The sequence below is a fragment of the Spea bombifrons genome, chromosome 7 (genome assembly GCF_027358695.1).
Source record: "Spea bombifrons isolate aSpeBom1 chromosome 7, aSpeBom1.2.pri, whole genome shotgun sequence".
Classification (NCBI taxonomy): domain Eukaryota; kingdom Metazoa; phylum Chordata; class Amphibia; order Anura; family Pelobatidae; genus Spea; species Spea bombifrons.
Window position 1 is genome coordinate 43,739,716 of NC_071093.1, and position 144,179 is coordinate 43,883,894.

The 144,179-nt window shown below is 44.2% G+C and overlaps 2 protein-coding genes across 2 annotated transcripts; one reads left to right on the forward strand and one right to left on the reverse strand.

Annotated features, from left to right (window-relative positions):
- Window positions 1-11,161: 11,161 nt before the first annotated feature.
- LMF1 (lipase maturation factor 1) lies at window positions 11,162-100,670 on the reverse strand. Its single transcript, XM_053470909.1, has 11 exons — window positions 100,459-100,670; window positions 96,253-96,562; window positions 91,501-91,511; window positions 77,569-77,717; window positions 61,684-61,749; window positions 38,228-38,395; window positions 23,453-23,636; window positions 23,129-23,282; window positions 19,230-19,413; window positions 14,193-14,305; window positions 11,162-11,385 (listed from the first exon to the last, which is right to left on the reverse strand). The coding sequence occupies exons 1-11, from the start codon at window positions 100,664-100,666 to the stop codon at window positions 11,208-11,210; spliced, it is 1,725 nt and encodes a 574-aa protein (XP_053326884.1). The 5' UTR covers window positions 100,667-100,670; the 3' UTR covers window positions 11,162-11,207.
- A 13,229-nt stretch (window positions 100,671-113,899) lies between these two features.
- On the forward strand, window positions 113,900-120,057 carry SOX8 (SRY-box transcription factor 8). The gene is made up of 3 exons (XM_053471543.1): window positions 113,900-114,566; window positions 117,685-117,905; window positions 118,410-120,057. Exons 1-3 carry the CDS (start codon window positions 114,148-114,150, stop codon window positions 119,135-119,137), a joined length of 1,368 nt encoding a protein of 455 aa, XP_053327518.1. The 5' UTR covers window positions 113,900-114,147; the 3' UTR covers window positions 119,138-120,057.
- Window positions 120,058-144,179: the final 24,122 nt, after the last annotated feature.

Here is a 144,179-nt window from a genome sequence, read left to right on the forward strand (position 1 = left end):
ATTAGTGCCGGGGGAACTGACTTTGGCTCAAGTCCAACGCCTGACTCGGGACATAAGACATCGCTGAGCTGCGAGTCGTTGGTCTCGTCTTAGATTCAGGAGCCGTATGTCTATCCCATACATGTTTAATCCCCTCACTGTATTACCCTCTACCACCTCTGCTGGGAGGCTGTTCTATTTAATTCATTTAATATATTAAATGGGATTAGTTGGCAATGTTTTTCTTTGAATCTGCTTTGGAGTGTTGGCAACAAACAAAAAAATGAGCAAGGGGTTTTCCTCGGAGGTCTCTTATGAGGTGTTATTTTGTGATAGCTGTGAATAATTCCGGGTCTCAGATTTCCCGTAAGGGGCACAAAGCTTTACCCGGTGGTGCCCAGGTATCACGTCATACCTGGGAACTTTCTAGGTTTGACCCGGAGTCTCCTGGGGAAGCTCTGCTTCTGTGTCTCCAGGTCAGAAGACCACTGGTCAGTTTCTTCATTCTTCAGGCAGGGGAGCGGTGCGTGGCAACGACCAATCCCTGCCCATGTCTGGCTGATCTCCACCAAATTCCCAGTTCCCCCCACTAAACGCTTTCTGGGGCCATCGCCTACGCATGGCCTACGTGAAGCCACTTCCCCAGCTCCAGGTAGCCTACGTTGGGAGGTTCTCTTTTGTCTGGAGCCGTGGAAATTAAGTAGATTTGTTTGTTGTCGATTGTTTATAAACCTGGGAAAATACATTACCGTGGGAGAAGGTGGATGTGATGAGGGCCGGACGGCTTTAGTTGTGTAACCGAGTCAATGTTTGTTTAGAAATTGGGCAGCTGGAAAGCACAAATGCGATGAGTTCTCTTTTTCAGCCATTGGATGGCTTGAAATCATTGGGATGGCCACACAGCTGAGTCTGTCTGCGCAGGAACAGGTGACGGAGGCAGCTGTCACTCTGAAATCATGTGCCGGAGCGCGGGTACACAGAGAAACCAAAATGGAAGAATGAGAAGAACATGGAACGACAAACCACGGAGGCGTAATGAGCGGAATGACTGATAGATGGACCAAAATTCGCAGGGTTCCTTCTCACGCAGTTTGCTGGGGGCAGGAAAACGATGTAAAGATATAAAATCACACTTTTTAACACTTTTTGTTTACACCCGTATACATATACATGCGACAGTCATAAAATCACACGTTTTGATACTTGTGACCTTTTTTTATTTACACCTTGATGCATTTACTTACTGGAGATAAATAATCTTACTTTGTTTACATTAGTGTTTTTTTTTGTTTACACCCGTATACATATTCATGCAACAGGCACAAAATAATACTTCTTCACACCTTGATTTTTTGAGTTTGCACCTGTTTACATCAAGAGATATAAAATCTCACTTTTTTCACACTTGTGATTCTTTTTTTTGTTTTTTTGTACACCTGTACACATAAACATACAAGTATCACACTTTAACACATGTGATTCTTTTTTTTTTTTTAGTTTACACCCGTATAGATACAACTTATATGAAATCACATTTTTTATTTTGTTTTGTTTATCTTACACTCATATACAAACAGGTATAAAATCACACTTTTTTACACTCTTTTTTTTAGTTTACACCCATATCGTAAACAAAAAAAAGTGTAAAAAGTGTAAAAAAAAACAATTCTGATTTTTTTTTTAAAGTAATATTTTAGACTTATATTTGTTGTAACGTTTAAAATAAAAAAGAAAAATATTTTCTGGTTTAAAATAATTAAAAAACCATATAAAGAGTATTTGTTTACTTTTTTTTTTTTTTTTTTTACATTTTCTCTGGGTGTTTCCTTAGCTTCTTATTAAACAATTTAAACTAATTTCCTTTGATTGGCCAATTTAAAATAATTCATCCACAACATAAGAACAGGTAAAGAATAAATAAATACAAATTATACAACGTAAAAAAATATGTATTTTTTTTAAATGTTCCTTTTTAGAACTCAGCTTTGAACTTATTCCCTATTCTTCCTTAATTATCTTTTTTTTTTTTTTCTCTTTATAAAATCAATGTAAATAATGCCTTGATTTTACGCAGAAACAGAAAACTTTTTGGCTGTAAAAGTACGCTAAGTTTGGGCTGCATTCAGTGGAATTTGGGCACACAGAAGTCTCATAATATTTTCTTGTCAAATGTTAATTAACAAAGAAATTTAACAAAGAATTCTTAGTGGCGAACGGACATAAAAGAAGGACACACAATGTCGCCTTTCTCCGCCGAAACGCAGACATCTGCCTCTTTAAATATGAATTAGCCTCATTCTTGGGCTGCGCAGGAATATTGCAGCTGCAGAAGAGACGGTCGGACCGGGACAATCAGTCTCTGAACGCACAGAGCGGCTGCAGGTGCAGAGATGTCCGCGGCAGCGCGGTGGAGGGCTCTACTATAAAAGAAGCGCTTCCAAACTGGATATATTCCTCCTCCCAAAAGGCAAGCGTTCAGCTTTTCTAAGATTTAACCGCTTTGCTGCCAACATAATAAGCAAAGTCGCATTTACCACGGGATCCGTGTTTTTTTTTCTCTTTTCAGCTAATTTTTGATCTGATAAAAACCTTTTTTTTTTTTTTCCCCCTAAGGTGCATATACACCCCCCAATGGACCCTCTGAACATGGATCCTTGTATTACCAAAAGGATACCTTTGACCGAACCTTAACCAAGCAAAATAACAGACAGAAACATAGGATTGCAGGCAAACAAAGTCACTTTTATTATTATTAAATACAGCAAATAATAAAACTTGGAGTTATGGAGTCCCCTCCTAAAATTAATGTGGCATTCCCTCACCGCCAAGGACAACGGCACTTAACGACAAAGAAAACAAGTTAAATAATATCCGAAACAGCCCATTGGACCGACTTAAATTGGCCCCCCAATTTAATAAATGTATTTATTTATTTAGTTTGATAAAATATTATTATTTTTAAAGCGTTTCTATTTATGAGGCAATAATGTAATGACTCAGAGGGGTCAGAGGAGACTGGAAATCCCGGTGGAGAGCCTGAAGTCCACGGTCGATGTGATTCCTTGTTGGCTGAAGGGCCAAAGGGCTACCTACCCATGGACTCAACACAACTTCAAATCTGGCATGGCATGAAAAATGGATCACAAAATGTTATTTCTCACTTGGCCCCAGAATTTAATTGGCCGACTCCATCGTAATTCCCGGGTTAACCTGTTTGCTGCCATGCAACGCCACTTACCCTTCCACTGTTCATTCTCCTCTGGACAAACAGAAAAATTGTCAATCACGCTCCTTACAACACGACCCCAGGTCCAATTATTACAGCCTATAACCTTAATAAAAGTGTCGGACTATTTAAAGGGTGATGACAGGCGTATTTACGGCGGAGTCTCGGCTAATGTTATTGCATTACCAAAGCAACTGATTTGTGCCACAGACGGAGCGGACAGGCTGACAAGCGGAATGGACGTGACAGAGAGGACTGTAAATGGAGGTCGAGGTTTGGTGAACAGAAAGACTTGGCTTGAAGGGTCTGGTTATGAGGGTTTTACACGGTGATGTTGAAGACGGTAAAAGTGCCAGCAGCTACATTTCCTACAAGGAAGCATCATCTGCCCAGCGATGTATAGGCGTAGGGCAGTCATTCCAGGGGGCAGCAGTCCCTATGCTGCAAAACCTAGGGTCATATCACCCTCTTGGGCGATCAGGCCCCTGGTGTGCCGCTGCTCAATGGGCCGTTTACAAGGGAGATTTCTGATCTCCCCAACTTGATGTTATCCGTCACAAGGCGCGTGGAAGGCACTAAATGAAATGTCCTTCACAAAAGATGTGGCTGCCTAGCTCTGGTCTGGGGTAAAAACATATCCTAGGGCACGAAATTCTTTCCCACCAATTCCTTGACAATTTATATCTTTATTTTTTTCATTTCTCATTTTTCTTTATTTTTACTTTTGATCATTCACAATTGTCCCTGGTCCTGTAAAAAAATCCAACCCCTTTAAGCATTAAAAGTGAATTTTGTAAAAAATAATAATAATAATAATAAAGAAATCATTTTTAAACCCAATCATCCTGGACGGCAGCTTCTTTGGTTGGATTTTTCCTTTTTTTGGACAGTTTGTATAATGTTTACCAGGATTCCGCACAATAACTCCGTTGTCCCGATGCTTTGGCTATAATGAAGTCTTTTATTTGCAGCGGGCATTAAAAGTGTCATAACGTTTAAACAGCACTATTGTCCCTCTAAGGGGGGCTTGGATTTAATGCCTATAGTCGGATAAAGAGGTGCCAGACTCCTGCAGATGCGTTGAGCGGGATAAGCGCGGCGTCTCTGGAGATGACACCAGTCCTAGCGGTTCATTATCTGCCCTTGTGAAACGAGACTTACTTTCTGGATGAAAGTAGAGGATTTTTAACTCTTGTTTGGCCTCATTTCTATCCCGTTTTAATAATTTAAATGGCAACATTATTATTTTTTGTACATGAAGGTAGAGTTGGGAGGTCATCTCCTGGGGTCAAGAGGTCAATGACCATCCTTAAAGATGGTGTGGTATATTTTTGAGTTACACAGGGCCTAACAAACCTCTTGTGTGATGTCACAATTGCATCATTTTTGAGACATTTGGATGTTTTTACAACATTTCATTTTCGCTGTGGCTTGTGGAGGAACGCTCAAAATTCCATAAAAAAAAAAAAACCATAAAAAAATGATGACAAAACAAACCACGAATGTGTCTAGCATGGAGAATATCAAATTTTATTACAATACAATCAAAGAGTGTTTCCCTTATACTGTTCCACCGCTCAGCTGAAGTGGAATTCTAATCTAATTTGCAAAACTGGCACCTGCGCACGTTGGGAGTTTCGGCGAGGACTCCTTGCCTGCCAAGGAGCAGGTTAACGGCTTAAGCAGAGACTTGATCCATACCCCGCGATGAGTCGCCCACCCAACCATCCAGAAGTGGTTGACGTCTCTCTTCCCCGAGCTTCTCAGCCCAAGGTCTGGCCTCCTGGACGAGCACCATGCGCCACGATTTGGGACTGTGTGGGCGCCTGATCCAGACAGAGCGTCAACAAAAGGCTCGGAGTGATGGATGCCCTGGGGTTGGATCATCTTACGCCTGTTTAGGTTTTTAGCCGAAGAATATTTTTCTCGGCGAAAAAATGCAAGATCGCAAAAACGGGCACGGATTTAACAAAACGTAACACTTCATAAAATCAAACTGCCAGGTCTTACGCTCTTCACACTCGGCGAGTGTCTATTTTTGTCTATAGACTCGCAAAATAGCTGTTCTCCAACACGGGTGGAAGCGCCGCTGTGTACCTAAAACTAGCAACAGGGAACTCTGGGATCTGAATAAGATGACCACCACCCCCCCGTCCCACTCCCTCCCTGGGGTCTTAGTACTGTGGGTGCTAAAAGTCACCCGATCCCTCCTTCTCTATATAATGAGCTTATTTACCGGCATTGGTTTCCGCAGTGGATTCTGGGTCAAGGTAAGAAGTTGCTTGTTGGCCATGTTTATTTTTTTTGTGGACCGGGAGGGATCCAGCATTATATTTCCTATTAGACAAGCGACGCAGACGTCAACTATAAAAATAAAAATTAAAAAAAAATAATTTAAATAAAAACTTTAAATAATTCCATACATTTGTTGGTACCAAAGCCTTTATAAAATGTTTGGATGAATTAATGTCCCGTGGCTTTTTCCCTGCATATATGACCTGTCCATGATGTCTCGTCCCTCTGTCTGATGCATTAGCGGCTCCGTTAATTCTTCCACCTCCGTGCCTACAGGGACGGTCTGAGCTGCGATCGTTCCAGGGTCAACCTTAAGAAACAATTAATTTGGATGTGACCGGCTGATCTACTCAGCAATTAATTATCGTGTCGTCCACGATGGCACCAAACCCGTTCCCCCATATTATTTCATCATAGCGCTAAATAAGTATTTTAAAACATTTTTCTATAGAAATCTTTACAAAAGCCAAATTGCCAATAGATAAATTCCGAACGGACGCAACCAAAGACAAATGGTTTCAAACAACAATACATTGGAAAAAGTTTATTATCAAAAGTATCCTTTTTTCTGCTGGTTGGGAGACCTGGATACAATGTAACTGATTACGTAATAAAAGGCAAACAATGCATATGCTGGAAATTCTTTGGCTCCCGGGCCGCTGTTTGGACGGTGTGTTAGATGACCATTGAGGTTGTTAGAGATGTGATCCGATCTTCCAGTTAAATCCCTCTAATGGTCAGAGTAATCATATATCTGCGGTCGCGCTACCAGCGGCGTCTTTGCTTTTGCTGTTCCGAGAGTTCTCCGGAGGGCTCGCTACGGGGAAAGAAGGTCGACGGGGTCTTCCTTGTACATCGCGGGAGATTTGCACTCCAGATGCTGCGCCCCAAGTGGGAGGAGGGTTAAACCGCAGGACGCCGGCCAGATGGGATGGTGTAGGCAGGGGTGAGACCCAGGAACAAGCTAGATCAGATGGGAAGTTGAGGGTGTGTGGGAACATCGCATCACTTAGCCTGTGATTGACTCCCTCACCATTTCACTGCCGGACGCTCCTGAAAACCGAAGGGATCAAACATCCAAAGGCGTTGAACTCTTCCGCCGGCGCGTTGGCTTTGGGATGAGCCTCTAGTAGGAGCCGGCGACCTAAGGACATGCAGAAAAAAGAGACGGCGCTGCTAGGCTCTCCATGAACTAAATAAGTCTTGCTGAAGAGCACAGTCAGGGGCCGCATTGCACAGGGTCCCGGAGTAACCTTGCATACATTTGCGCAGTAAGATGGCCAACAAAGTATTAATACACATTTGATTTGTGTTGATACATTTTAGGGTCCCAGTAGCAGTGGCACAATTAGTTTGCCGATATGTTTTAGGGGACTTTCAATGCTTAGGGGACCAAATGTCACTTTTGCCCCGATTTGTGAATACCTCCTTCGGGCGCGCCGAGGCCTGTGGAAGCTTCATAGATTCAATTGCTGGAAATGTGGGTTTTACATATAATTTCCAGTGTGCGTCATGCTGTATTTTAACCACCTGAGGCCATTTTCCTAAAGAGACCAGATGTGAGTTGGGACATTTGAGTGTTGCTCCAAGAGCCTTGGTAGAAGCCACAGACCCTCTACTAAGAAACCTCTACTTGTCTAAACCCAAGAGCTGGCCTAAAAGACCCCGAAACAGCAGAATGTATATTTGGCCAGGTGGGGCATATTTCTGCCCCCCCCCCGAAAGTGGGGCAGATATCTACAGGGACTGCAAGTTACCCATACAAGCCTCTATTGGCCTGGAACGTGAGCTCTGAGCCAGACCACCCTAGTAAAGCCCGATGTTTTGACGATGCTGGATGGGGTCTTCTTCACAGCAGGCCCACTGTTATGTGAATAGATTGCAAATTCAGAGACCATATGGACAAATAATCAGAAAGGATCGTTTCTCCTCTGGGCAGCGAAGGATTTTTAATCTCATTTTATACCCTGCGTAAATTACTCACGCACTTGGTACGAGGGATAAGGCTGGATTTCCCATTAAAGACCCTCTGCATATTATGTGTGCCAAGGAGAAGCCCACCGTATGTTTCACTGAACTCCGCAAACATTTGGCAGGTGCGATGCTTTGGGTGGTCATCCAATCTAGATTCCCACCCCATGTATTCCTATCCATCCTATCCCACCCCTCCAGCTCGCTTCTTCTTGCGTTGATACGTTGACGTTCTCCTGTACATATTCCACATCTCCACCGACGAGCGGGGTAGGTTGGCACAACTTAAATTGATGCTTATAACCCATTAGATAAATCCGTTGTATACATCATGTATAGAGTGAAGAATAACCGCTGGCTATATGTATATCTATTTGATCTGGAGCCAGATGTAGAACCTCCTTAGAAGGCTAATCTATACACAGAACAGAGACAATGTAGCCATATCTGAGTGTAATCGTTACATAGTAGTTTTGTGGGTGGCAGTTGAGTAAGAGGGGTGCATTTCTCCCCCTACAACGACCCCTTTGCCCTCCGCGGCTCCCCTTCTTCACGCTCGCCTCTCATTTTTGGCCTTTTGTAATTAAGAATTGATTTGTGACTTATACGTTAATGAGGTGACAGATGGCTGAATGAGTTTTGGATCTGCTCCAACTTTCTCTGGCACCAGGACCCCCTGCTTTAAACAGCCCCATTTGTTGTTTACCGCACCCTGGGGACCCCCGAGCGCACCCCTCCTCCCCAGCCACCAAAAAGAGCGAGCGTGAAGGAGAACGGTGACTGGTACTGGCCAGAAGCCCTCTGTTTATATATATATTAGTGCAAAATCACGTGGACTTGGCAGCGATTCAAACAGTAGAGATAGAGACAGTCACCAGCCAAGACTGGAGTATCTCAGAAGGGTTCCAGATAAGGCAGGCTGGCAGCGTACCAACATATAAACCTCTGTACCGGCATCCAAACCATGCTCAGAGGGTCAGTTGGACCACATCACGGATTAGGTACCAAAAAATTCAACTTATTAGGCAAGTTCTCTAATTTTAGAATATATCACTTCACCAAGAGGGTGGTAGGTAAGTGGAACAGCCTCCCAGCAGAAGTGGTAGAGTAAGGGAATTTAAAAATGCACGGGTTAGGCGTATGGCTGCTGAAGTTAAGACGAGCCCAAGGACTGATTAAGGTTTTGAATCTTTACAAAGTGTAGATGAATGGGCAGATGTCTCCTATCTGCCATCGAACTCTATGCTTATGTTTCTATTTCCAAAATAATTATGGAAGCTCAAGGCTATTATTCTTAATTTCTGTACTCGACAAGAACAATTTGTGACAGGTGCGACTGTCTAAAAGTAGCAGATGTGCGGTAACAGAACGCTAATACGGACATTACTGTCCGAAGCTGCTAACAAATTCACTTTTTTATTTACATTTTTTTGGGGACTCGACCTTGGCTCTGAGACGTCTGAAACCAAACGCTGCTCGGTGTCAGATTTCGGGGTCGTGACGTGGTATTTTTGCTAATAGATTAATAAAATATTTTAACCATAATGTAATAACGGAATAATGTAGCCTGTAAACCTATTAAGTGTTATATAAATTATAAAAATAATAATAATAATAATAATAAAACACTGATATGAGGCTAAAATTTTTTACTTTGTGGTTAAACCAGTTAATGGACCAAACATGACTCTTCTCGTTAAGCGTCACGGTTTTTTTTTTTACACCACTACATGATTTATACATAAATGCGAGAAAAAGCTCTCTAATCGGTTAAATTTCGCGGTAGAAGTCAGGTGATTTCTGCAGATTTTGCTTTGGTTCTTGTCTGCGTCAAGATAATAATCCAGGAAAAGGGCTGTCAGAAAATGTGCCAAACGTTACAAACGTGATAAGCTAATCTAACGCGGGCCCTACGAGGCTGAGCCCTGCTGGACTGGCACGGAGAGGCAGGAACGCAGCAGGGTCATATAACGCGAGGTCACGTGACCCTCCGGTAAAAGCAACCTGCTCATGGCCAGAGAGAAAGGTGCCGGCGAGGTAAGGGGGTGCGAGAGCGAGTGAGTGAGAGGCATTACAAATGTATGTATGTTACAATGAGAATGGAAGTGTGTGTGTTAACATGAATGTGTGTGTGAGCATGAATGTGTATAAACGGTGTGAGTGTGAGTGCGTGTTAGCGTATGTGTTAGTGAGTATAAGTATGCTGATGTGTGTTTGCATAAGTGTATGTAGATATGTGTGCCAGTGCGTTGGGGGGGGCAAGGGGCCACATGGCTTTACCTGCCTCATGGGCCAGAAGATTCCAGCCCTCCCCTGCTATATACAAGCAATGAGAAGCAATCTAGAACTTCGACTGTTCAGATGATGTACTTCGTCTTGAAGATGTTTAATAGACCTGCTTCTACGCGTGTGAATTCTCAGTGCACGTAAGCGATGTACATTTTAAGCCTACAGAGTGGCGTTGAGCTTCAATCGATGAGCTGTCTCTCCATCCCGAAATGAGAATGGTTTATAGTCTGTAACGCTGCAACCTATAGAGATGTCCTCAGAGCCTTAAGGTTGGTCCAAGAAGCCACAATGTGTAGGAGATCCGGTCCAGGCATTTGAAGGACGCTGAATGACGTATCTTACCTACTCCGGGACGTCCTGCACGTGGAAAGACATTAGGACTTAAGAGACAGCTCCACCAACGTACAGCTGTTTTTATCCCATTAGGTAGAGTTACCTCAAAATCATATCACCCACCAACGTTCTTACGCAGCCAACGACGAGAAACAAAAACCTCAAAGACATGAAACAACCCAAAAAAAAAAAATTCCCACAACTAAACTTATATAAAATATACCGAGAGATACGAGTCATTTTATCACTTCCCCAAATATCTTGTTACATTTAGAATGTAAAAATAACCCAGTTTTGGAAAAAATGATTGGATTTTAATGATATTAAAATCCAGAAATATTGGCCATTTGGAACGCGGATCTCCAGCGATCGCTGCCATAAGCAGGCGGCTAATGGGCCGGCATTCCAAGGAGAAACGAGGGCTTAAGATTTTATTATCTGCACAGAACGGAGCAGCTGGGACGCGTTTCGCGGGGAATTCCTGCACATAATGCCGCTGAGCATTCATAGCTCACAACTGTCTGGTACTGAAAGCAGCAGGTTGTCTTGAATGAGGAATCCCAGAATGCCCTGGGGCGCAAAGCTCCAGAAATGGCCGAGGTCCATCTATGTTTATAAGACAGCGGCAGGGGGTCCGCAAAGCTTTCTGCGCCTGGGTTTGGGTGGAAAACGGTCCGTTTATTTTTTCTTTACCTGGAATGTGAATTTTCTTGTAGGGCATGAAAGGATTCTAAAGGCAAGAAGATTACAACATGATATCCTTTATTGGGGGCAACAAGATGTAAAGTTTTTGGGAACTCTGAGATCTTTTTCCATCTTTGAGGTCGAGGAAGTTTATGTAACTTTAGATCTTTTTCTATGCTGGTTCCATAAAACTGCTCGACTTCCACCCAAGACCCCCATCTTCTCCCGGCCCAATATGGCTGTATCTGTTATTAAGAAGTCACTTGGAAACCGAAGGTGTTCCTGAGTTTCATATTCTCCCCTAACTGTTCACATTACAAGGGTCATTTATAAAAGGCATTCTAAACAAACAGTATGCATTAGAAAAGTATATATATATATATAAAAAAATGCTTTTTATTTTGGAAAAATATCAGCGTTTCGGTCCATTCTATGAGGTTTTTTCCGGCAACGGCCACGACCTCGACTGGAAGAATTTCTTGAGGCCGGGGAGGTTGAGCGGCGGGAAGTACGGTCCGATCCGCTTCCGAATCCACCACCTGCCCTCGGACGCATGCGCACCCCACGGCTGGCTGAACCTGTACCTGAAGTGCTCTCCTCGGATCCACCTGTAGGGGGCGATATTGAAAAAGCAGCATTTATTCACGGCCCTTTATTAACCCCTTCGCATCCAGAATACCTCTTCACAAAATTCTGGAACCCTCGGATCGCGTTCTGTTTGAACTCCAAAGGAGGAGACACGTTAATAATGAGATATAAGCAATATCTATGGGATTTCTTTGATCAATTTTATCTATTCTGCCCAATTTTCCCCAAATACCAGTTACTTAAAGAGTCTATTGAAAATAACCAAGTAAGGCAGAGGATATAAGAGGGCTAAGCCCAAGTCTACTAAGCCATGCGATCTATAACCGAATGAACACAAAACAACCCAATATTATTAGGGGTCCCGTTTAATGATGACCCAAAGCCTTCGTGATGCTTAAAGGTGGGGTTAGCGCGCCCCCCGGCGCCGGCATTGAAGTGGTTAATTTTGGCCCAGTCCATCTAGCCCGGTAGCAGCTGGGGCCGGAGCGGCCCTTCATGGTTGCGTATGGTACAGCGGGTGTTATGACATCTTCCAACTGTACGCGTGAAAAAATTAGAAGCGATATTTGCGTGGTACCGGGGGGGCTAAATCTCCCCGACAGCTGTAATTAGTTCCAGAGGGCAACAGCTGTCCCGAAAATTAACAGCTGAGAGATTTTTGGAGGGAAAAACAGGAATTGTGTTTTCTGTCAAAATTAACGATCTGACAAGGCCAGCGAGGAGGTGGGGAATCCGCAGAAACATGAGTTTTATTATTCGGTACGGTCACTTAATACGTTATTGGCTTTTTTTTTATTTATCTGGAGACCTCTTTGCACGGTTTCCCTCTTAATTGTAAATCAAAGAGAGGACGCTGGTCAAAAAAGTAAAAATTCATTAAAAGCCATTAAACCCCCCCATCCCGTAGGTCTCACTTCGGCCTGTTCGGGATTGTTAACCGCGGACGCAAAGCCATCTCAGCGTGTAAAGTCTCGAGCAATTATTAGGTTTTTTTTTCTAAAAAAATATATATATTTTTTTGGCGTGGGGGGGGGGTTTCTAGAATTTCAGCCGAATCCCTTTGTGATTTAGGTGAGATATTTCTGAAATGAAATGCACACTCGTATTTTAAGAGCGCTAATAAAGGCTGTCAGGTCAAAGAGACCGTTTAATTGGTGTATAAATCTAGACGTTAACGGTGTGGGTCAAACGGATCGAGGGGAGGAATGAGCCGGGAGAGGATGGCGGTCGTTAACCGTTTTTATTAATGTTGCCAAATGCAAGCGTTTGGAGACTCTGCAGCTATAAAGCGCTCGCTGTCTCGGGATAACGTGTTCCGTTTTTTATTGTAAAGACGTAAGAATTGACAATTTAGGATCAAAAGAAAGGGTGACCGCTATAGCCGCTCGTGTGAATCTACTTGGTACTGAGAGCGTTAAACTTAATCTGACACCTAATCTAAAGGATGGCTCTACTGGGAAGGTGTATTGGGCATAAGACATAATGACACAGGGTTTTTGCCCCAAACTCAAGGTCTCAGGGGCAGATTCTGGTGGTCACACAGTCTGGAGCCGACTCCTTCCTATTCTCCCCGCTGTGATCGTATATATATGACTCCCAGTCGGTGCTTTTGCTCCCAGAATGTTGTGGTTGATATATCCCTGCTTGAGTGCAGGTGACTCAATTAAGAGCATCTTTAAATAATGACCAGTCAGGGTTTCGATCAGAGCCAATTAATGAGTTGCTACGTAGACTTTGGGCCACTAAAGAGTTAATACTAATTTAGATACATTAATGACGGTCAGATCCGGACCCCATGTTGATGTATATATATATATATATATAAACCTTTATTCCTCGATGTACGTTCTGGCTTTGGGTTTAACCCCTCGTATGCCAGCAAGGCTTAAGCCGGACAAATCCTACAAGCCGTATAGCCAGGGCTCCTAAACTTTTTACTGCCGACACCTAATATTTTGGGCTGTTTTTTTAATACGGGTCTATCCCTTCCCGGCTCCTATAAAATAAAATAAAGCCGGCTCTTAAAACGTTCCGTCTGGCTCCTACATTCTAGGCAGAGAGATAGGTCCAGCCCCGGTGCGATGCCCGGGAACCCGCTAAGCTCGGTCTCACTGCGGTGGCTCCCTGATGCGGCGGCGGCGGATGTAAGGCGAAGCCCAGGAACCTTCTCTGCATTAAAAATGGAAAGGAGAGGTGTAATTTAACCCCGTCTTGGCACGCTCCCAGCGTGCGATTATCTGACTTGTTGAGCCGGCCGCAGTATTAGGTAATAAAGCGAAATGCACAATAAACTGGAAGCTCCCTCGTATTTGCAAGTCCTCTGGTAATTGGCTTTTATGTTGCAGTAGCTCCAGTAATATGGCTTAAAAACTTAACTCATTAACCGCCAGCACCCTGCGATAGGTTGTGGCTGCCTTGCACACCTAAATCAGATATCAGACCATAGGAACGGAATTACTCTTTATACACAACCCATTACAGACTCAGTATAGCACAGGATACAGATCATTGGATCTAAATCATCCACGTAGAATACATGGATAACGGTTAAAAAAAAATAAATGTATTTTCCTCCTTTTATTTAAGGGAGAAGGTGGTAAATAAGTGGACAGTCTCCCAGCAGAGGTGGTAGAGGGTAATACAGTGAGGGTATTAAACATGCATGGGATGGGCATATGGCTCCTGAATCTAAGACGAGACCAACAACTGATTAAGATTTGAGTCTTTACAGCAGGAAAAAACGGGCAGACTAGACGGGGGCCGGATGGGGCCGATTCCTAGAAAAGTGCCCCAGGGGCCTCTCGAATTGCCCCGCAATCCTTCTCACCTGGGAGGACTCTTCTCCAGGAAGGGGTTGACCGCTATGAGGGAGGACGCTGCTCTGTCATTGGCTAGCAGCTTCCCCGCGAGGTGTATGATCCACTCGTTCTGTTCGTAGGTCTGCCGGACAAAAAAGAGAAAAACGAGAAATAGATGGAAAATTATTTTCTTTACAAACATCTTCCGCTTAGAATCGTTATTCTCCGGCGCGGAAACATCGCGTGCAGGAACTGCCGAGAGGACAAAGGAACAAATGGATCAAACGAGAGACCCGACTTCTCAATATAAAGGCCCAGTCCTCCCCGTGCTCATCATCCATCAACAGGACAGTGGCGTATTTTGGCCGAACATTTGCTCTGTCTGACCCAGGGCAATGCCCCAGCTGCCCCAAGAACCTACCCCTCTGGGGCTGCCATCCTCTAGGTTGAGAACCAGGATATTGAGCTGAGGTCCCCAAATCCCTGATGCCCCTTTTTCCTCCCCTGATGCGCCTCTTTTCTAGGAGGTCAGAATGTTTGCTGGGTATGAGGGGATCGCAGGGTTCTACAGCCCTAAAAGCCCCGATAATGTGTATAGAAACAGCAGGAAACGGCTTTATAAATTAAACGGGGTAAATAAACCCCATTATTCTTCTAAATGCCCCACTCAGTTACACAAATAGCTCCACCCACAGCCGCACCTCTAACCACGCCCCCTAAAAATGTCCCTCTGTATTGTTGATCGGTACGAAATCACGTTAAAAACAATCAACATTTTTTAGGCATTAAATGTGAGTTTTCTGTCATTTCGGTGAAGTAAATTTCTAGACTTTGCAGAAGGAATGAGAGAAAAAAAGCTTTTTTTTTTTGTTTGCTTTTAACTCTCGTGTTCCCATAAAACGATCGAAATGTTTCATTTTCTCCAGATCCCACACGCTGTTTTACTCGTGAATGTTATTTCTGGAGCATTAACGTGCAAACCACCCCATTAAGCGCTCTCTCTTTTGCAAGTGCCTGATGTATAGTTAATGCATGTTCCACCTGGCAGCGCATGAAACCGCGTTTAGCGATCACGCGCCACGTAGCCAGGAGCAGATAAAAACGATTAAATTGCACTTTCCTCCAAATAAACATCAATTTCCTTTTCAGTGTTTTTTTTTCTTTCTTTCCTTAAATTTGACCCATGTGGTAATATATTTTAAAGTGTTTTTTTTTTTTTTTCCCTCATTGAAAGTCCAATATATTTTTAAATGGCGGGGGGCTTTTAAAGGCTTTATATGAAACGTGCCTAAGTAGAGTGAAGGTGGACGCGAAAATACTCCCCTAGGAGGGGGTCTACGATGCCCTTCGCCAAACATGCCCACGTCGGCTGGGGGGGGGACCTATGGTGGGGGACCGCCATAGTGTGGTGGTGTCCTGATTCGACGATGTGCCCAAAATTTGATCCGACACCTCTGAGTTTTCACACTTGTGCATGGGTCAAAAAAAACAAAAAACCAGGAACCGAATGTTGGCAAAAAAACAAAAAATTGGCCCCGGAATGTAATCTTTTCAGCGATAGAAGAAGAAGCAGCGCATGGGCTACCATTCTAGTTCATGTGACACGGCCCACCTCTGTGTTATCATATAATAGTGATGCTGCGTGGTTGAATCGCACTATTTTGCATGTTTTTTTTCCCGGCTGTCTTCTCCATGGCCAACCGACGGTGGTCCAGCTGGTTGACCATTACAGTAGGTGTGAGACGTCGCAGCGAGTGACTCCATTCTAGCCGGAATCCTACAGGACGGCTTCTCAAGAAACCTTAGCTGTGTATACATCAGGCCGGGGATACTAGAAAAGAATTGTGTGTGTGTGTTGGAACTCCGCGCATGAGATGTTACCACGGGAGGTGGGTGATGTTTTGGCTGCTCGTCTGTTTGTTCAGCGTCTGTCACAAGTCTGGCTCAGAGATGGAGTGACCCCGCGACCCGTACCGTTTTGATGTTCTCGCTACTACCGTTGACCTTCGGTGGAACGCAGAAGACACACGATGCCAGGTCAAGGCTATGAAGCGTTGGCAAGTTCCCATGATCACCCCGTTGGCCGCAAAGTTACCCCGTGCTTCCATAACGGCTCATGCATTTATTTATTTCACGTCGAGATTTTAAAGACAACAGCGTCGATGATGGGTCATCCTCAGCTTGGTCAAAAATGTTTGCGTTCCTTGAGTTTCGGGGGCGATGACCCCGAGCTTGACGGTTGGCAAGAATCTGGATTAACCTTGCCGTTTGGCAGCGTTTGGCTTTGGAACGGATGAGACTTGCAGCTCTGACATGGAAGGATAAATATTTACCCCGCACACGCCCTCTGGTAGGAGATGAGCGCGTATCTATTTCAGCCAGCCGTGTCCGGGGCGGGCTCACCAAACATGCGGCCTGGGTGCCGGCTTCACGCTGTCTTCTTCGGGCTATAAAGCTCAGGACGCTGTGTTATTCCTGGAGAAGTCGTACGCTCCTCTCTGTGGTAACACAGAATAATTTCCACTCCGGGGGGATCTTGTTTGTTTTGATTTGCCGGGGCAGAAATGTGGAATTATATTAAAAAAACAATTTTTTAACCCTTTCACCGACAAATCGGTATCCGCGGCATTGTAAATAATAAGCGTTTTCGGACTCAAAAAACAAACATCTATCACTCTGGAGTTTTTTTTGTTTAAAATTATGAAAACCTTTGTTCAAGGCAGGGACAGTTTTTATTTATTTTTTATGTGTAACGTAAGAAAAAGAGCCGGGCGTGTCGGGATTTGGGTGCAAATTCAACTTTGTTTGTGAACCGAAAAAACAGGAAAAACACATTAAAATTGCTGAGCGGCCCCTGAAAGTCAGAGTTGGGTGGGGAAAATGATTATTTTAAGAACCAAAATTGAACTTTTTGTTGTGGCCCTATAATGCTTGTTGTGGTCATGGAAGGGTCCAAAGCCTCCTTATTCTTGTTTTTTTCTTTTTTTGGTGAAAGTTTAAAATAAATACATAAAACAATACTGGAGCATTTAACGTTGTTTTTCAGTTTATATGGCAACAACCTATGGGTGCCTGCTCCTGACTCACATGGGATTAAGGATTCCCTGGGAAATTAAGAATAAGGCAAAATAGAAGCATGATTAAAGAAGTATTTCTGGGAAAGTTTTGGGCATTAAGCGTTACTAGGAATGATGTCCCCCCCAAAAAAAACTTAACACGGGGCCACCATTAATGCTAACTGGGTTCCAGCCTGACATATATTGGCATAGCCGGGAATGTCCTAGGCTAGCCTCCGCGGAGTGCTCCTAGTGGAGTGGCTTTGTGTAGGAGGGACAACCTTTTGTGGGAGGGAACTGGGAGGGGGCAGAGAAAAGAGGGTGGGGAGTGGGTGTGGCCACACACACAGTCCTCCTCTGTCCGGAGAAAACAGAAACTGACCCAATTAGCAGAGCTCCACCTAGAGACTCTGGGTCACACCTGGAGAGCTCCCAGGTATACATGTTGATTCTGGTACTTCTATTCTATCCCCAGACTTCTCCCCTAAAGAGCTTGCAATCATTATTGGGTAAACAATATTTCTTCTCTTTATTCCCTCCTTGCTAGATTTTTTATCGGCCCTTCAGTAACCAGGCTGAGAAAATGTGATAGCTGCGGGCCCCTGATAACGTCTGGGGCCCCGGACAATTGCTTCTTTTTTGCCAGGTTTAAAATATTGTCTTGTTTCAGTTTGTAATCCATCCCGAGGGTTAATTTCATTATACGGCCCCTCTGGTTGCTGGCCGCAGAACTTTGTTTTTGTCCCTGGTTATTCAGAGCTCCCCAGTGCCAATAATTTAATGTTTAAATCATAAGTGCATGTTATTATAGGGACTTGTAAATCCTGCGCGCTCTCGCAGACGCTCGCCGAAGTCACCCCACCAAACGGAAAATGTGTGTCGGTTGTGTACCTTTTCCGACAGCGCGAAAAGAACCTTTGGGACAGAATGAAGCCCAACGCGGATCTATCGATGGTATCAAATCTCTACATCTGGCTCCTTACACACAAAAGCATATAAAACAAACCAAAAATATATAGTATATATATATCTTTATATATATAATTTTTTTGAAAATGTATATATATGATTATTAATTTTTTTTATGTATTTTTTTTTGCTTTTTTTAAAAAAAAAATGTCATTAAAATATAAAAAACATCTCAGCAATCATATACAAATGACAGTTCTCTGGATTTAACACCAAAAATAATAAAAATAAAATACTACTACTATTACTATTAACACAATATGGCTATATATATATATATATATATATATTATATATGTATTATATGTATAGTGCAATGAATTGTTGAAAAAAGTCATTTGAATGGATTTTGGGTGTCGCTGATAGGACATAGAGCGGTAAGAAAAAAACATTACCCTAATCCAGGGTTTTACCAGCCGTGTCTATCTGGGAGCCAGGAAGGAATATTTTGCTGGATATATTGGCTTCTGTGCAAATCTTTTTTTTATTATTTTCCACTAATTTTGCCTACTGAAACATAATATAATAATGTTTCCATCAACGGCGTCGCGCAGGTTTACAGGACGCTAAAGGCTGGTGGAGTGAAACGCTGAGATGTTTGCAGACCGGTATCTGCCGGGTGAAAACCCGATGGCTGAACCCAGAGAGGGTTAGGAATACCGAGCCTGGTGGCCGAGTTCTACTAAGTGACCCAACGCATCTGAAAGACAATACACTCCCCGGACTATCTGAGGCTGTCCAATCCCCAACGAGGACATCATAGAAAGGGCTTTTGCGATCTTTCATGGAGCCAGTAAGGATCCAGTCAGTGTGCAAATTCTGTCCTTATTCTAGAAACCCCAGCATGCCCTCTATTTCAGGTGTTGAGGGGTGGTGGTGGCAACGTTCCTGGCCAACCTTGGCCAGGAACATTGCCTATACCAGAGGCATCTCACGATAGAGGGTCTCGTGTGCTATGATGTGTAGTATAGGATTGATTATTAGACACTCAAGTCTCTCTATAGGAATGTCTGTGTCGTGGAATCATTAATAATCTGTTACCTGGAACGCTGCGAACCACATGAGCCAGTCGAGGCGGTAATGGTAGGGGCTGATGATACAGGGACGCCGCGTCAGATTCCCCGGCTTGCATTTAAACTCGTATTCCTCCCAGACGGCGTTGGGGTCGTTGGGATCCGAGCTTGAAGTCCCTTGAATGATGACCTCCGTCCTCTCCTTGGTGATACTGTGGAGTAACAGAACACGTAAGACCTACAGCGCAGACACAATAAGGTGATACTACGTGACGTCTAGGTGGCCGCGGTGGAGAAAAGGGGTAAAACTTCCTTAAAAATGGCAGACGGTGTGAATATACACTTGGAGTCTTCAATCTTGTTGCTGGGACTATCCCTGCAAATAGGGACAGTTGTCATATATGGCCAATAATGACGGATTAGCGGGACTTGCTATGATTCACGACGGGCCGCATTAGATCTATGAAGCTGCTGCTTACGACCACGCTTTGTTTTTCGCTCGTGGATCTCGGGTCGAAGCTGTAGGTGGGAGAGGACACGGGGTTGCAATCTTACTTAACCCCTTCACATCTAGAGGGGGGGTGGTGGGGGGGTTAAATAAAATATTGCACAGCAAAACTCTGGTGGTCTCCCATCTGGCACAGACAGCGGGATAGGGTGTGTGACATGTAAACACGTTCCGAGGCCAAAACTGTCATTGAAGATTCCCAAGGGTTTCTGCGCGCAGCGAATTCAACAAATTACAGAATTTTCCGCCCTGCATAAATATGTTTTTTTTTTCCTATAAAAAAATAAGAATTAAAAAAAATTGCGTGCGTCCGGTAAATAAAAGCTAGCAGGGTCAGCCGTGAAAGGGTTAACCCCCCCACTGTGATGCATCCAGTTCTAGATTAAGCAATGGAACGGCACCCGGACCCCCTTAACCCCCCACTCCGCCCCACCCCAAACCAGATCTTATAAGTGTTACCTGCTTTTAATGGAGTTTTCGGGGCAGCCAGACAGCCTGTTTCATACACGCCGGGTGAGTTATGATCGTGGCTGGCAGCCCAGCGGTAAAAAACACTTTGTAAATCAGGGAGACCAAATTAGTAATAAAAGTTTGTTCCTACTGTGTGATTTCAGATATGTCAGGTTTCACGTACTCACAGATTCATTATGAGCCGAATGTATTTTCCTTTTTATGGGTTTACACGGGCTGGAATTACAAGCGCTTGCGGGGGCCGCGTCTCGCTGCTGCTGCTGCTGCGCACGGCTGACAACCGGAACCACGGAGCAGCGAGGAAAAGTTTCGCAGGGGCACCCAAAAACTGGCAAGCGCACCCAATCTTTAATCCGTTCCGCTGTTCTCTGGCAGTACTGGTCGGGGGCGCCGGTGGAATTTATTGGGGGGTCTCAAGTCATTTATTGGAGTGGGGATGGCACCGAACTTATTGTAGGGGAATGTTCTGGGGGTCCAATAGTTTATTGTAAGGGGGATGCCACAGAGGTTTATGGAGTCGAATAATTTATTAGGAGGGGGTGGGGATCCCACAAAAAATTTTATGGGGTCAGATAATTTATGGTATAGGCGATGCCACGGAATTTTATGGGGGTCACATGATTTTTATTGTAGGGGACATGCCATGGAAGTATATGGGGGTCACCAAATTATTGTAGAGGTGATGCCACGGAGTTTTATGGGGTCAAATAATGTTAATTAGAGGGGAGGTACAGACTGATTTCTTGTACAAGAAGAGCCTGTGGCTACTCAAGGGCAAACAATCGATTCTAAAGGGTAAACGATTTCAGGGGCAGATAATTTAATGTAGGGGATCCCTCAAAAGATTAAGACCCTGAGAAACCAGGGAATCCTGGGAAAGTCTACCGAGACGAACCATACCAGATATTTCTTCTATATATTACTTCTTATTATATTTTTATATGGAATAGAAAGACGTCGACGGTAGACGGCAGGGAGAAAGGAGTAACTCCATCCAACGAGAGGAAAAAGTAAAGCGACGCCACGCCACAAATACCGGCGTGCTTTTTTATTTATCATTTTTTATTATTTCGCCATTGAATGGCCACGTCCACAAATGTAAGGGTTATTTTATATCGTTCTGAGAATGTTGGTCGTAGAGGCCAGTAACTCGCTGTATCGGTACATAAGATAACCGTAGACCGGGAAAAAAATGGCGGTGAAGACGTAAAGACCATTGGAAGGCACCTAAAAAATGTATAGCGTCCTACGCCATTTGTACAGAACTATCCTATATGCTAACGTTATATCCCAAATTCTACCCATCATAGAGTTAAAGGGACGGTGCCATATAAAAGTTACACTTCTTGCGGCATACGATATATTATGGTTGGGTAGGAAGCCGAGGTGGCGCATGTTCGTCCTATGGAATTTCCATATAGTTACTCCCAAGAACCTTCCATATGCCATCTTTTGGGTTCCGCTCCTGTGCGTCTCTCTAAGCCCAGGTTGTGCGTCTCTCGAAGCCACAGGGTTTAATGTAGATTTTAATTGGACTAATTTGATAACTTGACTAACTTGTAATTAATGCCAGTTTTTTTTTTTTATTGTTTTTTTAATCATGTCTGGTTTTTCGTTTGTACGAAATAACCAACGTATGACAAGCAGGCTGAGAGGATCCAAGCCGTAGCAGGCCATTTCACAAATTTCATATTTTTTTAAACATTTTTTTTTGGAGATTAAGGAGACTAATACAAATAAAATTAAATAAAAAAAAAAAAATAATGAAGAAAACAGCAGAACCGTCTGCTACTAATGGAACCTCGATGCATTTAATCATTTCGTTGGTCTGATTTAGAGTTTAGATGATTTTATGGTGATGGTTTTTGCCAAAAGCTGTTTCTGTTGGCTTTGTGTCCAATTTGGATAAAAACTGTTCTCTCGGGTCTTGTACAGAATCAGCCTTCGCTGTCCAAAAAAATCCCTCGACGTGTGTTTACCTTTCGCTGCAGCCAGGAACACGGAACCGAGAACACTTAAAAAGAGAAGAGACGGAAAACTAGGCCCCTGCATTTCGCATTACCTAAAAACGCGTCCCGCCATGATATAAAATGAAGGCAGGATTTATTTACGTCGAAGAGCAGGGAGAATATGGCGTCTTGGTAAGTGGAGGGTCTTCCGCTCTTCTGGAAAGAGCCCCGGTGGTGGAAGTGTTAATGTTCGGGGGAGACTGAAACATTTTTTCTTGAGGTTCCTAATACATTAAGAGCTAATAAAAGACTGATAGGGTCTCTTAACCCCCCCTCCCCCACACACTTAATTCCTAATGCCCGGACCAGCTGGACTTGTTTGCTGAATCCGAGTCAACCTCAAGAGGGAAAGCGAAGAAAATATTTTCCAGTAGATATTCTCCAGGACGATTCTTTCCCATTATATAAAAAACCCCCAAGGGGACGTGACCACTCTTGGCATGGAATACCCAGAATTCTGATGCCAGCCATCTTTCACATTAACACAAAACCACTCCTTGTCCAAGTCGTCCAAAATTCATATTTCTTAACATAAAACAATGTTTGGAAAATATTTTTCCCTTACATCATGGAGCACGTTCATGTAATATCTGCAAATAAACGTAAAAAAATTCACGCGGGCCTTACAGCTTTACAGATTAGCCATAATACAAAAGCACGTACACATATGGGAAACCCATTGAGGTGCTGAGGGCTGCCATCTTGGTTTTGGCGTTGTTATTCCACCCATTGAGTAACGCCTCCATGACGCTGCCATGGAAATCGTCCATATAGGATAAACGCGTGTTTTACTTAAATATAGATTTGGAGTGCATGAAAGTCAAGACAAGGGAATAATTGAATTGGGATGTTGGTTTGATCATGGGAAACCATGGAGTGGCAGATACATTGAGAAGCCCCGAGACCACATATATGCGTCCAGATGTTTCTGAGACATACCTGCCAAATGCTCCGTAGGTGTTCACGATTCGGAGTGGGTTGAAAGACGTGTTCATGACTTGCCTGGAACTCAGTAGGTTCACGATGACGGGGACACTCAGGTAGGTGATCAGGACGCCCAGTGAGAGATGAACCATTTTCCGGACGTAGAAACCTGAAAGGGCAACCAGATCACCGATACTTAGCTGAAGGTAGTAGGGATAAGTCCATGGCTTACAGTCTCAACAGGACAAAGACAGGCGAAGACATACGGAAAAGAACAGGGGTTCCAAGTGCAACAAAAAAGAATGCGTGAAAAAGTGTATTAAGTATCTATAGGCTTACTATAAGTCTTTGGAGGTTCATCACCAGCAGCTTTCTGGGCCTGCAACTTGGACACATGATGTTTCGCTGACCCTTCTTTGGAGCTGAAGAGGAAGCTGAGGCTGGCATCATCAAAGCAGGCAAGGCTTGGCACGATGGTCAGCCAATTCAGAAAGCTTAAGTTACCGCTGAGGATTAGGGCCACCTATTGAAGGAATAGTAATGGGTGAGAGGTTACTGTTCGCATTTCAAGTATACGGCGTAAAAGGCTGACTCAAGCCTTTCTTGTGGAGAAACTGGCCATGGTCCTCTCACGCCTTAGGAGCCATGCTGGAGCTCTACTGAGAACTTCCATTATTTGCTCAAGTCATAGAACACTCATAATCGCTGCAAGGTTACCCCAAGTTGAGCCCCTTGGAATGGACAATGTGAGAGATCTCCACACACCTCATTGGTTATATTATGTCATCTGCTTATTAACCAGTTTAAAACTGGACACACGTGGCACAATCTGGAATCTTAGTGGAATGAACTATTCTTTAAGAAGATCCGAGAGTTCGAATTTTGAGTCCCTGTTCTCCTCCAGCTTTAATGGGGACTGCTATGGAGCTATATAAATTAATAAATAATAATATTAAAAAAATAGTAATAATAATATTAATAATAATAATAATAAAGCTGGGAAGAGGAATTATAAATTAATTTAGGACACAATTTAAAGGGGTGAACCCGGATCAACATACATGTAAGGGAGGTTCTACAGCTGCGTTTTAATCAAGAAGTATAACTTCTCAAGTCAAAGTTAGTTCAACTTGAGCCTTTGTAATAACCCTTTAAATCGATGACATCACACTTTTGGTCTGTCATCACTATCGGGTACCAGAACAAATGAAAGAACTATAATAAGTATTAAATGAGTATTTTTTTTTTTGTTCTTCTTCGAAGTATTAAGGCGCGTCTTTCTCTTTCTGTTTAACGTAAAATATATTTGAGTTTCATAAAAAAAAAAAGAATTAACCCCTTCTACTCACAGAAATATCCAGCTAAAGAAGGAAAAAAAAAAAACTGTAATCCTTTCAATAAAATACATGTAGATCGTTCTGGAAATAAAGGGTTTACTGTGCAGAAAAGTGTTGAGTCGTTAAAACGGATCATAAAAAAGGAGAGAAAAAGAAAAAGTAATTTCTTACTCATGTCAAATTTCTCAACATTAATTTTATTCCATTATTTGGGGCCAAAACAGACAAATTCTCCAGAAAATGCCAGGGGCACTTGTGGGCTTTGTTTTTTATGGAGGTGTTTTCCTGGCTGGGAAATGTCAAAGTGACGGCCATTAATTTGACGCGATGGTTTTACTGGGCAGGGCAGCGCGGAGTGCCAGCCGCCCGTCGAGCTCGGTTCCAGATTTCCTAGCAGCCGGCGGAGTGGGGCTCGGAGTGAGAGGAGATTATAGTCCTTACAGGGTCCCCACCCTAGAAGTGGGTGGTGATCTCCCTCGACGGTCTAAGGAGAACATCCCTCGCGTTAACCCTTTCTCGGCGTTTGCCAGAAGGGCCTGGTTGCCCAGCGGCACCGTACTGGCTGGCGTCGAGTCGTAACCGAATACCGCCGTTCGGAGTTCTAAGTATCAATTAGCAGAATGTCTTGTAAAAAGGAGAGGATTGGAGCGTTAATAAGACCATGCCTACTAACAACAAAGCGGAAGTGGAATCTGGACACATCTTGTGCATAAAATTCTCTTCTCCCTTACTTCTTTCTTGTTTTGTTCAAAAACTAAAAGAGGTTTAGATGGAATGTAAGGAAGTGTTACGTTACCAAGAGGGTGCTAGATAAATGGAGCAGCCTCTCAGCAGAAGTGGTAGAGGGTAATACAGCGAGGGGATTTAAACATGCATGGGATAGACATACGGCTCCTGAATCTAAGACGAGACCAACGACTGCATCACTAAGTCAGTCCCAAGTGTATTAAAAGGAATTAAGATATTGTGTCTGTAGAGGATCTCGGCACGGGGAGTGACTCAGAATCCATTAACCGTTCCTAACAAAATAAAAAAAAATGCAGAATAAAAGAAAATGAAGTCAAACCCACAATTATATTTTTTTTATTGTAAACACACATTGCCCAAAACAATGCCACGATTTACTATAATGACAATTCAGAGGAGGCTCAAAACATGAGAACACGATCTGGAATTCGGAACGTCCTTCTGGAGATCACCAAAAAAGGGCAGCTGACCTCTCGTCCCGTCTTCCCCACCCCTATCGCCGCCATATTACTTGCCCCTTTGCGAGTTACCCCGGCGTCGATGAAAGCTTCTTGCAAATCCTCTGCTTTTTTTTTTGGAAGACATCGTAGAGGCTCTGTGTTAATGATGAGCCGGGTTGTGAATCACCGTTGGCAGATTTTAGCAAATGACCAGCTCAGCTAGCGATAATAAAAAGATGCCTCTAAATGAGGTCCGCGAGGGGAGGCGGAAGATTAAAGACTTGGGACAGAACCATGAAAAACAAAAAAGTATTAAAGATGGTAGTGTGTTCCGTTCTCACTTTTCCAAAGTAAATCATGTAGAAAAGGGTAATTTAATTCTAATAATATCCGTTAGGCCGTTGCCTTGAGTCTACGTACAGCTCATCTGTCCCGGAATTTTTAAGAAAGTTTGATACCCATTCTCACTTGAATTCTGGCGTCTCCTCTATTTTCATCGATAAAAAAGGCTAAGTCTGCAGAAGGCTCGCCCGTGCATGGGTTAGGATACCCCAAAAACCTACAATACTGGGGGGATGTTGAGTATGAACTTTGACAACCAATATGAGGTCAATGGAAGTCTCACCAACAATGGCCAGTCATCAAGCTCTTTTTGACATATCACATGCTACATTGGTTTAGCAAGCCCTGTATGTGTTAACGTTCATGTTTAAGCCTTCTGATAACAGAAGGGTTAAGAGTGTTCAGTAGTTACAGTTAACGTATTCTACAGGGTTTCTATGGTGCCTGCGTTTAACGCTATCCAAAGGAACCGCGCCATGACTCCTACTGATCAATTAGAACCCAAACATCTCACTGTTCCCTCACACCTTCAGAGGTGATAATTCTCCATTATTTAGCCAGCTGAAGGGAGCAGAGGGAAAATTCAATATGTTAAGCTTTAAAAACAAATGGAAGCCATAAAGTGCTGTGAATGTATTACACGGTGGAACAATAATATCAGTAAAAAAGACCATGTACAACTTCATTTCCAGTCGTCGGCCCTCTAATGGGGATTTTCTCCTCGCTCGTATTAGTTGCGGAGATGTGACCGTGGCGCTGATGGGATGAGAACGAGAGGTGGGAGTATTTCTGGGTGCGGAAATACTGGAAACATGAATTAAGAGAAGTATTTTCACGCTTCATCTTCTACTTCATCTTCTGCTTCACTTTGGCTTCCCATTCATCCTCGATTTGTCTCCACTGTATGTTCCATCATAAAACTCACTCTTTACGCTCTCCTGTTTCTTCAGCTCATGTTTTCAAGACCAGCTCCTGTTTTGCCCGATATTTATGGAACTTGGCTCGTCAAAGAACACTTCAGCTCATATTGAGCAACATTTCCAATGGACGAAGATGGACACTTTTGTTTTAGGGGGGGTATGGTTAGACACGGGGCTTTACTGAGATCTTTGTGACTTTTTGACCTATTTATAATTATTTATGGAGCCGAGTATGGAATTAAGAAGAATAATATATTTCATTTACAAGAATTCCATTTCGGAACTCATTCCCTGCTGTTTCTATACACATTATCGGGGCTTTTAGGGCTGTAGAACCCTGCGATCCCCTCATACCCAGCAAACATTCCGAGCTCCTGGAAAGGAGGGGCATCTGGGGAGGAAAGGGGGAGATCAGGGGAGAAAAGAAGGGCAATCAGGTGTTTGGGGATCAAAAAGGATTGGTCCTCATAAATAGGGACGTTTGGGGGTATAATCTAGCAAGCAGAGACCTCCCAATTTCACCCATGCCATTGGCTACGGCTCAAACATGCCCCCAGATCTTCAGTATTATACGTTTGGACCTCTTCACCGCACCCGTCGTCAATATGGTGGTGTTGCAGCCAATGGACTGTATCAAAAACTCTGTATTTTGTTGGAGTTATCGAAATAAATGAGTATAATTAATATAAAGTTTATTTCGCTGAATCCCATAATCCAAACTAAATGTCAACTCCTCCCCGTCCCTGAAAGCATTAGAGTCGCGCATGCGGTCAAATCCCATGGCCAGCAGGTAAACAGAACATTTCCTAAATAATCTGTCCCCAAACCCTTTGTTCTCTTGTCACGTTATTATTATTGGTTTTTTTTGGGGCTCCCTTTGTTTTTTTTCTCCCCCTAAACCATTAAACGTTCTGTGAGGATCCGCAGTCTGTAAGATACTAATAAACTTCAGACATATCCGAGGCATGTCACTTAAGCGAATCCCAACGTATCCTTGTTTCACCTCGCCTCATGCACGGAAACCGACCGCTACTTTAACTCTTTGAGCGTCACGTGGGAAGTGCGCCTGCCTTTCGCCGGGACGTGGCATGTCCTCCCTTCCGTGTTCTCATCCGCTTCACGTGCAAGGAAAGTGGTCTGCGAACGCGAAACTTGAAGGCCTCGTAGAGACATTTAAAAGACCCCTTGAGGGAGAGGAGAAGTCCGCGTCCGTAATGTCTCAAGACGCAGCTCGTGACAGGCCGACCCCAAACACACCGGCAAGTTCCACTGCTCTTTGGGGACATTTCGCTGGTTATATTAACTCTATAGATTCCAGATACATCATGACCTTTGCTACATTGTCTGTTAGAACAGGACAAGTTGCTACCCATGATAATAAGTTGCCGGTACCTGCGCGGCTATCCTCATTAGGCCCGACATTAATCATAATAATTGGGTAGGTACACTGGGGTTATAAACCCAAGGCATGTCTAATGAGGGAGGGCCCTATATAAGGAGCCGAGGGTTTTTAATCTAATAATGTCAGTTTTATGGATTATGACTGGAGTTTTATGGAGTGTGATATGAAATGCTTGGGATTCATTGCCCTCGGTGGATTAATTTGCAAAAGTACTTTTTTCCTGGTCGCAGGCCCGAAAACAATTATTTCTTGTATATTTTCTGATCCCGGCGCTGTACACAGAGTCTACGGCGAAGAAACAGCAAACTTCAAAACATCAACATCTTTATATATCCTGTCTGGTGGCTTTAAAGGGTGGTATACACGCTGAAGACATTAAAACACTGCTCAGAAGACAAAAAATGCACATCCTCCCGGGCTGTGGTCGGATGACACCAAACCAGATCGTCCAAACGTTACTCTCTGGGTTAATAGATGGGGTCCCGGGTTTTCCCATGTGGTCAGTTTTTACAGAGTCTGTGGCAGAAGAAAGTTGAGATGGCTGCTCTCATGGCAGATGCTTAGAACAGGAAGTTGAGATATCTGCTCTCATGGCAGATCCTTAGAACAGGAAGTTGAGATGGCTGGTCCCATGGCAGATCCTTAGAACAGGAAGTTGAGATGTCTGCTCTCATGACAGACCCTTAGAACAGGAAGTTGAGATGGCTGGTCCCATGGCAGATCCTTAGAACAGGAAGATGAGATGTCTGCTCTCATGACAGATCCTTAGAACAGGAAGCTGAGATTGCTGTTCCCATGGCAGATCCTTAGAACAGGAAGTTGAGATGGCTGGTCCCATGGCAGATCCTTACAACAGGAAGTTGAGATGGTTGCTCCCATGGCAAAAATACTTATATTACATAGAATGGTGGGATTTGGGAAAGTTCCTTTTTATGGAACATTCTATTAGTTCTCCCATGTTCTATATAGTTTGGGTGAGCTAAATATACGGAACATATATTTATTTTCATGGGGCTATTATTAAATATATATTGTCTATTTGGGATACAAATTGCCCCAAACCAACAAAAATGTAACATTGGGTCAGATATATATATATATATATATATACTCATATGGTGTTCATCCCCTGGGGTAAAAATATAATTTTTTTGTGGTGGAGCCCAAAATCTAATCAGCAGCCTCAGAAAGAGCAGTGAAAAGGTAAAACAGTAATGTCGAAATTACGTCAAGGCCACGGAGAAATAGTTCCTAAGAAATAATTATTTTGGAGAAAAAAAGTCTTATTCTAAAGGCATATTTAATAGAGATTAAAAAAGGTAATTAAATCACATTTTTTTGGTACGGAATATAATGGCACTTTAAGGTCACCTTTTCTGTAACCCAGCAGATACGTGAAAATTGGATTTTATGTGAACGCGTTGATTTGCTGGCACACGGTCTCCCATGGGCTGACACACCAAGACTCGCTCATCTGGTTTTGTTTTATACAAGTATTTCTATCTGTAGTTTTTCTCCCCAAAAAAAAGTTATTGCAGAAAAAAAACCTCATAAAATGACAGTAAGCAAGAACATTTAATTAGCTGCTATTATTCCTTTAATCTTGCCTTCATATTTCTGCGTCCTCCAGGAGGAATTCATTTTCACGCACGCCGGCCAAGACTGTGTGAAAAGCAGAGCCGGGCAGTAACCCTTTCTTGGCCGACGGGGTGGGCGCAAACCCGAGTCCATCCTAAATAATCTAGGCCAGCGTTATTCTATTTAGACTATGGACTATAGAAACTCACAGCAGATCGGCCCCCATTCGGCCCCCGACTAGTCGCCCGTTTCTCCTGCTGTAAAGACTCAAACCTTAATCAGTCGTTGGTCTCGTCTTAGATCCAGGAGCCGTATGTCTATCCCATGCATGTTTAATACCACCGTTGTACCACTTCTGCTGGGAGGCTGTTAAGAGTTAGGCAGGCCTAACCAACTCAACTACACAACTTCTCCAGCCATGTACTGTTATTTAGAACTATTGAGGAACATATGTTCTCCAGAACCCAATCAGGATCTTGTTGAGGAACATCATGACGCCTTGATGATGTCATCAGTGTTGAACTTTACCCACTTCCTGTCTTAGCTCTTGAATAAGCCAACGTTCATCTCGCTTGCACGTGACTTGTGTTTATCACTCTGTTTTCAAGGCTCTTAGAAGGTTCCCTTACAAGAGTTTCACTCGATTTCTTGATGCCTGTGTCTGCCCCCCCCATATCTCTTATTCCTCGTACATTTGGCCTGGCGTGGCCTCACATTCCTGGCAAGGTTCCTGCCCGGACCTCCTCTGCCAGATAGGCTTACGGCCCCCAACCCGATGTGTATAATGCTCAGCGTTCTGCTTGTGAGAGTTTGCAATCAAGTGAGATTAGGACGCACAGGTGAAAGGGAAATTGGAGAAGCTCAGCCCTCTTTGGACGGAGCTCGGTCCAAATCCGCAGATGGTCCCGGCCTCATCACATCACAAACTCTCAACATTTGCTACATAATTAAAGATTAAATTCATGGGGGGGGTTGGCCTTTTTGTGACTTCAGCTACTGTCATCACCAACATCTCAGAGAGTAGAAAGAGACGGTTACTATGTGACAAGCAGACAAACATTTCTACAAGCCGCAAAGGGTTTGCCGTTCCCCGGAGGACCGTCTAATGAGACCGATCTCACGGCTTCACGTAGAAGAGACTGCACGCGCATTCTATTCTATGTCTTGTCATCCCTGTTCAACACCGCATTGGAATATGTTGGTGCTACAAATAATTATAATAGTAATAACACTACAATTTCAGGGAGCTACAACTTAACAGTGCATTTATTTATAAAGATTTGTAATTTTTTTTTTTAAATAGTAAATATTGCAAGAATTTTTATTTAATTTTTTAAAAAAAATTCTATTATTTTTATATATAAAAAAAAAAAGAATGAAGTATTTGAGATGGGATTCCTTTACATTTGTGCACCGTGACATAAAATAAAAAAATAAAGTTGTGCTTCATACAAAGACGTCACAACAGGGAAGGGTGAACCAGAGGACAGAGGCTTCCATCCCTTCGGAGACACCCCAACGACCAACTACAATCATTTGCTTTTTTTTTCTTCCGACATGCTGTGCTGTGAATTCAGTATCTTTGTCTTTTTCTTTTTTTTTTTTAACCCAATGCCAAATCCAGTAAGCAACGAGTCTGTAACCCCTTAAATTCCAAAGGGGTGCGCTACATATCGCAAACTTCCATGGCTGTATATAGTAATTAATTATGGCATTCTGACACTAGACTGGATCATGGAAAAATACTTTTTTTTATCTTGAGCATAACCACAAGTACTGTATAGATTAATAATCCGAAGCACTATATACAGTAATATACCCCCCAGAGCTGTATGTATACAGTAACACCCTCCCCCCCAGAGCTGTATACAGTAACTCCCTTTATCTGCAGACCTGGAGCCGCCGTTGCTGTCAGTCATGTGATATTTTGGGTGACTTTCCCGGCTCAAAAACCACACTGAGCTGATGCTTTACGGCGATGCTAAAGTTATCCCAAGACAAAAGGTTGGAACGTTGCTGACTATTACCTTTGTGTTTATAGGGCCAGACATTCTAATTTACATTTCTGTTGTTTAAAGTATAACGTAGTTTTCATTGCTCAATACCAATTATATTTGACCTAATATAATAATTATAATTATATTATTAATATATAATTAATTGTATTATTCTATACCATTAATAATTGGTAGGCTGCTCCTACCGCCCTATTCCATTTATTGTAAGACATTCTAATAAGACAAAACAGCACTTTTATCTTCTCCCGTATCCCTATGGACGCTCCGGATGAGAGTGGCCCCCAGTTTCTATTATAGGCTTGTATAGAAATTGATCCTTGACCCGGATGTGAGAAGCGTTCCTTTGGTGAGGGTTAAAGGGGTACGAGGGAGTTAATGTGGATGAGCAGTTTAGTGGCCCCCCCGGGAGATTTGGGAGTCCAGATGTTGAAGGAGTAGATGTTACACGATCCCGAGGAGGAAGAGGATGTGTGCCGTCCAAGCCTCCTCCCCCGATGCGTAGTAATTGAGTGCAGCCGATCTCTGGACTCATGTGGCGCCGGCAGGTGCGGTCTCACTGGTGGACTGGGGTCTTCAGCAAACCCCACCTGTAAAAAAAGGGCCTCCTTCTTCCTTCTTCTGTCTTTCTCAGCTCCTTAGAGCAATCTGATTAGACTCTAATTACAAAGACGTCTTAATCCCGCAGAACAAGGTCTGTCCCAGCATCTCCAAGAGGATGGAGTCCTCTCCTTAAACTTTAAGGCTTATGTCCCACTTCTACGCCGGAAGAAAACCCTTTGCGCCGAGGCTTACCGACTAATATAGAATTTTCAAGCCTTGTGAATTCTAAGGCCGGAAAGAAAAAGAATGATAAAGCGTTAAGAAGAAATGGAAAAACCATCACAATGTAACAGCCAACAGCCATAATTTGGGAGCCATAAGTCAAAGACTCTTTGGCCCCACAGCTGTCTTTTCTTACCCACTCACTAGATGTTAAAGGGAAATATACGTGTAATAAACTGACAACATTGACCCGGAGACCCAGGGAAGCAGCACCCCCCCCAGAGACTCCGGGTCAAACCCAGAATTTTCCCAGGTATAATTCAATTTTTTTTAAATCCGATTAACAATTACAAAAGTGCATTTTCTTCTGGCTTTTTATGTCACAAAGCACATTTTTTTTTTAATTGGTAATTTTACCAAGTATTAGATATTTTATAAACAACGTGGAATTTTCTGTCTATTTTCATTATTTTTTTGTAGATTAAAAAAAAAATTAGATGCGGTTGCCAAAGTTCTGCCAGAATCGCAGACCCTCCTGTCCTTTTTTTTGTTGTTTTTTACCTGGTTAAAAATTAATTTTAGCTCCCACTAAAGGCAATTCCTCTGCGAATTCCTCATTACGAACCATAGCCGTGGCTATAAATTGCAGGCCATTAGTATTGTTACAAATCATCGGGCTTCATTCCAGAGCCGAAATCCCCTTTTACTTCTCACAGTAGCCGAAGCATTAAAATTCTCATTGTTTACCTACGAGACGGTCTAATTAACTGCTGGGTTTATTATACATGTATGTATAGTGTGCGTCGTTAAATAACGCGTCTGCCGGTGTCTGAGCAGTAAACTATATTGTAAGTAGAACCCTCCATTCCCCACGGGGGCTTCCCTCTCAGGCCCCTCTAGCTGGCTGCTTTCTCTCAAGCCCAAAGGAGTTCTGGATCGGACAGCCGCTAATGAAAAACAAATTGTTATATTACTTAGGAAAATAATTTGCAGGAAACCTGAATTAGCTGTGACGGTGAAGAAAAAAAAAAAAGAAAAGATGGAAAAACTTTGAAAATCAATTCTTGGAGTGTATGCGTTATTCTGTAAGGAGGGACGCAGAAACTGTATCTCTCTGATAAATAAAAAAACAAAAGGTTCTACCATATTATATATACTGTATATATAAATATATATATTTACATCATATTTTCCCACAGCTTGAAAGAATTGATAATATTTGTCAGCTGGGGGAAGTATTTATCCATCGCACTCGCTCTCTTGTACTTCCTGTGAGCAGAATGGTTTTAAACACCGATGGGCATACCGGGGAACTCGTTGAATCCGGAGTCTCTGGGTACAGCGCTGATTTCATGGTTCTCCAGGTCAAGTTTTTCTTTCTCTGGGCAGGGGACGGAACGATCACGCCCACCCCGTGCCCATATGCCACCCAATCCCCACCCACATTCCGTCCAATAAAATGCACTCTGGAGTTATTCCCACCCTAGCACAAAGACACTCCACCCACGAGGACGAGCTCCGAGTAACCTGTCCCCCAGGATGTTCCCAGATATCCTGATGGGCCAAGAGCTAGGTCAAGGGTCCATTCTAGAGGGCCAGTCTGAAGCCATTCTAATATTGCTTATAAGATATGCCTGTAATTGTTTTTTAGTGGGTTAAAATATTTTATGGCTAATAATTTTCCCTGTAAACGAAGCATAAACAGGTGAGCGGAATATCTGGATGTTTCTAAGACCCGCGAAGAAGCGTCTGCGGGATTACGATGGCGCTGGGCACAGAGAACCGTAGTCATGGAATAAAAACACACAAATTATTTGAATGTGAGTATTCAGGGATTTGTTTTCACGCCGAAGCGCATAAATATTTATTTTCGCATTTACACCGATGCACGTCGCGGTACAGATGCACACACACAATACCCTGGACGACTTTGGCAATGCCCACATGCCAAGTGTTGGAGTCTATTTTCCCCCTAAGTCGGCACCTGGTCCCTTGGCAGTCGGGACGGGCAGCTGCGTGGTCTCGAGCGGATTCGGTCACAGGGATAAACATCTAATGGGAGCCGGCTGGATCCGTTTAACCCCTTCTCAGATGGCAACGGAGACCTGTGAGTTGGGAGCATTTTGGCTCAGGGGTATATGAGCCGCGCTTTACCGGAAATCTGCTGTTACCCCTATTAATGAGAACTGGACACAAAGGAAAACCTTATAGACTTGTCATGCAGAGGTAACTAATCTAACTAATACCTACCTGTATGCATTGCATTTTGAACATAGGGCCAGGCAGTCACTCAGAACACAGGGACCATAGAGGAGCGAGAAGACTACCAGGTAAACTGGGTAAAGAGAAGAACCAGGAGACCCCTGAGGACACCAAGAAAGCAGGGGGTGCTAGACAGGTACCCAAGAAGTGGAAAAAAGAGGGGCACCAGTAGGCATTCCATGACAACAAAGATTCCAAGAGGTGAGGACAACCAAGTGCCACCCCAGACACCGCCATGGAAGACTGTGACCTAGGGAGAATCAAGTGGCTCCTAAGGACACCAAGCAATGAGGGACACAGGTGGCTCCCAATGCACTAAATAGCCCCTTACAACACAAAGATTAGGGGCCTCCCAGAGACTGTCCAGGGCACCCAGGGCTGAGGGGCACCTAGAGTCTCCCCAGGGCACCATGATATGAGAAGTACCCAGCGGCTCCACAGGACGTCAAAATATAAGTGGTACCTGGAGTTTCCCTGAGATAAGTAGTACTCGGAGGCTCCCTAGGACCCCAAGATATAAGGAGCACCTGGAGGCTCCCCAAAACACCAGGGGATGAGGAGCACCAGGTGCATTACCAAAGAATTAAGTGATGAAGGGAAGCAGGTGGCTTCCCAAAATATCAAAGGATGAGGAGCCAAGGACCTGCACAACAGCAAGAGATGAGCTAACGGAGAACCGGGGAATCAGGTGCAGCTTTCACATTAGGAAGCGGATGAAACCTAATGAAATGGAGCGTCAGCCGTGGAACGAGTGCATGACGGAGACGGACCAGATCCACACGGGCCACCAATCTCACCGAGGTCCGCGTGCTCTCTCTCTGGTGTCTCTACAACGTCTTCCACGCGGTTAACACTCACCCTTTCTTTCCCGGCACATACATGGTTAATACACACACACACACAAAATAATAATCCCACATTCAGACCCGCCACCACGACTCCAATAACAATTATAAAAAAACCCGCCATAAAACGTGCCTGAAATGTCAATGGAGATCTTCAGGAGTGTGTATTAAATAGCATATCAGCATTAAAGTTTACGGCTTCCTCTGCAGAACAGGAGTCTGCCCGTAAAGCCCGGCTGAATGCACAGACTGTGTGCGAAAGAAGAAAGGTTTTGTTTCGATGCCAGATCCCCCCGCGTCGCGCTGCGCGCTCCTCGTGCGGAGTCTCTCCCCCGCCAGAGGAATAAATAAGTCCGTAATTGTGAACCGTCAATAAAATAGCAATTAACTCGTGGTTGGACTCGCGTAATTACAAGCTTTTATAGGGGCTTTCTAAATCCTACTGGGTCTTTGGACGTTGACGTTAAGCAGGTAGCGTGCAATGCGCAGCACTGGCCACTAGGGGCCACTGTTCTACCTGCCAGGGTGTAAAGTTACGTCCTATAGTAGATTATTATTATTATTGACTTTTTATATGGCGCCATCATGTTCCGTGGCGCTGTACAACGGGTAGACAGAACATGACAAGCAGTATATAACAAACAGGAGAGGTGATTTTACCCCCCCATCACCGGCTAATGCATTCCGGGGGGGGGGGTGTCACATGTTGTGTATAATTAATTATCCTACGCTAAAATAAGTCCTGAGAAGAGGTGCCCGTCACAAATATTTCAGCCCCTGGATATCCTATGGATTTTGTAGTCAACAAAATTTTCCAAAAAGATGCTGGATGCCCTCCAAGGTTAATTACTTATTTTCACGAGTCGTCGGCAAGCCCGTGTTGAGCCAGACCACAAACAAAAAAAACTACATTTGTCATTTAAGTACGAGGCCCCGTGAGGCAGTCTCAAAAAGTAATAAAACAGTCGGTCATTTAAAAAAAAAAAAAATGTTAAAAATAGAACTAAAGAATGGGCGGCAAAGAGTATAAAAAAATTAAGTCAATAATAAAGTAACAGAAATTCTGCTGAATTCATTTCCCAGGTAGTAAAAGTGACCCAAAAACATCTGCGGCGATCATAATCTTTGGAATCTGTCCAGTAGCTACTTGTTCTTTCTTAAGCGCTTGAATGATAAACACAAAGTGGCTGAACACCGAACCTGCTGGCAGATCGGCCCCATTCGGCCCCCGTCTAGTCGCCCGTTTCTCCTGCTGTAAAGACTCGAACCTTATTCAGTCGTTTGTCTCGTCTTAGATTCAGGAGCCGTATGCCTATCCCATGCATGTTTAATCCCCTCACTGTATTACCCTCTACCACCTCTGCTGGGAGGCTGTTCCATACATCTACCACCTGGATGATTTTTTCTTTGCTTTCTTTAATCGTACTTTAGAATATATTTCCGATTACACGTAAAGCCAGAACAGGGTGGAGGAGAATCACGGATTACAAACATTTACGAAATTGTCAGCGAGTGATGCGTCATCATCATCATCATCATCATTATTATTATTTTTTTTTAAAGAAACGATTACTTGCATAACACTTGGAAAATGATTTAACCCTCTGAAGGCAAGGATACCGGCCATGGGGAAAAGAAAGGACTCATTGACCTGGGAGGTACTGGTTTGGGGTGGCCTCCCCTGCCCCTGACATTCCAGGTGATACCCCTGAGAGCGGGGTATTTAGCGTCCTACCGGGTAAACATAACTGAGGCTTCTATTTAATGAGCCTGGGTTAGTGCTGCGGTCAGAAGGGAAACAGGGAGCTACTGTCCGCGCAGGGCCGCTGGGGAGAGGGGGGTAGGTGCGGCAGGAGACCACGACGGACGTCAGGTAGATCTTCACTCCCTTCTTCTGCTACAACAAGACCGTTGTGTCCCGACGAGGGGCGGGTGATCGGACCCTGCGGTGGGATTTGTTATCCTCGCGCCGATGGAAACGCCCTTCATTTATACAATCGAACCAATTAATAAAAGCTCGTCGTCTTGGATAGTTCCGGAAGGCGAATGATTGGGTCGACGGCCGTATGGGGCGCACCTGCATGCTTTAATGAATGATGATGTAATAGCCGTTCTGCTTAGCTCGATGATAACGTTCCGCAGAGATAAAGATACGTAGCGTTAGCAGCCAGCTGGGTTTCTTTATAAAAGGTTTGGACTCAGGGTTTGCCCCTAAATATCAAGGTTTTTACCCCAAATATCAGGGTCTGTGGGGGAAGGGAAGATATGCTAACCATCCGGTATAATAATATCTAAGCATTCTATGCGGTGCTTGACAAGTCGTGGTTTGCATCAGGGAGGTTGTTAGAACCACTTGGTTTCCCCCATAAAGGTTCATTTTTGGGGGGTCTCGGAGCCAGGCCGGCACCGGACGCGTTAGGACCGGGTATGTCCGAGAAACCGAAGATAAAAATGGATCTACCTGGAAGAGGATCTGCAGAAGCCCGTGAACGAGACACATGCGCCTGCCGAGGAACACGAAGAACGGCACGATCAGCTCGACGAAATGGTTGGCCAGGGTCTCGAACCGGTGGAACGGTGCCGGGCTGCGGTGCGCGTAATAGGCCAACGGGTTCGGTACCGGCTGTGTCTGCAATGGAGGAAGAAGAAGGTTTCGCGTCATAAATACAGAAAATGCCAAATAAATAGCATAAGCCACGGCTCCGGGGGCCGGGTCGGAGGAGAGACACCTTGCCTATAGCTTTTAATGAATATCTAGATGGGCCGCATGTGAAGCTCTGTTTCTTTTTAATTTAAAAAGTTTTTTTAAAGTAAAAAAAATATATATTTTCTATAAAAACCTTAATGTTTCTTGCCACCATTCCATTTCTTTTCTCAATTGTAACTCTTACAGAGGCCGATAGGCAGCCATAATGCTAACAGAGGAAGCCTCATAAGGTCACCTGTGGAATAGCATTAAAAGGTGACACCGCTGGGTTGATTATTTCTCTTTATTCAGCATCTGGAGGGAATGTTACCCCAAATAGGGGGTGATTTTAGTGGTTTACATGAAACGGTCTGGGGCCAACTGTAATAGCGGTTGCGTATTTCTATGTATAGTCTTCCAGATGCATGGTTTTCAGATACACCTGTGGTTAAGTAACAGAACCCTTAAAAGCCGCAGCTCTGGAGGATGACCAGATAACCCTATCTGTCGCCGGGAAGAGGTTATGTGAGGCTGTGGGATTCCGGGCTGGAAGCCTCCAAGCTGAGCAGAGCACTTTTAATTGAAGAAGACAAAACATCTTTAACTTATTTGTTACTAAACCAGAAGAGAAGCAGCCCAGTGGGGCCGGAGCCGAGAGACGGCGAGAGACGGGTAAATAACGAGAGACGGCGGCTGGCGGAACCGAAGCAGGAGAGAGAGAATCGGAATACAGAGACAAAGGATTCATGATGGTCCTTAAGACTCTAGCAGGGCTGTCCAGATATTCATCTGGAATAAATAAATTGTTTTTTTTGGGGGGTGCCACAATAACTTTAGCGTGTGAGTGCTCCGGAGCTGTAAACATGGACCTGGGAGGTGGCACGGACCTGGGTCTGGGAGGTGGCACGGGCCTGGGTCTTGGAGGTGGCCCGGACCTGGGTCTAGAAGGTGGCATGGACCTGGGTCTAGAAGGTGGCACGGACCTGGGTCTAGAAGGTGGCACGGACCTGGGTCTAGAAGGTGGCACGGACCTGGGTCTGGAAGGTGGCACGGACCTGGGTCTGGAAGGTGGCACGGACCTGGGTCTAGAAGGTGGCACGGACCTGGGTCTAGAAGGTGGCACGGACCTGGGTCTTGGAGGCGGCACGGACCTGGGTCTGGGAGGCGGCACGGGCCAGTACCGGGTGGGATAAAACAGCAGTGAGTTATCCATAAGACTTGCTGTCTAGACGCGGTGGGTAACTATAAAATGGCCATCAGTTTGTCCTCCAGCTGTTGAGGAACAACGTGCGGAGACAGCCACTGCCTCAATCCTTGCCGCGTTCCATGGGAGTCGTAGTCCCACAATGGCCGCAGAGCCGCCTGATTTGGCTCACACGGTGACGCTATGAAGGAGCAGTGGGAAAAGACAACAACTGCAAACATGAAAAGACAGAACATGCCGGCAACATTGTTACAAAATCCTGGCAACAAAGCGTATGGAATGGTGACGGGGTGCTATGAACACGTCATCCTGCGTGTCGCTCATGGATTACATGGCTGTGGTTGTGGTTCACAATGCCAAAGGGGGTCTATCTTTTTAGCCCCCTCGATCAGCTCACAGATCGCAGTCACTAACGGAGACCCCCGAAGGGGAAGCCTCTCTCTGCGTTTATGAGAGGGGCCGGAATGTATCATTGTTGCCCTGTGATAGAGTTTCGAGGATGGATCTGTATTCCCACCCCCCATGGATCGAAGGCTGCGTCCGCCATCCTTCCTCTGTCAGTGGAGAGAAATGGTGGGGGGGGGGGAGTGCGCCACACTGGTGCCGGGTGGGAGCAGGAGGACACAGGGAGAGGCTGCGGTTTCTCTATTTTTCCGGTTCAGTACAGTACCCTCTCGGGGGGGAATAAGCAAAGTTTCTGCTCTGTAACCCCTTAAGAGCCAGGAAGATCATCCCACACTTAGGACCAAAGGCTGACCGTAGGCCGTTTTGGGTTAAGATTCATCCCGAGGCGCATCCAGAATACGGGAAGAAATAAAACGCTTTGTTATGGAACTTCATTTTTTATGATATTTGAAAGTGTAATTGGGGGGAAAAAAAGGTCATATTCCTGCCAAAGAAACGGATAATAGATGTGAGTCCGCGGTCGGACCAACACAGAGACGCTATCAGGATACCAAAAAATCAATCGAGCTGACCTCATCCGCAAGCCGCGGCAAGTTTAACGTCCTTGCAGTTGCCATTATGGTTACCTGATTGTTGACGGCTTCTATGAGACGCTCGATCTAAGCATCAGCTCTGGAGGTTCATTAGAAACAGCAGTTTGGCCCCATTCGGCCCCCCCATCTAATCGCCTGTTTTTTTCTGCTGTAAAGACTCAAACCTTAGTCAGTCTCGTCTTAGATTCAGGAGCCGGCTCGATGTCTGTGATCCTTGAGTGGTGCACAGTGTCTTACAAAGGGTTAATTCCTGCCGGGAAGCCCACAGATAAAGGTCGGCACCTGCTTGAACATAGGTCTGTGCCGTTTCCCTTACAAAAAGGTATTCAATAATCTGGGGATTTGGTTGAGACCTTGGGAGTTTTGTAGATCGTAAGCTTTTGGGGAGAGCAAGGCCTTGCATTATTTACTATTCATTTTATTTGTAGTGTGTTAAAGGGTTAAGTGTTTATCCCAGAGGTTAATACGGGAAACAGATCTCCAAAACAACATGTGGATGAAAACAACCCGTGCCGAGGAAGCCCCGCGGAACAAAGTGGAGCGAGGGAGCCAGCTCAGGGCGCCGCGTGTGTGTTCCTGCACAATGCCTTCCATATGTCCGCACGGCTCACGCGGGGGGGGGGATCTGCTCCCATTCCCAGGCGAAGACCCCTTAATATCTCCCCCCAGAGCGTGGGGATTACACCCTGACCCCTAGGCTTATGACTAAGTCCCACCTGCCTCGTGCACGTGGAACAACACGGCCTCGGAAAGTCTTGTTATTGGGAAAGTGCGTTACGGCTCTGCCCCCCGAAACCCACCGCAATATCAAGGAGTATGGCCGACGAGCTAATTCCTTAAACCATTAGTGGGCTCTATGAGGATTAACACTGCGGGTCCACATTCTCCCCAGCACCGTGGGCCGGCACAGCCCGTTCTGGCAATCAGGCGCAGCGGGGGCAGTCTTGGGAAGGTAGGGGTGCTTGGCATGTATAGTCAACAGCGTTTCTGCCCCCGAGGTATGCGAGAGAGGAAATAAAGTCACGACTCCACGAGATAAGAAGAGCGTAATAAGCGTGTACATGGTGGCCACCCAGCGACGTGCCGTGCATTAGTAACGTGCCGATGGTTACCTGCACCTGCACCATCGAACCGGTCGCAATAACATAACTGGACTGCCCTCTATGCCCCGGTATGCAAATTTACGATAGCCTACTGAGTAGTGTATTTGCACTCTCGGGTGGAAGAACCCCTAAGAACGTATACTGCAGGAGACCCCCATCCTGCCCTGACCCCCCCATCCTGCCCTGACCCTTCCAAACCATCAGCAGGGCACGGGCTGCGTATAGCGATGCAGATTTTCCTCAATGACCCCAAATATGTAGAGTCTGAGGATTTTTGCTCTGTGTACCCCCGCTATTGATGACCCCCCTTTGTTATAGACCAATCCCAATAAAGAATGAGACAGAATTTGGGCATTGATGCTAGTACAAGAGACAACATACCTGCCAACTGTCTGGGAGTAACAGGGACTGTCCCTAGTTATGGCCGGCTACTCCATGATCTACTACTACACTTCGGATCCATAAAGCATATAAAAGCACCGCCGCCCGCCAATTTGCATTGATTCATAGGCTGCCGGCCACTTCTCCTAATTACCCCTTTTGCCCCATGAAATATTGCCATTCGACTCCACTCCTAAAACTGAACTTTTCCACCTCTTTCCCCATCGGAGTCCCTGCCGCAAACCCAAAGCGGAGACTCAAATTCATCAATACCTGTTATTCTTACAAATTTTCTGCACTGTATTGGCCTCTAACACTTCTACTGGGAGGCTCTTCCACTTAACTACCACACAAATTAATAACTGGTGTATTTTAAGGATATACATATATATATATATATATTCATTTTTCAATCTAATGTTTAATAATACTAAAATCCAATTATTTCCACTAACTCCTCGCCATTAAAAGAAATCACTTGTCTGCGGACTTGTTATAGAAATCCTGCTCTGGCACAAGGCGTTTGCCTCCCTCTAATTTCATGTTTTTTTGGAGTTTTGCCCAATTTCGTTAGCGGCCGGTTGCCCAGGACTCCTCCTTGACTTCTCCCAGGGGAGCCCCAAACTACTCAGCAGCGTATTATACAATAACTTCATAAAGAGAAGATTGTGCGGCCGGCGATCAAACCGCTTGGCTGAGGATACTTAGAAATGACTTTTCTTTAAAATAAAAAATGTAACCCTTCAGATCCGAAAATGAAACATCGCCCGGTGACCATGCCCTTTATCCGATGTCCCTGAAAGGGTTAAGATGGACGGCACGTCTCAACGGAAAACCATTCAAAAAGAAAAGATATTTCAATAAAAAATAATTTAAAGATCCAAGCGAAATGATATTTGGGGTTAAACTTATTCTAATAGACCCTATGATATAAATTACTCCCCACCTGTGATAAAAATACAGGAAGATTCATGCGAATGCAGATAAACACCGAATATTACATTATATGCATTAAAAAAACCCTTATATATATATATTTATAAATATATATATATATATTACTGTTCAAAAGTTTGGTGTTGCTTACAAACCTCCTAGTCTTTTTATTTACTTAAAGAAAAGCACATTTTGTCCAATAAAATAACATCAAGTGGATCAGAAATCCAGCACAGACGGGGTTAATGTTGTAAATGACTATTATACCTGGAAACAGCAAATTTTTAATGGAATCTCTTCATAGGCGTACAGAGGCCCTTTATCACTCCCATCACTCCTGTGTTCCAATGGCCCTTTATCACTCCCATCACTCCCGTGTTCCAATGGCCCTTTATCACTCCCATCACTCCTGTGTTCCAATGGCCCTTTATCACTCCCATCACTCCTGTGTTCCAATGGCCCTTTATCACTCCCATCACTCCTGGGTTCCAATGGCCCTTTATCACTCCCATCACTCCTGTGTTCCAATGGCCCTTTATCACTCCCATCACTCCTGTGTGCCAATGGCCCTTTATCACTCCCATCACTCCTGTGTCCCAATGGCCCTTTATCACTCCCATCACTCCTGTGTCCCAATGGCCCTTTATCACTCCCATCACTCCTGTGTTCCAATGGCCCTTTATCACTCCCATCACTCCTGTGTTCCAATGGCCCTTTATCTCTCCCATCACTCCTGTGTTCCAATGGCCCTTTATCACTCCCATACACCATTCTTGTTAATCATCCTTAAAAATGTTGAATCCAGAATTCTGCGTATTTTGAACAATATTTGAACGTTTCCATACTTTCTTTTTTAAGATTTTCTGATTCTGTCGAAATATGTTTCTACAAAGAGGGGGCCGTGGAAATGTTACATTTGGGGGGCGAGCAGACAGAGAAGACGTTTTTTTTGCCGCGTGACGCCCGGGGGACGCTCGTATCCTTTCCCTGGTGCTGTATGTACATAGGCCGTGGCGTACGGCTGGCACCAGTCTGAACCACAAGTGAACAATTAAATAAACATCCCCAGGCCTCACTGACAGGCAGTCTCCAGGAGCCGAGGAGAAGGGCCGCAGTTATTAGGCTGGCTCCTTTAAACAAACATTCCTCCCCTTACCTAGCCGCCATCGCCCGGCCGTTAAAGCCTCAATGGGAGCTGTGTTTGGCGTGAAGGCGTTTGCCTCTCCAGGGGCAGCACTGGCCGTTTACGCCTTTCACGTTCATGCGCGCACACCATTCTCAGCCAGCGCTCTGATGCGTCTCCCCTGCCACCTGATCCACGCGTCCAACGGGGAAAAGGGTCCGTTCTCCGCACCCCTCCGCACCCCCTGTGCTTATCCTTTCATAGAATATAGTCAGCGTTAAAAAAATAATATAAAAAAAATCGAGAGAATGCGAGTTTTCATCTAAATTATCGGGGTCTTAAGATATCGACACCACCGCTGGTGCTATCGTTACATCCATGTATTGTGGATACTGAAAGAGTTAATTTCTTTTGTTTTAATCACATATGTATTTAAGTGTATCAGGATTTCTGAAGACATGGAGTATGTGTATGGATCCGAACGCATACCTCCCAACTGCCCCTCTTTAGAAGGGACTGTTTCCGCTGATTGCTCCACATAACGTGCAGCTTTTTTGTGCGTTTGGTCACTTTTTTTCCGACTGAAAGAGTTAATCCCGCAGCGACGTGCTACGGGCCCCGGAGAGGCGGGAGAGATCCGGGAGCCGGCGCATGAATTACCTGGCTTACCGAACGCCTGGCCCGGAGCCAATGGACGGGAGGGAGAGACGGGAAACGGGGCGAGGGGAGGGGGAAAAAGTTCGACAAACGGTATATTTTCCTTTAGAAATTCCATGTCAGAAACTCAACCTAACAAGTCGGGGGCTCCAGTTTCAATAAATCAGCGGCGCGGGGGTATCGGTAGCGCACGTCTGTCCCCTGCCACAGGTAAAAGTCATCCCGAAGACGAGAACAAAACGCTCCTTCTCTCCGGAGCCTGGCGCAGCGACAAGCGGCTTTCTGTACCTCCCCGGGGGCCGACGAAACCAATCATTAACCCTTAAACCGCACTGAGATCCCCATGAGATTCACCTGTACTCAGCGGGACGGGTTACAATGTGACAGGACTGACCAGAACGATACACTTAACTAACATTGTGGCTAGATAAGTGGCACGGCCTCCCAGCAGAAGTGGTAGGGGTTAATACAGCGAGGGTAGCAGAGAACCTTATTACTCTGGGTAATATGCTGGAAGAACACATTCTTCTAGATTGTTGTAGGATGTCTGGTTGCCAGCTGAGCCTCTTAGCCACTGTCTTTTTCCTACCAACCTGCCACAGCGGAGTAACCTGCTTGAACACAGGTGGATTAGTGATGTTTTTGTAGCTTCCCTTTACATATAAATTGCATATTACATGTTTTTTAGAGTCCAGTTTGGTCTCCTTGCCAACACATTAAAGATCTGTATTATACCGGAATATAAGGGTCATGGGAGAATCCCCGAAACATACTTAAATAGTGAAATGTTTCATCGTGGCCTCTGATTGGCTACACGTCTCCTCTGCGTCGGTGGGCTGAAATTCAGGGGCGAAGACGTAAAAACTGGAGAACGTAACTGGTTTCCATGGTGACTGCACCGCTTCAAAATACTCCGCATCCGAATTGCTCTACATGGCCCATGCATCAGGCCAAAGACTAAAGACTTAAAGGGTTAATCACCTCGCCCCGTCTGCTTAACATCCAGCACTTTTCGTCAATAATGTTTAGAAAGGAGCAATACTGCGAGCGTCCTACAGAGGGCTGTAGAGTGTTGAGCTCTGTGGTTTTACATGGAGGTTTCCATGTCTCTCATGCAGAGCAATGGCTCATGGCAGCTCCTTCTATTATTAACCCTTTCTTACCAAAAAAAAAATGGCCTACAGCCCACCAGAATTCTGATTCATTAGGATCCAGTCTTAGATGAAATCCATGATTATTTGTTTGGATTTTAACTCAATTTACTGCGGGGGGGGGGTATTATCACATGAAACACGGCATGGGCATAGGGCATAAAACTGGTGGTTACATTGCATGGACACCTGGCAGCCGGCCAGATGCGTTAGCCTCAATGCCCCGCTTATATATCTAGACGCTGGCAATTAATTGGTTAATCGCGTATACTGCGCTATGAGGCAGGTTGTTTTCATTGCCAAATAAATCCGTAGCTGAAAGATTTTAGCTTTAAGAGCCGCTCTCCCCGTCTCTGCCCAGCACACAAGTCCTCCCGCTGAGTTAAGGGAGCAGAAGGCTTGTAAGAAGGAAGCCCAGACTAGCCGGAGTCTGAGCGGACCGGGGAGGAAAAGGCTGGGAAGAGGTGTTGGAAAAAGTCCTGAAAAACAAGAAAAAGAAAAAAAAATCCTGCAAAAAAAAAAAAAAACACCCCGAAAACGCGAACATTAAACAATCAGACTTTATTGGATTTAAGGTAACTCCCAAAACGCCCGTAAAGCCCGACTTCTACTTCTCATTCAGCTAAGAGGCCAAACGCAAAGCTTCTTTCTCTGACGTCTTTGCTGGAGTTACGGATCAGGAGATATTCCTTCAGAATATTGTGATTTTTTTTTATAAATTCTGCTGAGTAAATGAATAAAAACATTTATTTATTTTTAAAACTCATAAATGTGAAGCTACACTTCAAAAGTTTGGGGTCACTTCCTTGTTTTTTAAGAAAAGTGGATTTTTTCCATTAAAATAACATGAAATGGATCAGAAATCCAGAGCAGACGGGGTTAATGACTATTGTAGCCAGAAACAGCGGATCTCTTCATAGGCCCTATATCACTCCCATCACTCCTGTGTTCCAATGGCCCTTTATCACTCCCATCACTCCTGGGTTCCAATGGCCCTATATCACTCCCATCACTCCTGTGTTCCAATGGCCCTTTATCACTCCCATCACTCCTGTGTTCCAATGGCCCTTTATCACTCCCATCACTCCTGTGTTCCAATGGCCCTTTATCACTTCCATCACTCCTGTGTTCCAATGGCACGTTGTGTTCGCTGATCCAAGTTTAAGTTTAAAAGGATAATTGATGGTTAGAAAAAACTATTTCATTGTTTCCCATGAAAACAGCTGAGTGACCCCAAACTTTTGTACAGTAAGACAGATCCCAGTTCCGTCTGTGACGTCGCGGTTTGCCTGCGCTGACTCGTTAAACACCATACAATCTGATAAAACATGCGCACTGATTAAAGGGGGGCCGCTGCAGACGGGGATCTGTTCATCCTTCCGTGCGGAAAGCGATCCTCCTGATTTTAATGGAAGTGCTTTCCTGCCATTCACTGGCTGCTTCAAGTAGCCAATCAGTGGCAAAAAACATCAGATCACTGAGAAGCTGCAGCTTCTACCTCTGAGGTAAGTATATTTATTTATTTTTTACTTTTTTTTACGAATGCGTATTAAATTGCTCTATAATATGGGTTCTTCTATAAACGGTCCCTTTAATGAACCCCAATTTATGTATCAAAATATAATTTATTTGGATTAAAATGGTTAAAAACAAAAAATCAAAAAACAAATTAAGTCAAAAATATTTTCCAAAAAGAGGAATAAATTTGTGGCATGTTTTGGTACTTTCAGATCTCACGGATGATGCAATCAACGGGTTTTATTCTCTTATCTTGCATTTATTTAAATGATTTGTTTACTTCTGCAACGGCACACCGGTGAAGCTCCAGCGTTATCGGGTATTTCAATAAAGTACAAACGGGAAAGATATTCCAAAGGAGGAGAAAACAAGAGGGTCAGAGGCTCAGATGGAATGTAAGGAAGTTTTACTTTACTGAGAGGGTGGTAGATAAATGGAGCAGCCTCCCAGCAGAGGTGGTAGAGGGTAATACAGTGAGGGGATTAAACATGCATGGGACAGACATACGGCTCCTGAATCTAAGACGAGACCAACGACTGATTAAGATTTGAGTCTTCACAGCAGGAGAAACGGGCGATTAGACAAGGTGACCTTGGAGGATGGCGATGATCCCTTCCGTTCCTGGGATCCCAATATTAGGAAGAATGGAAATTTCCTCCAATTAAATAAAAATTGAGATTTCTATGTCATGATATTTTGTAGCCCACCGGACCGTTTTCCTTGAGCGTCCGGGTGGGAAGGAGCCATAATAATTCTGCAAAACGTTCTACTTATGGGCTTCCAGCTTTGTTATAATTGGAATCTACCTGGGGTCTATGGGATATTCCAACCGCGTAACCCCATTGGCTCATAAAATACGGTTCGGCGGTGGAACGCGGAGACTTCATGGGTTGGGGTAGTTGGTTCTTTATGGATTCCAGGATTGATGAAGAAAGGGTGTAATTGATGAGTTTCTTGCAAATTCGGCCCCTGGTGCTCCTAAAGAGACCCCCTACGGTCCAGTGGCTGAGCCTGCAAGGCGCTCTGGGACCCCTGCCGGTTGCAGCTGGTAAGTCCAGCCGCGTCAGCATTTGTGGACACATCGCAAGCACCGTGGCTGGACATTCTAAGACATATTTTTTTAATGATGTCTATTAATGAATCCATTCCCAGGTTCCACGTTCTTGGTAAATAAGTGATATCTGTCTGGTTATTCTCTCCTCACCAGGCCCTCAGCGGACAGCTTTGACACGGTATGTTCTCACCACTTCTCCAGCCACCCCGAAGCTGCATTTGTTTCCATCCTTTATCTCCAGAGCAGAGATATAATTACCCCAAACATATTCAGAACCTTCCGAACGGAGCCACGCAGAATAATACAGTATACAGCGTGCTGTCAGTCATGTGATATTTTGGGAGACTTTCCCGGCTCCAAAACCACACTGAGCTGATGCTTTATGGCGATGCTAATGAAGTCCGATCCTCCACAGACTTTAATTAGTCCGAGTGTCCAGCTGGGCGATTAAGACTGAGCCATTCTATTGTCTAGTAGATCGGGGCTCAGATAACAGGGCTAATATGCAGCTGCCCGAAAACATTATATTAAGGGGCAAAAACAATAAAAATGGTTAAATATTTTTTGAAAAATGTCTTTTTAATCTGATAACAGTAACAAAAAATGGTGGGGGGTCCGCTCTACACATGTATCGAAGTAGCTCCAGCATCGGAGGAACCCCGGAGGGCTCTTGTAAAGAAACGCAGCAACATCATCGGCCCCAACATTCATCTGTGAGCCCCCCGCTGCTGCCCCCTGTTGAGACGTGAGCTCACCTAGTGGTCTCCCGTGGACGGTCTCGAAGGTATCGGGGGGGGGGCGGCATCATCGAGCTACCGCAACGCACAGTATTTAGACATAATTGTCCAACGCACAATCGGGACGCTAATTAGGAGGGCCAGACTCTACTCGCAGATCCTCCAGTCAAAGGCAATTAACGGAACGCGGGGTAACAGCAGACGCCGGTACTTACAGATGGTTCTAATAACTCAATTCTCCTTATTGATAATAATTAAAACCATTTTGTCTGAAATTCACTATATATTTACTCAAGAACTTCTCCTCCCGGTCGGCCTGCGGCGATTCGCTTCGCTTGGGCGAATTTCTCCAGCATTACAGACACCCTAGCGAAGGCTTTAATAAGAACCGGGGCTCCAGGTACGAAGCGCGAGCCTCATTGCCGAGCCGAGGGATTTTTTTTTTAGAGGGGGGGCTCTCCTGACGTGGGGGGGGAATTCGGAAAGTACGTGTCCCAAAGATCTCCTCTTCCTGTGGATTTGCTGCTTATTCCGCGAGGTTGGTTAACGTCTAGTAGGTGGCGAGACGCGTAAATTTCGTCGGGTTCCAGGTCGGAATGCGGCGGCAGCCATGGGCACGAGTCTTTAATGGCGCCCTACCACGTTTATTCCCCATTCCACGTACGTGTCGGCCGGACTGGAATCTGCCGACATCTGGCTAATCTAATTTATCCGGTTTCACGAGCGTTTTGACATGTAGCGTATATCAGAAGAGGAAGAGACGCGCTCTTTTCTCGGCCTCTTGCAAAATAGTTTCAGTAAATAACGTTCGTATTTCCACATTTCGCGGGGATTTCTCCTACGTGGAAGTAACTCGACTCTCTTCACCTGACTGCCTTGCGGAGAAACCAATATTCATAGTAAATAAACACCAACATTCTGATTCTGACAGCAGGAGTTTAGCTTCTCAGAGCATTCTAAACGTTGTCTTCTCAGGGTTCTTTTCACCAAAGGAAGAGTTGGAAGGAGACTTTGAAGGAGAATTAAGGCTTCAACTCCCTCGCTCCACTATTCAGTATGGAGGGCCAACCACTGGCAGGTATCTCTGACGTAACGGGCCCTGTATAATGTATAATTCAATGGCTGAGGAGACTTTGAAGGCCTCTCACTGCTTTAGCTATACGTCATACAGGGACAGCCAAGCTCTTGCAGCTGTAGAAGTCTACGAGCGGAAACAGGACTCTCCCTTTAGCGAATAGGACCAACTTCTCTTCAAAACCTCGTTCTTGTCCGCAGTGTCACACGGTGGGCACGGTGATTGAGGATCGGTCGGTTCTGTTGTAGGGAAAACCATGGAAACCTAAAAAGCCATTTTATTTAGCTTTCTTATGAGACAGACACGAGAAGACAGCCTTCCTTGTTCTTCATACCTTGACAAGCACCGGCCCTTATCCAATAAGTTTAAGCGTCCGTCTCCGCTCAATGAAGGTACCTTTGTAGTCCCTTTAACCACAACCTTGAATCAGCCTTAATAATAGCTGTGGCTACTATTTTTGTTGGGGGTAACACGGGGGGGGGCATATATTGGGATGTGAGTACCCTGTACATCCCTCACGTTGCTGTAGAATAAAGATTTCCGACAATGTATATGATTAGAATAATTTCATCTTCCTCCAGTGAATGTCAGATGGGACACCCCCATCCGAATTTATTTCTGATATCTCGTCTTTTCATTGCCTTCAAAGCAGAAAGGATCGCGGAAAACCGACCCGCTGCTGAAATTGGACGCGTTCATCTTTTTTTTTATGCGTTTCCATAAAATCTACTAATAACCTCATGTCACAAGACCCTCTCTTGTAATTAAGGGCTTTAAAAGAATTAGTTCTGGCGAATGCTCAGCATAGCTTTCTAGCAGCGTGAAGAGGGCCTCCATTGTATTGAATGTCCTGGGGGTGACAGGAACACCGCACCACATGAAGGACCTCAAGCCAGACCCTTTCTTCAGAACCATTTTTAACATTTAACGCCGGACGCTATTTTTTTTATGGAAATCCATCAAATGCCGGCTGTGACAAATCTTTCAGTTCCATTATGAATTACAAATTAAATATACATATAAAAAAATAGGGAAATAGAGAATTGCTAAATTAAGCTAAAATATTTTATTCATTACTTAATAATAATAATTCTGGTTTTATTTGGTTGAATGGTTAAACTGCATATTCATTCCCATTGTAACTTTAGGTGGGTTGTTCATGAAACGTTTAGGTTCCTTGTGATTTATGAAGATTATCTTGAGATTGACAGAGGGTTAAACTTGGCCCGAGTTACTTGACCTATCAGTATAAAATCCATTGACAGGCATCCCAAGATGCTCAGCTATGAGGTCACCAACCCAATGGTGATGAATTAAGCTGTTGAGCCACTTCTTCAATGACATCATTGATGAACCTTCTCAGGAAGGTTTGAGGGACCGTCAAAGTTCAAGCATTCTTCTGCACCCAATGGGCCCATAATAGGTCCTGCCTATTTTTGCCTAGATTCATTTCCCATTGGACTATCTCATTTTTTTTGTTTTAAGAAAAGGCAATTTGCCTCAACTAAGGTCGTGCTCTGATCAGAGAACCACAGATATCGGGTGGGCTATAAAGAATCAAAGCAATTGGTTAAAAGGGGCTTCGGACTTGAGAATTCACTTCGCAGGAATGACACTTGGCACTTTCTCCGATTCACCATGCTCGGAATTTTCAAATTGGTTCCATACATCGAGGAGAGAGCTGGAGGGTGAGCTCGGGTTGAGCAAATGTATCGCGTTACCCTCCAGTCGCCAGCAGAAAAACAAACCCGACAAATTGCAAGGGAGAGGCGGAGGGCAAATTTGGTTATAAATGGGGCTACGATTACCGAAGAGGAAATATCATACTACACCTTTGTATAGGTGTGCGTGATACCTTTCATTTACTAGGCTTCCGGAGATTATATTCGCGGCTCATGGAGACGAGGGGCCAATCCGGCAGCAAATCTGAAAGTAAAATCTATTTCCGGCGAGAAAATTGATATTTCTGATCAATCATTCAAATGGTTTCTCATTTTTTTAACCAGGAACACAGCCAGAAACGCTGGAAAGTTCAAGCTCGGCCGTCCGTATTCCAAAAGATACCACGGAATGTTCAAAACGATGACCTCAAAAGTTACTTTTGGAGGCAATACTGTGTCTTCTCTAGATGGCGTTACCATAACAGCAGGTAGATAGAGGTATTTCTTGCTACCTACCAAGATTTTGGGCGCTCTGGACGCGCAACTAAGCCGCTACCTACTTCCTGTTTCCTGTGCCAATTAAAACACGTAGATATTAAAGCAGTGAAATAATCAGCCAATCATCAAACTTTAAGGGATTGCAAATACTGGTTTAAATAATTTTTTTCTCCCCAGATATCCTAAAAAAAACAAACCAAAAACTGTGTGGTGTGTTAAAAAAATGTTAAGTTTGGTTAACTTGTTGATTAACGTCGGGCTTGTTTAGTCTTCTTTGAAGTCTATTTTAAGTTGCCGTACGGGATCACGAGTCGGTGAAGGTAACTGTATCAGAGGATGAAGCCTTTCACCTGGGGGCAACTCACTGTCCCGGCCCACGTCTCTGGGTAAGAGGGGCTGACCGCTCAGGGGTCCCACACAAGACATCTGATAGGACAGTAAAGCACCGCTGGGCCATTGTCCTCAACCCCAGGGGGGCCACAGACACTTTAATTTTACCCCTTAGAACTTTGTGATCTGAAACAAATTACTGCCTCCGTCCTCAGCGTGATCTGACCTTTCTGGATAATTATTAAGCCTTTTTAATTGAGTTTTGGAGCCACGGATTGATCGAGTACAAATTACGTGTTCTATACGTACGGAAAGTGACATTTTATATACGGATACGCTGACGCGGGGCTGGATATTTCTAAGGCAAAAAAAAGTAGTTCTATTTGTTTTGGGGGGTTTTTTTAAATAATTTTTAAAGAATTTAAATAATTACTATGAGGACAAAATATTAGTCCTTACAACATATGTGCAGTAATTTTTTTGTCTCTTTTGTTCTTTTCTGGATGATTTTTTTTATTTTTTATATTTTTTATTTATTTTTACTTTTTTTTTTGCTGTCAATGTGATGTCCCAAGTGGGAGTTAAATTTATATCCTCCACTGTAAAATCTGTTGAATAGTTTAAAACAAAATATTATAATTTTTTTATTTTTTTCTACTGAATAAGGTAAAAAAAAACCAGGTGAGTTAAAAAAAATAAAAAAAAAAGAATTTAAAAGTCTGTACACTCTAAAGGGGCCACTTTTTAGGGCCAGCTTTCATCGTTATCACAAAAGTGCAAATGTGACCCTGTTTTAAGCCACAATGAGGTTCTGCATCATACAGAATAATTATTTTTTTTGCCCTCATTCTGGGAAATTAGTATGACATCATTACCTGGACAGGGCAAAGCGAGACAGCGGGAAAGTGCCCTGTGTTCTGTGGAGGTATACATCTGCCCATACGCCTCCTCGCCTACATAAGGAGGAAGATCACAACTCAAAAAAAGATGGCGGCCATAAAAAGAATTCATAGCGGCCCAACGCCACGGCAAATAACCGCCCCGCAGCTGTCTAATGCATGGTTCCTCCCCGCGGAATAAATGGATTTCGGCGGTTTAACCCGTTCCGTGCCCCACAGATGCAACGCTACCCAACAATCAAGTTGTTTATTTTTCACCATATGCCCAATTACCCTCAAAATTGGTCCTGCGGTGTTGAGAGGATCCCCAGCCGGATGTATACGGGCAGGATGGGCACCGCGCCAGCTAATAAATTAACTAGCGCCTCGGACGGCCGATGAAGGTGATTTAAAATTATATTTCCAAAGTCATGTTTGTCTCGCCGTGAATAGAGAACGCCCTTTCGATAAAAGTACAGAGTATCACTCAGTCTGGGCCTCCAGACTTTTTGGCACGAGGTATGAGGTCTTTAGTCAAAGTTGATACCTTTTATTGGGCCAACACACAAAAAAAAAAGATGTAAAGTTACATAAGCCTTCAGGACCTCAGAGGTCTCTCCCTCAATTAAAAAACTTTCTCTTGGGTTGATACAGCCATATCTGTTTTTCAGTAGATATTCCGGTGTATTTTAACCTGGTTCTAGATCCCCTGTAACCGAGAAACCCGTCTAATCCGGGACAAGAATACCCTTGGCTCGTCCAAAGTGGAGCAATGAGAAATATTGGATTCGTTGCTATGGTGATTGCTTCACTTTTACTTCCTTGCAACACAACTAGTCTTCCGATAAAAGCTAATAATTAGAAGTGTTAAGGGTTAAACTGTGATATATTTACAAAACCAAGTTACAAGACATTTTTTATATTAACATCTCTCACAGAACTGGGTTCAAAGTGACAAAATAGGAGTTCCAAGTTTATAAATCGCATTAGAATCAACGCTGCCTCGTAAGAGTCCTGTCAGAAAAACAAAATGGCCGCCCCCACAAAGCCTACTCTGGTATTATTTGTTAACGTGTAAGAAAATGCTTTGTATACAGAAAAGGGCGATGATGAAGAAGGTCATTAGGGTCCCTTATTTTCTTTTTTTGGCAGATCGGCCCCATTCGGCCCCCGTCTAGTCGCCCGTTTCTCCTGCTGTAAAGACTCAAACCTTAATCAGTCGTTGGTCTCGTCTTAGACCCAGGGGCCGTATGCCTATCCCATGCGTGTTTAAACCCCCTCGCCGCCCGCGCCGACGGCTTAGCGTAGCAGAGCGCCGCTGAAATCTTACAGCAAAATAGTTAATGTCCCGGTTACCAGATTCTGTGCCAGTTTTTTTTTTTTTTTCTTTTTGGAGGGGAGCGTATAATGTGTCAGCTTTTGTTTGCTACCGCTTGGAAAGTCCAAGCTATAAATTAAATTAGCACTAGACAAAGGAGACCATTGTGCATGCATAGGACTGTAGGATTTTGCTCATAATGGCGTGGAAGGTGATTTATGGGCCCAGATGAGAGGTCAGCTCCAAGCACACGACTCCGGAGCAAGACGGGGGACGGAAACCCCCAGAATTTGACTTTAACCGTTTGGTTTTGGGGAGTCACCTTCCAGCTGCGTGACCTTAGAATTAGACGCGATGGATACCGGATAGTCACCGGTCACGATAATTGTTGATAGGTCAGGTTTTTTTATGGTCAGACAGAGAAACGCACAATTCTAAAGAAAAAAAAAATCCTAAAATAATAACAAAATTAAACCAGAAATAAAGTTTCAACCAAATGGCATTAAATAAAAAATAGGAACTTTTGTATCAGATTATAAGGCAAAAACAAAAAAATTACAATCCGTATTTTGTTGTCGAGTAACTTGGTATTTTATTATCAATGCCGTTCTGCTGATGTTCTTCAAACCCGTCCAAAGCTCCATATGAAAGCCATCTTATTCTAATATTGAAGAATATTTTGTTTGTGAAGAAAAAAAATGGTAAATCCTGATTACCATTAATCCTTAGAATGTTTTTATGCAAATGGGTACAATATCAAGGGAAGCCGAGAAGAAGATACTTGGTAACATTCCAGAAAGGTGAGGTTCTACTAGTTTCTGGAATTGACCTTTTGGTGTGATGGAACCTAGAGATATTTCTCTGTTACTTTAAGGCATCTATGTGGCCTTTTCTCCCACCACGAACTCGTTGGTCAGGTGGATAAGATGGACATTATGGGTGAAGCAAGGGCAGATATGGCATCAGCCACCTCCACCTCCTTCTTGTTGGGACCCCCAAAGAGTAAACCTCTAAGCACCTTCAAGATGGAGAGAATTTCAGGAAATTGTGAACGTTCCTACAAGCCAACGGCCTTCTCGGAACTATCCCACCGGAGCTGACCCACCTCGGTATAAGGCTAGAGGAGGATTATTGGAGTTCAAGTCTGGTTGGAAAGCTCTAAGTTGCGTATCCTTGGCCTACCACAGTGTTTATACGGCATGATTAACAACGCGGTTTGGAATCCGGCACCGTGAAACTAAAGACATATTTCAAGGATCCCACAAATCAGTTCAGAAAGGGTGCAGCGCAGACTTCAGACGCAACAGAGATGTTTTACCCCCTTCCCGAACGTGACAACATAAAAACCAGTCCCCGGGCAGGATCAGCTCTCTGACACGCCAAGGGACCTCCAGGTCATTAACGTTGGGATCTAACAGCTGACGCGGAGAACAGGAGCTCGCGTCGGGTAAATGGAGAAGGTGCTCCTGTCTTCTGCGGGCTTAACAAGCATCTCAACAAGATAAAAGCCAATTAGGAGCAGCGGGGCAGAGAGCCGGTGAAGAGCTGATTAAGTGGCTGTGAAGGGGGGGGGGAATGGAAGGATTAAGCTGATTAGGAGCGAGAAATCCAATGAGTTGTACACTACGGACGGACGGGGGGGGGACCGTTACAACTGTCACAGCTTAATGAAACCCGACTGATACGGAAAAGGTCCTTGCGATGGGTGGGATGTTCACCTCTTAGATGTTTATATGTTTATATTATATATAAATATCATATGAATGTGTCATTTTAATAAAAAAAGAAGAAAAAGAATAGCAATAAAATCAGGAAGGGGCGCAGGAGCGTGGAATGTTGTACTCCTCCACGGCTGGGGGAAATGTGGATCTTGAATTCCCCCTACAAGTGAATATTATGCCGTGGGATGGAATCTTTCCAACGTGGACAAATTGGGCTTTAAAAGGAAGATTATTAAACAAGACCCCCCCAAAATGACCACGGAGGATGACAAGCGCCAGGCACCCCCGCGGACTGTAATTGGCCATCACTGGCGGGAGGGAGGGGCTGAATTAGTGGATAGGTCCTGAACCTCGAGGAATTTGCCCTGACATCATTAAAACACGGCCCTCGGGCTTCAATTAACTACCCAACAAGATGCTGTCTCTGAAAATCAGCGAGCGTCTTCATTTCTCTCCCGCCGCAGCGGCTCCCGGCTCCCGTCAATAATGTCAGAGATCCATTTACTGGGAATTAGTGTTTTCCATAACCCGGGTCTACGAGGCGGCGCGTTATTCTGAGCGCCATCGAGAAGCCCGCACCCACAGATGGAACTAAACACTGAAATAATACTTAACGCTACGATAATAATATAACGATAATAATTTAACGATAATAATATAACGTTACGATTCCAAGCAGCGTTGGGTCGCTTATCACGTTATAAAGCGCCAGCGGATTCGGGAGCGCTAATCCAATAGGAAGAGTGAAAAGTAACATAAAAAACATGTATAAAAAAAACGGTACAGAGCGTACAATCTTAAAATAAATTAAAGGAGCAGGCGAGTCACTGTATTGGACGTTACCAGCTCTGCTGGAAGGACTTCTATGTACGGACAGCCCTTTTCTTCCCAGATAGGACCTGGACATTTCTGGCCAGGAGCTCTCAAGGTGAGGTTAAACGGTGGCAGACACAGATGGTGTAGCGGGGTATACCCCTGATAACGCTGATAAGTCCCTTCCCTACTCACTTACAGTGCATGATGTCATAGGTCAGTGACGACAAATCGTTAGAAGAATGGAGGCGGGGGACACGGCGTCACCACCACCCTGACACCATGTCGCCCCTATAATAACCGCAGGAACAGGAGAAGGTGAAATGAGTTTAGCAGAACGGAGGAAGCTGGGTTTCTCGGGGTGTCCGTCCGTTGGACTCACCAGGCTGCGAACACACCTGGGAAACATTAAGAATCCTCAGGACTATTATAAAGCTCTATGAATACAAAATCCAGACGCCGGGTAATAACGTTTCGATGGTATGCTGACAGTTATCTGCCGGGGTTACTGCCTCTGCCCTCGGCGTGCACGCCACGCCGGCGGATAATTGCTTGCATGCAGGTCTGAAGCTTCCAAAACCCCTTCCAGACAAGCAGATGAGACAACCTGCTCCGAGCCTCCAATCAGCACGGCCCGCCGCTCGGTTAATGGCCGCAATTTGTTTTTTCGCTTGCGTTTTTTTTTTTTAGCGAGAGGTTATTATGTAGGAGTGCGGGTCACGTGGAAGCCCCCAAAAGAAGGGCCGGTCTCGCCATTCTGCCCATCGTTCCAGACCCCAGCCATGAAGACGAACAGGCCTAGATGGTATCCAGCTGTGAAAGAACTACAACTCCCAGCAGGCAAGCCTGTTAATGATGGGGGAATGTAGACCGACCGTACCTGGTGAACACGTAGTTCGGACTCTAGCACACCCCAACATTTCAGGGGTCCAGATCGGGACCTTGTGTTCCGGGTTGGGGGGGACTTGGAACTCAAGATCTTGTTCCATTCTATTTTTCCATTCTTTAGCCAATTGTGAAGTGCCACAGGATACATTTTTGATAAAGTTAAGGGTATTTGGTGGTATTTAGGTCCCAAGTCCTACCTCTTCCACATTAGCAGCCCGAGTAATGAGAACGTTGGAGGAGACGGGCTAACGAGGCAAATAATTGGGGAGCCCGGCTACTGGATGGGGTTCACGTCACCCTTTTAATATTGCCTGATAAGATTATGAGCCAGGCCTGGCTTCACGGAGTAATTACGGCTCCTTAAGATGTTAGGCTTATTAAACAAGCACCGGGCTAACACAGCATGTGCTCTCCCTTCTGCTGCTAATTACCGATGGACGGCTAATTAAGATCCATGGTTTATATGCCTCCATTAACCCTTTCCGCTACTGCTGGCCGCTCCGAGTCACTTTGAAGATATGCAATAATGAAGGAATCTGTCATTTTAATTAAGTTGCCCAGATGGAGTTTATTTTATATATATTTTGTTTTTTTTTAAATAAAGCTTTTCATGTTTCTGCAACTTTCGGAATGTGTTTAATGACATTCAAGCGGAGGTTTGGCTTCTGGGAAAAAAAGATTTCACGTAATAAGACGGCGAAACCAAGTTATCGGAAGAATTCTAGGAAATTGTACAGCAAAAAAAAAAAAAGAAAAAGAAAATTAGACGGAAAATACTAAAATGTCATTGTATATAAAAAATAAATAAATAAGAATTCGGTTAAATAGAGAATTTGGGGGAAAGTTTGAAAATGGGTTTTATCCCCAAAGCAACCAATGGGCTGGTCTAATAATATTGGTTGTTACGATGATAGGAACACTCTTACAAGTGGTCAGAGCTGACACGGTACCCCCAACACCTGAGAAGGAGCCGACACGGTACCCCCACACCTGAGTCAGAGGCGACACGGTACCCCCACACCTGAGAAGGGGCCAACACGGTACCCCCACACCTGAGAAGGGGCCGACACGGTACCCCCACACCTGAGAAGGGGCCGACACGGTACCCCCACACCCGAGTCAGAACCGTCACGGTACCCCGACACCTGAGAAGGGGCCGACACGGTACCCCCACACCCGAGTCAGAACCGTCACGGTACCCCCAACACCTGAGAAGGGGCCGACACTGTACTCCAACCTGGAGTGAGAGCGGACATGGTACCCCCAACACCAAAGTCAGAACCGACATGGCACCCCCCACAACTGGAGCCAGAGCCGACACCGAACCCCCCTCAGCTCAGTGAGTGGTCTTGGTGGATATGCAAACACTCCTAGGAACCGGACTCTGCATGTAATATTTGCATGGATCATTTGCATGCCCGGAGTTCATCCCATTAACAATAGAACTCATTTGACTACAGAAATTTCAGAATTCAGCTCCCGGCGCGACGTTCTGCTGCTCTGAAAAAGATCCAAAACCCCCGTCTGCCGCGACGTCCTTCAGAAGCCACTTTGTGAGGAAAAGGTTAACAGAAATGCTCTTTGTTGGACTGCGTGTTTTCATAAAGCCCAAATTCCCCTGCTTCAAACACTAGCTAATTCCCCTTTTTCTTTCTTTGTTCTTCGAATTTGGAGAAGTCCTGAAGCGTGCCCTGACCGCAGGGGGAACGGTGCAAACGCTGGGGGACACATCTCAGTGGTGCGCGCGGATTGCAGGGGACCCTAATCCCCGGGACCCCGGCCGTCTATACACGCAGTAGGTTATGAGGGTGGTCGGTAACAATGGTGGCAGGGATCCCCAATGGTCTGAGTGGATCCTCGGGACTCCATCTAGTGCGCCAACTAGTGGCAGGAGGTCCAAAACACAACAGCACACCTTATACTTTCTTTACACTGTCCTGTATCTTTCTATATATATATATAATCACACAACTGCAAGTCATAGGCCCCATTTGGCCCCCGTCTAGTCGCCCGTTTCTCCTGCTGTAAAGACTCAAACTTTAATCAGTCGTTGGTCTCGTTTTAGATTCAGGAGCCGTATGCCTATCCCATGCATGTTTAATTCCCTCACTGTATTACCCTCTACCACCTCTGCTGGGAGGCTGTTACACTTATCTACCACCCTCTCAGTAAGATAAAACGTCCTCTAGTGTTTTTCCTGTTGGGTCAACCAGGGGTCACCGGTTGTATAGTGTGTGAAATATTTAATTTACCCCCCCAAAAATGTATAATACGCACATCTAGTAACCCCGGCGCACGGAACTCTAACGAGGCCCTAATATCACATCAGACATTCCGACAGCTTTACCGCTCCAGGCTTTGAAGATCCCCGAAGCGATCAATACAGCTTGATGCTCGGCTAATAAATGATGTTTGCCCTCCGGCTCCGGCGTTTATCACCTACAGACAGACAAAGCTATTGCCCTGCATGGTTCTCACGGTGAAAGATCTACCCCGACGAGCTGCGGAGACCCGGGGATCGGCGGCACACAGAGCGGCTGAAAATTACAAAGTCACTTTGTGGTCTGGCTAGAGGCCACCAATTACCCACACAGCGGGCAGGTGATGCAGCTCCACATTTAAACATGAAAGCGATGCGGACGGGCTTCGCACATTACGGCGAAGAAAAGCTAATTATTTGTCAGCTCCGAGGGGTGACTAACGAGTAAATCAGCGGGTCACAGAGACACCCCCAGCCTTGGGATGTTAGGACAGCAGGGTCCGTCCGGGGGCGATGGGATATCATAAATACCAACACCGTCGCCATCTTTATTACTAAAAAGATGGTAACGCCCCCCCCCCAACACTGGACGGACTCGCAACTTCTAACCTCTAGGCACGGTCCGTCAGCCGGGTATCTAAACCTCCGCGGCCACCATCTTGAGTGCAGAGCGCCATATCCCAGCGCTCCGTGTCATAGTGGTGAGCTTTGGAGGCTGAGCCGCAGCACACCTGGGGGCCCGATCACCTAAGGGCGACCCCCCCCTTCCAGTTTTGCAGCTGGGGAAATGCTGCCCCCTAGACCTGCCATCCTAGGTCTATGTTGGTCCAGAATATGTCGTAGGGTCCTGTTTCGCTGTGCAATCCCCCCCACCCCGGCATCAATTGGATGTCGGGTATACGATGACGCTCCAGAAATACTCCTTACCTCGTAATGGTAGTTCATACATGTCAGATCTCTCCAGCATCGGTCCCCGCGGATTTTGATCAGACCCTAAATAAAAAAAACAAGAAAACAATATATATTTTTTTTTCAGAACCTTTTACATACAAAGCATGATTAAAAAAAGGAGCTCACAGTATGAATATTAACATTAAATAATATATTTCATATCAGTCATATTTTTTTTTATACCTCCCAAGTGTCCCTGTTTTGGAGCGGCAGTCTCACCCATTCTACCATGTCCAAAATGTTACACCACCATATTATAATCTTCTGTTGCGAATTACACCGGTATACAGTAATATTTTGCCACTTAATGGAATTCATGCAGAATGGTACAAAACGCTCGCCCCAAATGAAGGGGTTAACCGTTAACGACCAGGAAAAGTGAATGGCGGAGACACCTGGTTGATTGTCAGGAGGACATCTGCAAGCCACGCTCCGGCCTGAGGCTGGGCTGCTGTCCCCTCTCTGGCTTTGATCTCTGCTTTAAACCGCTCTGCGATTCGGATCACTGATGAAGGAAATGGTTCGCCGGTCAAAGGTCTGCGCCAAGATGGACCACATGTGGACAGCTCCATCGTATGTCTTCACCTCCTCATATGACCGGCTCGGCCCCCGTGTCATCAGATATGCAGGTGACTCATTGTAAGAAGATATTAAGAGGTTGGGGCAGTCATAAAATGTCTGGGCTGGCGTTGAGTCACCATGGACTGTCTGTCAGGGACCTTCTGGGTGGACAGCCAGGACAGAAGGCTTCTCTATTAACCCGGGATATCATTAAATGGTTAACTTGTCCCTGCTAATTAAGAAACAGGATACTGACGTTGACGATGAGAATCCGGAATGTCACGTCTTAGAACTATCTAAACAAAAAATGATAGAAATTCAATTAAAAATAATGACGTATCTCATCCCCGGGACAGTTGATGGCGACGGAAAATCCCAATTGGTTGAGGGGTCCCTGGAATTCTGGTGGCCTGAGCCCGTTTTACATAATAACAGACAACGAGCTTTGTGAGTGGGGAGTAGTGGAGCTATCCCTGTGGAAGAGGTCATTTTGGCAGTTGGGGGAGCTATTTTTCATAATATCAGGGGAGCAGTCCCTGTGATTCTGGCAGTTGGGGACATTGTCCTTCTGTAGAGCGCCGTCTCTGTGGTTATGACAGTCGTGGTTGCCTGATTATATGGCAGTTGGGTGCGCTGTTGTCTACTTAACATGACACAGGTAAACAGTCCCCGCGATTTTGACAGTTGAGGGCGCAGCTTCCATATTACTTAGTTTTTTTACGAGATAAAGTTCCCCAAAAATATAAGTTTTCATCTTAAACGCGGTTATATCAGCCCGGTAATTCATTCCACCAATATTAATAAATAAATAAATACGTTTCTCGTACATCCGACACCCGAGGGGGTGAAAAGATGGCACCCTTAAAATGAGAAATACTACATATTAAAGCATATTTTTTTAATAAATGCCCCCCCCCCCTTTGGCCGAGTCCTCCCCGTGCCAAGTCTCCTAATTGGAAATTGATGTGCATCTGCGCGGCCGGAAGTCGCATGTGATCACAATCAGTAATTACAGATGCCGGTGGCAGCCACTTGGTGCATCCATAGAACGCTCGGCGTCGCGGCAGGAAGTCAAGCTGGATTATGATTGGCTGGGACGCTCGGCTCGGTTCAGATGCAGACAATTTGTTTCGCTCCGGCGTTTCTATAATTTGTTACGAATGCGAGGAGCGTATGAAGGAATGATAACTGTACAAGTGATAGGTTTTAGGATCTAATCCACGTTGCAGAACTCCCACATTCTGCTTTGACATGAAACCGCCGATCTGTGGGATTTCGGAAACATTTGTATCTGATTAACGGCATCGCCGAGACAACGCCGAGAGGGGGCTTTACTCGCTCGTCGGCATACTTTCTGTGATACGTGAGCGAAAAAGAAAGAGGGAGGAATGTAAGAAAGGACGATACATTTAAAGGAAAGGATGCAATTTCCAGGTGTCCAACTGGGCCTGAAGCCAAGAGTCTACTTTGGGACAGTAAAAAATGGCTACTAAACGTTAGAAATAAAGGAACGCTATAAATATACATTTTGTGTTGCGACCTTCAGCTGGGGTGCTTCTAGAATCAAGAACCTTCTGAACAAATCTGACCCTCACAGGCATCCTTAACCTCTCTACATGGCCGGACTTAACAGGTTGTCCAGTGCCTTATGAACGTTGCGCATGCTCACCCTTTCCTGGCTCCACTCTCCTTGAATCAAATGAGGTCCAAGGGAACTTAAAGAAAAGCACCCGCCGTGCCGGATAAGGGTGACACATGGACATTGCTTCCTTTTTGGGCGGGGGAGGGGTTCTAGCTTAATTTTCAACTTGGTAGCCATATAGTTTAGAAATGGCCTTGAATCTGTAACCATGATGTATACTGTATATGGGATTCCATCTTAGCTGAGACTAATGGGGTCCCCTCCCCCCACTTTTGGCTGAGACTAATGAGGTCCCCTCCTCCCATCTTTAGCTGAGACTAATGGGGGTCCCCTCCCCCATCTTTGGCTGAGACTAATGGGGTCCCGTCCACCCCCTCCATTGGCCGCTCAATAATGGCGTCAGCTTCCTAACAGTTTCCGAGAAAGGGATGCCATTACCTACGTAAATCAGGAGTCACGGAGATGAATGAAGGCCTTGCTAATTGGCTCGGGGGGGTAATTAGGAACCCTCTGCAACGGGAATACAGCTGTTTTGATAGAGTACGCCATGGCGTCAGCCACTGAAAATAAACACGGCTCGTACCTGCGCATGTGTTTACAGAATGCCGACTGCAAGCGAGCGATATCCGACGGAGGGAGATAAATGGCGGTGATGCCCAACGAACGACCCAATTCTGCGCACGCTTGGCAAAGGTCCAAACCAGATTGAAGGTGCGGTTCCATTTAGACGAGGCATCCATTCCTCCCTCTAGCACGTCAAGCAAATAAACCTTAACACATGTGCCTTCCCCTGAGGGTTCAATCACATCAACAACACCGAGACTTCTATGAAGTCACATGATCATTAAGCATTCCCTGAAAAATGATAAACAAAAAAAAAAAAAACTAACACATGATGAAAGAATATTCTTGGGGAAAAGGTTTTGGCCGTTCAGCAATTAAAAAAAAATGCAATAATGCAATTAGTTATAAAAGTGTTAAATCCTCTAGATTGTCAGCTTACGAGCCCGGCCCTTTTTTTTTTTACTTAACTAATCTGACTTTAAAATGTATGGACTGTAAAAATATTATTAATACTAATAATATTATAAATCTATTAGATCGGGTGGAACAGCACCTTTAGCATTCCACAGAACCAGCTGTTTTTCATACAAAAGATGATTTAATGTTATTTTTTTTTTATTATTATTTGAGATCTATAGAATCCAGCTACTAAGGAAGCAATATCATTTTATATATATATATATATATTATATCTTACATTTATTATATCTTACATTTATTATATCTTATATATGGCTCTTGGGATTCGTTGAGGAACAGTATCAAGGTATATAGTTACATTTTAGCAGCGATCAGACAGCCCCAAGGACTTAATGTCCTTGAAAGTGGATAACTAAAAAATATACAAAAACACAATGTTATCTGCTTATATTTTTTTGCTACATCGTTGCATTTGGTTACAATTTGCTAAGCAAACGGGGATAACAGCTTTTTTTAATGTATAAAAGTCACAGAAGCGCAGGAAGGTATCGTGGAATGCTTGGACAGGCCTGCTTGTTGATAGATCAGACCTAGGTCCCCCCCCACCCCCCCGACCGATATCTTTGATACCCTTATGGGATTGTTGAAGGGGCTTTACAATAGGCCAATGGGCATCAATAACAAGCACGGGGGCCCCTCGCTGTTGTCCCGGTGGTGTGAGGAACCACGTGGACTTCTCATTCCACTTTCACCGTCATGGAATGATGGCACCAGTGAAGGTTTATCCTGCGTCCTTCATTCATTCATTCTTGCTCCATTGGTCTCGGTACGAGGAATGTCCTCCCGCGCAGGTGTACAAAGGGAACTAGAACCATAAAACGTATCATTTGGAGGAAATTATCCGCTTTAGTCGCACCTCAAGGAACTAACCGTATAGCGGTAGTTAATACTTAAAGAAAATACTTCTCCGTGGGACTTCATCCACGGATTACTTTTGAGTTGGTTCTTGGCCAGCTGCTCGGAGACGCTAGTCTTTGCAGCGTCTCCTAAGCCACCGTCGGTTGCAGGTCCGTACACGCTGGGCTTCTGTTTGCTTTAGATAACCGCTCCGGATCCTTGTTGCAAGTGGATTATTGGCGACGCTGTCAACGTTGCCAAGTGACTAAAACCGCTGGCAAATTCAAGAAGTTTCTTGAACTTTGGTCGTGATGAAGAAATTTCACTAACGCTTTAATTTAACCTCAGATGATAGGGCCTGATCTTCTAGCGATGACCAAAAACAAAGCTGGCATCCAAAAACAAATTAAAATGACCCAATAGGAGGGCCAGACGGGTGTATTTTTAACCATTTCTGAGAATTACGTTATTTCTTTCACAAATCTGGTCATGGACTCGGAGCGGAACACAGACAAAGCTTTGTATCCCTTCTTGGCTTCTACAAAACCAAGCTGGCTACTCCTAGGTTCACCGACCCGAGAGGCTTCTACTGCCACCCACAAACATGACTACCAGTGTAACGTATGAAACGTTCCACCAGACACCCAGCTAACCCAAAGGGTGAGAGAGACACGACACGTACTGTGGTTCCTCGTTAATTATTGTTGAATGTCTTCAGCAGAGTTACTTGTGATCCGTACATTCTTGTGCACGACGCTTTTTGCCCCCTCTTCCAATGCCAGCTTGGACTCAATGACTTCATAGAATCCCGTGGCTGGCCCCTTCCAGAGTTCTCATGGAACGTTTTCAATAACTTGAAAGTTCTCCAGAGAGTGAAATTAAATAAAGAACAGGAAGCAGGTGCCCCTAAACGGATTAAGACCTTGACCTTTGACACCAGAAGACCTCAAAACTCTGCCTTAACCCAATTTAAGTAATGGCAGCTCAGCCCCCTGGCATGGTTTCCCAGAGATCTGCATATCGCGGAGGTCAACGCTAAAAAAAAAAGTGTCTTCAGGCAGTAATGAGCGCGTATCGGTGGGGATCAGAGGGAAATATACTTCTTGGGAGCTGTGTTGAATTAGGCCGGGGATGGTCTGCATTCTCAGCACTCTCTCTCCCGCAAAGAATCTCTCCTTTAGGCCAGAACTTCGGTATCTTTCTGACCCCCCCCCAATAAAAACACCTGCTGAGTTAAAAAAACGAGGTGGATTTTAGATGCAGGTCCTAAAAGAGGGACCATGACATTCCCTCTAGAGTGTAAGCTCTTCTGAGCCGGGCCCTCTGTACCTAATGTACTATATAAATAAATAATAATTATACTAATAATACTTTTTAATGGATCCGTCCCTCCTCTAGATCCCGGACACAGAGCTTCTGTATAGTTCGCCCGTTTCCGAACTAAACACTAGAGTTCCGTGATGGACACGAGAGATTTTGGTCTTCTAACGAAATGTATTTCTTCAGGGTTCTGATTTGCTACATTTGTATCAAAAAAAAGTCATCTGAGGAAATACAGCATGAGAGGAGCCCCCGACAGCAACTACGGAAAACCCAGAGGCAGTCGTTGAGTCTGAAGAACCTCCTGAGTTTGGAGGGTAAAACATCTGAGTTGGACCCTGGATCATCTCATTAATTACTGACAGGGGGGGGGTAATCCAGGTGTCGAGGTTCATACCGTAAGGGAATTTAAACGTGCACGGGATGGGCTGATTAAAGTTTGAGTTTTTACAGCAGGAGAAACAGGCAGACTAGACGGGGGCCGAATGGGGCCGATCTGCCAACAGGCTCTATGTTTTAACTCTGTAACGGCACAAGGGCTTGCTAAAAACCAACATATTAAAAAGTGTGGACCACTTCCGCGGTGCAGAATATTCCAATTAACACCCGCCCCCCCTTTGATTTAGCGAACAATACGCTAATTGGGTTATCATATAACCCCGGAGAATAGTATCCAACAAAAGGGAGGCTTTCATTTACCCAAAACAGGGCTGCTAGGGAAAATATTTTGCCCGTCTCGGCCCTCAATGGGTTGAGATATCGTCACCTTGCCCTCTGCCTTCCCAAACTGCAAATCAACACGACAGATAGCGAGCTTTGTTTCCCAACAAGTGGTGGGGGGGAGGGTAATAATTAAAACGTCAGTCAAGCTCTGAGCAGATATGAGACAGAATTCCTTTAAAAGTTGGGGGATAATTCTATTCCTCCTCATCTATTGATTGGACAATGCAGATGTCGGATTTTCCACGGATTTTTTTTCTTTTTGTTTCTGGTCGGGGGAACAATGGCGGCTTTCAGCCGTTTTCAGCCCCCCAAAAAAGTGTATTTGCGTGGGGAGGGGAGGGGGGGGAGATGGTGCTAACAGGCCAATGGAGAGAAGAAGCGAGTGACCCAGAGCTATGCCTGTAAAAATTCCATTGATGCCGGCTTTGGGAAAGCAGCGGAGATCGGCAGAGACGGCCCCGAGAGGATCAGAGTGTCAGCTCCGCAGGCGGCTTTTCCAAGAAAGCCTGTTTAGAAGCCTCCATTATTTAGCGCGGCCTCAAAAGGCCTCTGATCACTCGTGGAACGTCAGAGCCCCTTTCTCTAGATGATGACCACTTGACAGGTAGCGCTCCAGGTCCGAAGCTGCAACTCCCATGAAGTAAAGCGGCCACAGAATCAAACGCACGGAGACTGATGTCACCCGAATTAGTTAAAACTTAGAAACATAGAATCTGTCGACCCCATTCGGCCCCCGTCTAGTCTCCCGTTTCTCCTGCTGTAAAGACTCAAACCTTAATCAGTCGTTGGTCTCGTCTTAGATTCAGGAGCCGTATGCCTATCCCATGCATGTTTAAATCCCCTCGCCGTATTACCCTCTACCACCTCTACTGGGAGACCATTCCATTTATCTACCCCCCTCTCTGTAAAGTAAAACTTTGTTTCATCAGAGATCTCGAGTGAGATAGCTGAACAGTGACTTTTAAACAATGGAACCATCCCCTCCAGATATTCGTCATTTATTATCGTTGGAAGATTAAACACGTCGGGGGCTTTTAAACAATTCCCCAAACGCAATCAGCTTTATTTGTTTGGTAAACGGCAGAACAAGTGGGCAAACAATGCTTCTGGAATGGTGGCAACCGAGATCCAACGTCCTGCGCCTTCTGCTTCCTCCAAGGGTGGAATCTCGTTGGTTTGTATCAGTTGAGGACTGAATGTTCTTTGGATTGATACAAAAACAGAGGAATATCCAAAGTTCCAAATTTATCCATCTGCAGCGATCCCAAGTTCCGTAGACAGGACGTTTATGGAATGCGGTGATCTTCTCGGAAAGGGTGAATGTGCCAATGTATGAGACGCCGGGGGTAACAGGATGTCCTGGCGAAGCCGACGGGTACGTCACCAGACGGAGATCAGAACCACAAAGGAAGAAGGTTGCGAAGAAGCCAAGTGTGGGACCCCGACGGAGGAATGGGGGGGGTTGCAGCTGGACGGTTATGGGTCAATATGTGGAAGGTGCTCTTCACGTCCCCAAATTCCCATGAAGCCCTGGTGGCCTCATACGAATAATGGGTCAGCCGATCAAAAAGCGGCCATTCTCGGCTTCCACCCACGCTAATGCAATAAAATGAATGAAAGCGAGTGTGGCGAGGAACGCGTCGGCTGCGGGGTTTAAAAGGGGGGGTTTCACCTAATCGCCTGGGATCTCGGTGTCTGGATGCTGACCGCTGCCTTCAAGGCTTCAGATGCCGAGGCCAGCCCTGACCTTGGCTGCAGTGGGAAGGAGGCACAAAGGGGCCGTTTGGCTGACTGCACCTCGTAATAACCAATTACGCCGGGACCCCGCCAGCCGGGGTACTGGTGGGAGAGGATAATGATCCTGATGAACGCTGGTATTCAGCGATGGCCCCACATCAAAGGCAGATAAGAGACCCCCGGGGGCCCTGACTCAGTGCCTGCTACAGAAAATGTTCTGGGGACACACTGGTTTTAACCCTTTGTTATGCCCACTGTGCCTATAAAAAGTCATGATTGGTGGTTAGAAGGTAAACACCTGAAATGGCTGGTTTTGGCAATTTTGTTTCAGGGGGGCGTGGTTAGAGGCGTGGCTTAGCCCAGACTTTTTTATGTGACTTTCTGACCTATCGATAGCTATTTCTGTACGTTTCAGTAAGGCGTTGTAAGGGATTTTACGTTACTGAGAGGGTGGTAGATAAGTGGAACTGCCTCCCAGCAGAAGTGGTAGAGGGTAATACAGTGAGGGTATTAAACATGCATGGGATAGACATACGGCTCCTGAATCTAAGACGAGACCAACGACTGATTAAGGTTTGAGTCTTTACAGCAGGAGAAACGGGCGACTAGACGGGGGCCGGACGGGGCATATAGAAACAATGTTTCTAATGTAAATAATGTTATTGTAATTACACAATTTAAGTTATAAACACACATTGTTGTGGATTCTATAGAAATTAATGTGACTTTTAGGACTGTAGAACACTGTGATGGATCCACAGCAAACATTATGAGCTCTCAGAAAAGAGGGGCGCCGGGGGGGAGGAGGGGTTCGGGGGCCAAACAGGGACTGTCTCTCCTAAACAGTGACACTTAGTAAGGATGGTTTAGGGCTTCATTAAGGCATCTATGGATCTAAGCTGTCCATATAAACGCTTTCTAGGGTAAATTTAGCATTCAAGATGGGAATCATTCCAGCACTTAAGAAGTTAATGGCACATTTTGACAATTTTTGCCAAATATCTCTTAAATAACTCAAAAACTTTTAAATATAACCCCCCCCATATATTTTCCTTGTTTTCTGTTAATTAAGAAGGAGGGAGGAATAAAAATTCAGAGAAAGCCTCCTCTGCCGTCAGAGGGGGTTCCAGGCGATCATTAGCCGGGGTCTGGCAGTTGATGGAGTCATTAAGGGTCCCTAATGATTCCTCCCCGTAAGCCGTATCTGGAGCGTGGGAGATTGACTCCTGTCCTATCAATCACTCGCCGCAGAAATCTTCTGGTTGAGGTCAGCGTACGGGGAGCGGCCGCTTGATGGGATGGAAGTGTGAGAAATTATAAAACAGCCCGTTAAGGGTTTAAAAAAAAATAAACATTTTTAAAGCTATTACCACAACTAATCATAAAAAAACAGGCGCTGAAACAGTTAAACCAAGAATTATTCGATTTTTTTTCTATGCCAATCTGGGGGGGAATAAGCCGCTGCGTGGAGGGCTTTTATTTAGCTCTGTCCCTTTAAAATATTAAAATATATATACGCCGCAGGTGTGTTTTTACTTTAAATTAAACATTTTTACCAAAATTACAAATGTCCATGTTGCGAAATATGTTTTTTTTTCTTAATGCATCAAAACAGTAAAAAAAAAAAAAATATTAAATTAAATATTTAAAAAAAAATGTTAAAATACAGATGAAAGAGAAAGAAATTACCAAAAAAATACATTCAAAAAAATATACAAAATTGGCCAATGTACAGAACCCAAAAGAGGAAGAAACCACATTAAAAAAACCCACAAGGGATCTGTGCCAATGAGATGGTCGCAGCGGCATCGCCGCGCTGCCAATTACTGATAAGATTTAAAATGCGGTCTGAGGTTTACCATCACATCCTGGTTTTTTTTCTTTCTATTTTCTTATTTTTTCGGTTTGTTACAGTAAAAGAGAAAAAAAAACCAGAGAGAACGCTTGACCCTTTCACTGCCGGCAGCTGCTTGGTCGTACGTGCTTACCCTCGCTCGATTGAGTGAGTGTTTGCTTTCTGGGCATCGTGGTGCAATATTTATTTTTGCATTAACTGGTGTAAGGTAAATAAGCGTCGCTGCGCATGAAGTGCATTCCAGCGCTTGATGGATGCTGCAAACCGTGAACTTTTCTATTAGAAGTTCAGTGAAATAAGTAAAAAAAAATGTGAAAAAGTATCCATATTTCAAAACAACTGATGTCATCAGAAAGGACTGTTAAAATGCTACAAATGTTTTCATTAAAATTCCCCCTCCCCCCGAAATTCTTCTGCATTTGCAAGTAAATTATCACTTAGAGGCTCCTCGGGGGTGTGGTTACTGTTAGGGGGTGTGTCAATTGCTGATTATTATAAGAATACAGATGATCTTCAATAATCTTATTTGGAATTTATGTTACGGATTCTGATATATTTTAAGAATATAAAAGTGTGTAAGAAAAAAGGGGACATTCCTGTCAAAGAGATGCCATAACTTGAAATAACAGACGCCAGGGTGCTTCACAGTGACATAAAAACAGAATTTGCCGGCAGATCGGCCCCCATCCGGCCCCGTCTAGTCTGCACGTTTTTCCTGCTGTAAAGACTCAAACCTTAATCAGTCGTTGGTCTCGCCTTAGATTCAGAAACCATATGCGTATTACATGGGTGTTTAATACCCTCACTGTATTACCCTCTACCACCTCTGCTGGACAGCTTTCCCACTTATCTACTACAACATGCCTATCCCATTGATATTTAACTATGGCCTCTTGTTCTAACATTTCTCCTCATTTGACATAAACTCCACTCCTGATTTGATTTGAATATTTCTATCACTCAGGAAAGAATTCACTGACTTTCCTTAAATGACTTTTTTTTTTTTTTTTGGATTCAGACAAAACTTTATCTGCGCTCTCCAGCACATTAAGAAAACAATACTTAGCAGATTTCATATTTTGTTCTTTCTCCCCCCAAAAAACAACAAACACACGTTAAGAAGCTTTTAGGAGGTTCCACTACCACACCCTATCAGTCTCTGCTTTCTGTGTCACATGACAATTACGTGTTCCCGGCAAAACAGATCCACGAGGCAGAATTTGATATGACTGTTATAATTCTAACGCTGCATTTAGTTCCAAAAGCATTAAAAGCTTCTGAGGGCCGGCGCATTTAAATGGTATAAGGATTGTCGCTCCATCCAGCGAACTACAGGTTAACCCAAAGTGGACCTAATCACTCGGTAATGACAGCCCTTCTGTCTTCCCTCCAACTCCCAGACGGGGTACAACCTGCTGCCTGCCCTGCTGCTGTCAATCTTACAATCTCCCCCCCACACCTCCCCAAACACATTTCTTTGTGACCTCCTCACCCCTCAGCAGACATGGTAGCTTCTGATTTACACTCCTCCGCAGCACCCCTCCGCACCCTGACCCGATGCCCTCTTGGTACCTCCCAAAATATACAGGGCTTTAACAAAACCAGCCTTGTGTGCCGGGACTGCAATCAGCGAGCGGCGGGCAAACACATTAACATAACGAGCACATGTGCAGATAGACAGAGACACGCGGTGAGGCAACCCAGAAGACACCCCCCCTGCTTAGGGCGACTTATTGCTTTAACCCTTTGATGACTAGAAGGGCCCAATAATGCAGCCCCCCTCCTTTTGCCTCAGTTACCCATAGAATTCCTTTTAGATTGTAAGCTCACGAGCCGGGGCCCTTATAAACCTACCATTCGTGCCAGGGGCTTGGTATGAAATTGCCACGTGGCTTAGATTGCAAGCTCCTTGTTATATAGTTGTTAACCCCAAATACAAATTGTACTGCGCTATGGAATATGTTAGCACCTAATAAAAATAATGATTATTATAACGGAGACGCAAGTAAAAAAAGAGGGTGATTTCCAATAATTTTTTAACTAAGTGTCAAAGAGTTACTCGTATCGGGATTGGTGGTAAATCTGCCAAATTAAAGAAATATTTATATGATTGCTGTGCAATTCTGTGTTTTGGGTAATTTTTTTCAGTTGTATTTTTGGAAGCAAGTTTTCTCGTTTTCTGAGAAGTCTTAATTTCCCCATCAATCTTAATAAATCCGTCTGCGGATGAACTTTCCAGAGCAGCCAAACCATTAATCTCCTATTATTAGTCAAAAGAGATCTCTCAGCGCTTTTTATTATTTGTCGTATCAGATTCAAATATCTTTTCTAAAATACTGCGCTGCTCTTTTTATCATAAAACATTTGTAGTTTTTGCCCCATAATATAATGTTTTCAGGATGCTGCATATCAGCCGTTTGTATGATTCTTGCTCTGTTATCTGATCCCCGATCTACTAAACACCGCGACTCCTTATCATACTGCCTGTGGGAACAATAGAATGACTTCATTAGCATCGCCATAAAGCATCAGCTCAGTGTGGTGTTTGAGCCGGGAAAGTCACCCAAAATATCACATGACTGACAGCAACGGCGGCTCCAGGGCTGCAGATAAAGGGAGTTTATTGGGAGAAAAGCAGGTTTTTGTCACCGACAGCGCAGGGGGTTATATTACTGTATCCAGCGCTGGGGGTTTATTACTGTATACAGCGCTGGGGGTTATATTACTGTATACAGCGTGGGGGTTATATTACTGTATCCAGCGCTGGGAGTTTATTACTGTATACAGCGCTGGGGGTTATATTACTGTATACAGCGCTGGGGTTTTTTTACTGTATACAGCGCTGGGGGTTATATTACTGTATACAGCGCTGGGGGTTAAATTACTGTATACAGTGCTGGGGGTTATATTACTGTATACAGCGCTGGGGGTTATATTACTGTATACAGCGCTGGGGGTTATATTACTGCATACAGCGCTGGGGGGAGGGGTATATTACTGTATACAGCGCTGGGGGGTTATATTACTGTATACAGCACTGGGGGTTATATTACTGTATTTAGCGCTGGGGGTTATATTACTGCATACAGCGCTGGGGGGTTATATTACTGTATACAGCGCTGGGGGGTTATATTACTGTATACAGTGCTGGGGGGGTTATATTACTGTATACAGCGCTGGGGGGTTATATTACTGTATACAGCGCTGGGGGTTATATTACTGCATACAGCGCTGGGGGGGTTATATTACTGTATACAGCACTGGGGGGTTATATTACTGTATACAGCGCTGGGGGGTTATATTACTGTATACAGGGCTGGGGGTTATATTACTGTATACAGCGCTGGGGTTATATTACTGTATACAGCGCTGGGGTTATATAACTGTATACAGTGCTGGGGGGTATATTACTGTATACAGTGCTGGGGGGTATATTACTGTATACAGCGCTGGGGGGTTATATTACTGTATACAGCGCTGGGGGTTATATTACTGTATACAGAGCTGGGGGTTATATTACTGTATACAGTGCTGGGGGTTATATTACTGTATACAGCGCTGGGGGTTATATTACTGTATACAGCGCTGGGGGTTATATTACTGTATACAGCGCTGGGGGTTATATTACTGTATACAGCGCTGGGGTTATATTACTGTATACAATGCTGGGGGTTATATTACTGTATACAGCGCTGGGGGTTATATTACTGTATACAGCGCTGGGGGTTATATTACTGTATACAGTGCTGGGGGTTATATTACTGTATACAGTGCTGGGGGTTATATTACTGTATACAGCGCTGGGGGTTATATTACTGTATACAGCGCTGGGGGTTATTATTGTATACAGCGCTGGGGGGTTATATTACTGTATACAGAGCTGGGGGTTACATTACTGTATACAGCGCTGGGGGTTATATTACTGTATACAGCGCTGGGGGTTATATTACTGTATACAGCGCTGGGGTTTTTTTACTGTATACAGCGCTGGGGGTTAAATTACTGTATACAGCGCTGGGGTTTTTTTACTGTATACAGTGCTGGGGGTTATATTACTGTATACAGCACTGGGGGTTAAATTACTGTATACAGTGCTGGGGGTTACATTACTGTATACAGCGCTGGGGGTTATTATTGTATACAGCACTGGGTATACAGATGCACCTAAACATTCCTTTATCCGTGGATTAAATACATATCCCTCTCAAAAAATTACATTTTTTATAACACCGAAAAAGCACTACTTGCCCATCTGGCACACAAAGGGTTACACGAACAAGTAAAAAAAAACCCCTCAAAATATATTTTACATGAAAGGTTCCCATTAAGGGGAAAGTTGGATACATCTCCCGTATTTTGGAATATATATGTAAAAACGCGTGGAAATGATAAATATGTTTTATTAGAGAACGGAGGGCAGATTTTTCTTGCGCATGTTCTTTAAAATTAAAACAAAATCGATAATATTTGCACATATTATGATTATATAATATCTGATTATAAAACTCTTTCCGTGATGGTGGCGGGTATAAGGAAGGGGCGTCCTGTACCCATGATCGCCCGTACGCCCGGCTCCACCTGGCCCCGAGGTCACTATATACCCTCCCTGCCCCTGACAGCCGCCAGCCTGCTCTGGGAACGGCAACCGACGGCGGGCTTCAGCTGGCCCGGGACACAAATCACGAGCGGCTCCTGTGACAGGTGCACATGTGTCGGGGAGGAAACTTTGCTTTCACGCATCGGACATGCCTCGTAACGCCTGTCAGGATCATTATCCCGTCCCAGAAGAAGAAAACGTGCAAGTGTTTGGGCTGCCGGTGACACCGCGGCCATCAATCACCCGCTCCCTGACGGCCGGGATTACACAGGCAGCTAACGCTCTTCCCAGCTTCTACACGCAAAGCCGTCAGCGAGCCGTCACACGGGAGAGCGCCGTTTAATGGAGAGCGGCCGCTGGGACGCTTCTCTCTTATAACGAGCCTGGGGTCGTAGCCCAAATCCATCGGGTCAGAGGCTCAGATGTAATGTAAATAAGTTTAACGCATATAACCCATACAATCATCCCTTGGTCTCGTCTTAGATCCCCTCACCGTATTAGCCTCTACCACTTCTGCTGGGAGGCTGTTCCACTTATCTACCACCCTCTCAGTAAAGTAAAACTTCCTTCCATTCCACCTCTAGTGTTAGATTCGGGTCTCTTGTTGTAACTTTTCACCTCCTTTGAAATAAACTTCCCTCCTGTACTTTATTAAACCCCTTTATGTATTTAAATGTCTCTCTCTACCCCCTCTCTCTCTCTTCTCTCTCCTCCCTCTCTCTATCTTCCAAGCCGGACACGTTGAGATCTCTTATACCTGGTATAAGGCCGAATGACCTAATAAATAATCTGGCCCCATCTCCAGCTGTAGACGGCTCTGTTTTGTACCCCATCAATCACAGCGGAAGGGGGTACAAGGTGCCCTCTTTGTTCCGAGGCTTGCGTTTGGAGCCCTGCTTCTCTTTAACGCCGTGTTTTTCTCCTCCACCTATAGAAAGCTATAGGGTTTCACATCTGCTCGCTCTGATACCGAAGCCGTCAGGTCAGATAAAGCGCCGGAGCCGAGCCAAGCAAAGCAGGCGAGCACAAACCTCCCTGTATCCCGGCGCTGTATTATTTCACCCCACAATCTCCTCTTATCTTGTAAAAACACGGTCCGTACAACACATGGGATTAAAAGCCTCGCGCTCCACCGGCCGATACGGAGCCATCGCTAACGGCCGAGTACAAAAGATTTTGCCGACACTCGATATCGTAGCGGTCTGAGATCGGCCAGCTCTGGATCACGCGTGGTGTTATCCAGAATCCTCCGCGGCGGCCATGCTTTCCATCATTCCTATAGGAAGGCATGGATGAAGGGGCAGCGATGAGGAGGTCATGGTCCATGGACGGCGGTGGTGGGAGCCCCATGGGAGTTAAAGTCGACGGTCGATGGGTTGCCCCCACCGCTATGGGCAGTAGATGTGAGGAGAGGTAGAAGAATAATTGCTGCTGCACCCCAAGGGATGTCCAAGTGGCACGGAGGGGTCTTGGACATTGGGACGTCCAACCACCCTACTTGGAAGTTGTGGTCTTCAGAACGTAGAGGAAGGAAGAGTTACTCACCGCCCCGAGCATGATCCGGAAGATGAGCCAGCGGAACGTCCAGATGACTATGCGAGACGGCGGGGTGTTCTTTGGGATTCGGGCGAGAGACCAAACGGGGCACAGAAAGATCCCTAGAAATCCGGTTTCCAGGAGCTGAGATTCCCAACCTGGACGGGAAAGCAAAAAAAAACCCATGAGCTCGGTGCGTTTACCAAACAGAGCGGCAGAAAACACGGACGCCGAACCGAGAGTCCTGACAGAGAGGAGGGGGGCGACTAAAACGAGGATCAGCAAAGACATGGGGGATCTCGGCTCGGGGGAGATCTGTTTGATGCTAGTAAGGTTAACTCTACTGAGCAAATGGTAGAGAAGTGGGGCAACCTCCCAGCAGAAGTGGTAGAGGGTAATACAGTGAGGGGATTAAACATACATGGGATAGACATACGGCTCCTGAATCTAAGACGAGACCAACGACTGATTACGGTTTGAGTCTTTACAGCAGGAGAAACAGGCGACTAGACGGGGGCCGAATGGGGGCCGATCTGCCGAATGTGTTTACAGATCTCCTCTCTGACAGATCTCCTCTTTGATTCCCGGTAATCAACTGATTCCCGTTCCCATTGGCTGACGGACACATCACAGCCGGGACGGGAACGTTTCCCAACAAAGCTTTTCAATTAATCCCAATCATTTTCAGTTCAAAGCACAATAAATCCCAAGCTCCGCCGACACAGGAGTCTTTGTTACCGCAAACAATCCTTTTAAGCGATGCTTAGATCAGTGTTTGCACGTTTGACACCATGCAGGATCTCAGCATGCGCGGTCGCATCCTCTCAACGTGTCCAGCTGCAGGAAGACGCATCATATGGGCTCACGGGAGGGGGGGGTGCAAAAAGGGCACAGTGCAGAGCACACCTTTTAGGTGGCTACAAAGGCACAGCCTTGGCCAGGAGAAATGTTATCCGCTGGAGAAGAAACCCGGGAACTGAAGCCCTGCTTTAACTTCAACTCTCATGACTCCCAGGCAACTACGGTCTGCCTGCGGATAATGAGAGTTGTTGCATGACCGAGGGCCGGAATCTGCACCCCGCGCGTCACGCCGGATAGTTTTAATATTAAACCGATATCCTTTGTGTGTTTTGCTGTTTGCGCCGCGGCCCGTATTGGCGCATCGCCGGCCCGTACTCCATGCAAACATCCGCTTTGCATTTTCCGTTCCCTGAAAGCCGATAAGAAACAACTGTTTTGAAAGGCAAAGCGAACCTCTGCCTAACGGTGCCCTTCAGCCATACCGTCACGGTGCCGCGTCCGCCGCTTAACCCTCCGATTACTGCCACAACACAGACGTGCCAGCACAGAAACACAACATCTAGTCTGATTTTAACCCTTAGTCGTCGGCCTCGTCTTAGATTCAGGAGCCGTATGTCTATCCCATGCATGTTTAATACACTCACTGTATTAGCCTCTACCGCTTCTGCTGGGATGCCGTTCCACTTACCCACTTAAATCATATTTTGCCCTTCTTGTGCCTGCCGGTTATATGTTTGTAATGTAGGGCTGCAACTAACGATTATTTTAATAATCGATTAATCGGCCGATTATTTTTTCGATTAATCGATTAATCGGATAAAAAAAACAATATGCAAATTTTTCGTTTATTTAAAAGAATTTAATGAACTGGATGTTAAAAAACAACTTAAAATTTACATTAACATTCTTATTTTGTTATGATGTAATAAAAAACAATATTTTCAAAGTACAAGAACCCAAACACAATATTTATGAAACAAAATAACCCCAAACATTCTGAAAAGAGGTGGACTATTACTGTTCAAGAAACTTTGCCCCAGCACTTTGCACTTTGCACCCAGCACTTTGCACCCAGCACTTTGCACCCAGCACTTTGCACCCAGCCCTGGCACTTTGCACCCGGCACTTTGCACCCAGCACTTTGCACCCAGCACTTTGCACCCAGCCCTGGCACTTTGCATCCAGCACTTTGCACCCAGCATTCAGCACTTTGCACCAGCACTTTGCACCCAGCCCTGGCACTTTGCACCAGCACTTTGCACCCAGCCCTGGCACTTTGCATCCAGCACTTTGCACCCAGCATTCAGCACTTTGCACCAGCACTTTGCACTTTGCACCCAGCCCTGGCACTTTGCACCCAGCACTTTGCACCCAGCCCTGGCACTTTGCACCCAGCACTGGCACTTTGCACCCAGCACTTTGCACTGTGCCCCTGCACCCAGTCTCTAACTCTGCCCTGCACCCAGCCCTGCCCCCACATTCTGCCCTGCCCCCACACTCACACTCTGCCCTGCACCCACTCTGCCCTGCACCCACACTCACACCCTGCCCTGCATCCCCACCCCCACTCTGCCCTGCACCCAGTCTCCCACTCTGCTCTGCACCCACACTCACACCCTGCATCCCCACCCCCACTCTGCCCTGCACCCCCCACCCCCACCCCCACTCTGCCCTGCACCCCCACCCCCACTCTGCCCTGCACCCCCACCCCCACTCTGCCCTGCACCCACACTCACGAACCGCTCTGTGCGAATGGAGCCACTCGCACAGAGCGAACCGCTCTGTGCGAATGGAGCCACTCGCACAGAGCGAACCGCTCTGTGCGAATGGAGCCACTCGCACAGAGCGAACCGCTCTGTGCGAGTGGAGCCACTCGCACAGAGCGAACCGCTCTGTGCGAGTGGCTCCATTCGCACAGAGCGATTCGCTCTGTGCGAGTGGCTCTGTGCGATCCGTGCACATAGACATGAAGAATACTTACCTCCGGAACGCGTCACATCCGTCACGTAGCTAGAAGGCGGAGACTGCAGAGCGTGTAGCAGAAGCGGGGAACGCTCGCGGAGGTAAGTAAAAGGAGCCTAGTGCTCCAACAACGAATTGATCACTCGATTAATCGATAACGGAAATCGTTATCGATGATTTCCGTTATCGATTATTATCGATTTTATCGATTCGTTGTTTCAGCTCTATTGTAATGCCCTCATTATGAATCGTGATACATTGTATCTTCTTTTCTTTATGCTGTGATCCACATTATATCGTGCTCTAAAAAAAGCTCGGTATTTGGCAAGATGAGAAACTTAGCAATTTTTACAAACTCACATCTAAGTGAAGCGTGCTTAAAAAGAGCGATCTGAGTTTTAAGAGTAAAAGGAGAGGCCTCGGGGACTCCCCAGGGAGGATTTTTCTGAACGTATAAAACATTTCATTGTTCCAATAAAGCACTTTTTAATGCATTGGCTTCTCCGTGCCGTCGGAGAAACTGGATTTATAAACGCAGAGCCAGTCTGGTCTGCATCAAACTCACTTATGGAACCACGCGAAGCTGAGATCAGAATATCTGCCCCCCATTACTACAAAGTGCCACGCTAGGCCAGTTTAAGAAGCCATGCTTGGACCAGGCACCGCGATCTCCTCGGTGGGATTTTATGACTGGATTGCTGTACAGCCGGTCTGGCATTTTGAAACGAACTGACGTATCATGGTATAGCCTGGTGGGCGACATGTATAAGGGGGATCAGGCAGCTTTTTGCTCTACAGGTGGAACAAACGTGTTGGTATGGCCCATTATGGTTGAAATGTATGAGTGGATTATCCAGCTGATTTATTGGTATGGCCCAATGTGGATAAAATGTGTAATAGGATCATACATCAGACATGTTGGTATGGAATAGCATATATGAAATGTATCGGTATTTTACTCAACCGATGTGTTGGTATGGTCCAGCATAAATGGATTATACAGCCAATGTGTTGGTATAGCATGTATGATATGTATTAGTAGATTACTCAGATGATGAGTTGGTATGGTCCAGAAGGCTGGGTTATCCGAGTGTATAAATTAAGAAGTTGATGTGTTGGTATGGTCCTGTAAGTGATGGTGTATTAGGAAATGACTCATCTGATGTGTTGGTATGGTCCTGTAAGTGGTGTTGTATTAGAATATGAAAATTAATTAGTTGATGTGTTGCCATGCTCCTGCAGGTGAGGTTGTATTAATTAGTTACACCCCTTATGCTTTGGTATGGTATGGTCCAGCGAGTAGATATTTGAGTAGATAAAACAGCCACATAACTCCTCGTTATAAACGTTTTTCCTTTATTTGCATTTAAATGAACACATAGTACGTGGAGTTTGCATTTATTTGTTTCTTGTGATCTACAGTCACACTAGGTTTCGTTCAGATGAAGTATGAGCAGATACTTTGTGTCTTTCCAGTGCTAATGCGCCACAATTCCTGGAACCCTTGGTTCAGATTTGACTCATAAAAAGGCAGATCTTTGAGAGGGCCAGTGAGTTGCACAAGGCATCGCACAACACTTTAAGGGTTCAACTTCATTAGGACTAATGGGAAGATTGCAAGCATGTGGGACAAGGCTTCACTTTCCTCACGAACCACTACTCCTATGTTCTTAAAAGTCCCTTGTGCCTGGATTCTAATAATGTTCCAGAACGTCTTCCCGGCTCCTATATTAGGCAAACTTTTGATCAATACACCGTGCCCAAGTTAATGCTTCCCCCAGTAGGATCCCTCAGGCAAGGAGCGCAGTCCGATACTTCTGGGAAGGAGAAGGCCGGGGCGGCCGGCCGGCCCACCTGCTCATCCTCGCTGATGTAGTCCTGAAGCCTGGACCCAACAGCTGTGACCAGTAGCACAAAGACCCTCTTTGTCACTCTTTCCCCGGAGCACTGCTAGGCTCGGCAATACGCGATATAAATAAGAGGGTCTTCAGGATCTGGATGCTCCTACAGCACACGATTAACCCGTTCCTCCCTGCAACAGTCACTTCAAAACGCACAGGACACCCTGTCCCTTTGATCAGCGTTGTGGCTTTCCCTTTGAACTTCTTAAGATCTTTATACCAAAAGTTGCACTCGTCATCTCTGCGGGAATAAATCGCATGTCACTGTAAAGAAAAAAAAAATGGGCATCTGGTTCACAACATTAAACCGAAGTCCGGGTCTTTGATATTCACCAATTCCCACACTTTTAAGTCCCTTTAGCCTTTAATGCCTTTAAAGAGGGGGCTCAGAAAGCCACCGTTGCCCTCTGCTCCCAGTGATAACGCTCACAGACCTTATTTAAGCATCTTTCACGTAACGAGCCAAATGCTGGACTGGAGAAGGCCTTTGGGCTGAGGCAGCAATAATGGCGGCCCAGCCATATAATTAAAGTTAAGCGTCGTGTAGTTTTATGTATCTCGGGTTCTTTGCCGTCCTTGAAAAAGATTGGTGTAAAAACTATAGAAAGCAGCACTTTCAACCCAAAGGGGAGGAAATGTAACTTTTTTCCTTGGTTCAGGTTCCTTCCACGAGCATATGGGCCCTAATGTCACGGCGTCCATGTTTAAGGTAATGTTCTGTACGGCGTGACATTAGCGGGCAGGATCTGGGAGTTTCCGCTCACGTTTGCGAGTGTTGCCGGTCCTGCAGGAGTCACCGGCAAAAGGCAGTGGGACCATTTGTGACCGGCTCTGGATCTTGACCGAGCCACCACGATACGCGTTAAATGTCCCATAATGCATCTCAACGGACAGTGTAACAAAGACCACTCAGCGAGTTACCCCAATTCTGAGTTAAATCTTTATTGTTTTTATTTTCCTCTGAAGAAGCCTTTTCTGCTACTATGGCAACCACCTATCACTGCCTGCTACAAGAGTTCCTGTTCAATTATAAGGGAAGGGTCTGGACATTGAACAGGATGAATAATTATCTTTCAAATTCCAACTCTTGGTTCTAAAATTAATTAAAAAAGATTATTGAATTTAAAATAAGTTTTGATGCCAGAAATTTGAGCCAAAGCTGGATATAAACTTAGAAACAATTCTAGAAACCTTGGTAGTTGCTGGCGGAACAACGATATACAGAAACAAAAACTGCAGGAATACGGGGATCCGTCCTAGACGGAGTTACAACGTTACAAGAAACGATATCGGACTTATGTTCTGAAACCCTGACAAAGTTGGCAATGCAGCATCTTTTATATTCCATCCAAACTTCCCAATTTCTATTAATAAAATAAAAAAAACAATAAAAAAAAACTATAGCCAAGGGTAAAGAGAGATTTCTATTTTTTCCTGATTTTTTTTTCTTTTAAAAAAAATATTTTAGAGTTAAGCTTTTTTTTTTTTTTTTAATTATTCTGCTAATGGATCTCCTGGGTTTGTCACGTTGACGGATCGGTATCAGGTTAATGACCCCGTCAGTAGGAGTGGAGGCAGATACGCTCGGATGGCATCGCCGACACAATGAGTTACTATCACAGCTACCTGTAGGCAAATATCTGTGGCTCGAACGGGTTATTCTGCATAAAAGTCACGAGTCGCGTCAAAAAACACGGGCTGTCTTGGAACGGTGCCAGTAGAAGGGACAATAACGCCCTGTCTGTTAGGGAACGTCACAATGCGGAAATGTGGATGAATTCACAATTAAGCCAACGTAAACCTAATTTAGGATTCTTATAGTAATTTTCCTTATATACAGAAAAACTCCTCCACCCGCTACTTGTTGCGCATGTACAGCCATACGAGTACTAGCGCACATACTAGCTCTGATGCAATTCTTCAGCATTTTATGTCTAACATTTCCTGAGAAATTCTCTTAAATTCATCGTTATCGAAGAAAAATAGAACTTTTTTCACATTGGAAGCTTTTCCCTGTAACATTTCTTCAGCAGATTGCAGGAACGTACTGTGCCCCTCTCCCTCCACAAACTATATTTCTTTCATCCTTGTGGTGCGGAGCGGGGGATGTTCCGGAACCTCTCTCTCTTCCTCCGAGTGTGGAAGAGTTCTGGAATAGTTTTTCCCTCCATGTGTGAGAGAGTTCCGATACCTTCCTCTGCCGCATTGAGTGTTCCGGAACATTCCTCTAGCTCAGTGTTTGAAAGAGTTCCAGAACCTCTCTCTCCCTCAATTTATGGAAGAGCTCCGGAACATTTATCCACCTCAGGCTTGCAGAAGCGTTCTGGAACCTCTCTCTCTCTGGATGTCAGAGTTCTAGAACCTCTCTCTCTCTCTCACTTTGTGGAAGATTTATGCAACCTTTCTTTTTCTTTTTTGGAAGCGTTCTGGAACCTCTCTCTACCTTGGTGTGCAAGAGTTCCGGAACCCCTCTCCTTTTTTCCGGAACATTTCTTTCCTTTTGTGCGTGGAAGAGTTATGGAACTTTTCTATCTCCTGGTCAAGAAGAGTTCTGGAAACTCTGTCCTTTGGCGTAAGTTCTTGACCCCCCCAGTGAAGGAGAAATCTAAAGAAACCTTCTTTCAGTGTGGAACAGATCTTGAACCTTTCTTTCTCTTAATATAGGATAGTTATGGCACACAGAAAGATACGCAGATAGTGATGTCACTGCAGCGCATGGGCTACCTGGGGTCTTCAGAGCAAGCGGCTATTAAGCATCTCAAAGGGTTAATTGAAGGGAACCAGGGCTGTCACGCATGACGAGAACTGAAACACTGACGGTATCTTCAGGCAACCTGTTACCAGCGTTCAGCGAGGGTGCAAGAGGACGCGGACCCCCCGCCGACTGCTGTCACAGAGCCCAGGTGTGAAACCAGCTTGCAAAACCATTAGGAAGCTAAAACCACAACGAGGCCGCCTCGTGCTACAAAGAGGGTTTCAGAGAGAAGCAACCCAACCAACATACACGACCGTTTACACACACGACACGAAGTTTGGGGTCACTCAGCTGTTTTCATGGAAAATTTCTGGCTGTAACATAATTGCAAAAGGGTTTCTAACAATCAATTATTCATTTAAACTTAAACTTGGATCAGCGAACACAACGTGCCATTGGAACACAGGAGTGATGGGAGTGATAAAGGGCCATTGGAACACAGGAGTGATGGGAGTGATAAAGGGCCATTGGAACACAGGAGTGATGGGAGTGATAAAGGGCCATTGGAACACAGGAGTGATGGGAGTGATAAAGGGCCATTGGAACCCAGGAGTGATGGGAGTGATAAAGGGCCATTGGAACCCAGGAGTGATGGGAGTGATAAAGGGCCATCGGAACACAGGAGTGATGGGAGTGATAAAGGGCCATTGGAACACAGGAGTGATGGGAGTGATAAAGGGCCATTGGGACACAGGAGTGATGGGAGTGATAAAGGGCCATTGGGACACAGGAGTGATGGGAGTGATAAAGGGCCATTGGGACACAGGAGTGATGGGAGTGATAAAGGGCCTCTGTAATGAAGAGATTCTATTAATAATCAGCCGTTTCCAGCTACAGTAGTCATTTCCAACATTAACCCCGTCAATGCTGGATTTCTGATCCATTTCGTGTTATTTTTATGGACAAAATCTGCTTTTCTTTCAAAAACAAGGACATTTCTAAGTGACCCCAAACTTTTGACTGGTAGTTTATTATAACGGCGCACTGACTGAAATTGTGATATTTATTAGCAGAAGCAGAATTTAGCGTTTTAACCTTTTCTTCTGGTTATTATCCAACATGAACTTTTTTTTGTAAGGTCTAGATAGAGTAATAGAACGCTATTCCAAAACAAAATATGTTTTTTGTAACCAAGAATTCCCGCCACGGTCCGAAGCAAAGAGCCGAGAAGACGCGGCATTTTGTATCGCTGTGAAACGAGTGTCAGCTCTCCGCGTAACGCTACCAGAAAACTCAACCAATTTGCATATTCTGTTGTTCTGTCTGATTGGGGGGGGGATGACCTGGTGACCCCCGCACCCACTCCCATGACCCCCCCTCCCGGCCCATTCAGCTTTTTGTCATGCTGTTTGTTAAAGCCCCGTTGCCATAACGACTGAACTTCCTGGTCCCAGATGGCTTAAATCCATACAGGTGCCACGGGGGCCAGGCTAATGGTAATGACCTTGCGTAGCCTAATAGCGCTCGGATGGCCAGGAACATGCTTCCCTTCTGCGGAAATTGGGCCCTGGCAACGCAGGCCATTTAGCCTTGATATATGCGGAATATTTTGGAAGCTGCTCCGGGGCATTGCCGGTTCCAATTCCTCGCTGCTCAGTTCCTGCTCCTGAAATGCACAGCAGCTTTCCGAGATCCGACGGCAACCTACAGAGAGACAAAGCCACGGGCACGGTGCCAGCGGGACGCCGTCCATCGGGGCGACCAAAACCGGGCAAAATGAGCGAATAAAAAAATAAAACGTTAAACGTTTCTGCTTTAAGCCAAACCAAAATACTAAATGTGGAGCTGGATACAGGTTTGGGTCTAATGACCCGACACCCCCAATAAAGAAGAAAATAGTATATCACTCTTAAAAATAAGCATTAAAATATTCACAGAGCGTAAGGGTTGTTAAAAAAAAAATAATAATTTAAAAAAAAAATACTGAGACCATGTGTGTTTAGATGAGCTATAATTTAGTATTAAAAATATACTCAAAAAATTTGGAAAATTAGAAAAAAAATGTTTTCATGGTTTTACTTATAAACTGTGCAAATGAGAAAAAAATTAATAACAATGTTATAGATCTAGTTAGGTATTTGTCCTGCTGAATGGAGCCGGATTAGAACTGGATCATGTACAGTGACAAAATATTCTAAATAAAAAAAAAAATGATTTATATTTTCACCCAAAGTTTATGTATCCCAATCCAAGGAGGAAAAAAAAGGGATTCAACCAAAAACGATTCTATTACGCGAAATTACCAGTATATAAATATTTATATATATATATAATTTTTATTATTTTTGTTTTATGTTTTAATATAAAAAAATAAAACAAATAAATAAAGCCTTAAAAGAAGTCATCCCCTTTTGTTTTTCCCCCCCAAACTGGACTTGACCTTTGTATTTATATTGTAGTAAAGCCTTCTGTGACTTTGTTAAGTGTGAAACAAAACGGTACGACAATAAATCATTCTACTTAAAACACATAATGGATACACAACAGGCACTCAGATACATAATTACCGTAATATACCATTTAAAAATAAATACAAAATTATTTGTTGCCGATCCACCAAGAACATTTATTATAATATAACAAATAAAAGTGTCATTTTTTTTTTTTTTAGAAATGTATAAATAAACAAGAATTACCAGCCATTTGGGTAATTGGAGGTGAAATTAACTATGGCGGGCGCCTGTGCTGACACTTCCAGGTATACAGCAATCAGGCGTAATCCCCTCCCCCCCCGGAGCAAACCGCGCGGCTCTGTAATAGAAGAGGCATGTTCGGCCAGATTGATGTGAGTTGACATGCAGTAGGGTCGCTGTCCGCCAGGGCCGATGTATGTTACTGTAGTTTGCCATTACATCAGACCGCGATGGAAAAGCCCCTGTGTGGTTATATTACCTTTTTTCCCCCAATCAGGTGTGGGGGGGGTCGCCGCGAGCTGGCGGAAATTAGTGGCCTGGTGTTTTCCAGCGTAGGGGTAATCCTACCCCCCCTGAGCCATGCACATGCCTCTAATCACTGGTTATAAATGACTCCAATCTTATTTTACTGCGGAGTCTGACCAGGTCAGCAGACGGGCTAACTAGATACACATAAATCAGCGTGATGGCGTGTAAAGCCAGGCATCTGGACTCCGATTCCAAACGGCGCTGGCACCCAGGGTATAAAACTGCCCCCCCCGACATAAAATGGACTCAAATTTGGATTCCAGTGCGTGCCGCGCATGCCGGGCAGGGTACGGAATCCCACTGAGATCAGGAAGGTCTGCTAATGTTCTGGAGCAATTATTCCGGGGCTGTCAATAATTTGAGCATCTGACTTTATTTTAAGCACCGGGAGTTGAAATCGTGAAAGCGAGCCCTATAATGAATCAACCCCCCCCAAAATAAAATCAACGTTCCCTTTTTCATCAGCATATTACAGTTGGAGGGGTTTATACGAATAGTAACAAGTTTGATGAAACGTAATAACGCGGCTGGAATTGGTAACATGAGGCCTGCATTATAACCGATTCTGCCGCTAACATCGAGACACGAAAATCCACCTAACGTGAAAGCCTGCGCTGGCAGTACAGCTACACCTCGCCCCTGCTCCTTGTAAAATACATGATGACACTATGAATGAATGAATAAATGAATGAATGAATAAATATATCACACACATACACTACTGTTCAAAAGTTTGGGGTCACTCAGCTGTTTTCATGGAAATCAAGGAAATTTCTGAATGTAACAATTACAAAAGGGTTTCTAACCATCAATTATCCTTTTAAACTTAAACTTGGATCAGTGAACACAACGTGCCATTGGAACACAGGAGTGATGGGAGTGATAAAGGGCCATTGGAACCCAGGAGTGATGGGAGTGATAAAGGGCCATTGGAACACAGGAGTGATGGGAGTGATAACGGGCCATTGGAACATAGGAGTGATGGGAGTGATAAAGGGCCATTGGAACACAGGAGTGATGGGAGTGATAAAGGGCCATTGGAACCCAGGAGTGATGGGAGTGATAAAGGGCCATTGGAACCCAGGAGTGATGGGAGTGATAAAGGGCCATTGGAACACAGGAGTGATGGGAGTGATAACGGGCCATTGGAACATAGGAGTGATGGGAGTGATAAAGGGCCATTGGAACACAGGAGTGATGGGAGTGATAAAGGGCCATTGGAACCCAGGAGTGATGGGAGTGATAAAGGGCCATTGGAACCCAGGAGTGATGGGAGTGATAAAGGGCCATTGGAACACAGGAGTGATGGGAGTGATAAAGGGCCATTGAAACACAGGAGTGATGGGAGTGATAAAGGGCCATTGGAACACAGGAGTGATGGGAGTGATAAAGGGCCACTGGAACACAGGAGTGATGGGAGTGATTGTGTACTTCGTTAGTGTCTTCTGCTTCACGATGGCTTGAGATGGACACTTGCTTTTTGCAGAGGTTTCAATCAGCCTTCCATGACTCACCAGCCGAGCTGAATTACATATTGCCGGTGACCTGCTGCCCTCCCCTCTCTTAAATTCATGCTCTCAAAACAGCTTAATGAGGGGTTTACTGGCCCAATTGGAAGTTTTTATTAAAACCCATTAGTGCAGCGAAGCAGCCCGCCTGAAGGAAGCAATTAGCTAAAAGTAAGTGAGCCTGGAGTTTCCCCCATGTTGGAGGAGACCACCTCCTCCCCATTTTCCCCTCTAAACTGTTCCAGACTCCATAACAAAAAACTGGGAGTTTCACGCGGAGGTCTCCATACGGAAAGCCTCAGCTCTGCGTACTTATATACGTCCGCAACATACATCCTTCAGACCGGATTTATTGACTTTGGCACAAAACGATCTCCTCGATCCTCAGCTGAACGGTGGTGGTGGTGGTGGTGGTGGGGTTCTCCCGTGTTCCACCTCTTATTATAGATAATAAAAGGACTAGAACCAGAAGTTCTAAGAGATCTTCTCAGATCTTGTCAAACCTGGGTCCATCTTTTCAACATGGAAGCCCACCTGCCATAGGGAAACATAGACTGGAGCTTTTGGGTTGGAGGGGGCTATTAGAAAAAAAAATAATGACAACTCTTCAAGCACCGACACTTCTGGAAGACTACGCAGGGTTCTATTCCACCTCAACCTTCTAGAAACATATTGAAGCACCTGAGTGGTGGAATGAATGTTTGCCAGGAGGCTCTCAAAACCACCCCTGTTAGGGCCTTCTTCTAGATGCCACCAAAGCTTTGGCTGGTGTCCTGGAAGCAAAACCAGATATTGTGACGCTCATCCAAATTAGTAACAACAACAAAAAAAAAGATATAAGAAGGCAAGAAATTTCAAAAGATTCTCTTCCTGCGGGGAACAGGAAGAGAGGCGGCTGACAAAGCCAGGTCTGGCGTTTTTTAAGAGGCATTGTTCTTTGAAGTTATCGAGTTCTTTGAGAAGAGACGGAATCCTTAATGGAGATGAAGAGAAACCATGAGAAGAGTTGTTGTTCCAGCTATATTATAACGCAAGAAATATTGTGGTTTTCCTGTGTTTCTAGCGCAGCCAGCATGGATTTGCATCTTATTTATCTTCATCTTCAGGAATATTTGATCCAAAAAAACAGGGGGGTCCCACTGGCTACAAAGGAGATCAAGCGAGGGTGTCGGGTTCTGACGGACGTCTCTGTGCTTTGTTTGGGGACAGGATGCGGACGGAGAGCAGGTACCTGGACGGAGCAGGAGGACGGGAAAGGGTCGTCCAGAGTGTTGATGGTTACTTCCTAACCGTGGCGAAGAAAGCAGGGAATTATCTGTTAGTACGTGGGGTCGGGGAGAGTATCCATCGAATTATCCCAGACATGGACAATTCTTTCCAGCGGTGGAAAGATTAGGCGCATCCCGGTGGCCTAATGGTTTACGCCAATGGCGCAAAGGGCCAGTGTGATTTTTTTTAATTAAAACTTGCTTTCTGATCATTACATCTGGAACCTTCGTGTGTTCTGATGCTGAAGCCGGCTACCGGTGAGCATCCTGCGCTGGTGAGCAGGAGATGTGTGCGGCCGAACGCATCTCCTGTAAGCGCTGGGGGGATTTAATGAAGGGTAAAGGAGACACTCGGCTATTGCATTGAAGAGTATATGACGGCTACGGTGTCCCCCTTAAGACACATGAAATGCATCAAGCCACTTAACGCCAGACCCCTCTCACACATAGCTTTGTAGCCGTATTGTCTCCTGTGGCCTCCTTGATGATGATTGTGGCACCTTCTTACCCCTGTAACATCCTAACAGCCCTCCACCACCACACTCCGCTATCCAGCCCTCCACCATCCACTACTCTATCTACATCCTCCCTCGGTTCTTCTTCCACTGAAGCCTTGTACCAACTCTTTCCCACCACAGACTCCTTTCCACCCTCACCCACCTTTCCAAACTCCTCCTGTGAATATCACGCTGGTCAATATCAACACCGCGTCGGGCCGCAGACATTAGTCACGGTGGAAACTCTTACCCACCCAGGAACGTAAACAAGACAGGAAAAGTCAGGAGAAGACGGCTGTTCACTTACCGAAGGAATACCTGAAAAGAAAAATATATACGGAATTATCAGAGGGTCAGATGGAATGTAAGGAGGTTTTACTTTACTGAAAGGGTGGTAGATATGAGGAACAGCCTCCCAGCAGAAGTGGTAGAGGGTAATACAGTGAGGGGATTAAACATGCATGGGATAGACATACGGCTCCTGAATCTAAGACGAGACCAACGACTGATTACGGTTTGAGTCTTTACAGCAGGATAAATGACAGGGGCAGAATGGGGCCTCGATGGCTCAGACTGTTGACAAACTGCTGTAAATCCGCCTCTATTACTGGAAATATTCTGCTGTTATGGCAACAAAACAGTTCAACCTATCAGTGCCATTACTTTGCACACAGCGTATATTTCCATGGACTCCAAAGTAACCAGAGAGGAGCGAAACGCAAACCGCCGATCCAGACAAAACAATAGGAAAACCTCTTTTTCGGCTTCTCATTTTTAGCTCCACATTCCGGTTTGCCTCCTTTGGCCGCGTATAAACCCCAAATACTTAAAGCTCCCACACTGCTCAAGTTGCCGGAGATTTTATAAGACTTACAGCTCCGCGACTCAACCCCTAATCACGGTAACTTTCCAAATAACTCCAAGATTCTGGGAGTCCGAGGAAACCAGCATATTTTTTATTGACGCTATATACACACGATACGGTCCAAGCATATCATACAGAGCTTTGGCTCGATATCCAGACGGCCTAAAGTACAGCTTAGCAGACATAGCCCAGCGAGCAACCTCTGTATAATTTACAACCAAGCGCTTGCTTTTTTAAGGTTTGATATTAATCTGTTTTTTACGGAATTGAATCGAGGGATTGGGGCAACCTGGGCTTTGACCAGACACCTCCGGTCATCGTCAGACGATGCTTTGGTTCCAAACTGCATTGGCAGGGAGACATCACCCGAAATGCGAGGTGCAAGTAACATCCCAGACAGCTGTTTGCTGCGGCTTGCCAAGGCTTTGCTGCGGTTGGGGGGGGGACGGGTGGGAGAGAGAACGGCAGGGGTAATAAATGAAACCACTTGGTCTGGTTTCTGGATTCGCTTTATTGTGGTCGAGGAATCCAGAAACCTGGGACACTCGTTTCTACAATTACACGGGGCGCACTTAACCCTTGCATGGCAAAGAGATTGGCGTCCTGCGCCCTTAAAGTCATGGGCGCGGGGGGCCAACAGTTTGCCGGCGGACACCTTGGAGAAGCGGCCATGTCGACGTGAATGTTATGCAGAGGCTTGATGGCCTTACTACTATAACTTTACCCCCCATATGATACCCCCTTTCAACTGATTGCCCATGACTTCTATTTAAGGTGCACCCTATGGGCAAATTTCCTGGCACCGATGCCCACCCTTTAACGAATGCCCACGTCAAGAGCCTCAGATGTTTAGAAAAAGCCAGCCGTGAAAAGTTTCGGGCAATTAAAAGATACTAATAAAAGCTAAAGATGGGTGCCAGCTGTGACTCCCAGTGCTCCCAGTCCAGTGCGGGGCAGGTGGGGCAGGGAAAACCAGTTCTTTACTGGGCTGGCCATTTGGTGACGTGACAGGTTACACGTCGGTGACGTACACGGCTGTGCGCTTCAGATATAGAGTGAGCGTCTGTGATCCCGATATAGCTACTTTATTACAGAAGAGGAGTTCAGGCACCTGCTTTTGGACTATAATCTTTACCGCCATCAGCCGCAGGGTCTGACAGCTGAGTGTGATGGGTGTTGTAATCTGACGTCGTCTCTACGAGCAGCGCGGTTTACCGGCGTACAGCAGGAGTAAGGAAAAATCAGATATATGACTGTTTATGAGTAAGTTGAGAACTAGCACGAAAAGGGTTAAAAGCCCAAAACACCCTGCACCCAATATTCCCCTCTTCCCGATACAAATAAGGATCAGATAATAACAGCGGCGAGGTTTGATCATCCATCACTTCTCATATTCTTTGCGGTCACAAATAGTTTTTTTTTGTCAATAATATTTAATGAATCTGCTATTAATCCGCGGGGGGGGGGGCTCGCCGTGTGTCCGGAAAATCTGTTTGTACAGCACTGCGGAATATGGCAGCGCTATACAAATAAATAATAACCCATCAGCATGTCCAACGCCATCCAACTTATAGAGGGCCACACTGACCATCGAGGACGTGGAATCCACCGGGTCAAACTCATATGCGACGGACTACCATTCCCATAATCCCCAGGAAGCCCCAGGCTAGCCATGCCTACCGAGACTTATAGTTCACATTCAGCGCTGAGAGCTGCCAAATATTTCCGCAGGCTTCCTCAATTTTATGTGACCACGGAACACAATATGCAAATTTTGGCACACTTTACTGCAGCAGCTCGTTTGCATATGGGGACAGGCAGTGATGTCACTAAAGAGACCGGGCAAAGTCCGGACGGCTATCGACTGCACGAGGCCCAAGAGAGACGGAAATATACGCTGCAGTTCAAAAGTTTGGGGTCACTCAGAAACGTCCTCGGTTTCAGGAGAAAAGCAGAGTTTTGTCCATTAAAATAAAATCAGAAACCCAGCGCAGACGGGGTTAACGTTGTTAATTAGACTGTGGATTTCGGTTCTGGGCTGTAGGGTCAGGCTGGGTTGGTCCGATAATGACGGTAATGGCGGTAAGCGGACTCGAATTTGGAACCGCGGGGCAAGCGATCCAAGCGTTGAGTTTTCTTGGCTGCTTGCGATTCTAGCAGATTATTAGGAAAAAAGGGTGTTTTCGCGCATTCTGTACTCAATGTAAACACTGTGCGCCATCACTTCGACCCGTCCTCGGGGGCCTACATTTTAAGTGTCTAAAAAAAGGCAATGTCCGCCACTCTGGTTCTACAAGAGTTAATGGGGGTCTCTCAATTCAGGCTTTGAAACCGATCTGTGCCGTCCCCCAGAGATAGGAAGCGCCCGGTGCTCTTCCTTTGCAGGAAGGATGACCCCCCTATGATCCTTCTAAATTTGCTTTAAAAGTCCCTGAGATAATCTGCTTCCCTTTTTATTTTATTCCCGGTTAGTTCGCAAAAAAACAACAAAGAAACGTCTGTGTTTTGGGCCAAGGAGAAGCAACAGATAAAAATGGAAGCGGGAGATTAAAGCGATCCGACGGCAGCGATCCGACGGCAGAGCTGATAAGGTTCTGGACACTTATTTTTTTTTTAGTCTACACCCCATTAAAAAACTTTGACCCCCCCCCCCAGACACCCCAAGAAGAATCTACCCTCTTCTTTATTATTTGATATATCGTTCTATTCCTCCCACTTTTATGCTAGGGGGTGTGGTTAGAGGTGTGACTGGGCGGGGCTCTGTGCCCTAGTGTGGGGTATTTGTGTAACTGAGCGGGGCATTTAGAAGAAGGTAATATTTACCCTGTTTATAAAGCCGTTTCCTGCTGTTTCTATACACATTAACGGGGCTTTTAGGGCTGTAGAACCCTGCGATCCCCTCATACCCAGCAAACATTCCGAGCTCCTAGAAAAGAGGGGCATCAGGGGAGGAGAGAGGGGCATCAGGAGAGGACAGAGGGACAGTCAAGAGAGGACAGAGGGACATCAGGCAGCCCTTATCGGTAGGACACACCGTCCTAATCCTTTGGCATCTTAGTATAAGACCCCCGGACCGCCGATGCTCTCGGAATCTTGGAGTAACCGCCGGCAGATCGCTGTATTGTAAGGAACCCAATCTGCTTAAACATGAATTCAATTAATTCAAAAATGACTAACATCCCCCCCAAAACCGACACTACGGCGTTTGAGTAAGCGGAGGAGCGTCGGGAGCGGAATGGATTTCTGTAGAAGAAATAAAGCGATCTCAGCCGTCGTGAAGCCGCGTGTCACACTACATGCACAATAATAATGCGTTCTCCCCGCCAATGACCCGTTACACAGCATGTAATGAAAAGGCTCGATCATGCCTGACCGGACAGCAGAAACGGGCAGATTTCATTTGTTTTTGTTGTTTTTTTTTTTTCCCTTTCTTTTCTGCGCCATAAAACTAATTTCCTCGCTGATATATTCCTTGTCACAAAGAGTCCGGGCAGCTACCAGGCTGGGAAACTACTCTGCGTGCTTATTTTTGGGAGCGTGATACCTGGTAACACTTCAACGCGGCCTCCAGAACTCAGTTGGGGTGTCGGAACTGTGGGGTCCACTGGGGGAGGGGAAAATGCCAGTGCTGAAAATGATTGAAAGCTCTTGGGAACAGTACTCTGCAAACCCAAAATAAGTTGCACTCTAGTCTTTAAAGTGTATCTATATCCTCAGCCAATGAATCAAATAAATTGTTGGAATACGATTCAATGCCCGTCTGCCGTATCAAGCGACTGGCTGACATTTCTGGGCAGAGGTGCGGTTACCCCAGATATAAGTCGAACCCCCAAAACAAAGGGGGCAGTAATTCTCAGCAAGCTATTACACCCACAAAAGCTGCTTGTTACAGAGCCCGGGAACCCCCTTATATGTCAGGTGTGCCGGGGGTGGGGGGGTCCACATAGGTGGGATAGGGGGCATGGCCACTCGGGATGCAGCGTGAAGGGCCGACCCACTGAGCTTCTCCTGCAGGAAAGTCTGCACTGGCCATGTATGATATATAGATAATGAACACCATCCCAGCAATTTCACTATACATTATACAGGGCCGGCTATGTCCTTCCTACTTAAAAAGTTAGGTGGTTTAGTGAATCCTGCCGGGTAAAACGTATGAATTACTTTAGAACGTCCTGAACGGAGGGGAAAGCTTACCATATCTGTCCGACGTTCACCAATGAGTGGTAAAGTATCCAGAGAGCAGCCATGAGGATCATATTAGCACATCCCGAGACAAGAACGAAGGCTGAAATGGCAAGGCCGGCCAACGCGATGTTATCCAAGTGGGTATCCATGTGCGACCAGTCTAAGAGCCAGAGCAGCGTGGGCGCGTAACTGAGGGCATCCGTGCCAATTCCTCCGCCAAAGTATCGTTTGATGTCTTCCAGATGCAGCCGGCATGGCAGTAACCCTTTGTCCCCAATCAGCTGCTTGTTCTGGTGGAAAGCAACCAGGAACGCCACGACTAAACAAAGAGAATCAAAAGCGGCCGGGATTAATACGGGGCAAAATCCAGGAGGGTAAATAAAATAAACATATTTGTCTATACAAAGAACAGAACTATAAGGAACTGTATAGGTCCAGATAAAAAAAATAAATAAAGAAAAAGCACATTTATTGCAAGTCTCCACTTGGTAGAATCACCGCATGATGAGAATTGCAGTTTGGGTAAAAAAAACCAAAAAACATAACTAATAGACTGATGGATAAAACGGTTAGAAGCTGCAATTTATTTGATCCATACATATAGTTACAATTCTAAGCTAGGATTCCAAGCTAGCAAGTGATGGGTTCAAATGCCGGCTGAGAATCATCGTAGTTTTAGTTAATTTAACATCTGGAGATGTTTCCTCTGGCCAAGTATTTCAAGCTAATGAAGACACCTCAAGTGTAAGTAGCCATTAGTCAAACAGAGTGCTTGTTTTGAGATCACACTTTGCTGGCCGGCAAACTGCTCTTTTGTGTTGAATTTATCAGGCTAATTGGCTTCTCTAAACAAATGTAACCCCACGAATAGCAGAGGTCAGAGGGGCTTTTATCTATAAGAACCTGTCGCAGGCGCCTAGCAGCGGAGACGTTTTATTTGCTGTCCTTTCGAGACGTTGGGTAAGCAAGCGCTTGCAGGACTCTCACGGAGAGGAGACAATGGGGGGGCAAAGATGAAAGAATCCCAGACTTGACCGATTTTTCTTAATTTCGACCATGGTGTGTTTTGAACAGCCGAGGTTCCTTTACCTGATATCTTACAAGTCGTTCCTATCCCCAGAGATCATGGGGTCCTCACAGACGGCAGAAGGTTCGCACGAGGCCCGGAATAACGGATTGAAAAAAATCTAACGCGCCCCTCTCTTCCTAATAAAGTCTTTTTCGCTGCCGCAGAGCCGTATTATCTGCCCCTATAAAGCCAGCTCAGCGAGGCCAAACGGAAGCTCTTTTCTCCCCGACCGGTCTGTCTGAGGGATTTAATTACGGCGCGTGAGCCAGGAACCCATGCCTCGCGAGGAGAAGCCGCTCGGATTTTTCGCCATTAGCTCATATTTTTGGAATTTTTTTTTTTCTCCTCTCCAGCTCACAGCTTGCGCCGCTAAAAACAATAGAGAAAAACGTCCCAAAGATTAAAAGTCTTGTCAGCTCCTTCCCTGCCGGCGACTTCCGTGCCTAGCAAGACGACCTGGACCAACGCCACCCCGACCGCTTCTGGCACGGGCAAAAGGAGTTTTTGTTTTTTTGCTTTTATTTATTTTCTCAGGCGCGGCGGCCGCCATCTTTATTTATCTGATAATGCTGAATGGTCTGGCTGTGAGCTGGATGTTAATGGGTTAAATGTTAGATATTTAAAGGGACGGTCACACCTACTGGGGATCAGAAGAAATTCCGATTTACTTACCCAATAACCATCTCCAGCTTCCATCTTTAGTCTTGGCCACAATCGATCAAAATATATAATTTCTGATATACTTACCGGCAGTCAACTTGGGGGGGTCTCACTAGGCTAATTTAAACGGGAATTCTTTCCTCCTATTGATTGGCTGCTTTAAGTAAGAAGGACTATGGAGGGAGCAGGGAGCTGCAGCTTCTCCCTAAGGTAATTGTTATTTTGTTTTTGTACACTACCGTCCAAAAAAAATGGGGTTTAATGGAAAACAAGGACATTTCTGGCTGTAACATATTCTGTCCTCATAATGTTGATTAAGCAATGGGGGGGCCGTACAGAAATGAATTCGCAATTTTTAAAGAAAAATATATATATATATTGAGTCCGTGGAGTGACTCTACTTCTCAGAATTGAGCGTTTTTGCTCCGTTTCTAATTGCGAACTCGATCCGCCACAAAACCTAACCCTGCGCGGTTATTTCAGACGATCTGTACGAAACCGCAGTGATCTCGGTGATTAGGGACGATGATTACAAAAAAAATACACACACATGCTTTCAGAAGTAGAGGGTTTTTTTTCTGTAAGGACGGCTAAATCCTTCAAGACTCTAATTAAAACATCTTAAAGGAAGACTTTGTTCCGTCTCCATTACGTCTCTTTGCGAGAAAGGCTCGTTCTCCTAAACACAGCGCAGACGGGAGAAGTCTGCAAAACAACAGGATATTCGTGAAACGGGAGAGCCGTTTCTCACTCCTGTGTTCCAAGGGCCATTTATCACTCCCATCACTCCTGTGTTCCAAGGGCCATTTATCACTCCCATCACTCCTGTGTTCCAAGGGCCCTTTATCACTCCCATCACTCCTGTGCTCCAATGGCCCTTTATCACTCCCATCACTCCTGTGCTCCAATGGCCCTTTATCACTCCCATCACTCCTGTGTTCCAATGGCCCTTTATCACTCCCATCACTCCTGTCTTCCAATGGCACGTTGTGTTCGCTGATCCAAGTTTAAGTTTAAAAGGGTAATTGATGGCTAGAAAACCCTTTTTGCAATTTTGTTACAGACAAAAATGTTCTTGTTTTCCATGTAAACAGCTCAGTGACCCCAAACTTATGAACAGTAGTGTATGTAATATATATATTGTTTCTTTAAATCTGGAAACATTATAATATGGTTGGGAAAAAACGTGCAATTTAGGAAAAGTAACAGATGAGCTTAGTCATGCATTCGAAAAAAGCGACTTGCGTGCAAAAGTTTCCGCGATTATATATATATATATATATATATATATATATATATAAATGTAAAGGTTTCCACGATTATATATATATATATAAATGTAAAGGTTTCCGCGATTATATATATAAATGTAAAGGTTTCTGAGATTATATATATATATTATATATGTAAAGGTTTCTGAGATTATATATATATATTATATATGTAAAGGTTTCTGAGATTATATATATATATTATATATGTAAAGGTTTCTGAGATTATATATATATATTATATATGTAAAGGTTTCTGAGATTATATGCGCACTTTTATTTCATGCTTTACAGTCTCAAAATTTTAGACATTCCGATATCTGCAGGAAACAGAAAGAACACAAGGCGCCCCCCGGCACACAAGGGGTTAACGGCATGCGCCGCCGGGTTTGTTATCGTAAAGGATTCCTTTAAGGATTACAGGATCAAGTCCCAAGTGCAGCGGCCGTGGCGGACCCCCCTGCGCTGCGCGCTCTGCGTGGGGTAAGTTTGGGTAGAATGTGCCCAGTTTTAGGATTGTAAATGAAATACAGGATAAAGTTTGTGGCCAAACAAACACAACGGCCGGCCCGGGGTATCAACATGTTCCGCTGCAATCAGAAGGGGCGCCAGGAGATGCAACAAAGATGGTGCCACCTTCCAGCGTACCCAGTCGGGGCCAAAAACGCTTCATGTATAAAGAACGGCGCATGAATAACGGGTAAGGGAGGTGACGCCAACCGTGAAGCACTGACGACATGTGAGGTGCCAACGAACTGCACGTGTCCCATGAGGTGACCCTGAGGATGCCAATCAGCTGCGCATGTCCCCTGAGGTGACCCCGAGGATGCCAACCAACTGTGCATGTGCCCTGAGGTGACCAGGTGGATGCCAACCAACTGCGCATGTCCCCTGAGGTGACCCAGAAGATGCCAACCAACTGCGCATGTGCCCTGAGGTGACTCGGGGAATGCCAATCAGCTCCGCATGCCCCCTGAGGTGACCCCGAGGATGCCAGCCAACTGTGCATGCCCCCTGAGGTGATATGCGGAATGCCAGCAACCATGCTATGCACTGGGCAGCCATGCACCAGGCCGAGGCATTACCCACCGAGCCGGCTCGGTATATTGTGCATTTAGACTGCATACCCGCGGCATGCCTTAAAACCGCCCATATGCCCCGGGCTGCCCTGCGGTATGACGTGTCCCCAGTTCTGGCCCGAGTACGCATACTCACAGTATATGGCCGCTATGGCTCTCAGCAATACGATCCTGGTCAACCAGAAGCTTCCGGTTTGGAGCGGGGCCCCTGCACTGGGCCCCTCATTCTTCTCGGGGGCATCCGCGCTATGTGCCGGGGTGGTCGCGGCAGTCTCAGCCGCCCTCCTCCTCCGGAGCCCCGGCTCCCCTGCTCTGCCAGTCTCGCCGGTCGTGGGCACCGCCATCTTGCTACACCCCCTGGAGCCCGCTGTCACTGCCCTCTCAGTCAGCCTCTGGGCCATGGGCGCCGCCATCTTGCTACACCCTGCTGTCACCTCACTCATCTAGCATTCTCCCTGTGCCTTCTGGGTTCCAATGGGTTAAAGGAGATTTAGCGCAAATTATATTTTTATAACCTAATTATGTAATAAATGTATTACCTTTACAGATAAACACCAGTAATGACTGTAATTGGTATCAGTTTTGCTGCCATATAATAATCCTTGCGGAAGACATCAGAGATATAATTTGTAATCGTTTTTTGCCGGTAGATCGACCCCCGTCTAGTCGCCCGTTTCTTCTACTGTAAAATCTCAAACCTTAATCAGTCGTTGGTCTCGTCTTAGATTCAGGAGCCGTATGTCTATCCCATGCATGTTTAATCCCCTCACTGTATTACCCTCTACCGCTTCTGCTGGGAGACTGTTCCACTAACTATAGAAAGATATGCCCACGACAGAGTTTGGGGTACAAGTGGGGACCAACAGGAGCGGGGTAGAAGTTTTTCACAATGTTCCTCAACATCGTCCTAATAGAAACTTAAATGGAAATTCTGACATTTCAATCTCCGCAAACCGTCACCCTCTAAACGGTGTTATAGAAACCCATTTACAAAACTGTGCCGCCCTGTTGGCGTCATTAGCTTAGTGAAAGAGTCAGAGACCTCGTGGGAGATCCCCGTTCCCTGCCTGAAACTAGGAGGTAGCCCCCCACATTAGCAGGAAAGCTTCATCTACATCAGGAGTGTGAAAGGGTTAATTCTCATCTTAAAGAAACCGTAAAAAGCGTTTTCATTTAAAAAGTGTTTTCTTTAAATGTATGGAGCGCTGCAGAGTACATTAAATAAATACGAGGGTCTGTATATTATCTATATATTTATAGTCCAGCCGATGATGTCATGGGCTATACTGGTAGGATTCAGTGGGTCTGTGTAATATGGAGTTCGATGACTTCATATTGCTGAGCCCTGAACGAAGGCGACGGGGGAGTGATATCTGCGTGACACCAAAGCTGGCGTGCGTCCAGACCGGGCTGAGCAGCAATACCCTCCTATAAGAATACGGGGGGGGGGGCTGCGTATTACACATCAGACATTGTAACGTTGTCGATGACACAATGTTACCATAAAGCAGGGTCGCATGATGTCATAGCACGGTCTGAGGAATCCGGAACCTTGTATACAGCGTGACGTAAGGTGTCATGTGACTGCGGCGTGATGGGGGCTGACGGCGCGGAGCAATGTCTGCTGCACACTCTGAAGGTGCTGTCCCACCAACTCTGCGGAATGTAACATCCCATTAGAGACACAACCGCTAGCGCTGCTAAAAGGTGATGGGGCCCTGTTCATAGGAGCTTACAATCTAGAAGGTATACACTGTATCTGTGTATGTGCTAGAGATTATCCATTGGGTTAGGTACATGGCTGACGTATAAATGCCCTATTGTTCTCAACCTGTCTCCTCGTCGAGGTTACGAGTCACACTGTTCTCTACAGACGGGTAAATAATGGCACATTGTACGGGGAGGAAAAGGGCCCGGTGTAGTCGGATGATTAAAAGAACTGTCTGTTTGATTAACTTGAATGTTTTTTTCAGCCCCAGGTATATAGGAACCTGTGCCGGGTACAGACTCACAACTCTCCCAGCACGCGAAGAGAAGATACTCGGGAAGATCAGCAAGACTTCACAAGGTAGGGACAAGCTTTACTTCACTGAGAGAGCAAAGTGGAATAGCCACCCAGCAGAGGTGGTAGAAACTAATAAAGTGAGGGAATTTAATGTATATATATATATATATGTATATGTATATATAGATAGATATAGCTATATATATATACATATATTTTATATATATAGCCGGCAGATAAATGTATCATCTTAAGACAGGTGTTTGTCGGCTAAATTCTGACCGTGATTCCACTTAAAAACCTGATATTTCTGCGTTTTACTGTTATAATAAATGATTAGAAAATAACCCCATTGTACAGCGCTGCGGAATATGATGGCGCTATAATGCTATTTAATAACTGAATTAATTATATTAAAGTAGAAATTTGGAGTATGACATATCGGCTTAAAACATTATAATTTTTTAAATAAATATATCATTTTTAAACATTAATATTCTATTAAATGCTTCAGTGATCAGTAACCCTTTAAAGGCCTCATTGGGGATGGCGGGTTATATTTAAAGGGAATATATAACTTGATCTACGTCGTTCTATTGATACCTGACGATTTTGCTCATTAGGGATCTGGTTATAATTGCATTCTGTAGAACGTGTTTAGGTGCCAAGGTCCTGATTATCCTTTTCTGCCCTTGTTTTGGTGTCGATGACATCACTGGACAGGGAGTGCAATGGGAATTAAAGGCGAAAAACTTGCACGGTTATGATTCGTCCCGTCAGGATGTATGATCGCATAGAGCGTGATGTAACTCACCTCTCCGGCTAGTGAAGGATTTGGGTCGGGCCCAATTAAATACCGTCCCTCCTAACTGTGACATTTGGGACATTCCTTCCTCACGATGACACGAGCACTGGTTCCATTTAACTCTTTATTCACATACGGTGGGTAGGTTTTCACTTGAGTTAGAACGTTCTAGAGCAAGACCATCAAGCGAGAGATTCGGAAAAGTTCTGTACATATTGTACAGCGCTTCGGAATATGAAGGCGCTATATGTAAAACAATAAATAATAATATTCAGGGGCCTCCTGCCACCACGCAAGGGGTATCTTGGGGCAAAAGGTCCTGTTGTTCTTGCACGCTCACACCTATAGCTTATTCTATGCTCTCCATGGCTCCTCGGAGTCACAGTGGGGCAGAACCACTTAGTCCACAGCAATCCCCCACTAGGCAACCAGGCAATAGGGTCAAGGGGGTGCAAGGATGGACCCCTGGGTCCTGCAGCTGTACCCAGTTACCCCAGTTACGCCACTTACGTTCCCTTTCCTAGTGCAGAGGTACAGTATATAATTATATATATATAAATATATACCGGCTATATTTAATACATATAGAAGATAAAATGTCCAATTTTTAAGTTTTATTTCTGCCTGAGTTAATTGATAACACAGTGGGTATAAGTCTGGCACACAAGGCGTTAATCCGGACCTCCCCTTGACAAGGATTCCTTGGGTGAGATTGAACAACATTTGCTGTTTCCACTTAAAACTAAACTAATTTTCTCGCCTTCGGAACCTCATTTGCTCTTTGAAGACGCTGCTATTGACGACTGTTTTTTCACCCCCCTCGGTCTTCGGTAAACTTGCAGGTGAAAAGATTCTCACCCTCGGGGATGTCCGGGATTCCCGACCACCACCACGCAGCACATTATTTGGTTAATGAACCCGCGGTCAGTCCACGGGAAGCAGACCTCTCTCTAAAATAAAAAAATAATAAAATAAATAAATAAAAAATAAATAAAAAAATAATAGAAAATAATAATAATAACAAAAACACACAGGAGTTAGCGTATTCTAGAGGCCAGGGCAGGAGCAGCCCCTCTGACCACACTTGGGGGACTCTCTGGGTTTTGCCCGGTGACTCATTATTTCTCCCCAGGCTGAGAGGCGGCTTCTTCAAGAACCCAAAAAACTTTAAAATTAATTCCGACACAAGCTTAACGCGGCTCCATTTAGTGATGTATTTACTTTCAGGGCAGCGCCGCCGGCAACCCTACGGCGGGGGAATATGACATCATATGCCAGCACCCCACTTTTATTTCACTTATTTAATAATGTAACCTTTTACATAAAAATAGAATTTCATATTACAATGAAAATTAAAAATAATTTAAAAAATAATACAATTTTGGCATATCATAAGCTGTATCGCACAATAGACTATATATATATATAATTGGGAAAGGAATCCATTTTAACCCGCAAACATTTGCATATTTAAACAAGCAGTTTGGGGAAAGGTAAACAATTTCTAAGTGTGTATATTTTGTGGATTTCTGTGTGTTTTAGGAGTTATCCAACAAATTCTGGAAAGAAAACTCACCAAATTTTGCGTTTTAATTGCTTGCAGCCTCCTGTAATTATGGGCTCGGCTGTAATTGAAATCGAATGCTTTCAACATTTCTACGGGGGGGGGGGGGGTAATTTTTCCAGATTCTTTTATTTATTTATTTTATATATATATACTGTACAGTAAAGATTCTGCGTTATTCACATTTAATTCAGTGTGATTTAATCAGAAATGTCATTCAAAAAAAAAATGGAATGGTCTGCTTGTTTATGCCAAAATGTTTGTATTTTTTGTTTTGTTTATTTAAGTTTTTTCTGTCCTGAAATTACAAGGAAGGGAGGTTATTCAAACAGCAGCGTATTCTCTCCCTGCTTAATGTCTATCGGTCCGAACTTCTATTCTGCTGGAAAAAAATGTTTTACTTGGTATTAAGGTTCTGTGTTGGAGTTATTCGTTTTTTATTAAAGGAGTAAAAAATATTTTTCTCCTTGAGCATAACCCCCAGTGCTGTATATACTAATAACCCCCAGTGCTGTATACATCACCCCCCAGCGCTGTATACAGTAATATAACCCCCAGCACTGTATACAGTAATATAACCCCCAGCGCTGTATACAGTAATATATCCCCCAGCGCTGTATACAGTAATATAACCCCCAGCACTGTATACAGTAATATAACCCCCAGCGCTGTATACAGTAATATAACCCCCAGCGCTGTATACAGTAATAACCCCCCAAACACTATATACAGTAATATAACCCCCAGCACTGTATACAGTAATATAACCCCCAGCGCTGTATACAGTAATATATCCCCCAGCGCTGTATACAGTAATATATCCCCCAGCGCTGTATACAGTAATATAACCCCCCAGTGCTGTATACAGTAATATAACCCCCAGCGCTGTATACAGTAATATAACCCCCAGCGCTGTATACAGTAATATAACCCCCAGCGCTGTATACAGTAATATAACCCCCAGCGCTGTATACAGTAATATAACCCCCAGCGCTGTATACAGTAATATATCCCCCAGCGCTGTATACAGTAATATAACCCCCCAGTGCTGTATACAGTAATATAACCCCAGCACTGTATACAGTAATATAACCCCCCAGCGCTGTATACAGTAATATAACCCCCCCAGCGCTGTATACAGTAATATAACCCCCAGCGCTGTATACAGTAAAATAACCCCCAGTGCTGTATACAGTAATATAACCCCCCCAGCGCTGTATACAGTAATATAACCCCCCAGCGCTGTATACAGTGATATAACCCCCCCAGCGCTGTATAAAGTAATATAACCCCCAGCGCTGTATACAGTAATATAACCCCCAGTGCTGTATATACTAATAACCCCCCAGCGCTGTATACAGTAATATAACCCCCAGTGCTGTATACAGTAATATAACCCCCAGCGCTGTATACAGTAATATAACCCCCAGCACTGTATACAGTAATATAACCCCCCCAGCGCTGTATACAGTAATATAACCCCCCAGCGCTGTATACAGTAATATCCCCCCAGCGCTGTATACAGTAATATAACCCCCCCAGCGCTGTATACAGTAATATAACCCCCCCAGCGCTGTATACAGTAATATAACCCCCCAGCGCTGGATACAGTAATAACCCCCAGTGCTGTATACAGTAATATATCCCCCCAGCGCTGTATACAGTAATATAACCCCCCAGTGCTGTATACAGTAATATAACCCCCAGCGCTGTATACAGTAATATAACCCCCAGCGCTGTATACAGTAATATAACCCCCAGCGCTGTATACACTAATAACCCCCCCAGCGCTGTCTACAGTAATATAACCCCCCAGCACTGTATACAGTAATATAACCCCAGCGCTGTATACAGTAATATAACCCCCAGCGCTGTATACAGTAATATAACCCCCAGCGCTGTATACAGTAATATAACCCCCAGTGCTGTATACAGTAATATAACCCCCAGCGCTGTATACAGTAATAACCCCCCCCAGTGCTGTATACAGTAATATACCCCCCAGCGCTGTATACAGTAATATAACCCCCAGTGCTGTATACAGTAATATAACCCCCAGCGCTGTATACAGTAATAACCCCCCCCAGTGCTGTATACAGTAATATAACCCCCAGCGCTGTATACAGTAATAACCCCCCCCAGTGCTGTATACAGTAAGGATTGAAAAAAAAATGGTTTTATGTAATTCTGTTCCAATAAGCTCCCTTTATCTGCAGACCTGGAGCAGCCGTTGCTGTCGGTCATGTGATATTTTCAGTGACTTTCCCGGCTGAAACACCACACTGAGCTGATGCTTTATGGCAATGCTAATGAAGTCCGTTCCTCCATAGACTTTCATTTGCCTGAAAGTCCAGCTGTGTGATTAAGACTGAGCCATTCTACTGAGTTTGAGGTTTGTCTAGTTGATTAGGGATCAGATAACAGAGCGAGAATCATACAAATGGCTGATAAGCAGCTGCCTGAAAACATTAAATTACGGGGCAAAAACTACAACTGGGGTAAAAAAAAAAAACAGCACAATATTTTTGAAAGCTCATTTTTAATCCGATACAAGGAATGAAAAATGGTGGGAGATTCCCTTTAATTAGGGAAAATGATAAATAAAAATGAGAATTAACAATGAGGGAATTCGGATATATTTTGGGAGGACTCGAATGCAGTCAATTTAATAAAGGAATACTTTATTTTATTACCATGTCCCCTTTAATTACATAGTCATTAGTGAAATTGAAAACATCTGGCAGGTCAGCTGGGCTGGAGGCAGTTAGTTGGCCGGGTGAGTAAATCAGAGCTCGCAGAACGCGCGTTACAGAACTGATTGTCACAGGTGTCTTTCTTTCCCACAAACTTTAACCAGGCCAGTCAATAAACACATGGATCCATTCCCATGGCCGCTTATCTCCAATCAATAGATATGTTTGAGCAGAGATGGGTCCCAAACAGCAACGGGTGGGAAAGCCAGTGTCAGCCAGTACGAGCCTGACGGCCACTGGGAAAACTTCCCCCCTGAATAAAACGTAATTATACTGCAATAAAAAAAAAACATACTTTTATATTTTAGTTGAAGAACCTTGTTTTCTCCTTTTTTTATTGTATTTTAGTCTTAAAGGCAAACTCCGGCCTTCATATGCATGATACACTATGTAGACAAAAGTATTGGGACGGCTGCCCATTACACCAACAGGGACTTCGATGACATCACATTCTCAATACATAGACGTTAATATGAAGTTGGTTCCCCCTTTGCAGCTATAACGGCTTCCACTCTTCTGGGATGACTTTCCACAAGATTTTGGGGCGTTTCTGTGGGAATTTTTGCCCACTCTTCCAGTAGAGCGTCTGTGAGGTCAGGCGCTGATGTTGGACGAGACACCCGGCTCACAATCTCCATTCCAGTTCATCCCAAAGGTGTCCAATGGGGTTGAGGTCAGGGCTCTGGGCAGCTGGTCAAATTCCTCCACCTCAAGCTCATCTAACTATGTCTTTATGGACCTTGCTTAGATGGCAAGATCCAAGAACCAGTCCCATAATGGTCAGGAGGTCCATGTCTGGATTCCCCTTTACACTTGGGGAGAGACACAGAAGGATGAATTTACAAACCAAAAAACCTTGAGAACAACCCGACTGAGAACCGACAGCCGCTTCATAGGATCAGACTGATATGCCGATGGAGATTTTCCCTCTGTAATGGTGCAAGTGAGCTAAACCTCGAGACGCCCCCGAGCGGGCCGTCTGTTCAGCAGCTGTCTGTTCTTGCTTGAGATGTTCTTACATTTTTTTTGTGTAAATTCATCCTTCTGGGGTCTCTTGGGTTCCACCTTAAGTGTAAAGGTGAGTTGAGACATGGCCTCCTTGGTCACTCATGTCTGGAGGGATAGTGAATGCACTCTAATGAAGAGAAGAAGTCAACTTATTCCATTTTAAAGTCTGGGGAGTCAAATACTCTTTGTATGCCCCAGAGTCTACTTTTCTTCATGTGAGTTAAAAACATGAGTTTATACTCACTTGGGACACAGTGTAGAGCAGGCTCTTAAGCAACTGGTCGCTCTCAAACTTTTTGTTATGGCACCTTGCTGCATTACCCTCTATCTCTTCTGCTGGGAGGCTGTTCCACTTATCAACCACCCTCTCAGTAAAGTAAAGTAAAACTTCCTTCCATTCCGTCTCAGCCTCTGACCTCTGGTGTTAGATTCGGGTCTCTTGTTGTAGCTTTTCTCCCCCTTGTTAAACCCCTTTATGTATTCAAATGTCTTTCTCCCATCCTCTCCCTTCTCTCTCCCAAGCCGGACATATTGAGATCTCCTAGTCTTTATCCTGGAGACCATTCCCCATTTTAGCCGCCCTCCTCTGAACTCTCTCCACAGTATCAATATCTTTCTGGAGATGGGGGTCTCCAGAGCTGCCTCCCAATACCCTAGGACATTTCTCCCCAAAGATCCATCTGGGCTGGTAACATTGTAATTCAGTATAAAACAAGGCAACAAGTTCATCTAATTGTTTCTCATAAAGGGGTGAAGAATTCCTTCCCGGCTCCAAAACGCCATCTGATCTTTGACTGGATCACCTGTACAATCAGCGCAGACCCAGGAAGAGCTTCCTAGACCTTCTTCCCATCATCCGAGTCAAATAACCCAAGAAGATGCAGCAGGTGAAGCCAAACACCATTTTTTTTTTTTTTTGCCTGGGAATAAACCCATTTGTTTTTCACGAGTACCTATTAAAGTTCCTTGAGCTCTATAAAGAGTTTCGCTGGGTTTTTACAAATTGCTGTCAACAAAACCTGCCCCCCTTTGTCCTCCCATTTCACCCTAGGATGCTAGATTTACCCCTCCGGCATCTTTCTTCATTTCCGAAAAAAAAAAAAAAAAAAAAAAAGCTCTTAGACCATACCAGGATTTGCAAACATTTTGGCCCGAACGAGAGAACGTGAAAGCAAATATAAATAAAATAAATTAAAAAAAAAATAAAAATAAATAAATACAAATTAAAAAAATAAATAGAATAAAATAAATTTCAAAAAATAGTTAAAAAAATAAATACAAATAAAATAAATAGAAAAAAATAAATAAAAAAATAGTTAAAAAAATAAATAAAAATTGTTAAAAAAAGAAATAAATCGATAAATAATAATAATAAAATACAATAAAGAAAAAAAAAGGCTGATTTTTACCAGAAGAGGCAGTACTTTGTTTGTTTACATTTTTTTTTGGTACATCAAAAACAGAAATTGTACTTTTTAATTTTGACTTGTTTCCTAAGACGGAGGAAATCCACCCGGATCATTCTGCTGCTGCTCAAAAAGCAAATGTTTGCGTCTGAGGAGGAAATGTTTATGGCACGGTGAAAAACGTTGTGTATTGGAATAAACAAGGCTGATCGGAACAGAAATGTATTTGATTAGGGGCTGCGTGTTCCTGCGCGCGGTATAAACATCGTATGGCCACGTTTCCATTGACCCGAATGCCTGTTCGTTATTTAACCCACTGAGTGCTGGCGGGCACTGTGCTCTGCGCCATTCTGGCACTTAAAGAGTTAAAGGAAGAACAGCGTTCTAGATTTAGTTAGCCAATAGCCAATTTAATTGGCCTTTTTCTTTCTACGTCTATAGCCTTGGCTTATCCATTAGAAACACTGTTACTTGCACTGGTGAATGTCCAGTTACTTCCCAGAAATAACGCTTTAATCATGTAAAAATGGGTCTTATTCAAATTTCTGCCGGGAATACTTCAGTGTGATGTCACACAATAGTAAGCTCTGATAGGTTGTTGCCATACTAATTAAAAAAAGGCTTTTTACATGTTTCAGTGTTTTCATGCATGTGCATAGTAATGTTTTCTCTAAGCGGAACCTCTAATGAGCTTATAACATAGAAGCAGAGAATTTGCCCCATTCGGCCCCCGTCTAGTCGCCCGTCTCTCCTGCTGTAAAGACTCAAACCTCAATCAGTCGTTGGTCTCGTCTTAGATTCGGGAGCCGTATGTCTATCCCATGCGTGTTTAATACCCTCACTGTATTACCCTCTACCACTTCTGCTGGGAGGCTGTTCCACCTATTTAGCACACTCTCTGATGTGAAATATATGAGGTCTGACATATTTTGTAATTTAGGCAAATAGATTCTTAAGAGAAAATAAAACAATGGCCTTCAGTCCGAGCTTTTATGAGTTCAATAGGGATTGCTCATGGCCGGTGCTGGGACTTTTCACAGCCCAGACTAGAACTTGCTCTGTGACTAGTAACTATTCCTTATGGCTTCTAAAAGTTTACGAGTTACACATCTGTGCACTAAAGAAACCCACGCAATGTATACTCCTTCCTATTCGCCCCCCGCTGTCATCGTATAGAAGACTCCCAGTTGGTGCTTTTGCTGCCAGTATGTTGTGGTTGATATCCCTGCTTGAATGCAGGTGACTTGATTAGGTGTGTTCTTAAACCATAAACTGTACCTTAAAACTCAAAAATAAGAATCCCTACCTGAATCCTGAAACCTGTGACCCGAATGGCTCTAATACCGGCCCCCATGGAGACCTTGACTTGTCATTAGTTAAAGATACACTTAATTGAGTCACCTGCATTCAAGCAGGGATATCAACCATAACATACTGGGAGCAAAAGCACCAACTGGGAGTCTTATATAGGATCCCAGCTGGGGGAATAGGAAGGGGTTTGCTCCAGACTGTGTGACCCCCAGAATCTGCCCCGAGACCCTGAGACTGGGGCAGAAACCTGAAGGTTCTCGTGTATCTTGCTGAGGATACTCGGCAGTAATAATTGCTGCTTCATTACAAGGTATTTGGGAAAATAGCTTTATGGGTCCATAAGCGATGCTAACGGCTGCTGCATTCCGACACACTCTGTAATGAGGAATTATGGGAAATGAAGGAAAATTTGCATGAATTGCTCTGGCCGTGACAGGGAAGGCAGATGTTATGTCAGAGAACAAACCTATAAATCTAAACAGCTTGAGAAAAAATAATAATAATAGGTAGATCAGTAGAACAGCCTCCCAGCAGAAGTGGTAGAGGGTAATACAGTGAGGGTATTAAACATGCATGGGATAGACATACGGCTCCTGAATCTAAGACGAGACCAACGACTGATTAAGGTTTGAGTCTTTACAGCAGGAGAAGGGGGCCGGATGGGGCCGATCTGCCGGCAGATTTTATGTTTTTAAGAAATTGTCCCTTTTTTTAAATATTTCCTGAATTGATGGCATTCTGTGGATTTCCGTAGCCCTGCAGCATGAACGTTTGCAAGCCCGCATTACACAGGGGCAGATAATTGCATTTGTTCCGATGCATTGTGGGTTCTTGCTTAGGGGTGCATTTAAACAACAGGGGGTGGTGGTCTGCGCTGATCCTGCTCCCAGTGGGGGAGGTTGCGAGATATATTTCCAGCTGGCGGGCAGTATTTCTGCAGAGGGCGAATTAAAACAGCCTTCCTGCAGCTCCTGGTCTGTGCGTGGAGCTGCAACAGTATCCGAGTGTCCGTGGCGGCCCCTTACTGCATCCCCTCTCCCATATATAACCATATTCATCCCAAAATAAGGCTTTGCTTATATTTGGTTTTAACCGTTTCAGCGCGAGGGCAGGTTACTGCCTTTCGTTCCATTCGAAGAAGAGACCTCTAAGGTCTTATATAATAAGCTTATACAACTTTCCATCTTTTCTCTGATGGCCCAATAAAAAGTATCCCCTTCGACTCCACTTTCTCACTTCCTACCTGGCATTCAACAGGTTAACTAGTGCAGGGGGAGGGGGGATACTCCAAAAAAGAGAGGTACAGGATAAAAGAGAGAAATATAAGGAGGGAGAGACCTAGAAACACAATCTGTCCTTCATCGGGATCACTCTAAATATGCAACAAAAAACAAAAACAAACAAAAAAAATCCATTATGAAAATTTAATAGAAATTATATAAAAAAATAAAACAAAATGCTTGTGTTTAATGTTTAATAATTTTCAAAATATTACCTAGATATAAACAAGAATAACTCCAGGTAAGAAAATCGTAATGACATCAAAAACAGTTTTTTTAAAATAAATATATATATATTGGTTATTCTCATGAAATCATAATATGATGATATGATGTCATAAAGCTACAGTTAGATTTGATTAAATATTAAAATTCAGGTTGAACAAAAATGAATGTTTTTAATCTAGGTAGTCCAGGTTTAAACAAATAAAAAGGGAAATAATGGAGAAATATCCAAGCGGATTGATCTCTGGAGTGCTTTGTGGTTCGTGGAGACCCCACTGAGTGCCCCCGGGGGGGTGACAATCACTCAGAATACGAGGGCCATGGGATGGAACTTTGCGCCAGTTCGTGAAAAACAAAAACATGAGAGCAAAACACGAAAACAAACGGCATTTAGATGAGAAAGAGGAAGCCGGTGCTGAGTCCGGAGCGCAGCTCAGCGGATAGTCTTTTTTTATGTTTTTATTCAAAATGTATTGAGTTTTACAATTTTAAGTGTTTTTAAGAGACAAAATGCCATACAGAACATATATATCTATATATATCAATGCCATATAGGACACATACACACACACATATATATATATTTATATCATAGAAAACCTAGAATTTTCCGGCAGATCGGCCCCCATTCGGCCCCCGTCTAATTGCCCGTTTCTCCTGCTGTAAAGACTGGAACCTTAATCAGTCGTTGGTCTCGTCTTAGATTCAGGAGCCATATGTCTATCCCATGCATGTTTAATACCCTCGCTGTATTACCCTCTACCACTTCTGCTGGGGGGCTGTTGTGCTTATCTACCACCCTCTCAGCAAGGTATATGACCTAGTGCCATCAACAAGTAGGGCCCCCCCCTATACCAACCTTATCAGTGAAACAAACCGAAAATACGGTAAATAAAATAAAAACCACAGCTATGGCTCCCCACAGTCTATTTATTAATGATTGCAGCGCTAGGCTTGTAATAGAGGATTAGCTGCCCAGTGCTGAAGGCGTTAAGTCCGGCTGGGGATGATGGGAGTTGTAGTCGGAGCCCCGATGCCGTGGAAGGCACACACGTGGGAAGTGACACCAGTGAAAGTGACCCTCTCCCTCTCCCTTTAAAGCGCCTGCTGCAGCCGCCCCCTTTTTTTGGAGAAGGAGGGGGCGGGAGGGGCTTCTGAGTCCTTCTTATAGCAGCTGGGGCAGGATGGGAGGGCAGAGCACAGTGTGAGCTGCTGCTGGGTGGTGGATCTGCTCTGAGGACTCCGGGAGCGGCTTCGTTAAAGTGACATCTTGGACCTTCTGCTGGACTTTAATCTTAAAGGGGACGCGTCCTGCCAGGACCGGGCTCAGCGGGTGGACAGCTCCGTTGGTGCTTTAGCCAAGTGCCCCAGTAGCCGGCACTGAACCTGCTTTTGCCCCCTCCGTTCCAGACCCCTCTGCCCCTTTCTCTGCTACTCGGGGTCGGTCAGACCCAAGCCCGGCTCCCCGATGCTGAACATGAGTGCGGAGCAGGACCAGGCTCGGGATGCCCCCTGCAGCCCCGCGGGCACCGGCAGCTCCCTGTCTCACGTGTCGGACTCGGACTCGGACTCGCCCCTGTCTCCTGCCGGCTCGGAGGGCCGAGGATCGCACAGACCCCCCATGTCCAAGAACGACTCGGAGGGGCCCATGGACGAGCGCTTCCCGGCCTGCATCCGCGATGCCGTGTCCCAGGTGCTGAAGGGCTACGACTGGAGCCTGGTGCCCATGCCGGCCCGCGGCTCCGGCTCCCTGAAAGCCAAGCCCCACGTCAAGAGACCCATGAACGCCTTCATGGTGTGGGCGCAGGCTGCCCGGAGGAAGCTGGCGGATCAGTACCCCCATCTGCACAACGCGGAGCTCAGCAAGACCCTGGGCAAGCTCTGGAGGTGAGTGACCCCGGTACCTGCCCCGTGTATAGAGCAAGCGCTGCCTGGCCTGTGTATAGATAAACTTTACCTGCCCCGTGTATAGAGCAAAGTGTACCTGCCCTGTGTATAGAGCAAGCGCTACCTGCCCCGTGTATAGAGCAAAGTGTATCTGCCCTGTGTATAGAGCAAGCGCTACCTGCCCCGTGTAATAGAGCAAAGTGCTCTACCTGCCCCGTGCATGGTGCAAGGTCTGCCTGCTCAATGTATATAACAAATTCTACATGCTGAATGTATAGTGCAAGCTCTACCCTCTCACGTTGTGGTGCAAGATCTCCCCGCTTGATGTATAGAACAAGCTCTTCCAGCTGAATATATAGGACAAGCTCTCCCCGCTATATTCTTCTTCTTGCTGAATGTATAGTACCAGTCCTACCTGTTAAATGTATAGCGCCTCGTCTACCTGCTGAATGCATGGTGCATCCTCTACATGCCGAATGTATAGAGCAAACTCATGGGAGCCTGTGGGGTGGAAATGTCAGGGCTTGAGAGATTTGCGTAGAGTCTAAAACCCAGCCTGTTTTTATTGGGAGTCAGGAAAGGGTTAAACCCGCAGACTATAATGTACAATATCTCGAAATACTCAATATTGGCCATCGTCTGCCAGTGGTGGGCTTACATTTTAATGCCCAACCTTAGGGTGGCGGAGAAACACCAGGCTTAGGCGCGTTATTAATATGCCGCAGAGATGGAAAAACACACACCCCTCTAAAGCAGTAACTGTAAATTTATTCCGCCCCATGGCCTGAACAGTCTCTTTGTGGTTTCACGTACAAGTGAATCATTTTTGAGAAAATGCAGGAAATCAGGATTCCGTTCTTCCACTGGTGACACCAAATGTGCCGTTTTTCGAGAAACTTTTCCACTTAAATTACTTTTCTTATCCCCAAATCCAAGCGTCCTCTCGCCTTCTCCAGTTTAATGCTGTCCGGTGGGCATCCCCGAAACAACGGTCCCAAATTGCAAAATAAGTTGCTTAAATTCACAAAATTCGAATTATTTTGCCTTTTTTCTTTAGAAATTTTTTATTATAATTTGGAAAAAAAAGAAACAACCGATAATTAATCAAAATCCCAGGATCTAATGTAGTAAAAGTTTACATTTACATCCTCAGAATAACTATATATATAAATACTGCATGCCTTTAAGATAAGTTAACCCTTCAATGATGTCCCCAAAAATCTTCGACCAATTATCTGTAAAATCTCCCTGCCAAATTTTTCCAAAATCCTTAAATCTGTGTACGGAAAAAATATTAGGCATGGGAAAATCTATAAAAGGGTTAAAATGTCAAAACTCAAGAAAAAAAATAAAAATGGGTTATCGCCAAGTGGGTTAAGACGTTCCAAGACCCACCTTACTTCTCGGTTACCGTTAGAGGACCTATAAATAGCAAATATTCGTGATAAATTGGGGCTGCCGTAATATTTATAATAAATTGATATTTAAATGAATTTGACAGTTCTTTCAGAAATTATTTGTGCATCCCCCGTGGCAGACAATGAGTTAATAGCTCCTGGAACTTTTCTTTAAAAAAAAATAAAAATCAATATTTTAAAAAATCTACTCCCCGCCCTTATTTTTTAGGATCCAGAATAAATATTGAAGGAAAGTTTTTGAAGATTAGTGATTACCGTGAGTCAAATGCGGTAAATGCTGGGAAATAGAAAAAAAAAATATATAATTATTTAGAATTAGAGTCATTGGGTAGAAAAAAAATTCTTCAAATTAAAACTTTTCTTGGTTTGGGATTTATTTTTAAATAATTAAAAGTTTTTTTTTAAGTTGGGGGAAAAAATAAGAGAAAAAGGGGTTTTCAGATCACTTTATTAATGAGGTCATTCCCGAGATTTGTTTATCGCCCTTCGGCAAGCAAAGGGTTAACATATAAAATTACATAAGGTCGGCTGGAAAAAATCATTAACTGTCTGGCAATAATTAATTAAAGAATCCTGGGAATTGTGTGAATCAGTAAACAGACATTTTCAACATAGTAACGTCAATTTTTTATAAATTTTCTTTTCCGGAAAACCTATTTAAATCAATTTCTTGAATTTAAAAAAAAAAAAAACAAAACATAATCTAAATTTTCACTGGAAATAATACATTTAATATATTAATGACATTCAGAGAAATCACTTTTTTTATTATTATTATTATTATTAAGTCCAATACAAAAAAAAAATGATTTTTAATATAGTTAATTAAACATTAATTATTTCATCTTCTGTTTAATATTAACTTAAAATATTGTATTTTTATTCTTGTAAAATCCTCTATATTTTTTTCTAAAAGTTCCAGAAAAGGGCACATGCCAACATTATCCACTGTAATTTTTTTTAACCAAAAAACATATATTTCAAACTTTTCTAGGCCCTTGGAATATATTTTTTAAAAATGCAGTTTAAAGACCGCAAGAAAAAAATCTCCTTTAATTCCGTTCGATCCAACAATGGAATATTGTCCGCTCCGAGCATGGTGGTGAATGATCACTTTGGCCAAAGAAGTTTTGACTTTTTTTTATTTGCTGGAAACTAGACATTTTTGCTCTTGGTAATCTTAGAAAACTAAGATTTTTTTTTTAAATGAATGCCATTTTGAGTACAGAAAAGTAAAAAAAAAGTTGTAACCTGGGGTGTGTCTTTAAGACGAGTGACTTAAAAAAAAAAATGATTCATTTGCCTTCGGAATGTTGGATTTAAGGAAGTTGATAATCCCCAAATCCTAGATTTTTTTATTGTGGAGGTTTTTTTTACGATTATATGTTTTGTTCTGTCTCCTGCAAACAGTCAACCAAGGATTTTGATAGAAAAGTAGAATTTTGGTCACATTTCAGTTGAAAATAGAAATCGAAAAACATTTCTGAGAAAATATTGAAAATATTGCTTGAAAATACTGGTTTCTTACAATATTTTTGCCGAATGTAACACTTTGTATATATTTTGTTTTGTTAGTAAGAAGTTTTTTGTTGTTTATCGCATGGGTTAGGAGCTGGGCCCACAAAACTGCCAGCTGGTGGGAATTGTGCAGGAAAGTCGCGTTGCCAACCAACTCATCCAAATCTCTTCTTTCACCGCAGATTGTTGAGTGAAAGCGAGAAGCGTCCCTTTGTGGAAGAAGCCGAGAGACTGCGAGTTCAGCACAAGAAAGATCACCCCGATTACAAGTACCAGCCCCGGAGACGGAAGAGCGTGAAAGCTGGACAGAGCGACTCGGACTCCGGGGCCGAACTCGGTCATCAGATGTACAAGTCCGACTCCGGAATGGGCGCCATAGGAGATCTTCACGGGGAGCACACAGGTAATTACTGGTCATCGCCCCAGACCTCTTGGACGGGGTTCCTTCAAGCCCTTCTAGTTCCGGTTGGGCGGATGGGCATTGCTCGCCCCGCTGGGTCTGAAAGGGTTGTTAACCAACAATCATCCTTGGCATGTAACCTTCCAGTATAGAGACGTCGTCGTTTCCAGCTCGTACTGGTGGTCCAAACGTTCTGCCTTGCCACGAACCGTGAAACATTTAACATTCCGAGACCTGGCTTTTATGGCGTTCTATAATGTTCTCTGCCTCCTAAATCTATTGTACATTAATTAATCGCAAGAAGAAATTCATTACCAAACCTTAAAGATTCAAGAAGTTATATAATTAAATATTTTTGAAATGTAGCTGTTACACTGTATCCGGAGGTAGACAGTTTTGAAGGTGGGAAACGGGTAGTGTTGACCTACGTATGAACGCGCATTGCTCCGTATAGGATTGGTTCTTAAATAATTATCGTTAATTTTATTTTATTTTCCGTCTCTGTAGGTCAAACCCACGGACCTCCGACTCCACCAACCACGCCGAAAACGGACCTGCACCACGGCGGCAAACAGGAACTTAAACACGAAGGGAGAAGGATGATGGACAACGGGCGCCAGAACATTGATTTCAGCAATGTGGATATCAACGAACTGAGCAGCGATGTCATCAACAACATAGAGACTTTTGACGTGCACGAATTCGACCAGTACCTCCCACTCAACGGCCATGGGGCGATTCCAGCTGACCACGGGCAGAACCCGACAGCAGCTTCCTATGCGACATCCTATAATCACCCAGGTGGCACCACGCAAGCTCCCGTTTGGTCTCATAAGAATCCGGCCACATCCACCTCTTCCAATGAGTCAGGCCAGCAGAGACCTCACATTAAGACTGAGCAGTTGAGTCCTAGTCATTATAGTGACCAGTCCCATGGTTCACCAACTCATTCTGACTACAACTCCTATAGTGCCCAGGCTTGCACCACTACTGTTCCCAGTGCCTCAATGTCTAGCTCTTTTCCCAGCTCCCAGTGTGACTACACAGACCTCCAAAGCTCCAGCTACTACAACCCATACCCTGGTTATCCTTCCAGTCTCTACCAGTACCCATACTTCCATTCCTCTCGACGTCCCTATGCCACCCCGATCCTCAATAGCTTGTCCATCCCACCATCTCACAGTCCCAACTCCAATTGGGATCAGCCTGTCTACACAACGCTGACCAGGCCTTAAAGAGTCTTCATTCTTTGGACGGAGGACTTAAGGACGTTGTTGTGTCTCTGGTTCTTGAAAACTTCTGGGAACGTATGCACTATAGACTGACTGTAAAGACGGGAGGCGCAGTGCCAGTTTCTTACAAGTGCCTGCTGATAAACCGAGGAGCTTTTCCTTCGTCGCCGATGGGGCGAGACTTCAGAATTCTCCAGGAAACACACACGAAAATTAAAAATAACTCAACACCTTACATTTTTTTTTTAAAGGGACTTTGAGATCATGTAAGATGAACCATGGGCTTCCGTTTCTCATGAGAAGACTGAATGTTTCTGTGCATAATAAGGAGGTGTCCAAAAGATTTGAAGTTTACGACAACGTGTCATACAAATAGACCAGCCATTCCGAATGTGCTGTGACCAATTAACCCAGTTCTAACCAATCTCTCACGTTGTGTAGGTGGAATGATCGGTGTAGGACAGTGCTGGGTCATCAGTTGTCCCCTTGGGACTGTTTACTACTACAGTTTCTCTGGTAGTTCTTTGGAGGCATTATTCATTATTCACCAGACGCCTGTAGAAGGTCCTAACCCACTTGGACGTTCTTCATGAACTACTTCCTGGCCTTTCGATGACTTCCTTTGTTCATCTCTCCGACCATAAGTGGATTCTAGAAAGAAGACCTCAAAAAACAAAAAAAAAACCCTAGTGTTTCTTTGCGTCTCAGGCCTTGGTGATCATGAAAAATCAATTTCCGTGGAATTTTTTGTTATTTTTTTGTTTTTAAATAATTTTTTTGGCTGTAATTAACATGTTTATTTTTTTTTGTTTTGTTTTGTTTCAAACTTTCTTATAGTTCCGAGATCTTTTAAATATATATAAAAAAAATATATTTATGTGCCGTATTATAAGTGATTAAATACTTTATTTGTATAAAAAAAACATAGTCACTCCAGTTTTTTAATAAACAAAAGAGATGACAAAGTTGGTTCTTGAGAATTTGGAAAAAATTATTTTCCAATTTTTTTTTATTTTTTTTTTTTTAAAGTGTTCCGTTTTGGTAAAAAATACAAATTAACTGAAAGTTACCGTATGATGCAATAAATTAAAAAAATATTTTGAAACAGTAATTTTTTCTAATATCCACAAACCAGTGTAATAATGAATTTTAAGGGATCAAAGGTTTGGGACCATATTTTTTTGGTTTAAGACACTATAATTATTGTCTCTAAAATGTTATGGCTAGGTAGATTCTGACTAATAATTTGATGGTTTGGCTTTTTTTTCATGTTTTTTCATTCCTTTATCATTGTATGCTGAGCATATAATTCCTATTTTATAGTAACTCGTGCCTTTTTAAAAATAGAAACAGACGCAAAATCATTAAAAAAAAAAGTATTCTGTACATTTGGGACAAATCTTAGAAATTTTATTTTTTTTCCTTGGTTTATTTCTTGTTGTTTTTTCTAGGACTCCATTTTTTTCTGAAAATCTTATTTTTCTGTCCAGTTGTGTGAGAATTTCAATGTTTAACATGCAGCTCTTTGTTTTATTAAAAAAAAGCTAACTTTTGTATATTCTATCTTTTCAAGAAAATTAAAATGGCTTTTTATTGAAACTTTTGTGGGTTTGTCACGTTTATGGTGGAATTTTAGTAAGTTTTGAAACAATTTGAATTATTAATTCTAAAATAATGGTCAAAAATTGTAATTAGATGATTTTAGTTTTTTGTTTTTTTTTAAATGAGGAACCTAAGGTTGCTAAATAAAATATCCCAAACAAAAGAAAATTGAATCCATAGAAATATCATAAAATTGCATGAATTAAAAAAAAACAAACCCAATGATTAAACAAAATTGTCCAAAAGCTACACAAGTGACAAAATAAAACATCTGAGATTTTTAACCCTTTTTAACCCTTATTGTTTCAACAATATATATATATATATATATATATATCAGTAAATCTTATAAATTACTTTTTACTTCCAAAATGGTCTTCATTTTAAAGGGATTTTTACATTTTATTTTAAAAATATTTAGATTTAAACGCAACTTTACCAAGTCTCTGAAATATAACAAATGCATGGAGATTCCACAATGCCCAACAGGGAAGGATATTTCAAAGGAGGGGTAATGTTACGGAAAGGGGCCGTAATCTAAAACTAGAGGGTCTCAGAGGCTTAGATGGAATGTAAGGAGGTTCTACTTAACCGAGAGGGTGGTAGATGAGTGGAAGAGCCTCCCAGCAGGGTAAAACAGGCAGACTAGATGGGTCGGATGGGTCTAATCTGATGGAAAATGTTGCTTCTGTTTCTTGAATCCTTGAAATGAAGTCTTAAATATGACTCCAGAAGTCTAGGAACAGTCAACTCTACGGGGAGAAATATCCTCCAACATGACTAATTACGTGATGGGATTAAGAGTAAATCCCGGGGATTGTGACTCACTCCAGTTGGCCCGAGTAGAGCAGAAGAATACCCACCAAGTCAAGCAGGAGGACCCACCAAGTCTACGCATGTTCCACCTGCCTCGGTCTGAAGGACTCCAGTGAAAGCCAATGCGGCTTTTCCGTACTCCTAAAAGTTACAAAAACTTAAGCTTCCCTTAAAATTCCCCCCCCTAATTTTTTTTTTATGGTTAATGGTTTTATTTTTGATACCAAAACTAATAATCTCACCAATTTCCTAACTTCCCATATGTTTCCACGGCAACCCAGAGGTTCTGAGTCCTGTCTCAGCGACATGATATTAATTAGACAGAGGCTGTAACGGAGAAGTCGGGAGAAGTCGGGACCAGCCCAGTCTGAATCAAAGTCTCGTAAATGTGGAAAATATTTGCGAGCGCCGTATTTACTGAAGATGTGGCTCGGAGCGCGGAGTAAAAAGTCCTGTTTAAGTAACGTTGGTTGTTTGTCTTGGGGAACCCATGTCTTGGAATCTTCCCGGAAAGGTCCGTTTCTGAGCGAGGATTGTTGACTCACTGAATGTAATTAGTGGAACCTCCATTACTTAGACAAACAATTTTGTTCAGGTCCTAGTTTATGTTCAACCGCAAAGGGAGTTTATCGATGGTCCCGACGCAGGATAAGAGAAGGGAACGTTTAGGAAATATTATACAGGCCATATGCCTATCCCGTGCATGTTTAAATCCTCTCACTGTATTACCCTCTACCACCTCTGCCGGGAGGCTGTTCCACTTATCCACCACCCTCTCAGTAAAGTAAAACTTCCTTCCGTTCCATCTCAGCCTCTGATCCTCTAGTGTTAGATTCGGGTCTCTTGTTGTAACTTTTCTCCTCCTTTGGGATAATCTTCCCTCCTGTCCTTTGTTAAACCCCTTTATGTATTTAAATGTCTCTCCCATCCCTCCCCCCTCAAGGGTTAGGGCCACTGAAATTCACACCAGAGGGGGCACTGGCAGGAGATACCGAGCTCCCCTCCTCACCAGAAATGCCGAGACCTTTTAGGGGGCCCGTCTCCGCCGTGGCATTTTCGGTGGAAGAACACCCGCCATATTGTTTCTCTATCATGCTTTTTGAAAGAAACCGACCAATCATATTCGTGTTTCAATATTACGTCAAATGCCTGGCGTGTGTGTGGTTTTTTTTATTTTTGTATTTTTGCCTCTTAAAAAAAGTAAAAATCAGCTTCTTGGTTTTTAGCTGATTTTTTATAATATGCCTTTTTTAAAACAGTAACAGAGAAGGACATGTTACCGTAAGGAAGTTTTACTTTACTGAGAGGTGGTATATAAGCGGAACAGCCTCCCGGCAGAAGTGGTAGAGGGTAATACAGTGAGGGTATTAAACATGCATGGGATAGGCATACGGCTCCTGAATCTAAGACGAGACCAACGACTGATTAAAGTTTGAGTCTTCACAGCAGGAAGGACAGGCAGGCTAGACGGGGGCCGAATGGGATTCTATTTTTAAATTATTAAATTATTATCTTTAAAAAAAAAAAATCGTACAGCTCAACAAACCAAGAAGTTCAAGAACTTTTCTTCAAGGTACGTCGTGGTGACCAAGACGGAGTTTTGGCCGAAGTTTCCTATGCCTTGCCCAACAAGGGGTTAAGTTGCCAGAATGATCTCAGCTTGGGCAACGCAAATTCAAAACAGTTCAGTGTTCTGGGGTCTGGCCAGAGACAAGCAGAAAGGGTGGTGTTGGGGTCTGCTGCATTTTAATGATTCATTATTGCATGGAAAGGCCTTTTTTGTGTGTGTGTGTTTCTGCCTTTATCCGGTTCACAATAAAAGAATTAATTGGACAGAAAATGGAAGGGCAGAGAACTGACAAATCATTAAGAGGCCCTGAATGGCTGATTGGACGCTCGTTGGCGAGCGAAACATTCCAGCGTGACCGTCCCTGCAGAATAATAACGGACAGTACATTATATCTGCTCGGCGCTACCAGGAGCCTCTGCTCTCCGCTTCCTGCACAACTTTTATTGTCTGGATTTAGAATTCTGAGCTCCGAGGCCACAAACCGCGCTGGCAAAACATAAAAAGAAAATAGAATTAAAAAAAAAAATAAAAAAATGTTTAAAAAACTGATTTCTCCCCATTTTGGTTAAGCCAGACATGTAAGCAATGGGGTATCTGCCCATCCGGGACACCCCAGCACTTTACTGTATAGTCCCTTTAAAGTTATGTGTGGTCCTCGTTGCAAATACACAAGGGGGGGAATCTGCAGAATCCCCCCCCCATATGCAACTGCCCCTTTTCCCCACCCCTCAGCTATTTGGGGGAGATGTGATTGGCTGAACACATTCCCTGACACGTCATATATCACGGGGAAGCGGCGATGCGGCAAGCCCCACTTCCCCTCCAAAAATGGCGTCACACCGTGTTCAGCGGGAGGAGGCAGGCAGGTGCAGCTGTGGGGTTGCAGTTTCAACCCCCCAGATTTGAAGAATACATACTTTCAATGTATATTCATTACTCAGGGGGCTTCCTAGGACACTGGTGGCCGTGTCAGTGAAACGCGTCATGAAGCAAGTATGTTGCCTTCGGTTGGAGTTATACATCACGAGAAAACCTGGTGCACCCAATAGGCTGCGGAGTATCCTGGCCGCGGCCCCCAGGTACAGGGGAGATCAGGCCTATTGGGCAATCATGCTCCCTATAACACCACTAGTCAACAGGCTGGTTAAATAAGGGAACAATGATCTCCCCAACTGGCCCGTTTGGCTATGGAGGGTTGTGCTAAGTTGGCACAGTCTACATTGTTGGCTTCTGTGCCGAGCTTCCAATAAAAATGGTGCCCCGGGACTTGACGTCATATCCCGACCCCCACTAAAACTGGGATGGAGGGGGCAGCAGGCGGCACTGGGCAGCCTCGGGGGTAAATAAATACCCCACTGCCAATAGACTGAGCCTGTTGTCCAATTTCCCCCGACACAGACTGTCCCTTTAACACACGTGCTTTTAATATTTTTTTGGATCAATCGACCAATTAACATCAACGCTACTGTTTTGACACCTCGCTGTCCGTTCCAATAAAATCAAGTTATTTCAGCATTATCCTTGGAACGACTTGGCAGGTTTGTTTGGGGCGATTTATGGGAATTCTTAGAGTGGCAAAAAAATGATATTTTGACTCAGAAAGCACGTTGGGCTGGATTATTGCAGACAGGTTTGGACTGGAGGAGCAGGACGCACGGAGGAGAACATCACAGAAGTTTCACAGTTTTGTTTAATTAAAGGGATTTCTCCTATGTCTATCCATCTACGTATTAGAAAACTCTCCTGAATCAGTGGCAAAAGTCCTAAGAAAGGCTGTGCTGAGCCGGTGCAGCCACCATGGCATAGGTAGGCCGGTTGCCGGTTGGGAGATCAAAGATCTTCTCCCCCTGCCCCCCACTCCGGTTTTATACCCTGGACTTGCCACCCTAGGGCACGATGCCTCCCTGGCATTGGCAGCAGAAAGAAAGTGGAAGTTCTGCCAGGACCTGAAGTCAGACCTCGCCTAGAGTAGTGGGTACAGTTCTGGAGAACCCATCTCCAGAAGGATATTGACACATTGGAGAGACTTCAGAGGAGGGTATAGAAATTATCAGGAAAGACTACGAGGTCTCAACGTGTCCGGCTTGGGAGAGAAGAAGAGAGATGGGGGATGGGAGAAGAGAGACATTTAAATATATAACGGGATCTACAAATAAATCGATAATTCAAAAACATAATAAAATCTCACTTTGTCAGCTTTGTATGGTAAGATTTCCGACAATAACAATGGCTATCTAGCTTCGTGCCAATTCGCTGCCTGTGCCGGCCGAGTACCAGGCAGAGCAGATTGTGAGGCTGGTGGAGCCACGACTCGAATCTGTTGTTATTCAGAGTATCAGATGGGAGTGTTTTCCTCGCCTCGAGTGAAACTCCATTGGGTTTAATCTCCGTTAATCTGATATTCCAGGTGGCCTGGGGGGGCGCCCACCTTCCTGCGCCGCCGACCATGTGCTTTCCATTAATCTCCGTCCTCGCTATCTAGAAGAGACGCGGAGGGAAGTTCTCCGGAGGTGCGAGGAATTCGGTACCCCCCCGCCCCCCCCAGCCCCGCCGGTTCTTTATCACGGATTCCCGAGTCTATCGCGGTGTTCTAGAACGCTGTGTTGTGTCCAAATTCCAAACGCCACGAGCCCACACGCCATGTGATCCTCAGAAAAACACATCACAATTATCATACGATTTGGAGCATTTCCGTGACTCACGTGTAGGAAGACCCCAGAAGAACATGTTTTCCTGGGAACACCAAGAATGTTTATTAGCGGCGCTTATTATTATTCACTTGGATTTCTTGTGAAGCGCAGATTGTCTCGGCGCATGGTCACAAAATGGAGAAGCGAGAACATGCGACCTATTGTTGGCTATTCATTCAACTGAGTGGGACATTTAGAAGAATTAGCCATTTCCTGCTGTTTTTATACACATTATCGGGGCTTTTAGGGCTGTAGAACCCTGCGATACCCTCATACCCAGCAAACATTCTGACCTCCTAGAAAAGAGGGGCATCAGTGGAGGAAAGAGGGGCATCAGGAGAAGAAAGAGGGACACAGGGGAGGAAAGGAAGGCACAGGAGAGGAAAGAGGGACACCAGGAGAGGAAAAAGGGACACAGGGGAGGAAAGAGGGACACAGGGGAGGAAAGAAAGACACAGGGGAGGAAAGATGGGCATCAGGAGAGGAACGATGGGCATCAGGAGAGGAAAGAGGGGCATCAGAGAAGGAAGGGGGTTAGGGCTCTAGTGACCAAAGAGGGACTGGACAAACTAAACAATGCCATTTTGAAGCTATGATATTTAGATTGTACCAATACATGGCGGGTTATCGCAGTAACCATTTGACGAAAGGAAGCTGATATCTAATAAAAAAATTCTGGTTTATTCAAAATAAAGAAAAAATGTACCTTTTCCGTAACCATAAACACGGTGGGCTTCTGGCAGAGCGACAACAGGGCCTGCTTGGCTATGTTGCTTTTGGTCGCCCCGATGAAGACCCACCATGGTAATTGCAGCGGAAACGTTAGTTTTGTAACGGGCTTTTTTTTTTTTAAAATAAATAATTTCCTCACTTTGATTTTTCTATGTTTTTGAGACGCCGGGCAGTCAGACTTCGCCGGTCTCTGCGCCTCTCACTTTTTAATTACTAATGTTTACGGCGGTTATATTTCCCCATTTTGCTGCGCCGTAGTCCTGCATGACAACTGTAAGCTCTTCAGACCAGAAGCTGAAACTCTTGATAGAACCCAATTTAGCGACCATAAAGCAAACCCCGCATCGACCGTTCATTTAACCCACGTTGATGAGTAGCTTAGAAGGACAATAGCTGTCCAACAATTTTTAATTTGTATAACGCAAACCTACCAGAGGGTAGTAGATAAGTGGAGCAGCCTCCCAGCAGACGTGGTAGAGGTTAATAAACTAAGGGAAGGACTTTCCCTAGGAGCTTGCAATCAAATTTCAGGAACACATATACAATGGAAGGAATGTTTTTTTTAAGTGCTTTGAGGTTTTGGTTGTGAATATGAATGGCGGAGGGGTGAATTAAGATGGGGTTTATTGGGAAGAGTGGGTTGGTTTTAGGAAGTCTCGGGAGTTTCCAGCGTGATATCAGAAGTTTACTGCATGCAAATCGCCGGCTTCACACATTCATGCCGCCTCGTATGATCAATACATCATTTGCCTTGCAATTCGACCCCTTTAACCCTTTCCGGCCCGGATGCCAGGCAAGACAGGAATTAAAAACGGGTACCGCTGACCAAAGTATTGGGACAATATAAATATCATACCTCCCATATGTCCCTGTCTAGATTGTCCAGTCCCTCCATGGACTCCAAAGCCCTGATGCCCCTCTTTCTTCCCCTGATGCCCCCTCTTTTCTAGGAGCTCGGAATGTTTGCTGGGTATGAGGGGATCGCAGGGTTCTACAGCCCTAAAAGCCCCGATAATGTATATAGAAACAGCCAGGGGCCGAATAGGGGCCGATCTGCCGGCAGGTTCTGTGTCTCTGTTCTCCGCGTTCAGTAATTGCCCCGGGAGGGACGTCCCTTTGTGGTATTCTCACGTTGTGGGTCTTTCTCCCCGTGAATTCCGGTGAATGTGGGTAGGTGCGGAGGGCCCGTTACATCCTGAAATATTTGCCTAGTCCTCGGCTTCCTCATTTCCATATCAGCTGCTCGGCTTTTTGTTCAGGAGGGAGCGACGTCGCCTTCATTTGCATGAAATTTAGAAAAAAAAAAAAAAAAGTTTCGCTCGAACTCGGCTCGTTAAAAATAACACGAGGACTGCTTGGAAAATAATCCTCGAGGCGACGCCGAACCCTCTGAAAGTCAAAGAGTAAAAAAAAAAGCATTAGAATGGGGTTTGTATCTTTTTTTCCGCCCCACTTACCACTCCTTAAAGCTGCGGTCCCACTTAGACAAAGCATTCATCTTACTCCTCTGCCTGTTGAACAAATAGATCTCAGGAGAGCTGTCATCTTATTGGTTCTTGAAGACGTAATCACATAACATAAGCTTTGTTTCAGTTTCTACGGCAACAACCTATCAGTGCCTGTTTTTTTGTGTCACATGACCATTAAGTGTTCCCGGCCAAAATAGGAAGAAGGCAATATTTTACATGATTAAAGAATTATTTCTGGGAAAAGGTGTTGGGTGTTAATCAGTACCAGAAGCTCTCTTTTTTTAATGGGGCATTTGGCTACAAAAGCCTTAAACTCAATAGAGTGGGTGGAGCTTTCATTGAGGGGATCAGCAATACCAGCAATATCAGCAATTCTTGCTCTAGAACGTAGAATCGCTTTCTAGTCTTGTCTAGATCCCTTTTTTAACTACTTATTTGCCGTGTCCTAGGCCAAGATATTGTGATCCCATCTCGACCACCAAACCCGCCCTTTCATGAGACGAACCTTTTGTTTTTTGAGGGTTCCGAGCTTAGAATGTGAGGACGTGTGACATCTGGTTACTGTATTTACCGCTAATTGCTGTTTTGTGGCCGGCCTGGTAAATACCGGAGATATTTGCATTGGAAATGATGTGCACACGGAAATGTTTACCGCACACGGAGCCAAGGCCAGCATCGCAATCCGTTTTCCCTCAGATCTCGAGATAAGGATGGTTTTCATCCAACTTCCCCTCCCGAGCATTAAAAGTTGGAGGGATTTTCTGGGACCCTGCAAAATCCCCCCCGAAAAAACTAAGAATTGGTCCCCATGTGCTGTACATAGAGATTACATAGGGCCCCAAGTGTCCACCAATCGGGTCCCCTATTAGCGCGTCCTATTTAAGCGTGTGGGCCATGGTGAGTGTACCAAGGCAGTAGCGCCACCACACCATGCCCCCACTCCCTTCTGGCGTCGGTGGGACCTTCTTCCTGCAAGGGGGGCTCCGGGAAGCTGGAGGCAGAGAGCTGTTGGTTGTAAGGTTTGATCTGTGCCCTGTGCTGTCAGGTCTGGCGGGCGGTGGGGCTGGTCTTGGAAGACAACATGGCGGGGGGGGGGCACCTTACGACCCTAATATCATAACTGGATGCTGCAATGGAGGCCTCCATTGATTGATCAGAGGATCTCTCCAACTGCCCCATGATCCCCCACCGCCCACAAGAGCGGGACACCAGGACAGTGTTCAACTATGTCTGCTGGACAGGATATGACCTCACAGGAAGTAGACCCGGACTTTTTAGCGGTTTTTAAGAAGTTTTTCATTCAAGTGATGTAAAGGTCTGAGATATCCCCGGATTGCTCGCCGCGTGTTAGAGACACGACCTCTGACCCCTGAAACAGGCAGCGAATGTATCCAACAGACGCTTATCAAAGAGATTACGGCTCGAGACATCTGCAGAAACGTTCATTTTTCTTTTTTTTTTAATCATTACGTGATATATGAAGCCCGCGATACGACGAAACCCCACAGCGTAGGGACCGGATCCCACCGGAAAAAACTTTGCAATCCTGTGTCTAAAAAGATAATGTTTTTCGTATCAATATTAGCAAAATGTGAGTGGTTGCCATGGGCGACAAGAAAACAAAAGCAAACAAACAAAAAATTCCGAATAGCACATATGTGCAGATATACATTCACTGTCCGATACCTCCCAACAGTCCCAGGATTTTCCTGGACAGTCCTGATCTTAGTATGTATATATATATATATGTATGTATATATATATATATATATATATATATATATATATATATACTGATGAGCCAGAGGTCATTTGCTTTTTATAACTCCATCTTATTTGGCTATTTGTGGTCACTAGCTCCGTACCTACATTCCCAGGCATGAGTAGATTTGTTGTTGTCTGCGCCGTATCCCCCCGGGGGTCTCCCTCTATCCAGGACTATAACCCCAAACGTATTAAAGGAACCATTGTCCACCGGCAGGCTCCTGGAGACGCGGTCACATTGGGAAGAAAAATGCAAATTCCTTTAGTGTCCGGCATACAAATGGTTACGCGCATAATTGCCACCGACGAGTGAAGCCGTACTCGCCCCCCACCCCCCCGTCCACCAACACAAAGCTTATAACAGCTACCCCTTATTTCTCCTGTTTAACAGGAAAAAACTCATTGGCCGTAATTACCCCATAATTCACGCGCTCGGCGTTACCTGCGTGCTTTACGAGGGCCGAGACACGCTCCCCTGGTATTTCCACACATAATATCTCTTTTTATGAATGCCTCAGGTGTCGTTCCTGGTTACAAGGGCCTGGCTTGTACCGACGCTCTGCTAATTCTCCGACAGCCAGCATGGTTCCAAGGCAGGGCTTGAGAATTACCAGAGCGTCGGTGTGATATAAAGCAGATAAGGCCCTACATAGTAGCGCGCGTGTCTCCCAAACACCGGGCCCACTTCTCAGCCACATATTTAAAGGGAAACTGGGCTTTTTAGTAACTTAAATCCATATTTACGGTCAACTAGCGTTACCATCAACCACACCGCATACCTAGGAGCTCTCGGTTTTTGCCCCCTGGTTCTTGGGGGGCAGATTCTCAGAGTCTGGAGCCGACTCCTTCCTATTCTACCCCTGCTGTGATCATATATGAGACTCCCAGTTGGTGCTTTTGCTCCCAGTATATTATGGTCGAAATTCCTGCTTGAATGCAGGTGACTCAATTAAGTGTATCTTTAAATAATGACAAGTAAAGGTTACCATGACGACCGATATTAGAGTCACTACATAAAATCATGTAAGTCATGGTAATAAGGGGTGATGGAGATGTGATGAAGACAATGATGGCCTCTCTTCTATACATGAAAAAACTCAGTAGATTGTAAGCTCCTGGGAACAGGTCACTAACCCCCCTTATAATAAAAAAACACAATAAACAATTGCTATACAATAAACTCTAATACTACCGTGGACCCCAAAATACCAGGGGTTACTGCAAACCCCAACCCTTTTGTCTGTTGGAAGGTCATATTTACCCCATGTTCTAGAAATATAAAATTGTAATATAAATTTTTTTCACCAACGGGAACATTTTTTTTTTTTTGGTCCCGTAATAAATGCTGCTATACGGGACACCATAAATACAGGTTGGATATGAGGCACAGAGGAGCCCGGCAGACCCTTTTCATATTAATCCCCCCGTATGAAGACGTAGCGGAAAAGAGGATGATATTAACCCTTATTAAAAAATTCTCTCTGTCAACAAGCATAGGGCAGCGCACTTAAAATATGGATGTGATTTCGCGCAAGTCCCAAACCAGATGTTCTTGAAAGTAATAAACGCTGGGGGAAAAGAAGAAAAAAAAAAATAAATTTGGGTGAACGGTCTCACAAAAGGGAGGAAACCGTGAACACAGCCGCGGTTTCGATTAAATTGACCTGTCCCAAGCATGTTCTGGTTAATGGGATGACCAGCTGCGATACAATGTAGCAGAGGCATAAAATTTTAGTGTCTGCAACATCTGCATTGTAATCTCTTTCTCCGCACTCGCGCTGGGAAGGAGTGGAAAGCTCACAGGATACTGTGCGGATTTCGCAGAACAGGGAACGTCATCCAACCACGTCCATGTTTAATATCAGACTTCCCCCAAAGGACCCCGATATATCGTCTTTTTTCAATATTCTACCATTTGAAAAGAAAATGTTTGTTTGAATCAATATGATGTCATATATTTGAGGTTAGGACAATTCGAGGCCCTCTCTTTTACAAGGAAGACGATCCTCTTGTTCATCCAGGTACATGAGACGTGAAGGTTCTCAGGTAGAACCTGGAAAACTCCTTGAAAGTTGCCATTGGGCATGAAGGTTCTTCTACTTGGTGCAAAGTGATCTGCCCAGAGTTTCCATGACCAGTTACATTGTTTCATTAGTAGTTCGATATCCACAGTTTCTGAGATGCTTTTGTTGGCCTTGGTGTCCCCCCATAAGTTATATTGCCTCTAACACCCATGAGGACCAAGCCACGCTTTTTGTAGAATGAGAACTTTTAGAAATTAGAATACAAGCAAAACAAGGATTAATACATATAATTCTACATGAAACCACATGAGGAACTGAGAAACACCAAGGTTTACCACCGCAACCAGCATCCTTTCCTAAAGCTTTGGCTTGGGGTACGAGCTATATTCTCATGAGATAATTTTTAACCAACTCAGCAAGGGAACACAAAATTACCTTGTATAAAAGAGCCAACAACCAAACATTGTTCAGCCTTCAGAAGCATCATCAGAACAGGGTCAGTGATATCTCCTCACACTTACGTGAGCAAGGAGCTCCATATCTGGACTCACCTTTACACTTGGTGTGAAAACCAAGAGCTCCTCCAAGGTTTAATTAACATACATACAATATTTGAGGAGCACTTAATAGCATCAGAGCCTCGTTGGAGGTTTTTCCTCTGTAATGGCACAAGTGACCTAACATTTGAGACACTCCTGAGCAGGGATGCATCCTAGGGCAGACTACTTACCGGCTTTCCGTACACGGTTGAGCGGTTTTCAATTTGTTTATGTATGTAAATACATCCTTCAGGTCTCTTAGGGTTCACCCCAATCGTAAAGGGGAGTCCAGACGTAAGCCTCCTTGCTCATTTGAGGCAAGCATCATGTACCAACCATGGCTAATGAGGGCTAAAAAGCCTAGCTGGCATCCTTGGTTTGGTTGCCCTGATAAAAGTTCCCTTATGTTTTGCTTCTTGTCTGTTCTTGCAGGTGGCATCATCACTGGCTACTCTTTTTTGTGTTTGGCTAAATGTATGAGGAGTTCTACCAAATGGAGTTTAAATGACAAAATATTGCGTGGCTGGTTGAGAAAAAGTTTTTTACTCTATGATACTGAATCATTGATAAAAATGCTCTTATATTCTCTGCCCGCTATTACTAAGAGGAAGAATTCGGAAATTACTACCCAGAGGACAATAACGTCAAATAGTCATGAGACTGATGTGAACTAGACAGATGTTTGGCCTCCTTCCTCTGTGATCATGAATGGAGGGTAGCCAGTCAGTGTAGGTGGCCACAGGGGGGAAATAATGGCGACACAATTTAAAATCCCCCAGGAAAAAAAAATGTGGGTATATTAGCAGAATGAGATAAACCAATGTGAGCACCTCTCCCCAAAATATACTTTAGATTCAAAAGTCATATGTCTATCGCATGCTTGTCTAAATACCCCCACTGTATTAGCCTCTACCTCTTCAGCTGGGAGGCTGCTCTACATATCTACACCCCCTCGGTAAAGTAAAGTAAACCTTCTTTACAGTCTATCAAAGCTTCTTAATCTCTGGTCTTGAATGGTTGCTTCTTGTTCTAGCATTACTCCTCATTTGGGGACAAACTTCCCCCCAAACTTTGTTAAATCCTTTTTAATTTATTGAAAACCCAAACTACCTTAAAAAAAGCATTTGTAGTTGAGGCAGTGGACCACCACCCAGGTTTATTATACCCCCACTACAAAAGACAGGGGGAAATAATGAAGTCATTAATACAAATTGTGATCGTTTTGAATAATTTACAATATTCCATGGGAGATCTGAGTTTCAGGCTTCAAAAAGGATGGCGGGTCGTTACATTGTTTTAAAAAATTTAAATTAGAATAAGTTGGTGGTCTTTTCTAGAGACACTTCGGGGCAAACTAAAGTTAAAGAAACCGCCAGAACTTTTCCAAAGCATTTTTCTCATAACTGCATCAGAAACAAGACAACATAATGAGGAACAGAGCCCGGGCTTCCTGAGCCAAATGGATATTCCGCTGCTCTCGGAGAGACGGGTATCTGTGGCTTTTGAGGTTTCGCTTCAGATATGGTTGTCTCATGTATGAGAAAGAAAAAAAAAATAATAATACACAAATAAAAATATGAAACATGCATTTGTAACGATCGGGCTGCCAGAAGACTCTCTGGGATATGTAGAAAAATGTAAAAAAAGAAAAATGGTATCAAACTTAAAGGCCACAATGGACACCAGGTCACCAAACTTCTTTCTTTCCTTCCTTAGCCTAAAAGAGGTCTACAGGAAGCCTTGATCTTCTTGGTCCTCAGACCACTACAACCATTATTAGAAGAAGAGAAGCTCCAGGCCTATCTATTGGTACATCTTATTTTACACCAAGCTCTCCTTGCCATGTGTTTAGGCAAGAAAGCAATGTGCGATGTTCCCTCTTCGGCCCAAAGGCCCTGCTGGACAATAACCAACCCAACCAAGAAGCTTGATGGTCTTCAAAGCCATGGGAGGTCCATCTAGATCCAACTAGACTGCCTTTGTGGGTTTGGTCAGGGTGATATCTGTAGAGATTGTATTCTCTGTAATTCCAGAAGTGAAGAGATGCCCCGTGGGTAGATTATTAAGCGGCTGTCTGTCTTTAGTCGAGTTCTTCTCAGACCTTCTCAGACCTAGTGAAAAACAGATGAAAATATTAATAGTTGTTGGTAATATTTAGCTCAGAAGAGACTGAAATCTTACTGTTTTGTTGTGGTTGTGTCCTGACTAGAAAGACTGCTGAGACTTTGCAGATTGTCCAAATGATGTAATATTGGAACTGGATCCTTCGCTTCTTTCTTCTAGAAAACGTCGGCATTCCACCCTTTGTAAACAGATCTATCAAGTGAACCCACATTTTTTTTGTATTACTTTTTATATATATATATTTTAAAAATATATAGTTTTGGTTTCAGAGTAAAACCCATAAAACCACCCAACCTGCCAAACGATATAGCGGTTTCCTCATCGCGTTGTCTTGTATTGTCTAGGATTTTTTTTTTAGTTTAGCGCAAGTTTACACAAGCTCTGGTTACAGATGAAATAAAGCAGCCGCGAAGTCTTTTGTGGTCATTGTTGTCCTGGCATCCTGAAGCACACTGCGGTACCGCGGTTCAGCGGAATGTTCAAGGCTTGGGAGAAACAATGTAGCGTGTTCTGGTTGCAATGCTTTTTGGGGGTTGTAGTTGAGAGCAGCAAGAATGTTTGACTCTCTCAAGAAGTCTTCATAACTTCATTGGCGTCCCCATTCTCTGCAACCACTGAAGACCTTGGCTTTGATGTTCTCCTAGATGAGGCCTTCAACTACACAACTATCTTTAATAGCTACTTTAGGCATGGTGATTCCAACCTGCTTACCTTCACAGTTACGTAGATCAAACTCACCTGATGTGTTCTTCTTTTGGGATTTGACAATATGATGTCCTTTCCCCACCACTTCATGTCTTAGAGCCATGTCGTTGGGGGAGATCAGAGATCTTGTTGTAACAACCCATTGAGCAGCAGAACACTAGGGGGTCTGACCGCCCAACATTTGCCCCCAAAGTCTTAGGCCAGAATGCAACCCTGCTTACAACCTTTTGTTGCATGATAGAATGGGAAATTAATAATGAGTTAATACACAATTTATTAGAAATTCTATTAATTTTTAAATCATTTTTTTTGCCCAAATCAGTTTTTTTTTTTTTTTTTTTTTTTTTTTATATAACTATATTAAGCAGATGCCACAGAGTCTGGGGATCTTTTTTTAACCCTTCCGGATTAATGGTTCTTCATTTAAGAATCCAATAAGTTTCTTAATTAATCATTCTAGTTAAATGAATTTAATTAGATGGGAATTTCTCTCCAGCTGCTCAGAGCTGGTTTTAATCAGGCGTGAAAAGACTCGGAAAAGATGTCTATCAGGGACAGGAAAAATTTGGAGGGGGGGGGTAAATTTGCAAAATAAGAAAAAAAACTTTTAAGCTCTTATTAAATTTGTAAATTGGTTAAAAAAAATAAATTTCTAGGTTGTTCTATAGAGAGCAGCCGTTTTACATATTTTTAGGATGCCTTTGAGGCTTAAACTTGTTTATATTTCTTTACAATCAGAATTGAAGTTAAGCGAATTAAAACATATTGTATTATGAATTATATTGTTGTAGAAAAATACAGCACAAAAAAAAGATAATTTTGCTAATAAATGTAAATTTAATATTCCAATATGTCACTGATTATTTTTTGGGGTTCCATGGACTATATTCCAATCAATGTTCCCAGTTTGCCCCAGGCAAGTCGGGCAGAAGGGTTTTTAAAAAATGCAAAATGCCGGACCAATCAAAGGCAGGAGTGTAGATGCATGATGGGAAATCTTATGGGATGGCTATAGCCTTTGAGAATTTGATTATTAAATTTGATTCTATTGTAGAAGCTAATGGTGGAAACCAAAAAGTCCTTCTGGAAACCATGTCTTGTCTGAATGAAGTCACCTGTATTCAAGCAGGGATTCCAGCTGCACCAGTTGAGATGTTCAGATGTCATCAAAGCATAGGAGAATATGAAGGACATAGCCTCAGTCTGTGGGACTCTAAGAATCTGCCCGTTTGCCCCGGGACCCTGAGCTTTGGGTAACAAAAACCCCAGAGGCTCAGGGGCAGACGCCAACTCTGCCGAGCATTGTGAATGTGCTGAGAGCGCAGACTTCTACTGGGAAGCGAGTCTGTTTGCCTTTAAGTGGGGCGTCTCGCAGACCGGCCATGCGATACACATTTTCCAAAAGCATTTCCATTCAAGAAGGAGGTCTGCTCACTTTACGACTGCTTCTGTTCTAGAGTTGAAAACCTCTTTTGTAGAATTCTATCCCGATCGTTTTCTCCAAGAGCATGTACTCTGGAATCAAAGCGGGGGTTAATATCCTAGATGGCCTTCAATTACAAGGCTGCCCAATTCAATGAGCCTCTAATCTACAGCTCATTTTGCGGAGGTCCCTAGGGGTTCGGAAACAGGTGTGACACGTTGTATCTCCATCCCGCTCCTTTGGAACACCGGGTTCTCTCAATGAACCTGCTGAGTGATATTCCATCTGCGGGTTTGGACGGAGTCCATCTCTGTCTTACTCGGGACTATAAAGGACGGAGAATAGTAAATGGTTTCGCACATATTTTGAGTATACGGCTCCGGCGGTTCTTGAATTCTGTTCTGAAATGGCTTCCTGGATGTGACTTTCAGGTCTGGGCTCACTAATATCGTAATGGAAATCGCAGTCCTTTCAGAGAGATGTCTGCAAAGGTCCATGAAGGAACTGAAGACTATAGCTTGCCCATTCAAAGCCCTTGCTAAACCCATAAGGTCTGTTTTTTGGAAGGGGAATAAAGAAGTGCCTTTAGTCCCCCCCAAGGAGAGCATACGGATTGGGTTACTATTCATTCACAGAATATTTCGAGTCTTGCATAGCGTCTGTTTTACCTGCGCAAAATAAAAGATACGAGTACTTCCACAATGCAAAAGGTTTTCCATACTGAGCCTAAGAGCTTACACTCAAACTAGTGCCTGTAACTAAACATATAACCCGTGGTTTCTAATGAAAATGCCCTGTGTATATTATTTGAAGATCTGTGCATGTAGGAAGGCAGTGAAGAAAAAAAGTTGAAAATATATGTGAGAGTGGAGTGTATGTGTGTGTGAGCATGAATGTGTCACAATGTCATGTCCACGGAGCTAACAATCTGGCCGACATTTGATCATACATTGGAAGGGTTAAGCCACTTAGAGTGCTAGCCATGGATTTCCCAAAACTGTTCCAAAGTCGCATCTTTCATCTTTGCCTCTGACCCTGGAGGACCACGGAGGGTAATTAATTTTGTCTTACAGGGGCTGTATTAAATTGGATAGCCTTTGGTGAAAATAGGATTAGAAATGGGGTTTAGCCCGAGAGAGGACAGAACTGAATCTTCCCAGGGGCCGTCGGATGGCAAAACTCCTATGCTGGGGGCCGGAGGTTTACGGAGATCTGCTGTAATTTGTAATGTCACAGCTCCCAGAGTTTGGTCCTTGACCAAAGCCGTAAAAGCCCGTCTATGTGCTCTGACACTTTAGATGAAAATATTTCTGCCTGGCCAACAATCGAGGAAGGAGACTTATCCAGTCCCCACCCTGCAAAAATATTAATTATTCACCGAATAAATATGGCATCATTTCAGAACTCAAAGAATGAAATTGGCCTTAGGCTCCTACGGAGACAGACACTTGGGTATTGCCACCTCCAGACCTTCCAGCAGCAGCACTGAAAAGAAAACATCCACTTCAAAAAATATTTTTAAAACAATAAATTAAGAGCAAAAAATAAGATTTTTTTTATTCTCAAACCTTCCCTTTGCCAAAGAACATTTTTATTGTTTTTTTTTATAAATCAAAAAAAAATATAGTTTAAAGAAGAATTATTACTTTTTTTTTAAATTTAAAAATTAAAAATTATTATTTCTCTCCTCTTTTATTGTTTAAAAATATTTCCGGTGCACTGTGTTGTACTTTGGTATCTTCTGTTATGAATCCCTCAATAAACGGAGAATTAAAAAAAAATAAAAAAAATAAAAAAAAGTATGATAGACTACACTGAGCATAAAAAAAAAATATATTTTTTCCAATAGGAGCAAAGCCAAAATCAAAGCGATAAGTACTTCTGTTTTCCCCAAATAATTTATAAGAAAAACAAAGTATATTACGGCTTTTAAATTGCAATTAAATATTACTCATTATATTCATCGGAATCTCCAGCAGGACAAAGAATCTTTTTGTGGTACGGAGAATAATATCTTCCTCTTTCTTATCAGCGTTCTTCAGTTTTTTTTCTCCGTACAGGTGCTACAGGAGATCAAAGACAACGACGTTCCTCTGTCTCCAACTAGATGACTGCCAGAGAATAATGGTAGATAAGAACATATGATACATATAGTATAGTCGGAGAGCTGGGGAACGACTCTGTTGTTGAACCTTGTAGAGTTCTACAATCCATGACAATGGCTACTAAAATGATGAAAAACTTAGGGCAAGCGTTGAATTCAATGCTGGTCAAGTCAACTCAAAACCACTGGTGACAAGGTCTGAGGCCACTAGGGACGGCCCTAAGAGACAACGTTGTTTGCCTATAACAGCACGTTAGCCTTTTGGTTAGGACTCCTGGTAGCGTGGGTTTAGCGTAACTTTATGGGTTCACTGTGAAAACCGGAACACACAGGGATAAATATATCTCTTAGTCTAGAAACAGGCCAAAAGGTCAGGGCAGGCTGAGTTCAATGCAGGTCAAAGCACTCATAAAGGTCAAAACCTAGAAGACAAAACAGAATAAGGAGAGCACTCAAAAGATCAACGAAAAGGGCTCATTAGGCAGGTGACGCCTGTGCCTGAGTTACAGTAAGTAGACGAGACAGGTGTCTGATATTGTAACTCCAGGCTGCGTGTATGGCCTCACAAAGAGATTCTAGAAACCAACTCCAGATCCATATGCATGAGGACTTCAGGAAAACCCAACAGAGGAGGACGCTGAAGATGCATTAAAGATTGGGACAGAACAATGGCCAACACCAGCATGGACCCTGATGAACCTATTGATGTTGAGTTGGCCATTGCTAGCCTCCCATGGAGTCCAAAATGGAATTGGTCCCTCCAGGTGGTGGTTGTGTCTCTCATATGAGTCGAAAGTCTGGGTTGGTAGTCAATGGATGTCATGTCTTTTATGAGCCAATGCTCTGGGTCAACGTTCCTTTATTTTTTAGGAGCCCAGTTGACTTTCTTGAGATAGAACCCTTTTTTTCAAGACGGTTGTGCAATATAGTTGCAAATTTATTATAGCCAAGTAAATATCAGCCAATATAAGCTACATTTCACAACGGAGGAGTCGCCAATACGAATTAGTACATTGACATATCGATGTTAGTGAAATTGTGCAACATTTAAAAAAAATATGTTAAAATACTGTTTTTTATTTGCTCATAGGAAAAAGAAGATGGTATGAGTGTTATTTGGCTGGATGAGGATGTTGCCAGTAGTACTTGGCTGGGATAGAGGTTGGGAAATAGTTTTAAAGGACCATCTGAATAATGCATTCCCCTCGATGTGTGGGAATCTTTCTCAAGCCTTTCTTTCTACACCTGCGAGGCAATGGAAAATCAGGGAGGGAGGCTGGCTTGGTCAGGAAGGTCAGCGAGGGAGGAAGAGACTCCTCGAATTATGTCATGAATGGAGAGGAGCTGCTTTTAGAAACATTACATCTCCCAAAAAAAGAGAAGGTTCGCTGCGTAACGACATCCTGCGCTCTTATCTTATTCAGGGCGTGCAAATGAGCTGCACCCGGTGACCCGGTTATTCATCGGCATGAAATGTTCTCTGCCCGGCCCCGGCGCTTGCTTTGTGGGACCAGCTAGATCTCTGAGCCCCCTTGTCTGGCTTATCAGGATACAGACCAGCTGTTTATAGCGCATCCTTTACAAGAATAATGTTAACTTGTGGCCATGGCAATGGGCTTTCTGGCTCTTTAAAAATGGCTACAATGTCACATGAAGGTCTTGCAACAGTAAACTTTATTATATATATATATATATATATATAAATATATATATATATATATATTATATATACATATATATATAGACATATATTATATAATATATATATTTTTATATTGTGTATATATAATATGTTTTTATATATATATATATATATATACACACTGTATATATATATATATATATATATATATTATATATATATATATATATATATTATTTTTTTTAAGGTATATATATATTACATTTATTTATATAGCACCAGCAGATTCAGTAGCGCAGTTGCAATAGTGACATATATTTAACAAAGACAGTTATTACACTGACAATAACATTGTAATGGTACGGAAAGAGGAGAGAGCTTTGGTCTTGTGATCTTACAATCTATCAAGTTGAGGAAGCAGACCTGGGCCGGACTGGCCATCTGGCAAACGGGGCAATTGCCAGGTGAGCCTCTGGCCATCAGCCCCCCATTCTCACCCTATCTGCAGCAGATTAGCTGCCCCCCAAAAATTAATCAGACCGAAGAGCATGATACCGATGGCGCACGTCCAGGATCCTTTCCCGCATTAGGGAAGTTATTTTACCTTTCTTTGCCGCAATAAAAGATTAAACGACTTGGTCGAAACCCCTGGTTATTTCTCCATAACCAGCCAGTCATCCCTTTTTACCGGATTTCTCTAAATAAATAGCGGCTTTTATTTGCATAGATTAAAAACAAACAAACATACAGGTAAACATTACATTATTCAAACAGAAATGAATCCATCCTTTTGATAGACGAATCCATAAGTGGACGTGGAAGTCCACGGGGTTACGGAACGTTCGATAACATCTCCGCTGCCTTCTGCTTTCTACTTCACCCGAAAATATAGTTAGCGTTTCCTTTCGACCGTCTGCCAGATCTTCCTTCCCGATAAGTGGCGAGCAAACATTGGAAAAGTAAATACTCTGCCGAAAAAGAAAAAAGGGGAGACTTCTGATAAACAGTGTTCTGTGCTCCAGCACTCAATGAGAGAGGGATCATTGAAAGGGTTTTGTCTAGGGGTCATTGCAGTCATATTTGTTGATGGTACTAGGTCATACTGAGAGGGTGGTATATAAGCGGAGCTGCCTCCCAGCAGAAGTGGTAGAGGGTAATACAGTGACGGTATTAAACATGCATGGGATAGGCATACGGCTCCTGAATCTAAGACGAGACCAACGACTGATTAAGGTTTGAGTCTTTACAGCAGGAGAAACGGACAGAGCAGACGGGGGCCGAATGGGGCCGACATGCCGGCAGATTGTGTCATTTTGTTAGGAAATGCCAACAGCGCATTCAAAAACAGACAATTTCTTGCAATAACCCTTACAAACTTTTTCCGAGCCGAATAATTGTTGCAACATCTCTTTTAGCAACGGCCATGTATTCGTTTTGTCTGAAAATCAGAACCTGACATTTCCACTTATTATTACCCAAAGCTTTTTTTTTTTTTTTTTTTAAATGTTCCTCCCTTTTGCTCGTCTGCGTCGATTTCCTGATCATGAAGAGATTATGTGATCCGAAAGGTAAAATTATCTCTTCGGAGGACGAGGGGCGGCGTGAAAGCAAGCCGAGTTTGTAATGATACCCCTGGGAAGTCCGAGCCGACGGTCGGAAGGCTTCATTGAGGAGAAGTGACCGTTACCACGGAGACCAGTCGCAAGCCCAGAGGTATGAAAGATCCTTCCCGAGAAGAACGTAACAAAGTATCGACCCTAAACTCCGCACGCATGATATGCCGCCTCGACACGCGATATATTTTTGCTGTTTTTTCTGTGTTTTTTTAAGATTAGATCCGTTGATGGTCATTCTTTGGCAGTAAAAGAATGAAGAAGTGAGACTCTCATTCCTGACTTAAGCCACATTTTCATCTCTTGGAGAACCCTCGCAATTTGAGACTATTAATGAGGTTTATTCCTTTTTTACACGGGATTGGGGAAGAAAAGCGGCCCAGAGATACCCTCATTCCCAGCAAACATTCTGAGCTCCTAGAAAAGAGGGGCATCAGGGGAGGAAAGAGGGGCATCAGGGGAAGAATGAGGGGCATCTGGGAAATAAGAGGGGCACAAGGTTTTCGCGAGTGATAGAAGGACTGTCCCTCCTAAATAGGGACACAGAGGTTCTAAATATTTTCTTATCCCACCCTATATATTCTCTCTAAAGCATAGATGACAAGTAAATTCAATAGCCTAATTAATAAATTAGACTCTAAGGGGCTGAATGTATAATTACTTTGGACTTCGTGAACCCTTCATCCCCCCCCCCCCGTTTGGCTGATATGGACTAATGCGCTATGCGCTACTATTATGCGATATTATCTTTAATGACCCTCCATTAACATGCAAAGAGAACTCCTAATTGGCAGTAATTAACATAATTGCTAGAACCAAGATATGTGATTTGTAGCACGAGAAAAGCTTTGATTAAAAAGAAATTTTCTTTAGGAGGGAGGCAGGGAGCATTTTTTTTTTTAAATTTCGGGTTTTAATGTTTATTTTTCCTCTGGTTACGGCTTTTCGGTTATCTGTGGGAGGCCATAAATTAAAGCAGGCCTGTTACTATTATAGCCATATTTACTTTGGGCGCTGCCATAGGCCTGGCCCATAGTTTTCTCCCTTCTTCTCCCTGACGATAACAATGGCTGCCTGGACCAATCAGCAACTTAAAGACCGGGGAGTAATTCATTTGAGAAATAATCCAAAGAATAGGCTGCCCTAAAGTAAGATGGCTGCCCTGTGGTATACACTAGAGAAGGATTATCATATATATATAAATATATCTTTTTTTTATCTGTAACCACCACTATTTTCATAAAGTTATTTAGCGTAATAGAGAGTAGATGACGGAATTGGAAAAACAGAAGGATCTGATTTAAAATGGACGGTCTCATAAAATAGGGGTTTTTTTTCCCACCATAAACACGGCTAGTTTGAAATAATTTTTAAGGCAAAAAAAGGTAACCATGAATCTTTATTTATTTGTCCCTCCCTTAAAAAAATGCCTGGGTTCAATCATGAAAAGCCGAGCCCTAATGCGAGACCTAAAGTTGTAGTTGATGGTCAAGAAGAGGAGATTAGGATACAATAAAAATATTCAATAATAAAATTAACTAAAGATACATTTATTTATTTTTTATTTTTTGGGGGTTGGTGCCTTTAAGACCCAGGAAGACATTTTTCTGAGCCGGAAACTCAGAGATTCATAAAATACACCAACACATTAGGCATCAGTCATAAAAGTTAAGAAGCCTCCAATTCTAGGACCTCCGGGGATCAGTTCGGCCTCATAAATATACAAAATGAACATTTTTTTGTCCGTGTTTTTGCCAGACACACCCCAGGCCAGATAATCGAGATGAATCACACCCTAGATCTCTGATTAGGAATGAGAGATTCACACAGGGAGGTCTCATCTGGGATACCGCGATCACTCAGTATTGTCACAAAGAATTGGGGACCCTTTGAGTGGCCGTTAGCTGCCATGGGGGCAAAACTAAGGGGGCATTGGGCTATAGTTTCTGCTCTCTGTATTATTGCGATTAGAACAATCCAGTATAATTTCTGGAACCCCTAGGTTTGTCTTCATTCTAAATCTCCAAGGGCTTTGTTTTTCTCATGGTGCTTGGCATGACTTTGACAAAGTCCCCGGCTGTAGAGTTTGGCACCATAAGTGCCCATGACCATGGATCCTTTAATAATCATGCAGAAGAGTTTTTGGTTCTGTCCTGGTTTTGAGTTTCACCTTCCCAAGTGTTCTCCATAGCAAGGAGCACGCGTTGGCTCTCTAAAGTCTTCACATG

Bases quoted from the DNA above. Each gene is read 5' to 3' on its own strand.
- LMF1 (XM_053470909.1), bottom strand. From the start codon at position 100,666: ATGGCGGTGCCCACGACCGGCGAGACTGGCAGAGCAGGGGAGCCGGGG. The intron at 19,414-23,128 runs GTATGTCTCAGA...GTTACTCCACAG, and splicing joins ACCTACGGAGCATTTGGCAG to TATCACCAAGGAGAGGACGG. The intron at 14,306-19,229 runs GTAACAGATTAT...TTTGTCCGGCAG, and splicing joins TGTGGTTCGCAGCGTTCCAG to ACCTACGAACAGAACGAGTG.
- SOX8 (XM_053471543.1), top strand. From the start codon at position 114,148: ATGCTGAACATGAGTGCGGAGCAGGACCAGGCTCGGGATGCCCCCTGC. The intron at 114,567-117,684 runs GTGAGTGACCCC...CTTTCACCGCAG, and splicing joins ACCCTGGGCAAGCTCTGGAG to ATTGTTGAGTGAAAGCGAGA. The intron at 117,906-118,409 runs GTAATTACTGGT...CCGTCTCTGTAG, and splicing joins TCTTCACGGGGAGCACACAG to GTCAAACCCACGGACCTCCG.